This window comes from Chenopodium quinoa, unplaced genomic scaffold (genome assembly GCF_001683475.1).
Source record: "Chenopodium quinoa cultivar QQ74 unplaced genomic scaffold, ASM168347v1, whole genome shotgun sequence".
NCBI lineage: Eukaryota > Viridiplantae > Streptophyta > Magnoliopsida > Caryophyllales > Amaranthaceae > Chenopodium > Chenopodium quinoa.
In genome coordinates, this window is record NW_018745281.1 from 1373414 (window position 1) to 1517111 (window position 143698).

General features: G+C 35.2%; 10 protein-coding genes and 1 long non-coding RNA gene across 19 annotated transcripts in view; 5 read left to right on the plus strand and 6 right to left on the minus strand.

Annotated features, from left to right (window-relative positions):
* Nucleotides 1-200: 200 nt before the first annotated feature.
* LOC110711506 (putative disease resistance protein RGA1) lies at nucleotides 201-1303 on the minus strand. Its single transcript, XM_021889911.1, has 2 exons — nucleotides 1219-1303; nucleotides 201-1099 (listed from the first exon to the last, which is right to left on the minus strand). The coding sequence occupies exon 2, from the start codon at nucleotides 1040-1042 to the stop codon at nucleotides 569-571; it is 474 nt and encodes a 157-aa protein (XP_021745603.1). The 5' UTR covers nucleotides 1043-1099; nucleotides 1219-1303; the 3' UTR covers nucleotides 201-568.
* Nucleotides 1304-2054: 751 nt separating this feature from the next.
* On the minus strand, nucleotides 2055-14454 carry LOC110711505 (putative disease resistance RPP13-like protein 1). Its single transcript, XM_021889910.1, has 4 exons — nucleotides 12323-14454; nucleotides 12126-12219; nucleotides 10903-11005; nucleotides 2055-2162 (listed from the first exon to the last, which is right to left on the minus strand). The coding sequence occupies exons 1-3, from the start codon at nucleotides 14015-14017 to the stop codon at nucleotides 10995-10997; spliced, it is 1800 nt and encodes a 599-aa protein (XP_021745602.1). The 5' UTR covers nucleotides 14018-14454; the 3' UTR covers nucleotides 2055-2162; nucleotides 10903-10994.
* Nucleotides 14455-15372: 918 nt separating this feature from the next.
* Nucleotides 15373-22628, plus strand: LOC110711624 (putative disease resistance RPP13-like protein 1). 3 transcript variants are annotated; one of them, XM_021890036.1, is made up of 5 exons: nucleotides 15373-16444; nucleotides 18531-21351; nucleotides 21486-21552; nucleotides 21640-21668; nucleotides 22617-22628. In XM_021890036.1, exon 2 carries the CDS (start codon nucleotides 18866-18868, stop codon nucleotides 21185-21187), a length of 2322 nt encoding a protein of 773 aa, XP_021745728.1. In that variant the 5' UTR covers nucleotides 15373-16444; nucleotides 18531-18865; the 3' UTR covers nucleotides 21188-21351; nucleotides 21486-21552; nucleotides 21640-21668; nucleotides 22617-22628. The 3 variants fall into 3 exon arrangements, with proteins under 3 accessions (XP_021745728.1, XP_021745729.1, XP_021745730.1); XM_021890037.1 differs by lacking the exon at nucleotides 22617-22628 and having other exon boundaries at nucleotides 21640-21743; XM_021890038.1 differs by lacking the exons at nucleotides 21486-21552; nucleotides 21640-21668.
* An 8404-nt stretch (nucleotides 22629-31032) lies between these two features.
* On the minus strand, nucleotides 31033-33666 carry LOC110711768. 2 transcript variants are annotated; one of them, XR_002509423.1, is made up of 3 exons: nucleotides 33141-33666; nucleotides 32900-33004; nucleotides 31033-32248 (listed from the first exon to the last, which is right to left on the minus strand). It is a non-coding gene; the product is annotated as an uncharacterized LOC110711768 (long non-coding RNA). The 2 variants fall into 2 exon arrangements; XR_002509424.1 differs by having other exon boundaries at nucleotides 31033-32201; nucleotides 32282-33004.
* Nucleotides 33667-42773: 9107 nt separating this feature from the next.
* LOC110711562 (putative disease resistance protein RGA3) lies at nucleotides 42774-67628 on the plus strand. Its single transcript, XM_021889973.1, has 7 exons — nucleotides 42774-43623; nucleotides 52846-54300; nucleotides 55389-56746; nucleotides 57665-57722; nucleotides 59154-59253; nucleotides 65192-66443; nucleotides 66662-67628. Exons 1-7 carry the CDS (start codon nucleotides 43532-43534, stop codon nucleotides 67336-67338), a joined length of 4992 nt encoding a protein of 1663 aa, XP_021745665.1. The 5' UTR covers nucleotides 42774-43531; the 3' UTR covers nucleotides 67339-67628.
* On the minus strand, nucleotides 57562-59556 carry LOC110711656 (putative disease resistance protein RGA3). Its single transcript, XM_021890074.1, has 2 exons — nucleotides 57791-59556; nucleotides 57562-57653 (listed from the first exon to the last, which is right to left on the minus strand). The coding sequence occupies exons 1-2, from the start codon at nucleotides 59280-59282 to the stop codon at nucleotides 57610-57612; spliced, it is 1536 nt and encodes a 511-aa protein (XP_021745766.1). The 5' UTR covers nucleotides 59283-59556; the 3' UTR covers nucleotides 57562-57609.
* A 111-nt stretch (nucleotides 67629-67739) lies between the features above and the next one.
* Nucleotides 67740-86795, minus strand: LOC110711655. Its single transcript, XM_021890072.1, has 22 exons — nucleotides 86531-86795; nucleotides 86055-86237; nucleotides 85885-85969; nucleotides 83315-83354; nucleotides 82929-83177; nucleotides 82181-82280; nucleotides 82024-82098; nucleotides 81159-81257; nucleotides 80867-80983; nucleotides 80443-80558; nucleotides 80190-80289; nucleotides 78780-79135; nucleotides 77889-78213; nucleotides 76441-76640; nucleotides 73615-73833; nucleotides 72106-72292; nucleotides 70901-71142; nucleotides 70510-70602; nucleotides 70327-70428; nucleotides 69709-70066; nucleotides 69043-69180; nucleotides 67740-68953 (listed from the first exon to the last, which is right to left on the minus strand). Exons 2-22 carry the CDS (start codon nucleotides 86184-86186, stop codon nucleotides 68069-68071), a joined length of 4218 nt encoding a protein of 1405 aa, XP_021745764.1. The 5' UTR covers nucleotides 86187-86237; nucleotides 86531-86795; the 3' UTR covers nucleotides 67740-68068.
* Nucleotides 86796-95272: 8477 nt separating this feature from the next.
* On the plus strand, nucleotides 95273-96435 carry LOC110711661 (calmodulin-binding protein 25-like). Its single transcript, XM_021890078.1, has one exon. It carries the CDS (start codon nucleotides 95460-95462, stop codon nucleotides 96165-96167), a length of 708 nt encoding a protein of 235 aa, XP_021745770.1. The 5' UTR covers nucleotides 95273-95459; the 3' UTR covers nucleotides 96168-96435.
* Nucleotides 96436-103181: 6746 nt separating this feature from the next.
* Nucleotides 103182-118890, minus strand: LOC110711621 (protein sym-1-like). Of its 3 annotated transcripts, none has more exons than XM_021890032.1 (8): nucleotides 118395-118888; nucleotides 116603-116690; nucleotides 116037-116131; nucleotides 115762-115834; nucleotides 115524-115616; nucleotides 115296-115382; nucleotides 111791-111871; nucleotides 103182-103318 (listed from the first exon to the last, which is right to left on the minus strand). In XM_021890032.1, the coding sequence occupies exons 1-7, from the start codon at nucleotides 118718-118720 to the stop codon at nucleotides 111791-111793; spliced, it is 843 nt and encodes a 280-aa protein (XP_021745724.1). In that variant the 5' UTR covers nucleotides 118721-118888; the 3' UTR covers nucleotides 103182-103318. The 3 variants fall into 3 exon arrangements, with proteins under 3 accessions (XP_021745724.1, XP_021745723.1, XP_021745725.1); XM_021890031.1 differs by lacking the exon at nucleotides 103182-103318 and adding an exon at nucleotides 111249-111691 and having other exon boundaries at nucleotides 118395-118886; XM_021890033.1 differs by lacking the exons at nucleotides 103182-103318; nucleotides 115296-115382 and adding an exon at nucleotides 111249-111691 and having other exon boundaries at nucleotides 118395-118890.
* Nucleotides 118891-123304: 4414 nt separating this feature from the next.
* On the plus strand, nucleotides 123305-129517 carry LOC110711522 (syntaxin-51-like). Of its 3 annotated transcripts, none has more exons than XM_021889929.1 (7): nucleotides 123305-123459; nucleotides 124054-124320; nucleotides 126981-127186; nucleotides 127304-127404; nucleotides 127568-127612; nucleotides 128830-128966; nucleotides 129141-129517. In XM_021889929.1, exons 2-6 carry the CDS (start codon nucleotides 124103-124105, stop codon nucleotides 128953-128955), a joined length of 696 nt encoding a protein of 231 aa, XP_021745621.1. In that variant the 5' UTR covers nucleotides 123305-123459; nucleotides 124054-124102; the 3' UTR covers nucleotides 128956-128966; nucleotides 129141-129517. The 3 variants fall into 3 exon arrangements, with proteins under 3 accessions (XP_021745621.1, XP_021745622.1, XP_021745623.1); XM_021889930.1 differs by having other exon boundaries at nucleotides 123310-123532; XM_021889931.1 differs by lacking the exon at nucleotides 123305-123459 and adding an exon at nucleotides 123463-123537.
* A 1570-nt stretch (nucleotides 129518-131087) lies between these two features.
* Nucleotides 131088-143698, plus strand: part of LOC110711616 (exportin-7-like) — a 17259-nt gene continuing 4648 nt past the window's right edge. The window contains exons 1-24 of one of the 2 annotated variants that reach the window (XM_021890027.1): nucleotides 131088-131274; nucleotides 132985-133179; nucleotides 133341-133683; nucleotides 134334-134494; nucleotides 134696-134761; nucleotides 134971-135088; nucleotides 135171-135280; nucleotides 135377-135472; nucleotides 138617-138740; nucleotides 139725-139792; nucleotides 139905-139991; nucleotides 140109-140264; nucleotides 140361-140456; nucleotides 140686-140745; nucleotides 140830-140945; nucleotides 141026-141113; nucleotides 141562-141666; nucleotides 141767-141871; nucleotides 142048-142100; nucleotides 142191-142254; nucleotides 142388-142519; nucleotides 142698-142810; nucleotides 142913-143006; nucleotides 143417-143636. In XM_021890027.1, the coding sequence (XP_021745719.1) occupies nucleotides 133443-133683; nucleotides 134334-134494; nucleotides 134696-134761; nucleotides 134971-135088; nucleotides 135171-135280; nucleotides 135377-135472; nucleotides 138617-138740; nucleotides 139725-139792; nucleotides 139905-139991; nucleotides 140109-140264; nucleotides 140361-140456; nucleotides 140686-140745; nucleotides 140830-140945; nucleotides 141026-141113; nucleotides 141562-141666; nucleotides 141767-141871; nucleotides 142048-142100; nucleotides 142191-142254; nucleotides 142388-142519; nucleotides 142698-142810; nucleotides 142913-143006; nucleotides 143417-143636 (2473 nt within the window). In that variant the 5' untranslated portion in view covers nucleotides 131088-131274; nucleotides 132985-133179; nucleotides 133341-133442. Of the gene's footprint in view, nucleotides 131275-132984; nucleotides 133684-134333; nucleotides 134495-134695; nucleotides 134762-134970; nucleotides 135089-135170; nucleotides 135281-135376; nucleotides 135473-138616; nucleotides 138741-139724; nucleotides 139793-139904; nucleotides 139992-140108; nucleotides 140265-140360; nucleotides 140457-140685; nucleotides 140746-140829; nucleotides 140946-141025; nucleotides 141114-141561; nucleotides 141667-141766; nucleotides 141872-142047; nucleotides 142101-142190; nucleotides 142255-142387; nucleotides 142520-142697; nucleotides 142811-142912; nucleotides 143007-143416; nucleotides 143637-143698 lie in introns of both variants that reach the window. The other variant, XM_021890026.1, reaches the window with a different exon arrangement.

Here is a 143698-nt window from a genome sequence, read left to right on the forward strand (position 1 = left end):
TATATATGTATGTATAATTTTTGGATTGAAATTAATTATGAATAAGACATGGAAAAATAAATTGTACTTTCACAAATGATCAATAATTGATGGTGACACACTATCTCGGAAATTCTGGATCCGCCACTGACAGTAATGATTCTCTGTTTCTCTTAAGCAATTGTGCCATACATTGCGTTTGTGCTATATGTTCCTTTCCATAGTCTAGAACTAGACCAGCACAATTATGCATTCCTCAAGGTAACGGATATGAAGTGTTTTAAGCCTTGGGCAATCAAATATGCGCAATATATTTACAGGTAGATCTCTAATGTCGATCAAATGCACACAGTGAGAGAATTCTAATTTTCCAAGTCTACAACTAATGTACACCATTCAAATATCACCCAATAAAATAATAAACCTACCAAAAAAAATTAAAAGTTACACTAAAATTTAAAAGTCAAGGTTGTTGAAGAGCTCAATAAAGGAAGAAGGAAAAGGAGAAACAATAGGAGCATTAGACAAAAACAGAACTGAAGGACTTGGCATGAAGCTCATATTACTCATAAATGGACTCATCAACAATTCATTCACTCCAAACCATGCTTGATTCTCCGCCACGAACAAATAAAAGTGTCCTTAATTCGTTGAAAGTCTTTAGTGTCTCAAATGTTGCTTGATCAATGTGATTAGACACTACTGAGACATGCCAAAACTTAGATCCAACCACGGATGCATCTTCACCTTCTAACATGGCACGAAGATCCTTATTCTGGAGTGTTTGGATCCCATTTAGAAGATTTGTAACCTTATCATAATTAACTTTGTACTTATTTTTTCCGGTCAAAATATCAATCCTTGCTAGTAAGATGTACTGTCCCTCTAACAGAGCATCAAATCTTAAGTTTCCAGCATCTTCCATGTGTATATCTCCTAAAAACCCCACAGCCATCCATAACTGGACTAATGTCTCTCTCTCGAATTCATAGTCATCGGGGAAGAGGCAGCAGTGAAGCTTTGTCAGCTCTCGTCCAGGGCTAACAATAGTTTTCATCCTCATTATTGCTTTAAAAAACCAATGCTAGAGTGCGCCAATGATTATGATTAATCAGCAGTCCTAGGAACATAAATCGACGCAATAGATAGTCATTATTTGTCCAAGTTTATAACATAATTTAGCTTATTACCATAATGAAGTGAACAGAAAAGATATCACCATTTGGAAAAACATAGTACCTGTTGTTCTATTCATTTGTGATTTCACAACAAAATATGGATCACTCTGATGCAAGTGCGAGGCTGTTGAAGCATTAGGCTCCTGGTTAACATTGCAGATATGTCAAAGGCAAGCATATGCAAAAAATGTAAGCACTTTCTTATCTATACATTTTATGATATTAGGGTGGCTATTAGTGGCTAATGTGCACGCCATACTTAGTCATGTCACAAGAGCTCTTTCAGTTTGGTATGTTACAACTATAATTGTTGGGGAAAATTATGTAAACAAATATTTTAGCAGTATAATTGTTAGAACACACCCTAACATTAAGGATAACAAATAAGTAAATAAACATTTTAGAGAATATAATTGTCCAGTTAATATTGGTAAAAGTTTATTTCAAAGTATGAATGACAGTCGTTCCAAAAAAAAAAATTGTTATTGATTTGTTCACAAAAATCTTATCATTTCCACCTTATGATAATAAACTTAATTCACCATACAATTAAAACATTTGGTCCCTTACATTTCTTGTAAACTACAGTATTGTCCACTCCTTCTACCACTGTTCTCTCTCTTCTTACCACTCCCACCACTATTCTCTCTCCTGAATCTCCTCCCTCACACCATCGCCACATAATTTTCATCTCCTCCCTTCCATTTTCACTAAATGGTGCTTTAAATTTTATTATCATTATTCCTTAATTTGTGATCTAATCAGCATATGTGGTCTATTACCAATAATAATTAGTTCACCAATATAATAATAATAATTGAACTGAGAAATTCTCTCAATAACCATGTCAGCATGAGCAATTGAATTGAGAAAAAAACTAAAAAGGACTTGCCTGACTTGGTGAAAACTTGTAGATTTGTCCATCAACATAAACTTTTAAGACGTTGGGTCTGGAAGCCGACTCCGACAGATGGGGCAAAGAGCGCGAAGGTTTTCTTCTTGTCCCTGTGTAATTCAAGAAAATTAGGCCCTTATTTCTATTTTTTTAAGAGTGCTCTTTAGCTTTTTTTACCCTTACCACCATAAAAAAAAACATAAAATTGTTTTTTCTACTATCACAAACCTAAACTTGTAAAATAAGCCGGGTTGGGCTTTTCCTAGCCAGTCCAATAAATTTAACAAAAAAATCATTAAAAATGTATGTCCAAGCCAGCTAGAAAAATTGAAAGGCTAAAAAATTATTCTCAAAGCCCACCCAAATTCGATTTGGGCCCTCAGGCTATGCTGAGTTTTGATCACCTCAACCTCCAAATATCACAATCATCTAATCATAACAAACAACTGCTTGAATAAATAAAAGAAAACATTAGTTTTATTATTCCCAAATTTTCGTCATTTACTATAAATAATCCCATCTTTGGAAGGCGCTTTCTTTTAACATGCCAAATGATCGATGACCTGTTTAAAGTGATTTTTTATAAATGTCATGTGTCTTAATGAAATTGATCAAAAAAATCAATAAAAAACTAACACCCACCCCCTGAGTCCACTGGCCGACCACCTCCCCTTACCCTACGTTGGTTCCTAGACCCCAACCAATATCCACCATGCCCCAACGCATGGGGGAGGGGTTTTCTTGTTGGTTGCGTGGAGAATGGAAAGGGGGATGGTGGTTTAGATGGAAGGGGAAAAGGCGACGTGTTAGAATCCGCCTCTTTCTCTATGTATCCCCCTTCCCTTTTCCTTATATTTTCCTTATGTAATGTCTTCTAAGTCTTTCGTTTTGCTTTATAGGCTCTAGGGAAAATTATTGTGTTACAATAGTTTCAGCGTTCACTAGTATTTCTCTATGTAATCAATATAAAGCTCTTTATGGGGCGAATGGTTGAATGAATGAAAGCTCCTATCCGGGTTGCCTTTGCTTTAAGACTTGTGTGTTGATTTAAGCCTTTATAGATATTGTGCTTGTCTTGTTTTAAAGCATCCCCTCCAAACCAAGAGAACCTCAAAAGACGCCTTCCTTATCGTCGGTCCCGCTTGTGCCCGCTTCGAAATATCGACCGTCACAAGCCCCGACTCCGCACTCGTTGTTGACGAGTGCCTCGTTGAGATACCTTTGGTCCGTGTTGCTGTGTGCCCACGAACCCCCTTCGTTCTAGGCTTGCGTCCTTGTCGTCCATAGACAAGTGCGCGCCGCACGATCCAGTGTCAAAACTCTCGGACCGTGACAGTTGGTATCAGAGCCAAGTTGCTCGAGATATGGTGAACGAAGATATGCCAGGATATACGTTGGAAGAAAGACTTGCTTGGCTTGAAGGCAAGTCAGAACAATAGGTTATGCTTGAAGAAAGGATGCCCAAGCTCGAAGATATTGTGATAAAGCAAGCCGAGCAAATGGAGAGGCTCGCGTCGACGGTGGATGGGTTGACGGAGCAACTTAACTTTGTACAAGGCTTAGCTGATGATGCACAAGATAAATGTGCCACCTTGATGCATGCCCAAAGAGGGCTCGGGGGTAGTGGAGGTACTAAAATAAAACCTCCTAAACCTCGGACCTTTAATGGCACGAGATATTCGAAGGAGGTTGATAACTTCATCTTCGATATGGAGCAATATTTCCGTATATGTCAGTTGGAGGATGAACTGAAGGTTGATACTGCCACGATGTACTTAGTGGACGATGTTAAGCTTTGGTAGCGCACTAAGTATGCCGATATTCAAGCTAAGAGAACGTCGGTAGACACTTGGGAGGATCTAAAGAAAGAGCTGATGACTCAATTTTACCCTGAGAATACTGAATTTGTTGCTCGCACCAAGCTTGCAACACTGCAACACAAGACCTCCATTCGAGAGTATGTGAAGGAATATTTGGCGTGCATGTTAAAGATTCATGACATGTCAGAGAAGGATCGCCTATTCAACTTTGTGCGGGGTCTGAAAGATTGGGCTCAAAGGGAGATATGGCCCCAGAAAATTGATACCTTATCGGGTGCTATAGCTGCAGCTGAAAGGTTAATGGATTACTCGTCAGAAAAGGCGCCTATTCAGAAGAAGGGAAATAGTGGGTCAACATCAAGCACTCCAAGGAGCACCAGTGGTAATTCTCAGGTTAGCTCGAACAGTGTGGGGAATAGGTTCAGGAATGGGGGAGACGACTTGCGGAAGAACGTCTTCACCGCGTCTACAAACAGAGGTGGGTCCTCGGGCTCATCATCATCATGGAACAAACCCCTCACCTGTATACTTTGTCGAGGGCCGCACAAATGGTTCGAGTGCCAGTACAAGTCAGAAATAGACAACCTCCAGAAGAAACTCTCCTCAATGTCCTCTGACCCTCATAAAGGGGATGACAAAGAGGAGGACGTGGGAAGTGAAGAAGAACCCTCAAAGTTGGGGGCAGTGTATTGCATGTACATTATGGGAAAAGAGACGTCGGAAGATAAGGGTCGGGCTACCAGCCTGATGTATGTAGATGTCTGGATAAACGAGAAGAAGGCTCAAGCGATGGTTGATACAGAAGCCACTCATAATTTCGTCACGAAGCGTGAGGAAAATAGGTTAGGGCTGAGAGTCGTGCATAGTGGTGGTCGCATGAAGGCTGTGAACTCTGAAGCACAACCGACTTGCGGCGTGGCAAAGAATGTGAGAACTAGGATTGGGGAATGGAGTGGGAGCCTAGACTTCACAGTGGAAACAATGGATGATTTTGAGCTGGTCCTTGGGATGGATTTCCTACACACTAGCAAGCCTGTCCCGCTGCCCCACCTAGGGTCCTTACTTGTGACAAGCCACCAACCGTGCCTCCTATGGACACACGCCCAAGCTGAAAAGGGACAAGAATTGAAAGACCCCCTTCTCTCGGAGATGCAACTCAAGAAGGGGATGAGGAGAAACAAGCCCACGTTTCTCGCCACTCTCTCAATGAAGGACGAGGAGGTCGAAGGCGATATCCCGGAAGTTATAGCAGAGTTGCTCGGGGAATATGCAGACATACTTCCTAAGGAGCTCCCAAAATATCTTCCTCCTCGAAAGGCCATAGATCACAGCATTGAATTGGTGCTAGGTGCTAGACCACCTGCACGAAGCCCCTATCGGATGGCCCCTCCGGAACTTGCAGAGTTACGCAACCAATTGGACGGGTTGTTGGAAGCTGGGTTTATCCGACCTTCCAGAGCTCCCTATGGAGCACCGGTCCTTTTCCAGAAGAAGCAAGATGGGAGTTTGAGACTGTGTATCGACTATAGAGCCTTAAACAAGCTAACAATGAGGAATCACTATCCGATACCGTTGGTAGCAGACTTGTTCAATCAGCTAGGAGACGCTGTGTACTTCACGAAGTTTGATCTAAGGTCTGGCTACCATCAAGTCCGAATTGCTCAGGGGGATGAACCAAAGACAATTTGCGTCACCAGATACGGCGCGTTCGAGTGGTTGGTCATGTCGTTTGGGCTGACAAATGCGCTCGCCACATTCTGTACCTTGATGAATCAAGTCTTCCACGACTACCCTGATAAGTTTGTGGTTGTTTACTTAGGCGACATCGTAATCTTCAGCAACACCTTGGAAGATCACTTAGAACACCTGAGGAAGGTGTTTGAGAAATTGAGACAACATCACCTGTTCGTGAAGCGGGAAAAATGTGCTTTTGCGAAGGAAGAAGTAAGCTTCCTTGGACATTTTGTGGGAGGAGGCGGCATAAAGATGGATCCTAAGAAAATCCAAGCTATTAGTGATTGGCAAGCTCCGAAGATCGTCTCAGAATGAAGGTCGTTTTTGGGGTTGGCTAATTACTATCGCCGCTTCATTCAAGGATATTCAGAGATAGCAAGTCCCCTCACGGACAGTTGAAGAAAGACAACAAATGGAATTGGTTGGAAAAACAACAAGGGGCTTTCCTCAAGCTCAAAGAAGCAGTAATGAAGGAACCGGTTTTAGCCCTCCCTAACATCAACAAGCCGTTTGAAGTTGAGACGGAAGCGTCCGACTATGCATTGGGCGGGGTCTTACTCCAAGAAGGCCACCCAGTTGCTTATGAGAGCCGGAAGTTTAGTGGAGCCGAGAGAAGGTATGCTGCCCAAGAAAAAGAGCCGTTATCCATTGTTCACTGCTTGAAGGGGTGGAGACACTACTTTTGTTGGGAGCGAAGTTTATTGTTCGCACCGACAACACTGCGGCTAGCTACTTCCTCACCCAACCAAAGTTAACGGGGAAGCAAGCTCGTTGGCAGGAGGTCCTAGCAGATTTTGATGTAGAGTTCACGTACAAGATTTGAGCCAGTAACAGGGTTGCTGATGCCTTGAGCCGTCATGCCGATCTGGCCCCCATACAGGGACTATCCCCCATGTCAGCCAGCAATGTCACCACCTCAATCAAAGAGCGAGTCAAACAACACCTCTCAGAAGACCCCATGACGAACACTATTAAAGGGCTGAAAGAAGAAGGAAAGATAAGACGCTTCTGGATAGAAGACGGGCTCATTTTCACAAAGGGTAACAAGCTATTCATACCAAAGGCGGGAGGCCTGCGGAAGATGCTCTTGAAGGAATGTCATGATACCCTATGGGCCGGACACCCAGGTTGGCAGAGGACTTTAAGCTTACTCTCTTTGGGGTATTATTGGCCGGGAATGAAAGAAAATGTCATGAGTTACACTCGGACCTGCTTGGTTTGTCAACAGGACAAGGTAGACCGTCGGAAACCTGGAGGCCTCCTAGATCCTCTTCCCGTGCCGACGCGTCCGTGGGAAAGCATATCAATGGACTTCATCAGTGGTCTCCCCAAAGTGGACCAGTACTCCGCAGTGATGGTGGTTAATGACAAATTTTCCAAATATGCCACCTTTATTCCCATGCAGAAGGCTTGTGGTGCGGAGGATACGGCGGCATTGTTCTTTGAACATGTCGTGAAGTATTAGGGGTTGCCCCAAAGCATAGTCAGCGACCGAGATATAAGATTCACGAGCATATTCTGGACAGAGTTGTTCCAGCTGCTAGGGTCAGACTTAAACATGTCTTCAAGCCACCACCCTCAATCTGATGGCCAAACAGAGAGATTCAACGGTCTCTTAGAGGAATACTTGAGACATTTCGTTAGCGCCAACCAGAAGGATTGGGTGAAGCTCTTTGATGTTGCTCAACTTTGCTTCAATTCCCAAAAGAGTACCGCATCCAACAGAAGTCCGTTTGAATTGGTGATGGGCCAACAACCTCTCCTGCCTCACACCATAGCAATATCCAAAGATGGGAGGAGTCGCGAAGCACGAGAGTTTAAGCGAGAATGGCAGCAAAACATGGAAGCTGCTCGCGCATACTTGGAGCGGGCTTCGAAGAAAATGAAGAAGTGGGCCGACCAGAATAGAAGACCGGTGGAGTTTGATGTAGGGGATATGGTGATGGTGAAGGTCCTCCCAAAACAGCTCAAGTTCCTTAGAGGAAGAGATCGCAGGCTGATCAGGAAATTTGAAGGCCCCATCCGCATCACCAAACGGATTTAGAAGAGTGCGTACAAGGTTGAGCCGCCTACGTGGATGAAGATACACCCTGTCTTCCACGTTAGCCGTCTCAAACCCTATCATCCATATACAGATGACAGCAACCGCAACACCAGCAACCGTGCTAACATCAGAACCAGAACAAGAGCCACACCTGCAACGGAAGAGTGAAACTATTATTTCTTTTCCTTTAAGTGTAGGTTTTATTCTGTAAGTCGACGAAGTCGTCGACGGTTTAAGTGGGGGAGGATGTTAGAATCCGCCTCTTTCTCTATGTATCCCCCTTCCCTTTTCCTTATGTAATGTCTTCTAAGTCTTTCTTTTTGCTTTATAGGCTCTAGGGGGAAAATTATTGTGTTACTGTAGTTTCAGCGTTCACTAGTATTTCTCTATGTAATCAATATAAAGTTCTTTATGGGGCGAATGGTTGAATGAATGAAAGCTCCTATCCGGGTTGCCTTTGCTTTAAGACTTGTGTGATGATTTAAGCCTTTATAGATATTGTGATTGTCTTGTTTTAAAGCATCCCCTCCAAACCAAGAGAACCTCAAAAGACGCCTTCCTTATCGTCAGTCCCGCTTGTGCCCGCTTCGAAGTATCGGCCGTCACAAGCCCCGACTCCGCACTCGTTGTTGACAAGTGCCTCGTTGAGATACCTTTGGTTTGTGTTGCTGTGTGCCCACGAACCCCCTTCGCTCTAGGCTTGCGTCCTTGTCGTCCATAAACAAGTGCGCGCCGCACGATCAAGTGTCAAAACTCTCGAACCATGACACGACGCCACAAGCCATATAACCATAAATTTAATAAGTATAGACAAAGAAAATGGAACTTGAATAATGTACCGCCACAAGCATAACCATATATTTTCTACAATTCTTGTAAGATGCATCACTTTCTAAATAAGGAAATTTCAATTTAGATGCATCATTTTTTAAATAAGGAAGTTTCAATTTATTAGATGCATCATTTTCTTTTGTAATTAATTAATTCTCTCTATCCTTCTCTTATCACATGGACCCTATTAACCTATTTTCTCTCTACATCTCTCTACTCCAAAAATTGTCTAAGAATCCGCAAAAAACAAAATGATGCACTAAAAAAACGGAGGAAGTAAAAGATGTTTATTTACCTTTTGATTCTGAACTAGGTTGAGACGAGGATTTGTTTGTTTTAGCACGGCCATTAGAAAATTAGGCCCTTATTTCTATTTTTTTAAGAGTGCTCTTTAGCTTTTTTTACTCTTACCACCATAAAAAAACATAAAATTGTTTTTTTACTATCAAAAAGTTCTAAAACTTTTATTTTACAAAAAAAAAAAAAAAAAATTGTTTTTTTACCACCTATCGTAAAAAAACCGGTAAATATAACAAAATATTTTAACTTTTTCGATTTTCGTGCCAAAACTTGCACTTTAGGGGGTTTGTGGGGCGTTTTAGTTCTTTGGGACCAATTTAAGGTCAAAATTGGCAACAAATAATCATCAATTGCTAGCAACTAAAAAATACCTCGATTTGCGTGAAACACGTAGAACAAGGCATTTTCAATCATTTTTCAACAATTCTGAACTCAAATTGGATTCAAAGGGCCAAAATGCCCCTCTAAACCTATAATAAACATATTTTTGCGCACGAAAATCGAAGAATTTTTTTAAAAACCGTTAGATTTAACGGTTGTCTTGACTGTTGGTGGTAAGAAAATAGTTTTTAGAATTGTTTTTGGTGGTAAATTAAAAGGCCTAGAAGCTTTGATGGTAAAAAAACAATATTTTTTTTGAGGTAAAAGCCAAAAAATCCTATAATAATATTATATTTTTATTATAGTTACAATTTTGAGAAAGTCCTAATACATCACTGTTAGACACAAGCAAACTGCATAATAGCCTTTTATACTACTGGAAGTCCTAATAGTACTACTGAGTTGTTTTTTTAAGTACTACTAAGAGTATCTTTTATACTACTGGAAACATATATAATACTACTGAGAATGTTTAGTAGTACTATATTGTCTCTTAATAGTACTCTCAAAATGTCATTATTTACAAAATTGCTACTGTAATGTATATGTTTGTGTCTAATAGTGATGTATTAGCACTTCCTCTACAATTTTAAACATTAGTCAAAATGTAATTACAGTAAATTGATGGAGAGAGTCCTTCCATGTAATCATGATCGTCTATAACAAACAACAACGGCAATAGATGAATAAAAAGAAAAAAAATTCAAAAATAATATACGACCTTTGGATGATCTTAGTGGTGATCAAAGTGTGAGGCAGGCAGGTTCGGGCAAAGTCAATTCAAGGCAAGAAAAATTGGCCCACATGCTCGGGCTAGGTCGGGCCAAATTTTAGGCCAAAAATTGCTTGCCTAAACTCGTAAAATAAGCCGAATTGGGCTTTTTCGAGCCAGTCCAAAAAATTTAACAAAAAAATCATTAAAAATGTATTATGTACAAGCTAGCGAGAAAAATTGAAAATTTTCAAGCTAAAAAATTATTCTCAAAGCCCACCCAAATTTGATTTGGGCCCTGAGTTTGATCACCTCAGCCTTCAAATATCACAATCATCTAATCATAACAAACAACTGCTTGAATAAATAAAAGAAAACACTAGTTTTATTATTTCCAACTTTGAAAGGCGTTTTCTTTTAACATGTCAAATGATTGATGACCTGTAGAAAGTGATTTTTTTTTAAAAAATGTCATGTGTCTTAATGGAATTGATCAAAAAAATCAATAAAAAAACTAACACCAACCCCCTAAGTCCACTGGCTGACCTCCTCCCTTACCCTACGTTGGTGCCTAGACCCCAACCAATATCCACCATACCCCAGTGCATGGGAGGGGTTTTCTTGGTGGTTGCGTGGGGAATGGAAAGGGGGATGGTGGTTTAGATGGAAGGGGAAAAGGCGATGCCACAAGCCTATAACCATAAATTTAATAAGTTTAGACAAAGAAAATGGAACTTGAATAATGTACCGCCACAAGCGTATAACCATATATTTCCTACAATTCTTTTTAGATGCATCACTTTCTAAATAAGGAAATTTCAATTTAGATGCATCACTTTTTAAATAAGGAAGTTTCAATTTATTAAATGCATCACTTTCTTTTGTAATTAATTAATTCTCTCTATCCTTCTCTTATCACATGGGCCCTTTTTCTCTCTACATCTCTCTATTCCAAAAATTGTCTAAGAATCCGCAAAAACCAAAATAATGCACTAAAAAAACGGAGGAAGTAAAAGATGTTTATTTACCTTTTGATTCTGAACTAGATTGAGACGAGGATTTGTTTGTTTTAGGACGACCACTATAAATGCTTTTCCACTCGAAGAAAGATGGAATAGCACTAACATTCTTCTGTTGAAAAAGAGTCGCATACTTAGTTTATTGCCAAATTAAACTAAAGTAATACTTCTTTTGTCCAATAATAATTGACATAGTCAAATATAACACATATATATGAGACTAATGAGAAATTTCTTAAAATGATGAGAAGGAACAAATGTGTATATATTTTATATTAAATGTGTATTTTTTAAAACTAGATGTGCAAAATTGTGTTTAAAATTGTTAAATTTACCAATTTTCTGGAAAAACGAAGATTATGCATATTTGCTCAAAACTTATGCACATCAAATTTGAGTCAAATTTTTGATTGCATATTCAGTTAAAAAGTATGCACATAGGGTCAAATGAGAAGTTTATTAAAATGGGAGGGATGAGAAGGATTTATTGTTCGTAAGTTTCTCATTTGACCCAAATTATATATATATATATATATATATATATATATATATATATATATATATATATATATATATATATGTTAAACGTGCATATTTTTTTAACAAAATGTGCAAAAAAATTTGACCGGAACTTAACGATGTGCATATATTATGTACATAGATTTTTATTTTGAAAAAAGTAGCAGGTCAAAAATCAAATTTGCACATTTTGAAAATAAAAAGAAAAATATATGCACATTCAGTTCAAAATAAATGCACATTTCATCCCTTTTATTAAAAGAAACTTCTTATTATACTTCATTTATATAATAATTTGTGGTACTCCGTAATTGAATTTGAATTTTTCAATCATATTCGTGATTTAATTTAATGACAACTATATTTTTTAATTCTAAAATAAAGTATAAATATAATGTGTTATTAGTTGAAGTAATACCTTTGTTTATTTGATACATCAAATTCTTTTGAAAACTAAAAAAATTGATACTAATATGTGAATAATGAAAAAAAAATGTGAATTTTTTGTACCTGAATATTGGAGAACAATATGGTTAAGTTTGGGCAATTTCTGACATCGAGTAAGCTGAGGTTAGGATGTGAGTAGAGTGGAGATCGCAAATTTGGACAATTATAGATGTATAATTCATGAAGTGATCTAAGATGTTCCACTTCCTAACCTCAAATAATGTACCGCCACAAGCCAATAACCATATAATTAATAAGAAGTTTACCTTTCGATTCCGAACTGGATTGGGGTTTGTGTGTTTTAGCACGACCAGTAGAACTGCTTTTCCTGAAGAAAGATGGAATAGCACTAAACACCTCCTGTTGAAAATTCACATGCTCAGTAAGTCAGTATGTTGTCAAGTTAAAGCTAATACTCTTTCCATCTCATAATAATTGGAAAACCAACGTGAAACTTTTTTACCTGAATATTGGAGAGCCATGTGGGTATTCCAGTGAGCTTTGGGCAATTCCTGATATCGAGTAAGTTGAGGTTAGGAAGTGAGTATAGAGCATTATAAGGTAGAGATCGCAAATTTGGACAACTATAGATGTATAGTTCCTGAAGAGATCTAAGGTATTTCACACTCTCTAGCTTTTGTAACTGTGGACAATTTTTAATCATGAAATACTCTAGAACCTGGGCGAATTGAAGCCAGTCAGGCAACCGAACCATTGGAAGACCTACAAGTTCCAATCTTTTGAGATATATGCTTCTCCCATACAATTGTGTTCCATAGTCTATAACTAGACTAGCACAATTATGCAGAACTAATTCCTCAAGGTAACGGATATGAAGTGTTTTAAGGCTTGGGCAATCAAAGATGCGCAATATATTCATATGTAGACCTCTAATGTCGATCAAATGCACACAGTGAGAGACTTCTAATAACACTCCTCGTCGGTGGAAACCTAAAGTCAAAGATGATTGCCGGGATGTTAAGTACAAATTCCTCAAATCGCTTAAGAGTTCTAAACCCACAACATTTTCCAATCGAACACATCCATGAATATCTAATGTCTCCAAGAGCGGAAAAAACTCACAAGAAAAACTTTCGAGAAGAACATTCCCTAACAGACTAAGATATTTCAAGGAAGATAGACGGATAGGTGGAAGCTTCCTAAATTGGCATCCAGATAAGTCTAATACACGAAGCTGTCTTAAATTATCCAATCTTACAATTTGACCTGCAGATCCACCAAAAAACGCATCCCAGTGACTAGAGAACATTAATAATGAAGTAGTGTTTTCACAATTCTGGATCACCTTTTCCAGGTTAAACCGTGAAAACCCGTTCTTGTGGAATGCTACATGCTTAGTTCGTTGTCCAACAGTTACAGAAGAGGAACCATCAGAATTACGTGTACTGAACACAGCTACCTCTTCAGCTGCAAGGCGGCGTGCTGCATCACAGACAAGAGGGTTCATCTCACAGCTGTATACGCTTCTGCTGTTGCCATTACCAAAAACAGACACGGGTTTTTCAAATATCCCTCTGGAAAGCAGCTCTTCAAAATACCGCTTTCCAGTATCTCTCAAGATAGTTGTTTCATCAGGCATTACATATGTTGTTACAATACTTACGGGCATTTTGTCAGGATTTATATATTTTTCTAGTGTATCTCTCAAGAGATCCTGAGCCATCAACATATTGACCTGAGTTTCTCTGACAAATCTATGACCTTTAGGATAAATTGAGCAATACACAACTAATCTGAAAAGATCGGGCGGAAGACGTTTAAGATAGGCCAACTCAAACTCTGTTATTTCAGAACAACTTTTAAACAGTGGCGCCAAGCGTGAGATAAGCAACCTCAGCTCCTCAAACCTCTTCTCTTCTTCTTCTTCTTCTTCTCCATCGTCTTTAACAATTGAAGAACTCTCATCAAAATGAAGATCCAGTAAATCATTTACCCTGCAAACAGGGTGCTCGAGATCATCAGTGGATAAAGATAAATCGTGGGTACGGCTAGGGTCAAGCAGAAGGGGCAGTGAATCTTTCAGTTTTGTAAGACCAATTTCCAGATCTGGTGGGAATTTGTATTTGGAAAGATTAGAGGGTTCCAGTTTATGGAAAAGAGATGCAACAGCATCAGAAAGTCGAGGGTTGTCCATCATCTCACAAACATGACGATGAAATGAAATTGGATTGGCAGAGGTTTATGCTTGTTTTCTTCAAAATATTTTTGGGTTGTTGAACTCTTCAGCAGTATTTTACTCATAAATTCATAATCTATTCATCTCCATTCTTTTTTATTTTTATTTTTTTTATTTTTTGAGGATAATCTATTCATCTCCATTATAATATGGAGTAGATGGAAAGTTATCATTATTAAAGGTGACAACTTGTGACAAAAAAAATAAAAAAATAAAAATAGTTTTCACAATTCCACATGGCCAATGATATGTGAGGTGTCGGGTATAGGTAAATGGAAAACAATAAAAAGAAAATATTTCCACCTTGTTTTATTTTAATAAGCGTTGCAATATAATTGGACTTAGATAAAACTAGTTTAAGTCCCGTACAACGTACTTTTTTGTTTTTTTTTTTTTGGAAAAGATGTCTCCCAGACCTTAGCTTTCATTCATAGGAAGATCATGTTCCAAAATAGGTACAATGCAACTAGGAAAAATCAGAAAACCAAAATCTACTGCTAGTTCCCCATGGCAAACAATGTGCTAGTTCATGGGCAACCTTATTGCCTTCCCCACGAACGAAGCTCCGAGAAAACAACTCTTAAGAGTTACAAACATGATAAATATCATCCAATATAATGTGAAAGTTGTTGCTTCCCTTCTCGTGTGTTGAAATTGCGTTCACAAGCTCCAAACAATCACTTTCCTGTAACCAAAATCCACTGCAACCTTCAAGCCCCATAAAAGAGCCTTAGCTTCAGATGTCCTTGCATCCCATCTATCCTCCACCTGCCATGCTGCAACCAGCATAGCCACCCCCTCCGCATCTCGAATCACAGCCCCAGCTGATGCTGCAACCGGCTCAGCGCACATTCGATGGGCCCTTCGATATTCCTTGGAGCGTATTGTTACTACTTCAGGGCCTGGGATTGGCGATTGGCAGTGGCGGCTTGCCACCTTGCCATTTGCATTTGGAGGACTTGGTGTTTCTTTTGCAGGAGATGTTCGTCATTATGCTTTTCTTGCATCTGGATTACAGTCTGCTGGGTTGCAGACTAAGCTTCTACGTCATGCTGATATTGTTGGTCTTGGTCGAGCTTTTGAAGATGCATTGGGTTTGTTTAATCAAACGGTGGAGTCTGACATTTTGAGTAATCCTAGTGAGGTCGCTGCCTTGAAACTCATGAAGAAATTGGCAGATATATGTTTCACAAAGGTTACTGCTTCTGCAGAATCCACCTTTTCTTTATCTTTTCGACAATCGACCTTGTGGAAATCGCAGCAGGGAGATCACACCTCTGCTTGGCTTCGGGCAGTCCCTATTTCGGGGTTGGGTCAGACGATGAACGCAAAGACTTACCGATGTGTGTTGTGCTACCGGTTGGGTGCTCCATTGTTCTCTGTCTCGACGTCATGCTCTGCTTGTTCAAGGGTTTTTTCTGGAATATTTTCGGTGATCACGCGGTGTAGTGTGCTGGTATGGTGGGTATTAAGCATCTGCATAATGTTGTTCGGGAAACCCTTGTTGATGTTTGCTATCGATTTGGGATTTCATCGAGAAAGGAGGTTGACATTGAGTTGTCTGGAGGGGACGACGGGGCCCTCAGATCTGCAAATGTGTTACTTTATTCCATATACGTGGTCGCGATGTCTGTGTTGACTTGATAGGGTCTTCTCCTTTGACACAGTTTGGGCTATCTGACTTTATTCCTGGATGGGTTGTGGCTTATGCGGCTCATCGGAAGAGGGTCAAATATGAATCTAGCTGTCAGGCGATTGGTTATGGTTTCATTCCCTTCTCCTTTTCTTCACTTGGGGAATTAGAGAAGGAACTATTTCATTGCTGAAGCGGGTTCAGAAGATCTCGGTGACGCAAGACATTGGGGCCCGTGCTGCTGCTCATATATTTACTAGGGTAGGATTTGGTATAGTTAGAGGAGTGGGGGCCTAGATTATATCTCGGCTTCACACTAATTTTTTGTAAGTTGTATGACTTTGTCTATTTTTAATAATAATAATAATAATAATAATAATAATAATAATAATAATAATAATAATAATAAAGCTGAAATCTGCTCTGCCCAAAAGCTAAAAAAAAAAAAAAACAGGGCCTTAACCATTTAAGCTAATGTAGTTTATACTAAGACCAAAAGCTCCCGTCCAAAAAAAAAAAAAAAAAAAAAAAAAGACCAAAAACTAGTGTTATTTTAAAACTCACAAAGTAAGAAATGAGGCGAATGATACAGGAGAAAATTGGAATGAAAAAATCCCTTTTGGTATTGAAAATATAAGTCAATGATGGCAGTTGAAGCATTGGTATGAGCTCTGAAGTAGGATCGCTGGGTTCAAGATCTCTCCTTCAATTCCTCTCATTTCTCCACACCTCCCACCAAAGTTCTTTCATTCCAGGTATTTCTACTTCTTCGACGCTATTTCAAATTGATATTTACTATTGTGTCAAATCTTTCAATTAATTTCTACATTCTTTGGACATAAAAGAAAAATAAAAAACACTAGTTCACTAATAGCTTGATCTTCCCAAATCAAGTAAACTTAGATATTCTGAAAATTAAACACTTTTGGTATCATTAGCTATTGCTGCTAGAGGCTCAGAGAGTTAGAGATATACTAATAAAGTAACAATTGCTCTCCTAAATTAAAACATATTTCCGTTGCTCCCTTCGTCACTAATTGTTTCCTCCCTCTTTTGCAAACATTTGGGACTAAATTTTTAATTCATGTTCATGAAAATTCTATAGATCTTGTTAGATTTTTCTCATCCTATGTTATTTATTGAAGACCGTAAAAAATTAAATTGGACAAACAAACAGGGATGAAGGGAGTAAAATCTTCTTAGTGATATCCTCTCCAATAAGTTGTTCTTCCCAATTTAAGTGTGCATGTTCGTTAGTGTGTAATACTCCGTATTATGTTTGTTATTGTTGAACTTGTGTTAGGAATCGAGGGAGAGGCAAGGAGGAGAGAAAAGCCTACACATAAGCCCAAATAAGGTTCCATCCCAAAATCATATGATAACAGGAGGAGTAGCCCACTTAGGTTATAAAGTAGTGGTTTTTTGTTTAATTTTTCCATGTGGGACAACAACTCACACTTGCAACCTAACAACTTGCTTCTTCAGTTTCGTTTAATTAAGTAGCCCTGTGTGGGTTTGTTTCAAAAAAAAAAAAATAATAAAATAAAACCCAACAAGATTATGCTATTTTTATACTCCTTCTGTCCCTTAATTAGATGCATACTTTTCTTTATTATGTAAGTAATAAATACTAGAAATAGCCATCTAATAAAGGGACGGAGGGAGTACATTGAGAAGAATTTAGAAAATTGCTCCATCGTATAAATAACATTAACATTCTTGTGAAGAACATAAAGTTTTAAGGGGAATACAATGATACAAACTTTTAAAAAAGTCGGGTGCATAATAAATATTGTAAATCCACTAAAAAAGTTATCCAAAATAAATAAAATTTCAATTTCAAAAATAAATAAATAAAATAAAATTTACCCAATATAAATAGAATTTACTTTTATTATATTTCCTAAAAAAAAAAGAGGTTACTTTTATTATAAAATAAACAATAAAGCATAGTTTATTTTTTTGAATAAACATCTATTGTACACATGAATACATGATTATTCTTATTTCTTTTGACTTTAATGTATTGTTTTTATTTTTTTTGTTACAAATATTTTTTGGACACTATTAAAAGCCAAAAAAAAAAATTGAATAAAAAATGGAAAAGGGGAGGAAATTATAGAATATAAAGGAATATTTAGGATGATTCTATGGTTGTCGTTTGAAAAATGACAACCATAATTTTTAAACTGAACGATTAAGATTTAATGAATATTATATTTGTTTTTTAAAATTACTAATTTTTGCTGAATTGGAATTATTTTATTGCAATAAAAATTATTTTTAGTGATTAAAACTTAATTTTAATACTGCGCGTTTTGTGTGCGGCTGGCCACATCATGTGGCCGCTTGTAAAAGAGAATAAAGTAACCCTTATAATATTGTCCAAGTGACCACCCTTAAAACACAGATTTGAGTAATCCTTGTAACACTAACAACCCGTGTAAACCCTATAACACTAACGAAGTAACCCATGATAACTACCACCTATAATAATTTGTGATTTTACTAATTCTTTGTTAAATTTGTTTTTTAAAGTTAATGATCTTTTACGGATTAAAAATTATTTTTATTTAACTGAATTTATTTTTATTAACTGAACTTATTTTTACTAAATTGATTTTTTATTTTTTTACTAAATGTTAACGTTTAAAGAGGAAGAGAATAAAGCCTAATTATATTTTTATTCTTATATATAAATCATTAATGTACATGTCAAACCGTTACAACTAAATAAAAGGGAGGGAGTAGTTTTGAACTCTAATTTTGGCATTTAATTTCATCTTAGTTTTATCACAATGTTCAAGCTATAATGCGACTGAACTTCAATTTTCACCCCAGGAAGGAGCCCATCCATATGAGAAAGGAGCTGAGTGTACACCACCATATATATTTTCAATTTAAGCTACAATGGAAGCTGCATTTCAATCTGCCTTTGCTTCAAGTTTACTTCAGAACTTAATTAAACTGATTGGTGTCATTCAAGTTGAATACAAGAAATTCCAAAGGGGTGAGGAAGCAGTGAAAATGCTAGAAACAACTTCCAATTGGATGATAGCATTCGACTTTGCTTGCAAGATCGACTTGACACTGTAGCTGTTCTTTGCTTAGATGCAGAAGATTTGATTGAAGATATACTCGATGCTGTCGCTCAGAACTCTTCTTCCAAGAAACCAATGCTTAATTCTATGTTTAAGCATCCAAAAAGGTTTGATTGGCCATCTGAGATTCAGGAGCTACAAAGAAAACTAGACAGAGTATTTGAAGAAGTGAAGTCCATCATTGAGCTTATTGGCCAAACCAAAGCTCAAAATACATTTCGTAATGGTGAATCTAATATGAAGTCGTCACTACTGCCTTTAATTGGAAGGGAAAACGACATTACGGATATCATCCAGAAGCTGACCTCGTCAGTTGATTCTGAACATAATGGAGTATCCATCATAGGTATGGACGGACTTGGAAAGACAATGCTTGCCAAAGCCATCTTGGCTGACAAAAGAATTTCAGAGCAATTTTGCCATATAGTACGAGTTTATTTGGTTGAGGGATGTTTTGAATCCAAAGAAGCAACTGAGCAACAAGGATCAATTACTGGCAACAATGGGATCCTCAATAAACAAAATCAAAGGTTGTTGATCTTATTCGACAATTTGCTTGATATACAACTCACTGAGTGGAATGACTTCTGGGGTCACATTACAACACAACGGTCTACATACACAGAGATTAAGATTCTCATCACTACTTTCAATCCGCGAGTTTCACAAATAACTCGTACAGCTGCATATTACTTGAAGCGTTTGTCAAAGGAAAAGTGCACACAGGTCATTGTGAATAATGCACTCATGCTGAATAAGGATTTGCCTGAATTGCATTTAACAGCAATTGCTGACACCCTGGCAACAAAGTGTGAAGGCTTGCCTCTGCTTGCTAGAACTCTTGGGATGGTCCTAGGTCAAGATAACATAAATGAATGGGCAAAGAGGTTGAACAAGGAGTTGCGAGATATGTCTGATGTAAAAAGGGATATTGTTTCAACCTTGAGGTTGAGCTATCAAACTATGCAACCTCAATTGAAGAGGTGTCTTGCTTATTTCTCACTCTTTCCTCATAAGTACTCTTTCAATATGGATGATTTGATTCATCTTTTGGTAGCAGAAGGGGTTATTCAGCTGGATAAAGGCAAAGAATATTTTAGTGATTTACAAGGCATGTCAATACTTCAACATTTGGAAAATGGAGTTGTAAACCACTCTGGAAAACCAATATATGAGCTGCACAAATTCAGCCACATATTTTCTCAACTGGATGCTTCGAAGATATGTTTGCGGCTTGAAGAAGGTGTGTCATCTCTAAGTGATTCCTCAAAGATTGAAAATGTTCGTCACTTGTCTTTGTTGTGCGGCAATATTCAACTTACAACATGGACTAAACTTGAGAAATTCAAACGTTTGAGGACTTTTCTTTCCCTCAATGATAGAAGGATTGGTCCTGTGCCTCGCCAGCTTTTCAAGGCACTAGTGCGCCTTCGTGTACTGCAACTGAAGAAAACCGATATTACAGAGCTTCCAGACTCCATACATAGGTTGAAACGTCTACGAAACCTTGATATTTCTTTTACTCCCATAAACAAATTACCTGAAACACTCTGTAAACTTTCCAACTTGCAATTCCTCAGTCTCACAAACACTTTACAACTTTTCCATTTGCCACAACAATTTCAAAAACTGACTAATATGTTGTGTCTTGATTGGGAATTAAGTGACATAATTCGTCTTCATCTACCATCCCACATTGGAAACCTTCGTAGCCTTCAGACCCTCCCTCTGTTCATTGTGGGTGATAGTCTTGAAGGATACTGTATTTCAGAGTTGAAGAATATGAATTGTCTTAAAGAGTCAATTTGCATTCGATTTCTCGAATATGTCCAAAATCGATCTATGGCAGAGGAGGCAATGCTTTGCAACAAGTTGTTGCTAGAGAAGATAGAATTGCAATGGATGAGATTGGTGGATGCAACTGTTGCTGAAGATGTACTCGCAGGCCTAGAACCTCATGTTTGTTTGAGAGAGTTGCAAATAATAAACTACAGTGGCAAGTTGTTTCCAGAATGGATTTGTGATCCATCGCGAAGCCTCCAAAAGATACATTTGATGAAATGTCCATCATGTGAGATCTTCCCAGCACTTGGTGAGCTTCAAACTCTTAAGACTCTTGTCATTGAAGAATTTGCCGGTGTAACAGCTGTGGATCGCCGCTTTTGTGGAACATCCAGTGTTACTAGGGACGTCTATTTTCCATCATTGGAATCACTGACGTTCAAGAAGTTGGTGCAACTCCGGAATTGGAGAGGATTGGAAGCAAATGACATGCCTCGCCTTCGAATTCTCAAAATTGAAAATTGTCCTGAGTTCATCAACTTGCCTTCACTCAAGAATCTAACCTCTTTAGTTGAATTAAAGATTGAACGTTGTCCAGCAATGAGATCAAGATAAGAGAGAGTGATTTACTCAAAGATCGATGTGTTGCTGAAGGAGAAGATTGGGAGAAGGTAGATTGTGTTCCATATGTAGAGATTGATGACACAAGGATCCCAACATCAGGTGCCAATAATGTCCCAACACAACCTGCTCGGCGACATCAAAACGTTGTTTACCAGGTTGGTATTATTCTAGTTGCAATATTACTTGTGTATAGAATATAAATGTTGCTACATACCTTCAACCTTTTACTTTTTTTGTTGAACTAAATGACCAAACTTCAGCCTAGTCTTACTAAAGCAAATTGATTCAGGGATATCTACTTGTCAAGGACAACATTGGAGCATTTAGCCGACTCATTTTGAGGGATTAGCACACAGGTTATTTTTTTTCAAATTTGATTCATAGTAGTTAAAACGATAGGATAATGTCGGTCCTTAAATTTTTACTTCTCCCTAATTTTGCAGGAGAAGCAGAGTAAATAAACTAAGACCAGGTATATTGATGTCTTTCTTATTTTCTACATAATAGTCTATGAAATGTTATACAAAGAAGTAAGGCATTGAGTGCATCTAATTTAATTCATATCTCGTTCGTGCATGCAAAGACTAGTTGTATTGATGACTGAAATCGATTAATGATTCAACATCAGTCATGATTAGCTCATTTTTATATTTGTTGAGGTCAGAGTGTCGGACTTAGATATTTCTAAATACATTATTCCTGTGCCTAGATTATTGCCTGAGCTGTCTGTTGGTTGGGCTCAGGGATGGATCTTGGTTCAGGTCGACGGGGGCTTGATCCTCCCAAGATGATTCTTTTTATAGTTCAATGATCTATTTTAAAACAATAAGTTGCTTGTCCCCCACTTTTTTCCCCAAGATTTCCAAATGCAGTAGCTATGGACCCGAATGCCTAAATAAGTATAAAGATAGTATTAACACTTTAGTTTGTTGGTTGGCTTGGCTTGGACTACTGTTATAAGAATTTTGTTAGGAGTAGCCAGTATTAGCAGTTTTATTAGCTGTGTATCTAGCTACGAACTGCCTAGTTAAGGTTGTTAAACGGACAATTTTGAACTGTATGAATAATCCGTAAGACATATTCTTCTGTTATTCGGTTGTTTCTTGTTGTGTGATTGATCTTCATTGGCAATGTATTGATATGCTGAGTTGAGTTGCTACAGCCTTCATTTTATCATACAATTAATACATACTCGAGCTATCAAAGTGCGAGTGAATTGTTTGTTTTACTTTACTTTTGAGAGTTTTGTAATTTACTGAATATGTATTATGTAATGAAATTTGAGATTAGTTGAGTTACAATCCGGAAGTTGCCTTTAGTTTGATTACTTTCAATATTTTTTTTATTTCTAGTTCCTAAATATTAAGAAAAAACAATATGTGCTAACTGGTCACTTTCCTGTTTTCTTTATGTGTCCAAGAGATGTGCAATGTGTTATGGGTTCAGCCCAATTGGTGGTAAAATGTTTTTTGTATTTGGCTCTTTTTACTTGGTCAATTTTTATTACATTTTTACTAGTTAGTAGTAAGTTCTTTTGGGCTTATTTTTTTTTGGTGGCTTTCTTAGAAAGCTTTGGGGTAAAAAATGTTTGTGAGATTAGGGCAGCAGCCAAGTGAAGTGATGAGAGGATTCATTCACAAAAATTAGAACACACAAAAGAGAGAAATAGAGAGAGTTTCATTCTCGGTTTTTCTGGACAGCCTTTACAGATCTGGCTGTTGCCGGAAATTCAACCGTTGGATCATCCTCAAATTTTGACAGCTTGTTCCTGACATCAAGGGCTTCATTTTTGACGGTGGAGATCGTCGTTTGAGCTCTGTTTTGGTCATAATCGTCCTTGGACAGAAGTGCTGTTTTTGGGTGATTTCTACTCCTCTTGTTCTCTATTTTTCATCTCTTGTTGTTTGTTGTTGTTGGTGGGTGTATAAACCTTTTGTAGACTGATTTGGGTTTATTTTACCCTCAATTATCAATAAGAGAAGTTAGGGTGGACTCCTTAACGGTCCCGTGGTTTTTTATCCTTCACATCGAAGGGGTTTTCCACGTAAAAGTCTAGTGTGTTGATTATTATCTTTTCTTCCTAGTATTGTTGGTGCTATTGCTATTTTGCTACTGTATTATTGCTGATATTGTGTGTGGTTATTTAGTTGTGAAATAATTTGGGTTGATTTGTTTGAATTATTGGTTGATTGTCTTGAGTTGGTGATTTTGTGAGAGTCGTAGTGACCTCTTCCGATCCCTACACAATGGTATGTAGCAGCTAGCTTGATTGGCAACCTTCATTGTCCTGGCTCGCAACTGATGAAGATTATTTCTCTTAATTGAAGAGTCTCAAGCCATATAGCATCCCTTAATTCATTGTCAAAACTTTTCCAAATCAACCGAGCCTCCCTTTTGACAAAAATAGGTGAAGCTCCTAAATTGGACAGAAGAGCCATACATCTTTGCTTTGGGGATTCTTTGCAGCAATTGAACAAGTATTCTGTTGGAGATACTACATGCATTTTTCTTATGTTGGAGTTTCACCGCGTATGTATGTATATATATATATATATATATATATATATATATATATATATATATATATATATATATATATATATATATATATATATATATATATATTTTTATTTATTTTTTTTATTTTTTATTTTATGCTAACACTGCGTATTTATTAATGTTGTAACAAGTATTGTTAGAGTGCATGAAAATATCCTTCCTAGAAGGTAATCCTCATGACATTCATCTGCTATTGTAAGATATACACTCGTATTATTTCCTAAAATGTCTGCTCATTATCTACTAGAGCGCCTAAACAGGTTCACGGGAGGTGTTGCAATTAGAGAATACTTTACTCTATCCAATTAAGAGCAAATATTCACTTGTTTAGTATGAACATCTAGCTACATGTTTGGGGGAATTCACTCAGGAGATGCAGCTAATGAATTTATTTTGAGGTTTATATGAAAACTATAAATCTGGAAGGAAAGAGTATCTCCATACTAACTAACTTAACGAACTTAGTTAAAGCTTTACTCAAAGTTGACCAGCCGAAGAGGGAGATCAAGCGGATTGTTGATGACATTAAATCAAAAAGAAGTTAACTGCTTTTGATATTAGGAAAGTCAATATAAATGAAATACAGGACGCCCACAGCGTAGATAGTAGAGATATAGCGAGGATCTGAGGAAGTCCTAATGCCTAATTATTAGGCATTGGTTGAATGTTAGTAGGTTATAATTGTAATATTACTCTGTACTATTTATGTTTAATATTAAAAAAGAGTAAAAGTACATAAAAAAAGAGAGAAAAGGAGGGAGAAAGGAAGAAGAGAGAAAGGAGGAGGGCGAAAGGAAGAAGAGAAGTAGTTGTGTGGGGTCCACCTATTTGACGACATAATCTATTCATATGGATCGAGAAAAAAAAAATATATTTACTAGTAAGTATTACTGAAAATGTATTTTACACCGTTAAAAGCATATTTAGTTTGTTTTTTAATACACTAATTTTTTTTAGGTAAAAGTTGTTCTAAAAGTATTCTATTATTTCTCATAAAGCTCATGACCTATTTAACATTAATAATCGAACCCATGATGACCTCATGCTCATTTTTTTTTTAACTTTAAACACTACTCCAATAACACATCTTATGTCTATAATGTTTTGTTAAAAAGACTTAACCATATTCATAAACTTGAAAATTTAATGTTTAACTTTATACACATTCAACAACAATCTGTAATAACAAAAAATAATCTAATTTCTTTTATTTGCTCATACATAAAATAAAACCTATAGTATCTTTCAAAAAAAAAAAAAAAACCTATAGTAATTTTTTATATATGTATCCCAAATGTTTTGTGGTTTTTTCTGTCCCTCGGGAGAGTTACGTCATTAAGACTGATTTCCCGCTGGTTGTACCTGCAAAACAACGGAAGCTCCGGGGTGTTCGGAGTTCTGCCTCCGACGATCAAGTTAGAAAGTGTTCGGAGTGATGTAAAAAGTCCGGAAAGTAAAAGTAGATCTTCCCAGATCCCGAGATCAGGTGTTTTCTCTGATGTGAGAGAATTGATTGTGTGTAAGAATGAACGTGTCCCAAAATGGGGGGAATCTCCCTATTTATAGGATCATGGGTACATGTGCCCTTATCTAGGTCATTCTGACCTAGAGTTGGTGGGCTGCGCCGTTTTACGGCTTTCTCGAGAATTAGGCCTTGAAGGCCGTCTTTTTCCTTGCTGATTGGGGGTGCCACGTTTCAACTGGTGAGTGACTTTTTTTGGACCTTTCTTGGGATGACACGTATCCCATTCTGATTGGGCCACGTAACATGGGTATTTTTACCAAATTATTTACCCCTCACAGGGGTGACATGGCGTGCCACATGGTGCCTGTAACACATGTCACTTGGCATTAGTGAATGGTCTTTAACTGTTCACCTTCTGGGAAAATTACAGGGATGCCCCTAAATTTACCCCTTTTATAAATAGACTTTTACCCCCCTTCTCCCCTCATCTTTGACCCTTTAAAAAGTCTAGAGAAAGAAAGAGAGAAGTTTTTTAGAGAGAGAGACTCTGGTATCCGCCTGCATTTATCTTCACAAAGTTTCTGTCTGTTACTTCCGTTTGACACAATCGGTCAACGCTTGAGACTGCTTTGCTACAACCTTCAAGGTAACCGTCTCACCTCTTCTCAGCTCTTTCAAGCTTTTAACCGTTTGTATATATCGCATTGAATAATGGATTCACCCACAACACACACGACACATAGGACAGTATTCAACGGTCTCTTGGAACGGCCGAGTCTTGGACTGGGGGTGCCGTTTATGGGTGCTTGGACCACCCTTGCTCTTCCCCAAATTCGACCGTCTTTGTGCATGTGCACGACAATATGGCTTGGACGATGTGGACGACACCTGACCCAGATTATAGGTCAGACGGCTCAGCTGAGGCGCCGACTAATAGAGAACATGACCCACCGCTCCAAGTGACAACATTTTGGATGAATTTGATCACGAAGATGGCGAATAGGCCGTCCAACAATCCGACTCTGAGGAGTCAAGCTCACTGCAGGCGGATGTCGACTGTGAGGAGGATGAGGCGTCCTCGTGGCCATCTAAGAACAACCCGACTGAGGCGCATATGTCCGCTAGGGATAGAATTACCTTGGAAGCAAGCTTTCTAGCCTTCGTAGACAAATTCCCAATTGGGGATAGGTGGGAAATAATTGTGCCGCCTGCAGAGGCAACAGTTGTCTGGGAGGATGAGATTGAACATGCTGATAATTATTTTGGATTCTATGAGGCGGCATTCAGAGTCGGCCTCCGCTTTCCCCTTCATGAAGGAATTAAAGCTATTATAAGGGGCTATGATGAGATAGGCGTATGGCAACTCACCCCCAATTCGTGGGTGAACATTCTTTGCTATATCGCCGCCTGCGAGATGCAAAACATAAAGCCCAACTTGAAGGCGTTTGCACACGTGTATTACTTAAGCCGTGCTCGAGGCGGTTGGAGGGCGTTGTATACTTTGACCATGCAACCGAAGTATATGATGATGCTGGATAAACCGTCTAAGTGGAGCAACAGGAAGAGCAAGTTCTACTTGGTTTCTTCTCCAACCAGACGTCAAAATCATTTCCTCCGCCGGTATAATAAGAAGCCGACTCTCTTGAGGAAGAGGTGCGCCCTTCCGCATATCCCCGAGGAGGCTTGGTCACAGATAATAGAGCCGGAGAAAAAAAACTTTAAGAAAACCTCCATGCCTCTAGATGGTGGCACAGAAATAATTGTACCCAAAAATTAGGTACCTCATCTGGATTGGCTCAAAGACGAGGCGTTCCTCTCCGCTTGTGGTCTTAGTACCATGTTTGAGAGACGTACGTTGACCATTTAACCGGTGTTTTGATGTCGCCCCTATTGTTTTGTGTCTAACCAACCGGTTCCTTTTTGCAGAAAAAGCTTTAAAAATGATTGACACTGCGAAGGCGCCTGCTAGATCGGCATCCCAGATCCGGAAAGATCAGCTTGAAAAGAAAAAAGCCCAGCTAGCGGCCAAAAATGATGGGGTAAGCTCCGCTTGTATCCTTCAACTTGTGTAAACATATTCATAGTCTTCAGACGACATTTCACCGGCTATAACCCATATGTTCCACTTTCAAAATGGAAGCAAGAACATTCCAAGGTCCATCACAAAGATGATCAAGCGGAAGCCTGAGGAATCTGCAAAAGGTGCTTCTAAAGTTAGGAAGGCTCAGGCAACCCAAACGGCATCTTCCTTGCCGCTTAGACAAGACCGACCAACCTCTGGAGGCAAAAGCCTAAAAGATCTTAGCCTAAACGCCGACTTGGTCGGCAAAGAGTCGGGGTCCCTAAGGCGCTGAAGAGTGGCGTGCCACTCGACGCTGCATCCGGTTCTGCAGCGGCTGGGGGTGGCGAGACCCCTCAGCCAGAACCTCAAGGTATGACTTACTGCTTTGAACTCCCATGACCGCTTGGGCATATGCGAGTTAAATCTCAGCCTACCTAGTCAAGGGATTCGTCCAACAGCCGACATAATATAGGTGCCGCTTATGCTGCTATCTCACCACATCCTTCTTACGGTGTAGATGCCTCTCCAAGATGGTCGAACGTCCAGCAGTATTCCAAACGGATGCTGAGAACTATCTCCCGGTCCGAAAAGGAGTTAATTCCTGGGCTGCACCAAGTTAACCTGGAACGCATCACCGCCGTACTGGCTGAGGTAACTTGTCACCGTCATTTCTTTAAGTGCTTGTTTTTATCAGGATGCCGACTAATTCATTTCTTTCCCGCCTGTACCCTTGCAGGCAATGCTTAGGGTAAACGTGTAATCCCCCGTAATTTTGTGAAATTTAAAATTATATTTTAACATATTTTTGTAAATATTTGATTATAGTTATTTATTTACATAAATTATTTTACTATGATTTAAGCAAATAAATTTAATGTTTATAAAACTAATAAAACTATTTCATTAAATTATTACCCTACCCATATTGTAATCATGCATATTCCCATAAATTACTAAACTCATTCTTTTACCTAAAACCCACTTACTTTAAGCCCAAACCTTAATCCTAGTTTTATTAGAACTAGAAAAACTAAAACCCTTATTTCCCCCTCTAATCTCACGTAAAAAAAAAAAAAAAAAAAACAAAACAAAACCCCTCCTACAGTCCTACTGCATTCACGATCAAACACAAAAAAAAAAAAAAAAAACTTCTCCTTTGCTGCTGCTTCTGCCGCTGCTCCGCCTCACTGCCGCCTGCCCTCAGCCGGAATTTGCCACCTGCTGCCACCGTATCTAGTCGAGACCACCATTGGTTTAGTAGCCCATCAATCTTCCTCCCTTTCTTTTCAATACTCATGCTTTAAATATTTAAACTTTCTATGATTTTTGCTATCATGATTTGATTATATATATACATTGTGAAGGATTGCAAATCTATTGAGTTTATAATATATTAAGCATATAATTAATTTTCAGATTTTATTAATTAAGAAATTAGGGTTTAAAACTTGATTTTCATGGTTTTAGGGCTTAAAAACGTGTTGCTAAAGTTATTCAATTTGAGCATGATTTTGTTGTGATTTTGCTATGATTATGATGATGTTTAATTTAACAGCAAGTTCTAAATTTTTCATAATTAATTTCTGAATTCCGTTCGTAATTTCTCTTAATTATGTTTTAATCACGTTTTGACTCTAACTCGTCTGATTTTTGCAAACAAATAGTGTTTTTCGTGTGTAAACGACGCTCTAATCAGCCTCTAAATATGGTTTTCGGGCAGTTTTTGATTTTTAACGAAGGTTTAATGTTTAAAATAAATTTTCAGATTTTTATAAAGCTTTAAACTTGCTGTAATTTTATGAATAAGTATGTATTTTTAATGTTTTTATGTAGGAAATTTTAAGAATAATATATAAGCTTTTAATTCTAGCAAAAAGGAAGGTTTTAAAGTGTTGTTTAATTGAATTTTGAAGGTTTAGTTGAGTTTTTATGAAACTAATTGAATTCTAATTATATATTTCAAGTTTAGATTGTTGTATTCATACATTCTACTATTAAATTAAACTTTCAGATTTTTAATCTTGGTTTTAAAGGTTTAAATCATGGTTTTATGATGGGTTTTTAGGTTTTTAACATACTAACCTACTATATAATGATTATTTCAAGTAGATATGTTTATGAGGTTGTTTTATATTCTTAAACTAAATTTTCAGATTATAATCCTTACTTTAAAGTTGCTGGAATTTTATGTTATAAGCTATATTTTCATGATTTTAACATATAAGCTTATAGTTGAACTATTGAATTGTTAACTTTGACTATTGTGAGTAATTTAAAAGCATTATTTCAATGGTTTAAGGGGTTTTTAAAGTAAGTTAGTATTGCTGTAAATCATATTGCTTGGGTATTGATTGAACTACTGTTGTTTTGTTTAGGAGAGGACTTCGTAGAAGGTGACTTCTAGTTTTAAAGTGGCCAACCAACTCGTGTACTCAAGGTACATACAAGGATACGAAAACCTCGACTCTAGGAGCATGCATAAGGTCTTGGAAACTTAGAATCATGTTAGGAAACTTGTGGATTGGTCGAAAGTGTTTGGTAGTGAGTTTGATTGATTGTGATGTTTGGTTTGATTCGTGTATGAGAAATGTGTATTGATTTTTCTTGTAAGTATTATATATGCCATAACTTGCAAGACGAGCTTAGAGGCAAAGGTACATGAATATGTGGAATGCACTATTTTATTATTCGTTCATTATTATTGGAATGAAATGTGATTGGGGGATTTTTCCCCGCCCAATCACGGTTTGCCACGTGGACCAATCAGGCCCTGCCATGCATGTGTCCGCCACATGGACCAATTATAGCCTGCCACGTGTCAAGTAGTGATCGGTCCACCTTGGACCAATCGTGTCACGCCACGTGGCATGATTTCTGCCAGCTAAAACGGCCATCTAGGCCCAATATCCGGAAGAAGCCCAATCAGGCCTAGGTTGACCTAAACCTAGGATTGGCACGCTTCCCAAGACTATAAATACATTTATTAATCCTCATTAAAGGGGCATTCAGAAATAATTACTCTCACCTAGAGAAGCCAAAACACACGTGCTTTCTGATTGCTAGACCAGACTTAGCAATTAATTGCACTTCCTGATCAGTTCTCCCCTAGAGAAACCAGACACTACTACATTTAAGAGCTAATACAACGGCTTTTTTTGTTGTATTAGGTGTCAAATACCGTTGTATTAGACCTAATACAACGGTTACCAACCGTCACATTTGCAAGGGTTGGATTAGGTCTAATACAACGGCAAAATAGACCTAATCCAACGGATTGAGCAATCCGTTGGATTAGGTAGATACCTAATCCAACGGTTTCTTCAATCCGTTGGATTAGGTTCCCTTTTGTTTTTTTGGGAATAATTGGACCTAATCCAACAGATTGATGAATCCGTTGTATTAGGTATCTATTCATGCAAAAGAGTACATTAAGATATTCAGTCCATCTGTCATGGAAATTGAACAGGCCAAAAATAGCTTCAAGATTCCAATTTTAAGATAGAGAACGTTGTAGTTCGTCAGTGCACCTAAGATCAATTCATCTAACTCATTTTTGGATAAAGGGAACATAATCAAGAACATGGAACCTAGAAAAGCAAGGACAGTAGCTCGGTAACAGAGGAAATCCAAAGCACAGACCACAGTAAGATTTAGAAAACAGAACATAGAGCCGAATGATATATCAAGGAGCAAAAAAAGAGTTCGGATTGCATAAAGCTACATAAGCGAATTGCCTGTTGGGTTCTGTTTATAGCAAATTGTCCAAATACGCCCACCCAAACAGATTTACATAAAAAAGAACAAAGGTTGCAGCATAATTATGAGCAATGTCTGAGCCAAAGTAATGTCAATAAATAAGAAAAGTATCATATTGATGCTTTCTTCGGCTTGAGTTTTTACTCTGTATGTGTGTATGGCTATATGTTTATCAGTTTATGTACAAAGGGATATCGAACCAACATTTAAATTTCATGAAGTACGGTGTATGTTTTTTTTTCAAAAAAAAAAAATACAATTACAATCTCTCTACCTTTTGTCATTTACTATTATACATGAACTAGATATATGAAGCCACTGGGTTGCTTGGTTGTATTCCCATCCCTCCTGGTGAAACTAGGTTAGATTTCTAATCTAATTATCAGGTGGTGAGTTTTCCCCATTCCTTTCATAGTCAAATTGAAAGCACGTCTATCCAAATGTCTTGAGTTAGTTTCCCCCTTACACTTTCACAGTCAAAATTAACAAGAAAGTGTATCTTTTGCCTGTTTAAAACAGCTCAAAAGGCAGAAAGTTTGTAGAATAGTTCTTACTGCTTTGAAATATTAAAAGCTTTTTGATAGAATTAAAATCCCTTGTTCTTGAAAACCTTAAATTTTAGCCATTTTTTTTTTCTTCTGTGTTCTTTTACTTTCTTTACTTGTTCTGTGCTTCTTGATAGTTGTTGTGTCTATTATTGTTATCTATTCAATTTTTTAAATTCAATTTATGGTACCTGTGCTTCTATGTATTTTGGTTTGGATCTGTTTTATGGCTTTGGTTAAACGATGTTTTGGCTTGGTTAATGGAGTTGCTATGGCAGCATCTCTCAAACTCTTTGTGGTTTATTAAGTTTTAATATATTCCCTTTTCCTTAAACATACAAATAACACGATCAATAAACAAATGAATATAGTTGTATCCCTGTTGATTGCTCTCAATTTCCTGACCCACACTCAGTGTATCAGTCTCCAAACACACTTTAGTATAGCCAAGACATTGTGCAAGCTCCATCCCAAACAAAGAGCAGCAGCCTTGGCAACACTTGGATCCCAGTTTTCGTCTTGCAGCAGTAGCAATAAGAGCACCATTTGAGTCATTAACCACCAATCCCAAGCCAACTTATTTCTCATTTAAGATCGCAGCATCAGTATTAATCTTCACTACACCAGCAGGGGGACAGTTATTAATCTTCACTCTCCCAAACACTCTAGCAAAATACACCTTATAATTAGCCACATACCTTAGAAAACCTGCTGCAAGCATTCTTGGATCATGGTCTGAAGTGTTATTGATGGTCTTGTTATCACAAGTTAATAAGACAAACTCAAAAGTCTCAAAAGTTAATATAATTTCACTAACATCTAGGCAATTCTCCATGCTATCACAAGTTAACAGAAAATATATTTTGTTAATAACAAAATAATGTCAGAGTATTAAAAAATTATGACTCACAAACCCAAGCCATGATTTACACCCTAAGTACTAATTCATAATTTTCAATGTTACTCTATCAACCAGCCTTTTCAATTACGAAAATTGTCATTGTTATATGCACTATTCACCACCATACAACAATTATCTTTATACCATCACTCTAACTGAAAATTGAGCGTCTATTATAATTCAATAATACCAAAAAAAAAAAATACAGATACAATCATCTAATTCATCTTGATAAAATTGGCTTAAAACGGCTCAACAAATCATCAAAAAATTACCAACCATAAAATTATCCAAACAAAACTAGAAAAATTACAGATTTTAGAATCCAAATTGCAACTTTTCTCTGTTGAACAAAATTAAATCACAAAATTAGCTAAAAGAATTGCAAAAAATCAAAGAAAGAGAAGGAATTTACCAGAGGAGGAATTAGTAGAGAGATAAGAAGAAAGGTTGCGAGAGGGTGTATGTTCGAGCAATGAAAGTCTTAGCAGCAGCAATAGCCAAATTCTCTCTCCTCTTTCTTGGCCACCATTGAAAGACAAGAAAAAAATTAGTTCAAGGTATACGAAAATAAACCCCCAAAAAAAATTAGGGTTCATAAATCGAAAACCATTCAAAATTCAAGCTATACGAAAATTCGAGCAACAATGACCTACTTATGAGAAGATTATTTGCAATGGCGACTGAGAACGAAGCAGAGCAGCAATGGCGAGGGGGCGACTGAGAAGAGTCTTCGCGTGCAATGGCGAGGGCAATTGAGAAGTTTAATGGGTTTCAATTTTATTTTTGCCTCTAAAATATTTCACCATTTCCCGGTTTTTTTTTATATTATTTTTGGACAAAACCGTTGGATTAGGTCCTTGTTTATTTATTTATTTATTTTTTTAACCATCCGTTGTATTAGGTGTTATTCACTTTTTTTTTTTTATTTTGGGTTGATCCGTTGGATTAGCTCAATGAACACTATCCGTTGTATTAGAAGAATAATCCGTTGGATTAGCTCATCTAATACAACGGATTAGTATATCTTATAAACCGTTGTATTAGACCTGTTTTAGTATAATTCGTTGTATTAGCCTAGTCTAATATAACGGTATGAAATTGGCCGTTGTATTAGCTAATTTTGAACCGTTGTATTAGATTAAAAATGTAGTAGTGAGATCACCCTTTACTTTCCGCACCTTTTTTACTCCACACACAAGTACTAACTTGATCGTCGGAGGCGGAGCTCCCACCACCCGGAGTCTCCGTTGTTTTGCAGGTACAGGCGCAAAGATACCAGTCCCGGAATTGTAACTCTCCCGCAGGACATCAAAAAACTCCGAAACAGAATTAGTAAAGGGAGTATTAAAGTCTTAAAAGACGAGGTTGAGGATTCGAGGTGCCTTATGCACTTAAGGTGTTTATACACCAAGGTAGTTAAAGGATTCAATAATAAAATATTGTTTGTCACTAATAAATTAAGAATTGAATTGGAAACTTAAATGGTTTGAATGATTGATGTATGATTGGTTGTGTTGTTCTGCATTTGAGTCATCACCAAGTTTAAACTGGTAAATCACGTAAAGTGCAAGAAGGATGAGCAATAAAACTCTGGATTTGTGCACATCTAGAGTAATGACAAACAGGGGTTGAGATTCACGGGGTATTAACCGTGTACTTTTCAGAGGCCGTCTGATCTACGAGTCTCTTGTTTTCAAATACTTTTAAAATTATAATGAGTTAGATGAGATCTCATACTAGCTATGGCCACGGAGTCGTGCCCGTCTGCCATTGGGTGTTTATTAATGTTTCCGAAAGGAGGCATATGGTTTTCTTTTATTAATGTTCCGAAATGGAGCATAGGGGGACAACCTGGTCTATTGCTTAATCCAATCAATGAATGAAATGAATTATTTATTATTAATTAGTGAAGTCTTAGTAATGTTAACAATTGAGTCATGTGTTCGAGTCAATGATTATGTTGTGTGTGTGCAGATTGATTTTTAGTAACATGCTAGGGACTCTTTGCTATATTTCGTAGCTTGTATGTACTCAGCGTTGTTGATTGCGTGCTTTTGTGTGTCTTTTCTTGGTCATGGCCTTCGCCTTTCAATGACCCTGTAATGATCCAATTTTTACACTTGTAATATTGGGGAGCAGATTAATCACAGGTTTTACCCAATCCGAACTTGCATCAAGGTGTTGGGATTTTGAGTGGAGTGTTGGTTAACCACACAGTTTATTTCATTTCATTCTATTTCATAAGTTGGATTCATTTTGACTCTAATTTTATTTACTTACTATTTTAACGAGTTTTGAATAAGGGTCATAATGGTTCCAGCTTGTAAGACTAAATTTTGTTTTGATTATTGTTTTCGGAAACCTATTTATAACTGAGTTAGTTTTTCCACTGCTAAATTCTGAACTAGCCTTAACGTTTGAACACGTGGCGGTAGCACGTCAGTAATTCTCTCGCAGATTATTAAAAGTATTTACAGGTTTTAAAGAGTGAATTATTGGGGTGTTACAAAACGGGCTCAAGACTCCGTTTAACAAAAAGTAGGAGAAGGTAAGAGACACCAATAAAAGGGCGACTAAAGCCCTTAACTCTGCTCAATATCGATCTACCTTGAATGATATTAAGTCAAAAGCAAGGGAGATGAAATAGGAGGAGATCATTAAGGAGTTGACGGTTGCCCTGGAGACGGCCTACAAGAAGACGTCTGACCTCGAGCTCGAGCTTAAAAATGCTCAGTTGGATCTCAAGGCTTTGGAGGATGCCGACAAATAAAATACGTACCGAGATCCGAGTAGACGTTGGCCGGCTCAAGGACGAGATAACCAGAATGCGGGGCGAGTACAAGACTGAGCTCGAGGCAGAGTAAGAGCGGCTGGTGGATGAGAATGAAAAAGATTGCTAGGAGCGCATGAAGATAGTGTGGAACCTCATCCATCCAAATTTTGACTGGGACTACTTCAGTTTGAAGTACAAGTATGGCACTGAGGTATACGATGCCCAGACCCTAGGTCTGCCATAACCGGCTCCGTTTAACGAATGGGTCGGCATTGAGCCGTCTGATGAAGAACAGGAAGAGGGCTAGGGCGAGCTGACCCTAACCAAGTTCAACCAAGGCAAACAGGAGATGAGCTCCCCTCTGGCCATGACCAGTAGGTGCCCCCACCTCAACGGAATCAACAGAGTTAAGCATTTCTCTTTCGTTTGTATTTTCGGCCTGCGAGCTGAGTATTTGAATGTATTTTCAACAAGCTTTTTTTTTTCTCCCGGATGTGGATCCGGTATGACAATTTTCTCCCCCGGCCTTTAGGTCGGGTGTTATTAATGAAGTAGCCAACTGAGTCGGTTTTGACAATTTTGACAATTTTTTCACTTCCAATTTTTATAATTCGTGATTTATTTATTTTGCTATATACATGCTTCGATATTGCCTAACTTAGTAATTGCATGCGGCAACTAACAAACTGACTGGCGTTTTACCTCTGGGCGGCTGTGTGGTTAGTTTCAATAGGTTGATTGATTGGCTCAGGGACTTTTGATACTTTTAAGAGTATGACAAGTTCCTTAGTCAATCAATCACTACAATGATTACCCCAAATCAAGAGCATAGCCGCCCAAGATTCAGGCGATATAAGTTTTAGCATCCAGACGGTGCTAAAGATTACCTAGTTTGCTAAGCTAGGAAAAACATTATTCTCCGTCTGGGTTGTCTGTAATGAAAATACTCTTACATCCCTTTTACCCATTGGGGGATTACCTAGTTGAAATGACGACCGGTTACCGGCTGGTGTCAATAAGACATGCGGTTATATTATGCCGTTTAGGTTTCACCTTAGATTGTTCATGTCAAATGACTATGAGTTAGCCCTTATTGGGTCAATCAATTTTGGCCGCTTGTTTTTTAGTTTATAGAACATGCAATGTGCCATCCTAATGGGAGATGCTCTCTGCAACGAAGTCACCCGTATGGATGTCGCCGGATGTCGTACTCATGTTGGAGCAGACGGTTGGTTTAGATTTAGTCGTCTGCACATTGCACAGGTTAATGATTGAAATGGTTTCATATTTTCATGTTTATAGCATGGTTGATGATTGGCTGTACAGATTAACAAAAGCTTTTACCTAGTGTTATCTATATAGTTATAATACATAATACCTATATCATATTCAATTATAACTATTATGATCTGTTGTATATTTTGTAGTTCTTCTCGATATTCAACTGATAATGTTGACATGATTAAAGACTTTTGGGCTAAGTATGTTCTCGAGCTTAAGCAAGATAATGCTAATGAAGGAAATGAAGATGGTATGGACATCACCTAATGATTTTGATTTGTCCATTATTTTTTGGGTTAAGTAAGAGATTTTTAGAAGTGTATGTCTTGTAGGTTAAATTAGATGGCATGAAATTTGCTTAATGAGTTTGGTGTATAATTTTGAGGAAAATTTTAGGGTTATTTATTTATTTATTTAATGTTTATGTAAAATATTTTTGGAGGTCAAACTAGATTTAATGATTGTGTTGTAATTTTCTAAAAAAAAAAAAATGATTGTGTTGTAAAAGTGCTTATTAACTTTTGTTTATGAATTATATGATTTATGAACATTACTCTCTCCGTTTTCAAATACTTGCTCCATTTCTATTTTTTGCACTATTCATCTATTCTATTTTGACTAATGTTAGTGATTTATACATAAGAAAATATATAGTTTTGTGAATATTTGTTGGAATCGTCTCAATAAATAGATTATTAATACTCATTAATAATTAAAGATATAACTGATTAAAGATTTGCATCGGCATACGTGCCTAGGAGAAATAGAGCAATTATTTAAAAACGGAGAGAGTATTGTCAAAGAGACATGTTGTCTCAGGTATGAGGTCTTTTATTTATTGCAAAGAAACCGCTCTATATATAGAGGAGGTCTGATTGCCTATTACAACCGATTTTGGCCAATTTTATCATACAAATAGATAAAGTTACACTAAAATTATAAATTCTACGTAACTGTTTGAGATAAACTTAAATAAAATAAAGGCAATGATATAGACAATATTATAACGATACAAAAGTCTACCTTCAATTTTCTCACTCACTATTGTTATCATTGCTATTTGTTCAAATTAAAGTAATATAATAAAAAATTCTTGCTTGATAATGTAGATGGATGGGAGCATATATAGAGTAAGCTACACTAGGATTGGGTAGTAGATATTAGGAGAGCTTGTTATGAGACTGAAAATTTTACTAAATGCCTCAAGTTTGAAATATTTAAGAAGAAGAGATACTGGATTTATCATGTCTTACTAGACAAAGTGGGGTATGTCTTCTAAATTCCGTGAACTGCTGAAGAAACTGTATTCTCATCAAATGCATCAGATTAGTTTACTGCAAGAAGTCATGGAATCAATGATAAGAGATACCTCCCTATGGACAAAGAGCCAATGGTTGTACCCAATGATGACAGCTTCCGAAAAAAGCAAGATAAAGAAAGTATCATCCAACGACTCTTACATCCTAGCACCAGTAGTATAGTTGTGATAGCAGGATGTTTGGGGTGGGCAAAACAACACTAGCTCATGTGGTCAAGAATGACTTAATTTAAGAATCCAACATTACTTTGACTACAAATTATGGGTTTTGGTATCAGGGGATTTTAATCTGATGAAGGTTTTGTGCTCAATGATCCTACACCTGCAGCTTGAGCAAAAGTCAACTCAAGTCTCTTTCCTTCAGAGTAACAATATGCACAACTGGGATTATGCAAGGAAAAAAGGGCTCTCATTGTGTTGGACGACTTGTGCAATTTTAAGAAGCCTCAATGATCCAATACCCAAAATTCAACATCATGTATAGTTGGAGCTAGCAAAGCCTGATTGATGATACAAATTTTAGGTAGAATATTGAAATGAGAATTTAAAAAAGAAATATTGTGTCTTAAAGAGAATATCTTGATGGACAATTTTTTTTTTTTTTTTTTTTTTTTTTTATGGGAATGTACAATTTTTTTTTTTTTTTAAGCCTGTTCTTCCTACCCTTTTATGCTTCGCGTTGATATATTGATGAGTTAGGACTATGCTGACTCAGTGACTCTTAACCCAATCTTGTTTCTCCTCCATGCAACAGTTGAAGCTAAGCAAGGGGCAATTTTTAATCACTAATGTTTCAAGTGAAGCAGAAAGTCCTCCATCTGGAAATAATGGTGTGAGCTTGGTTTTATTCCAAGTATTCTATAGCTCTGTTTTGTCAGCTCACATAGTGCAACCAAATTTTCAGGGCAGCTTAATCATTAGGTTTATCAGGTTCTTTTTGCAAGCTCACAATGAATCAAGTAGTATTCAAGTTAAAGTTGTTAGTATGGTATAGTGCCACTATTAATGGCGTTTGGTAGTAGTCCATCATGTTATGCTAAGATCATGGAACTTCAAGTCTTCATCCATTTGGCCACACACTACATTATATTCCTCCTCCGGTATCTCTTTCAATAGCAATTTTATGCACAAGTTGGAACAACTAGATTGTCAATCACTAAGTCCCATACTCCTAGATGATTGTACACCTTCACCTTACCAATTGGTGAGAGTGGGGGATAGCTCAAGTGGTTAGAGCTTCCCTCCCGGTTCCAGGTGATCCTGGGATCGATTCTCATCACTTGTTAAACACGGGTTTGGGCCGTACCCGCAAGTCAAGAGAGAGAGTCCACTTCACAAGTCCAAAGGAGGTTCCATCCCAAAACCATATGGCAATAGGAGGAGTAGTCCCTTAGCCTTATAAAGTGATTAACTCTCTCTTCTTCAACCAATGTGTGACACTTACATGTGGTGATATTTTTGGGAGGTCTATTCTTCAACACTCCACCTCACATGTAAGGTCCCTTTTTGAACTTTGTCTCATGTGATTTGTAGAGTGCTTCTTCACTCCCCCTCACATGGACCTACTCTTGGCCCAATGGACTTTAGCCATTTAGGATCCCATATCGTGGGCCTGCTCTGATACCATGTTAAACACGGGTTTGGGCCGTACCCGCAAGTCAAGAGAGAGAATCCACTTCACAAGTCCAAAGAAGGTTCCATGCCAAAACCACATGGCAATAGGAGGAGTAGTCCCTTAGCCTTATAAAGTGATTAACTCTCTCTTCTTCAACCAATGTGTGACACTTACATGTGGTGATATTTTTGGAAGGTCTACTCTTCAACATCACTCGCCCTTGTGGCTCTCTAAACACCAAAAAAAAAAAAAAAAATTACCACTTGGTAGACAATGTATCATGTATGTAGATCTGACTATGTAGATTAAGATTATTACCATAACTTTGAGTAAAAAAAAACATTTAACTTTTTCCTTCAATTTGAAGTGAGGAGTTAGGGTGCTTGGTAGAGAGAGAAAGCAATGAAGATAAAGATGAAATGACAGACAAAGGAGGAGATGGATTACTGTTTCTGAATTTGAGGGGGTCAAAAGGGATATACATTCAATGTAAATTAGTTTTTATTGGAGTGATAAAGGGGTGGGTAGATATGAGGGTGAAAATCAATGTAGAATATCAATAAGAGCACTGGGATATTTGTAGAGGTGATCAACGTCGACCCGGTCAATTCAGTCCAAAAATTGGGCGGGTTGGGTAAGCCTAAAACACATTTTTAATTAAAAATCTGAACCCGGTCCGAAAAAAGCCCTCTTTGACCCAACAAGTAATTATATATCTCTACACTCTAGAGTACGGAACTCTACCTACACCCTCGGTAAAACGACGCGCATAATACTAAATAAGGACAACTTTTCTATTTTCACTCTCGTTTACTCCGTCCAAAAACTTTCTCCATTCATTTTATTATTCACCAAATCTTCATTGCCGACGCGTTATTGAGGTACCAATTTCTTCCTTTTTTTTTTTTTTGAAACCACTAATTTTTCTCTTCTTTTTTCAATTTGATACAGTATATTAATTTGTGAATCACCTCTAAATATTTGAGAGATTAAAATCTGATCACGAGGGTATAATGGGATAAAAACATCTATTAACTACGAAGTATTTGTTAGAATAGGTCATGCTGACATCGTGAATTGACAAATGCTTATGAATTTTTTTTTGCCAAATCCGAGTTCAATTTTAATCGACAAAATGACCTTAAAACCCTTCAATGAGACATTTTACAACACGGATATCGATAAAAAAATATTAATTATTGGAGAGTGGGCTCCATTAACAGTAATTCAATCAACATAACGAATTTGTTAACGACAGAATAACGGTAAGTTAAACATGATGACTAATTAAATCTTAGTATTACAACATGGAAAATACAATATTAAAGGGTTGTAATGTTGAATTTTTCAAAAAAATTTAAACTTAAAATTAAAATGATGTAAGACATGTAGTTAATGTTACTGTCTTTTCTCAATCCAATTAAAGTGATAAACTTGTACTATCTCAATGTAAACTCTCTTTTCTCAATACAACTTGATAGATGCAATACAACCCAAATTTTCTAATACAAAGAATGAAGTCTATCAACATAATTGGTGGTATCAGCAACTCAGCATTAACCTGGTAAATCTTTCCCTCGAGCATTAAATTAATTTCCAGTCTTATTTGAACATTAAATTGTGTGATTAAACTAAGATAATGGTATTTAATAGATTATAATTCGGTGATCATACCACTTTAAATTTTTAATGGCTTTTATGATTGTGAAACTTGACAATGTTGCACAATTTTTTGATTAGTGCTATTAGTAATTGATGTAGATTTTGATTTGTTTGATAATGTGAGCTCAGTTAGTGGTGGAAATTGGAACATTTGATTCGGAATAGACTGTATCTGGTCGATTGAATAATTCGGTTCGGGTCATTATCATTAATCTATTTTACATAAAAGATAATCACTTTTAAGTCTTAAGTCAATATTTTGGTTGGATGTGTTTGGACTGAGTCAAAATCTGTCAATTTTGCCCATTTTGCCATTTAGTGTGTAGAAAATGAACTCCACAATTTTTTGATTTTTAAACAACCAATTTTATTAATAAGAATTGTGCATCGCTCAGGTTTATCACCTTGAAAAACACAGATGTTCATAAAATGCTTTGGGGTAAAACCGCCAACATTATTATTGGATTTACCTATAAATAGTGCAAATTTACGCCATTTAGTTATAAGTTTGCCACTTGATAAACAACCGGATAAACTGCATTATGTGAAAAAATTGTACGGATTGGTGTATAACTTTGTTGGAAAACATTTGACAAATAATATCTAGTAACTGTCGTGTTTATCAATTTTAAATTACAATTTACAAAGATAAACTAGTCTTAAACATGGAATTGAGGCACTCATCTATCTGTAAATTTTTCAATTTGAATGGACCCAAAGGGTTGAGTGATTCCTTAAACAACTGAGCAGCTTTAACTTGGGTGTTAGAGTTCCTGTAGGTGTTTGTTATATGTGACTCGTCCCACATTAGATGAAAGGATGGAAATATAACTCCTTATAGGCTTAAAAAGATAAAATTATAGCTTTCTCTACTGATTTTGGAATAGATCTCACTTAGATGTATTTAGAGCCTTGGTGGTAGTATGATGCCTAGTTGTTCAGTTTGTTGGCATAATTGGCAATAGGCCTTCAGGTTAGGAATTTGGGATGTTGGGATTGGACTGAGTCACATGACAGCTATTTATATCATATTGATGCTAAAATCTACATATAACTGATTTACTGAAACAAGAACTAATTTACCTGAACAATTACTTATATCATACAGTTGATATTTTGTTTTTCATTTGTTTTTTTGAGTCAGCTGTAACATGTCTGTCAGCATGTGGCTGCTTTAATTAGCTGCAGAATACTGATCTTCTTGTGGTTGATACGACGAATCATTCTTTTTATGCTTTTGTTCTCATGAGATGCTAATTGCAGAACCTCCATGATTTCTACCTTTTGTCTTACAGTACAATCTGATATTGGATCATGGCAAGAATCTCCTATATATCAGGGAAAGGAGAAACCCCGGTAAATTTTCCACCAGTAATGTGATCAATATATCAAATTCGGTATGATGTGGTGTTCTAATATGTTTGACATGGGTGCTTCGTTCAGAAAACAACGTTGATACTGATTACTGAAGGTGCAAAAACAGACTAGTTCACAGTACTGTTGTGGTGATTCAACCTTAGGTATGTCTTTCTGAGTATACAACAGAATACTATAGATTCAATTAAATTTGTTTCAATATAATTTATAGATTCAATATATAGATTCAATACATAGATTCAATTAATTTTTTCTTTACATGCTGAGTCACAGAGTCACTCTTTTGCACCAGTTATTAGTTCTATATCACCAAGTTTTTATTAATCAAGTCTGTTAATTAGTTATTTGTGGTCAGTTTGATTATTGTGGGGCCAATGGCTTTATATAGGCTATTTAGAAATACAGGATTTCTTATCTTTCGTAGCTACTTATTTATTGGATAGACAATATTGAAAGGTAATAAACAAGGAAACACTATTAGACAATAGTCATTTGGTTGATATGCAAAATATAGTACAGTATATTATATAGAAGTAACAGACAATTGGAAAGTTGACAAGAGTTAAAAGGAACATGTAATCAATGAGAAACAAAAAAGGAAAAAAAAAAAAAACATTTTTTTTTACTATTCAAATTTGATTCTATAAATCATTCTGATGGATAAGAATACACCGAAATATTAAGTAATTGTAAGAGATTCGCTTAAAAATATATAAGTAGAAAAAAAATAAAATTGATTAAACCAAAAATAAAATAATGGCAATGGTATAAACAAGTGTATAAAGATCCAAAAGTCCGCATTTAATTTTCTCAGAGACTATTGCTGTAATTGCTAGTCATTTTCAGTTTCTTAAAGAAGGTAAAGACTTTTGTGCCGAAAGTTCCTATCTTTTTCCTTTACTTGCTCCAAAATTCATGAGTTCCCACCACAAATGAGAGCATCCCAAGGGTAGTTAGCCATTTCTCTTGCCTCTCTTTCTGTGAAATAAACCATCTCACTCTTAATTTTTTCGTAATAATGGCATTAGAATTTGTTTCTGGGTTCGTCGTGTCATCATTACTACAAGAGCTAGTAGATAGGATCAAAGCTTCAGCTTCTGATACAATTGCTCTTGTGTTGAGCAATTAGGTTTTGATGATTATAAACTAATGATGATTATCTATCTAACGTGTATGTTAAGTTGTGCATAGAAAAAGCAAATTATGCTTGGAACAGGATACAAGGAACCTGAGTAATGACAGGTATATATGTAAGGAACTTGAGCAATATAGGATAAGCAATAGAGGAACAAGAACAACGATAAGTGTTATGGTTGATAAGCATGATGATGGCTAAGGGACCATGAAGGTAACTATGTAAACATGTGTTTACATATGTTAGCTTCATAAGTGTTGTGATGTTTGCAGGTTCAGTAAGCGTTGAGGGCTGAAGTAGGAATTGAAACAGAGGAACTTTAGAGGATCCATGAGGATACAAGTAAATTTAGAAGAAGAGTTCCAGAAATGGAACTTCCAGAAGTTTCTTAACAGGAACTTCAAAACGGGTTGTAACGACCTGGTTTCGGTGTAATGCTGGGGAAAACCCTAAGATCCAGAATATATCAAGACTACAGGATTCCAGAACAAGAGTTTCAGAGAAGCAACATGAAGACAGAGAAATAGAAGTATATTGCTCTAGGATTCATGTAAGTATGTTGGACATAAAAGTCGGTCTGGAACAAGTCTATATAGAACCAAGGTGAATTCCAAACAGTCAATGAAATTAGAGTAACTGACTTGTCAGGAACTCAGAGACTGTCAGAGTTCAGGAACCTAATAGGAACTTAAGTATGAACGTCGTTAAAAGTCGGTTTTAATGATATATATATTTACCTTATACGTGCATATCTTTTAGGGATTTGGTTTTACTGAATAAAGATATTTATCTTCTAATAAATCCCTTTTGGAAAAAGATAAGATTGTTTAAAAAGTATTTTAAACAAAAAGATAAGTTTTGAATAAAATCTGATTTTATGCTAAGTTTATCTTATTATTATTGACAGTTTTTATTCTTAACAAAAAGATATATTTTCGGAAAACTGATTTTTAGAAAATATCTTTTAAACTTATCTTTTCAGAAAATCTATCTTTTTCAAGATGAAATGAATAATTCGAGTGTACTATAAATATGCTCATATGCATTCATTCAAAGTTGAGGCTGACGAAGTGTAGTGGTCGTGCTTAATGGTTTTATCCTTCACCACGAAGCTAAGTCAGTCCTCCTGGTCAAAGTTCCTATCAGGTTTTTGGTTACAGTACGTCTAGTGAGTTCCAGACAGATCTTGAGTGTTCAACATATTAGTTTTATCTCTTTATTCATAGATATGTATTTAGGGATATTCGATGAGATCTTGTAATGGGAAAAAGGGTTTTGAGTGTTTTGTATTTTGGGGTGAGATTGTGAATTCTCTTAAATTCACGCTTGTGTATGAGTTTGAAATCTGGTAAAATTCGAGTGGTAGCTGTGAGTGCACAGTGAGTGAAAGGAACCTGAGAAGTGTCTTGGGTCACCTAGGAAGTTTCCTGGGTAAAGGGAGAAAAAGGGTCCTGAGAAGTGTCTTAGGTCTGGTAGGAAGTGTCCTATCATAGAGTCAAGTGTCCGTGGCGGAACTTGCAAAGCAAAGGTCTGTGTAATAGGTTGTACTAGGAGAGTTGCCTATTATAGTGGAATTTGTTTATAAGTCCCAATAGGGCCGAGGTTTTACTTCCAGTTAGGCACTGGATGGTTTCCTCGTAAAACTTGCTTTGTGCTTTAAGTTCCTTTACGTTTTGTTTTTAATTTCCGCATAAGTTTCGCGATTGGAACCTACTACCATTCACCCCCCCTCTTGTAGTAGTTCATCTAAAATAACAATTGGTATCAGAGCGGGTGCTCTTGATAAACCGGGTAACCCCGAGGAGCAAGTTCCAGGCTAGGATGGATATCTACAAGGAATGCAGTGAATGGAACTCAACCCTAGAACGTTCCGAATACCACGTGAAGACCAAAGTCTGCTTGTGAAGCAGATGTGATTCAAAGATGAACATCTTTGAGGTAAGTGTCTCGTCTTTGAAGTCTTGATTATATGCATGACATTATGTGTACAAGTTCCTTGTAGTATTTCTAGTTAAATTTTGGATTTTGTTTTGAAAGTTTGCAAATCAATTTTGTGTAACCTCAAATTTGATTTATAGAGTGAAAAGTATTTGTCAGATTTACAAATTGATTTATTTTTAAAGAATCGGTTTACTGGAAATAGTTCAAGGAACGTATTATGTAGAATTATGCATATTTGGTCTCTTGGAACCTGGATTATCCCTGTATGGAAACTTAATTCTTTGGGCAAGGTAATGAACGTATATTTTGAATATTTTCCAAAGAATGACCTTATCATGTGTATGTGTTTTTCTGAATATTTATTATGTAGACACATGATGTTTATTGTTAGTAAAGATAGTTGGTTTAACCGTAGTTGTTTTAATTATGGATTATTAATGTCTATTACTAACATGAAAGTACCCAATATAAATTGGGTAACCAAAGCCAAAAGATGACTGATTTTGCAGGCTAAGTGAGTGGAGACAACTTATTAATAATGATGAACTTTGGTTGTTTGTATATAAGCAATTATGTGCAAATTCCTCTCACTAGAAAGCCTTTATAAGAGGTTTGTAGTAGGTGAATCGACAACATGAATAAGTGTGTAAGTTGCCTATACATCTCTCTGTAAATATTGGTCATGTTCTTTTGGTATGTATTAATCCTTCACAAATTCCAATTGAAATTCAATTCCCTAATCTTATGAAGGTTATTTGTGAATGGATGAAAAGAGAAGTTGTTTGGATGTTTATAATGTATATCATGACAAACTAACTTCTCTTCTAGCTTTGTGCAAGTTATTAATCATTGTTTTGTAGGTTTGTCCATTGAGACAAATTGGTGCGTAAAAGTTTGTTCCATTAGGAGCTCAGTGCTTAAATTGGTTGGAACTTGGTGAACTTGGAATGATAAAACGAATTAGGGATACAGGAATAACAAAGCTTCTATATCAAGGTGCTATAGGAGTTAGCGTATACGTTCCTGTAAAGATTCTTGTTCAAGTTCCAGTTAAGTTCTTATTTGGAACAAAGCATTAATTCCTGTAGCAGACTCTTATGAAGGATAATGAGTTAAGATGATTATCTTTGACTGCGTGTTGGAGATTCATCATTTTGTTGATGGAACGACATCTAAAAGGGAGTATTCTTACAGGAACTTTATGTTTTAACACTTTTATGCTTTAGGTTTTATCTACCTCTTTTGACTAACCTACTGACATTTTAAAGGCACAAAGGAATCTCTTGGGTTGTGAACTTTCAGGTTATATCTTTTGAATGATAATATGAGGGACTTTGACAAGGTGTTGAAGAATTTGAGATTAAATCAACACGTTCCTCTACCCAAGATACAACGGTCTAAAGGACCAGAAGGACATGTTCCAACTTTATGTCAAAAGGAACATGGAAGAGTTGAAGGTTTATAATAGGAGGGAACTTGCATTATCTCGACAGCGAGGATCCAAAAGAGATGATGATAGCCAAATCAAGGTATCTCTTGCTATAAACCTGCAATGGAAGAACTTTGACTTATAATACTAACACGAAAGGTAAAATTTCTACATAACAGGAAGTTAGTAAGTCAAGTTCCTATCCCATTGTGAATATTTTTCTTGTCAAGTTTTTAATGCACATTCTGGTTTTCAATTGCTTGTAACTCTAGTTGTTTTATGGCTTCAAAATGACATCATCAATAAAGAGTGGAAATGTCACATATGAAGGGAGTCAAAAAGGGAACACATCATTTGTGGATCTCAAGGTGATTCCTAACAACAACCTGACATTTCTAGGTTTTATTGAAGATGAGATACCTCTATGCTTCAAACTGTGAACATGTTAATCTTTTCATGCTTGATAAACCTAGTAGGAACTCGATAATAGGTATATGTACATGTAAGTTCCAAACAGGTTAAGATCGAGAAGCATGAGAATGAAACACATGTTACATTCTCTTTCAACATCAGGTAGATGGTAAGCAACACTAATCCATTGGATCTTAGTGATATGGATATGTTTACCATGTGATATGTAGAGACTAATTGAAAGAGATGTCTTGTTTATAAGTAATGAAAGCAAATGAATACTTGGTTTCTTTTCTTAATAGAAGAGATGATGAACTGTTTATTGAAAGTCTTTTCTATCACAGGGTATGTGGCTAAGTATTCATCACTTATGAGATTATAGATCTAACAATGGAACCTAGTTCCAGTCATGTTTAGTGTTTGTTGCAGGAACACAGGATTGTCAACAAGTTTCCAATTTTGAATCATGAAAGACAAGAAGAGAACAAAATTATATACTAATGGTCTTTTCAGGTTCTTTAGAATAGTTTTCAATGTCTCTGGCTACATCATCAACACTGAAGCAATAGATCTTTGATGAACAAGACACCCTATGTTCTACTTAGGGATGTTTGATGATAGAAGTACCAAGGCGATTTATCCATAAACGCCTAGACTAGTAAAACATATAGAGTTGACACTATCATGTTTAATGTGCCATAAGTGAACATATTTTGAGACTAACAGGTTTGTTCCCATCAAACAGGTTATAAAGATGAACTCACAAGTTACTGTAGAACTAACTGAGTTCCTAGTAAAGAAATATGTCACTAAGAATAACAGCAAGGGATAGCTACATATGTTGAGGAACTTTTAGATGTTAAGTTCCAACTCATGCAGCAAAGTTCAATGAACTCAATATAAGAAAGCAAGTTCCAACGAAGTTCCAGAGCTGAGATAATATTTGTTCTGACCAGCAATATCTCAACAAACTATGGAACTAAAGTGTCTTATATGCATATGTAACCAAGGCCGAGCCTCACGACATTGAAGGATTTGAGGATGTAGCTTGAAGATTAGATGTGCAACAGGAACTCGATGAGCTTAAAAGGAAGAAGGTGTGTATTACATTCTAAACCTATTCTAGAACACCTAAAAAGGGTCGGAGATCAAAAAGGGTGTTCTGGAAAAAGCTTGTTGAGTAAGGCACGTGAATGGAACAAAGCTAGGTTGGTTCTTAAAGGAAACAACCAATACAAAGGTATGTATTGTTTTTAAGGAACTTATTGCTCGTGTAGCTAGACTTGAAGGTAATTGAACATTATTTTATCTTGTTGTTTATATGGGATTAGAGTTGTACCACATGGATGTCTTGGATGTCTTTTGTATAACATTTTGTTATAGATGTCTATGTGGAACATACTCTAGGATAGATTGCTATCCAAGTTCCTTCTTGAAAATTGAGCTTTAAAATTATCAATTTTTGTTTTCAAGATGGATTGAGTTATTAGTTGTACTTACTTACATTAATTATATTTTTGGTACAACTAACGAGACATTGTGCATTGATTTTTGCTAATCTATGATAAGAAAATATATTTTTAAGCATTAACCACTGACAATGGAACTTGTGTTAGAAGTGGAAGTTCATATTAGATTCGAAATCATCAAGGAACAGAATAACCACTTCAAGAACTCCAAGGTAAGCCATCATATCAACCTATGTATTAATAGTTACATCTTTATTGATATGAGACTATATAAGATATAAGTTCCTTTCACATGTCGGCATTAGATGAATTGGATTGATATATCTTTGGTATGGATGCAATATGTGAATTTGTGAATTGATTCTCTTATGGTTGTGTCTTGACTTATCATATTCTTGTTTATTGCTTAATGGAACAAGACTCGATGAAATATAACATGAGTATAAAGTATTTTTCCCTTAAGTTATGTCAAGTTGGGGTTCCTATGCATGTTAAACATAAAGTAAAGAATGTGCGCTTATTGTTTATGTGTCACACTTAGTTCTTGTGTTGTAAAAGACATACTCACTTGCCTAATAGTATTAGAGGTCTCTTAATAGAACTATGGGTGCTGTCAAACACGAAGTTCCTAAGTTGCCAAAGGAACAATGGAAGAAACTTTGGTGGAACAAGACAGGTAAGTTCCCAGACCGTTTGTAACTCACTTGTTTAAATTTCAGAGGGAACTAACCTATCTTTTAGTCAACTTTCAAGCATCCACACCATATATCTTCGATCGCAACATTATTCTACAACTCTAAGTTGTGTGTCTGTGTTGCATATACTCTAATTGTCTTATATTTAGAAAATTGAAGATTCTTATTCACCCAATTCAATTTCCTCTTTCCGTTCACACACTTTTACTTCTTATTCTTAATTCCCATGTGCTCTAAGTTTGTTGATCATCTTTTTATGATTTTTAATGATTTGATGAAACATAAAAAATGGTGATTATATGTTGAGGAGGAAGTTGAAGATAAAGGAAGAAGAATGGTAAGGGACTCAGGGGGAATAAGGTAGGAACCAAGAAATCAAAATGGTTCAGATCTGGTTGTGGAACTCAAGTGTATGAGTGAGTAATATCTTCATTGATTTAAAATGTGTTATTCCAGGAAAGCATGCAAAATTTGTATAATGACACCCTTTAAAAAAAAATAAAAAAAAAAAGAGAAAGAAAAGGAAAAAGGGTGATCAAATATTTAATTTCCTGGGTATCTATATATGAAGAATGTTGACTATGTTGATGTCGTGTACTCGTATACTTGGTGAGCTAGTGAAGGAACAATAATAAACGACGAAGGAACTTGATTATGATGAAACTGAAATCTATTTAAGTTCCAGTATGGAGAATGTTCCTCAAAGAAGTTGGTGGTTAAGGTAAGGGAACTTGGTTATCAATTGGCAAGATGAATATGTGTTGTGTTCAATAGGAGATTCAAGAGTTTGAGATAAAGTACAATGTGGCGGTTCTCATCTCAAAAGGTTTAAACGAAGAGCACAAATTCCACTTCACGTTCCCTCTACTTATTTTGTTCCATATGCTTCTTTATATATCCTTTAAGCTTGCGCTTTAATTGGTCTATTCATGCAATCCATTTCTAACTTTTTAGCTCTGATCTTTACTTGAATTTTAACTTCTTATTTGTCAAGTTCAATTAAGGGTTTTGAAGTTGGGCCTTTGGATTGTGAGTTGGAAGTTAGTGTGGAAATGGTATCCGTGTTTGAAAAGTGAGTACCTTGAGGCTTTTAGGAACAACAAGTGTTTAACTAGTATATACTTACTTATTATATGGTGGTAGGTGTGACATATGACTTTAAGTGCATATAATTTACGAAAAACAAACGTGTGGAACAATACCCTTTTTGATAATGACAAAAGGGGGAAGAATATGTATGATGCTTATGGTATGCAGTAATTAAGTCTAAAGTTATTACATCATGATTGTTGAAAGTATTTATATATTGATAAATGATGTGTATTGCTAAGTTCCTAACTATTAAGTTCTTGTGTATGTTCTTAACTTGTTTAAATGTTATTTCCTTGAAAAACTAAGGGGGAATAAATGTACAACGATTATCCTTTAATATGTGATGAGCATCAATAGTTTGTCATCATCAAAAAGGGGGAAATTGTTGAGCAATTAGGTTTTGATGATTATAAACTAATGATGATTATCTATCTAACGTGTATGTTAAGTTGTGCATAGAAAAAGCAAATTATGCTTGGAACAGGATACAAGGAACCTGAGTAATGACAGGTATATATGTAAGGAACTTGAGCAATATAGGATAAGCAATAGAGGAACAAGAACAACGATAAGTGTTATGGTTGATAAGCATGATGATGGCTAAGGGACCATGAAGGTAACTATGTAAACATGTGTTTACATATGTTAGCTTCATAAGTGTTGTGATGTTTGCAGGTTCAGTAAGCGTTGAGGGCTGAAGTAGGAATTGAAACAGAGGAACTTTAGAGGATCCATGAGGATACAAGTAAATTTAGAAGAAGAGTTCCAGAAATGGAACTTCCAGAAGTTTCTTAACAGGAACTTCAAAACGGGTTGTAACGACCTGGTTTCGGTGTAATGCTGGGGAAAACCCTAAGATCCAGAATATATCAAGACTACAGGATTCCAGAACAAGAGTTTCAGAGAAGCAACATGAAGACAGAGAAATAGAAGTATATTGCTCTAGGATTCATGTAAGTATGTTGGACATAAAAGTCGGTCTGGAACAAGTCTATATAGAACCAAGGTGAATTCCAAACAGTCAATGAAATTAGAGTAACTGACTTGTCAGGAACTCAGAGACTGTCAGAGTTCAGGAACCTAATAGGAACTTAAGTATGAACGTCGTTAAAAGTCGGTTTTAATGATATATATATTTACCTTATACGTGCATATCTTTTAGGGATTTGGTTTTACTGAATAAAGATATTTATCTTCTAATAAATCCCTTTTGGAAAAAGATAAGATTGTTTAAAAAGTATTTTAAACAAAAAGATAAGTTTTGAATAAAATCTGATTTTATGCTAAGTTTATCTTATTATTATTGACAGTTTTTATTCTTAACAAAAAGATATATTTTCGGAAAACTGATTTTTAGAAAATATCTTTTAAACTTATCTTTTCAGAAAATCTATCTTTTTCAAGATGAAATGAATAATTCGAGTGTACTATAAATATGCTCATATGCATTCATTCAAAGTTGAGGCTGACGAAGTGTAGTGGTCGTGCTTAATGGTTTTATCCTTCACCACGAAGCTAAGTCAGTCCTCCTGGTCAAAGTTCCTATCAGGTTTTTGGTTACAGTACGTCTAGTGAGTTCCAGACAGATCTTGAGTGTTCAACATATTAGTTTTATCTCTTTATTCATAGATATGTATTTAGGGATATTCGATGAGATCTTGTAATGGGAAAAAGGGTTTTGAGTGTTTTGTATTTTGGGGTGAGATTGTGAATTCTCTTAAATTCACGCTTGTGTATGAGTTTGAAATCTGGTAAAATTCGAGTGGTAGCTGTGAGTGCACAGTGAGTGAAAGGAACCTGAGAAGTGTCTTGGGTCACCTAGGAAGTTTCCTGGGTAAAGGGAGAAAAAGGGTCCTGAGAAGTGTCTTAGGTCTGGTAGGAAGTGTCCTATCATAGAGTCAAGTGTCCGTGGCGGAACTTGCAAAGCAAAGGTCTGTGTAATAGGTTGTACTAGGAGAGTTGCCTATTATAGTGGAATTTGTTTATAAGTCCCAATAGGGCCGAGGTTTTACTTCCAGTTAGGCACTGGATGGTTTCCTCGTAAAACTTGCTTTGTGCTTTAAGTTCCTTTACGTTTTGTTTTTAATTTCCGCATAAGTTTCGCGATTGGAACCTACTACCATTCACCCCCCCTCTTGTAGTAGTTCATCTAAAATAACATCTTGCATATTCTTTTGATGTGGAGGAAGAGCTCAAAAATCTTGAGGCAACTTATGTAAAAGCCCACTCCTTGCTTGATAATGTAGATGGGTGGGACCTTGTATCGAGCAAGCTACACCAGGATTGGGTAGCGGATATCAGGAGAGCTTGTTATGAGGTTGAAGATTTTACTGAATGTCTCAAATTTGAGATGTTTAGGAAGAAGGGGGATGCTGGATTTATCCGGTCTTACTGGACAAGGTGGGGTATGTCTTCTAAACTCCGTGAACTGCAGAATAAACTGAATTCCTTGACAAATGTATCAGATCAGTTTACTCCAAGAAGTCATGGAGTCAGTGATAAGACATACCTCCGTATAGACAAAGAGCCGATGATTGCACCTGATAATGATAGCTTTCGAAGAAAGCAAGATAAAGAAAATATCATCCAACGGCTCCTGCATCCTAGCAACAGCAGTGTAGTTGTGATAGCAGGGATGTTTGGGGTGGGCAAAACAACACTAGCTCATGTGGTCAAGAATGATTCAAGAATCCAACATTACTTTGACCACAAATTATGGGTTTCAGTCTCGGGGGATTTTAATTTGATGAAGGTTTTGTGCTCAATAATCCTAAACCTGCAGCTTGAGCAAACCCAAGAAGTCAACTCAAGTCTCTCTCCTCCGGAGCAGCAATATGCACGGCTGTTTCTGGGATTATGCAAGGAAAGAAGGGTTCTCATTGTGTTGGACGACTTGTGTAGTTTTAGGAAGTCTCAAGATTGGGAAGACTTTCAATCTCTGCTCCTAAATCCATCCTGTGGATTTGGCATTCTAATTACCACTCGCAACCCAAAAGTTGCCACTACAATTACCTCTCTTAGCAGTATCACCTCTGCTTCCTACCACTTGCAACAAATGTCTGATGAGGATTGTGGTTCTATCATAGAGAAAAAAGCAGTTTTGTCTGGTGTCAACAAGCGAATGTTTTGTGGGAGAAGAATGTCAGAGGTAATCGCAGTTCAGATAGCACAGAAGTTTTGCAAGGGCTTGCCATTGGTGGCAAATGTTATTGGGCACCAACTCTCCTTAAAAGAAGACCATAGTTGGCCAAGCAAGCTGTCTAAAGACTTGTGGACCATGCCAGAATTCAGAGAACTTATCTTTCCGACTTTAAAGTTGAATTATTCTGATTTTTCAATCTTTTTGAAAAATTGTTACCCTTACTTTTCTCTCTTCCCTCTAGTGTATGATTATACAAAGGATGATTTGGTTCGGTTATGGTTGGCTGAGGGCTATGTTAAACCTCAAGTTGCAGGGTTCCAATATTCTGATTGCTCTGAGTATTCAGTTTTTGAAGAACTTGGGAATTATTACTTCGACACTGTGTTGTCCCAATCCATCCTTCAAATATACCACCCTTTTGACCAAGATCCTAAGATCTACAGAATGCATGATTTAATCCACCGTTATGCTCAGTTGATAGCAGTGGCGGAGCCAGGATTTTCAAATTGGGGGGACAAATTATGAATATAATATAATTTGACAAAAATCTTAACGAAAAAAAAAACTCAAACACACATATTGGTTAATACTTAATTTTATAATTTCAAAATGTAAAAATACTTAGTCATACAAGTCAAAATGATGAAAAAAAATTACATAAACATTCAATTAAAATTACACTTTCATCCTTCGAGTCCTCATATTTTGAAAGCGATCAATAATTTTTTCATCGGAAACTTGTAAGAAGATATCCTTCTCAATAAAAGTGACTTGAACCACCCATTTCCATATCATTTTCTTGACTTTGAGGGGAGCTAAATGAAGGGGAGTTATTGGACTCATTTTCATGGAGTTTCTTTCTTTTAAACATGAATTGTCGAAGATCAGGTTGTTTTCTAGTAGCCTTGGATTTGTTTGAATTAGGTGAATCATTTGACATTTCCTAATTAAATTGAAAAATATATATCAATTTCCACAATCCATATCATTGCATAATAAAAAAACCTAAGATTAAAATTGTAATTAAAATTAAAATTCAACAAAAATTGCAATTAAAATTAACAATAATTCAACTAAAATCTGAAAATTAGGGTTAACAATTGGGGATTTCAAATTGGGGATTTCGAATTAGGGCTAACAAGACATACCATTGATGGATGTGATGCAGCGAAGACGGCCGAGGCCCGACGGTCGGACGGTTAGGCAGCGCGCAGTTGGTGAAGTGGTGACTGGTGAGGACAGAGGACCAACTAACCGAGCCACCGAGGACGGTCAATCTACTAAGTACTGACTACTAGAGGCTGGACTGGCTGAGTGGCTGGTGATGACTGAGGCAGCGTCGCAGCACATCAGCGAAGAACGGAAAGCCGACGGCGGTCGATCTACTGGAGTAATGGTCGAGTACTCGAGTGAAGATGGAGCAGTGCTTCTTCAGTTCTTCGTTTCATCCGTTCTAGCGTTCACATCCAGCGATTTTTTTTTTTTAATTTTTTTTTTAATTTTTTTTTTTGAAAATGGGGGGACAAGTGTCCCCACTCGTCCCCTTCTAGCTCCGCCCCTGGTTGATAGGCTCTGGCATGTATCTTCAGCTAGATGAACAATTTGTTGGTGCTTGTTCATCAGGCAACGTCAATGGCGATTCAAGTTATGGTGTCACTACTCAATATAGAAATTCTCGGCATCTGTCTTTGCTTAGTCCAAGTATTCCCATGCGAATATGGAGGGATATAGAAAGATATTCTGAGGGCCTTAGGACAATTCTTTCTCTACGTGAGCACCTAAGTATTGGCCAACTGAGTTACACCCTTTTCCTCAAATTACAATCCTTACGAGTACTCAACTTGAGTGGAACAGATATTAGTGAGCTCCCAGAGTCGATGGGAAAATTGAAACATCTTCGGCTCCTTGATGTCTCCAACACAAATATCCAAGAATTTCCCACATCTACAACTGACTTATATATGCTGCAATTTCTCAAAGCTGATCAATGCCCTCTGCTTCTCCAATTGCCCAAAAAAATGAGAAAGCTGGTTCATCTACTGCATCTAGAAGTTGACATAAAGAGTTTGAGTTCTATGCCTCCCAGCATAGGGAAGCTAACTAATCTTTGTACTCTTCCTGCATTCATTGTGGGAAGAAAGAATGGGTATAAAGTTACAGAGTTGAAGGATATGAAGTACCTCCAAGGATCAATTTGTGTCACGAACCTTGAAAATGTTAGTGAGGTTGATGCTAAGGAAGAATTGTTGCGAAACAAACCATTTCTTAAAAGGGTAGAGCTTGAATGGAACAAGTACTTAGCCAATCAGTCAGAAAGGATCCTCAGTGGCTTTATACCCCATGAAAATTTAGAAGAGTTGCAAATAACAGGATATAGTGGTACCCAATTTCCAAGTTGGATCAGTAGTCGTGAGTGTACCCTAACTAGCATTTACTTGCTAAGATGTGATCAATGTACCATCTTGCCCGCACTTGGGCAACTTCAACATCTCAAGACTCTACTTATCGAGGAAATGCATTGTATAGAATACATTGACAATCGATTTTCAGGAGGCGGGGTTGCAGCATTTCCATCGTTAGAGTCACTGAAATTCCAAGATATGATGTCACTTAAAAGGTGGGAAGGGTTGCAAGCGACTCAAATGCCTTGCCTTGGTGAACTTAACATCACAGATTGTCCAAATCTGAGTGTCCTTCCTTCACTACACTTACTTTGTTCCTTAGTGAAGTTGGAAATAAGTTACTGCCCTGTATTGCAGGCACTACCGGAGGGAGGTTTTCCTTTGTCAATGGAAACATTGATTATTGTACAATGCGATTTGTTGAAACAACGTTGCTTACCGGGACAGGGTGACTGGGAAAAGATCAAGGCCGTACGTAAGGTATTGGTTGATTTTGTGCGCATACAGACACTGGCCGGTTGAACTAAGGCTTTTTTTGTTGAGTTTTTTCTAAGAATTGTAATTGGAAGTCATTTTGAGACTTTTTTGTTGAGTTTTTTCTAAGAATGCATGATACTTTAAATTTTTAAATCCATCTTTGCTTTTGTTGGCACAATTTAATACCAACTGGCATCATTAGAGTCATAAATGACTCAAGCTATTAGAGGCTTAGAATTTCTCTCTTCAAACTATCAATCACTGGTAGGATTATGTAAATAAATTTAAAAATCCAATTTGTGATTTGAACTGATGTTTCAGAAACCTTTCTGCAAATAATATGCAAAATATATATATGTATCTGATCTAAATCATATAATACCCAAAATTCAGCATCGCATCCATGTATAATTGGAGGATAGTTGTTTGATGAAAAAATTACAAAAATAAATAATTGAATTTAAAATGAAAAAAAAAAAAAAAAAAAAAAAAAAAAAAAAAAAAAAAAAACTATATAGATCTATTTTACAATTTATGAATCAGCTATCACTCCCACAGCCCGAGACCAAGAGTAGCCACTCACTGTGGAGGCTGGAGGGTCAAGACCTTCCCATTTCTGTTTCGCGTTGATATATGGCTGAATTGGGACTATGCTGACTCTTAACCCAATCTTGTTTTTCCTCTATGGAAAAAAAACTGAAGTTAAACAAGGGACACTTTTCAATTACCACTATTTCAAGTGAAGCAGGCAATTCTCCATTTGGCAGTGATGTGAGCTGGGTGCATTGGTTTAATTCCAAATGTTTTAGTGCTCTGATGTTTGTCAGCTCACACAGAGCAACCAATTTAGGACAATTCTTGATTGAAAATGTTCTGAGACAAGGAAAGTCCATTTTTTCTATGTCACTCCATTTTTCTAAATTCAGCATTGAATTGATCTCTAATTTCTGCAGTGCAGGGAATGCAACAAACTGGTTTTCGTTATCAGCAGCAGCAATGAGCTTGTCTCTCCGAAAGTGAAAATCGATGATTTTAACTCCAATTAATTCAATTAAGCTGAGTGATTCAAGTGAAGGTAGCTGACCTAATGATGGCAGGACTTGACAGCTTGCACATTTGAAGATGGTAATTTTTGTGAGATTACCAAAAGATGGGTGGCCTATCCAACATGGAAATGTTGAACCTCCATAACAAAGTATCCGAAGGTCTTGGAGGTTTGTGTGTGGCTGTAGACACTTCATGACCTTATATTCGGCTCCAATCCAATCTTGGTGCTCATCATCAGTCCATCGAAGCTCTAAGTACATGAGTCGTTTCTTATAGCCGAGGTTTGCCTCCTTAGCTTCTTTTGGGAAAGCAACGTTCTCGAGTTTTGAAAGACAAAACTTACCCCCAAGGTCATTCATGTTTCTGAGCTCTGTAATGCGGCAACCATGTTCTTTACCTACAATGAACTCTGACAAAGTGCGAAGGCATGATAGTGCCCCCATCCCAGCTGGCATGGAAGGCATGGGGCGAAGAGTACCAAGATCAAGATGTCTAAGGCATGTAAGCCTCTTGGTAGATTTTGGTAAAGCAACAAGGCAAGGACAATTTTGAAGCTTCAGTGTTTGCAAATTTTGAAGGAACTCAATGGTTTCAGGCAACCGCTTAATAAGTGTTTCAGAGAGGTCAAGATAACGCAGACATCTAGCGTTACCTAAAGAACTCGGCAGCTCTGATACTTTCGTCCTGCTTAAATCCAAAGCGTGCAGATGCTGCAATGACATGAAGAAATCATAAGGAACGCTTTTGACATTACTCTTATTTTTCCCCAACAGCAAGATCGTCCTAATTTTAGAATATCTTCCTAGAGCCTGAAAATCTTTTGGGAGTAGACGCTGCAGAGTTACATGAATACAGTCTGTTTCGGCAACAGCCAAAACACTAGTAGGGTCTTCAGAAATCAGCCTAGGAGGACTGATTCTGGAAGTTTTAAGAAATTTTTCAGGAATTTCAATACTGTTTACCCTGTACCATATCTTCCCAGTACCGTCGTCTTCTCTTAACAAGGAAATATACCCTCCATGTTCACAAAGAACTTTAACATATGAAGCTGCGATTTCTTCCATAGGTTCTTCCTCGATCAGACCCTCAGCCATCCACAACTGTAACAACGTGTCGCGATCAATCTCATAATCCTTTGGAAAAAGACTGCAATACACCAAGCAGTCTAAGCATTCTTGAGAGACATCTCCTGGACACTCCAGCTTCTTAAAGGTTCTAACACAGTAGAACATATCTTCATAAGCTTTGCTCTTTTTAAAAATCTCTGGCATGACTTGATCGGTTTCTTCCTCAATGTTGCCGGTCGATCGCCCAGTTAGTCGTTGAACCACTGATCTAAATTGTGAAGGTTCAACTTCAATGAATTGAGGATGTACGTTTAAGATTTTGCTTTGTGGCAGGAAAATCTTATTGGTGCCTTTCAGTTTAGGTTGTGCATTTGTTTTGGACTTGAGATACTCATTTTTCCCTGTTGGCAGCAATGATTGCTTTCTCATGGAGGTAATATCGGATCTATCCATGGATTCCATGACAGGGCGAGAAACTCAGGGGATAGATAAAAGGATAAACTTTTTTTTCACAGGAAGAAAAATGATTTTATTATAGTATAAGATAATTAAACAATTTCAAAGAAATAAAATTTCAACACAAGGAAGTAATATAAGTTATTGTATAAGATAATTAATGTAATTCCTACATATGAAAATAGTTTAAGAACATAATATAGAGGGAAGAAAAATAGAAGAGAGAAAAGCATTTGACAAGTCTATGCAGAGCTTCTTTTTTTTTGTCAAATTTTAACCATAGTCCTCTTATCCTTGCATTGAGCAACAATGTGCACCTTGTTATTTATTTATTTGTTTAAAAAAACTTCTTATATGTGTCATTATAAGATTACTTTGTCAGTATTATAGGGGTACTCGATCAGTGTTATAGGGATTACTTCGTTAGTATTGTAAGAGTTAGTTGATCAATGTTGTAGGGGTTAGTCGGTTAGTGTTATAAGGATTACTCAAATTTATTAAATGTAAAATAAATGATAAAATTTAATTTTAGAATTCACGACAAACCGACAAGTCGGGGTAATAATAATAATAAAATAAAAGCTGAGATAAAGGGGCATCTATAAATTTGTGGCCATCTGTGTTGACGGGCCCGTTAAGTAATTTTAATTTCCATAAAATTATTAATTTAAAAAGAAAAAAAAAATAGCTTAAGTCAATTTTAAGTAGGTACTAGTCAACCTTTCCAAAAAAAAAAAAAGTAGGTATTAGTCAATTTCGAAAAAATTGGAATATTATATTTCGTATGCCAATTAATTATTCAAAGTGTATTTTTTCTATCACCCAACTAGGACTTTCAATGAAGTTTCTTCCCTCTTGTAAAAAAAAAATGAAGTTACTTCCCTCCCAAAACTTACCCCAAAGTCATTTTTTGGTGTTTAGAGAGTCACAAGGGCAGGTGATGAGAATCAATCCCAAAATTTTATGGGTCCGAGAAAGAAGCTCTAACCACTTGAGCTATCCCTCACTCTTAGCTTTATAATGTGACAGCTTTACTTGCAAGGCTGCAATGAACTCTTACAACTTGTTTGGTTGGTAGGAAATAGTGGGAAAAATCAGAATTTCCACAAAGTGGTAGTATAGGTCGTTGTTTGGTTAGCATAAAATTGAGAAAATGGGGAAAGTCAGAATTCCCACGAATTAGAAATTCCCATAAATCGTGGGAAGTAACTTACCACCACCACCCTAGGTAAGTCAGAGTTCCTGTGATTTATAAGCTCCATTACTTTGCACTCTATTTCCTGAACAGTACGAGTTCGAAAAGGCCTTGAGTGCCTTCTATGCATAAACTACATCCGCATGCTTTTTTTTATTTTTACACAAAAGTCAAATGTGATCTATAATTTAAAAAATAAATGGAAGAATATTTAAGTACTAATAATAGACGTGCAAGTATCAAAAAATGCTTAGGCTTTGTAAACATGTCATCTATAAATTTATAATAATGCAATGAAAGCATGACCTATTCAATGATCATATGTCAATAATGTCATATAAAAATTTCAATATCTTAGTATTTGTTAAAGCTGAATCTCTTTTGTAGATGTCGTATGACTTTTTATTAATAAATTATTTTACTATTCAAAAAATATATATATAGAATTTTAAGGTGTCTTACTCCAAGTTCTTGATCAATGACAGAAGAAAAACGTCACTTGTGCTTGCAACAATTCAGTCATATTCCCTGTTAAAAAACAAACGATATAAGAACACAAGCAATGCACTCCATGAAAAGATTAAGAAGCCGAGAATGGTGCATAGTATATGAATTGGACCAGCTACTTGCATATTGATTGTTTTTGGGATGCAAAATTCAAAATTTGATCTACCCCAAAATCAACGTAATCATGGTTCGGGCTGCACCTCAAAACATCAGCCTGGATCAAGCTAGCGAGCTAGTTAGGCTCGTGTTATTCAGCTCTAAACTGAAAGGATCTAGACAAACTTAGATCTTAATATATCAAGTTTGGGTTTTATTAATTTATTTGCTTGTGATATAAGAGAATAAAGAAATGTTACATTTAAATTTCATTTTTTTTGGATCCAATTACATTATTTCCTTTTTTTATTTTTAAAACAATTACATTATATATATGTATATACTATGTACAAGTATTTATTAATTACAGTACATTGCAATTGGATTCTTCTAAAATTTTGTTTTCTAATTCCATACTTGAATATGAACTGCCAACTAATCTGATGATTCGAATAACAGTGGTTCATTGACATTGAATATACAGAGTACATCTCCATTAAATTATATGTTTTCGGTGTCTTACATTCTTCCATCAATGAATACCTTGGGAACATATTGGATCTTCTTCCAGTCACCACCAACGATCCGATAACATCTACTTCCTATCTCTGCATTTACTTCAATGATCAACTGTTACAGAGACCAGATTAGTTAAGGAAGTAACGAACTCATCTAGTGCAGGTAGAGATCTCAACTTGTGACAATCCACGATCTTGAGATCGCAAAGGCGAGGCATTTTCATTGCTGGATCCCATTGTTCAAGCCTTGCCATGTCTTCAACTGTTAACGACTCCAATGATGGGAAACACACTTCTTCCTCTACTGCCTTGTTAAAAGAATGAAAGCTCATGTATGTTACGCGGCGCAGTTCCTGTATATGAAGGTTTTTAAGGCACGGAAGATTGTGTAGTGGAGTTAATATGTTACATTCATAACACCGTTGGAGGTGGATGGCCGTCAGCTTGCTTATCGAGCTGATCCAATTCGGAAAGACAGAACCACCAAATCCAATTATTTGCAATTCTTCCAAATTTTCATGTGGTGTAAGTCCGGCTATGACTTCATCATCTTGTAGTTGATCATTTCGATAGTTATTCCATTCGAGTTCCAACCTTCTAATGAATTGCTTGTTGTTCATCTTAGCTTCCTTGGCTTCATCTTCACCTTCGACTCTTTCTAAATTTGTAAGGCAAAGTGAACCTCGAAGTTGTCTCATACCCTTTAATTCTGTTATTCGACACCCATCTTCATCACCCACAACAAACGCAGGAAGCGTTTGGAGATTAGATAGCTTTCCAATGTTAGGAGGCATACGCCACAAAGTTTTAATATCTGCCTCAAGATGCAATAGGTTGGCCAACTTTGTGGTATCTTTAGGCAATTCAAGTATGTAACAACCAGTCAATTTAAGGACTTCTAGTCCATTAAGCTTGGTAATGGACGATGGTAACTTATCAATTTCTGTCGACGACACATCCAGGAGGCGTAGAAGTTTCAAATTTCCAATCGATCCAGGTAGCTCTTTGATGTCGGTTTTACTCAAATTAAGTACTCTCAAGGTTTGTAGTTTGCAAAGCAGTCCATAACTGAGTTTAGCGAGTTTTGTACCCTCATGTAACGAGACTAGTGTTCGGAGACCCTTGCAAGATTTTTCCATTTCCTTTAATATTGAAGATGCAATCTTTTTTAAATCAAAAGATACATGTCGTGCTCTACGAAAGCAAACATACAACATCGAAGAGTGTCTGTTATGGTTCAAAGAGGACCAATACGTATCAACTTTTTTGTTAAACTGAAAATAAATGTAAGAACTGACTTCTTGAGCATATCGATGGATAAATTCATGCATTTTGTAAACTTGTAGTTCACGGTCTTAGATGATTGTAGACCGTGATAGCAGCTCGTGAAACCAATCGTTTCCAATTTCTTCTAAGCGTGCATGACCATAAGTGTTCCCTGGACATTCTTGCTCAATGAAACCTTCTGACATCCAGTATCGTACCAGATCTTCCTTATGAAAGTGGAAGTCTACAGGGAAAAGAGAGAGATAACAGAAACAATTCCTTAGACTTCGAGACAGATTTGTATAATTCAGCTCAATTGATGGGAAAAGTTGTTCCCTAAGTTTGGGCATATCCCATAAATCACTTAGCTGAATAGACGACCATCTGTCCTCGGACACAGAGGAGATATGAAGTCTGATGATATTGGCCACCAACAGTAAGCCTTTGCAGAGATTTTCGGCTACCTTAAGTGATATCGCTTTCAAAGAATTAGGTAGGATGATAGATTGGATGTTCTCTGTTGATAGCCTTTTCAAATGATAGGCAATCATAGGAACAGTACTAAGAGAAGTAACTAACCGGGTAACTTCAGGATTACGAGTAGTGATGATGACACCGAACATTAAGGGGGAATTGAAGAGGAATGATTCAAAGACCTCCCATTCTTGTGGATCTGGAAAATTGTACAAGTCGTCTAGAACAATTAACACTTTTGCTCGCTTAGACAAGTCTCTGAACAATCTCTGCTGCGGCGGCTTCCCTTGCTCCTGAATGATCTTTTCTGTTTCTGGAGAAGCTTGGACTATCACCGAACTCAAGACCTTTTTCACATCAAATCCCCCCGATATAGAAACCCAAATCTGTGGTCAAAACCTTGTTGAATGCCTAAATCGTCCATGATAACATGAGCAAGGCACGTTTTTCCTAGCCCAAACATGCTCTCTATCGCAAAATGATGTTCTTGCATTGATTGTTATCGCTGCTACTACTGCTACTGCTGCAGCTTCTATTATTAGTAGCATCCATTAAAAATTCAACAATCTCTACCTTGTCGCGCATCCTTTTGAAGTCCACATCAATGTCTGGTGTAACATCCAGCATCCTAGCTAGAGATTTAGGAGGCCTATTCGCTGCTGCTATTGACAATAAATCTAAATTATACTGCAGGTTCACCATCTCTTGAGACATACACCAATTTTGCAAGAAAGACAAGGCACCTTCCATCTCCCTAGTCTTAAGCGCGAAATCTACCATCAAGTCTTCAAAGTTGTAACAATTTGTCATTGCATCACCAACCCAAATTTGGTGTTTATGGCTGTTTACCAGCTCACGTCCATCTATGTGATCCCGCGCTAACTGAACTTTTGTGTAGCTCATCTCCAGATTTTTCAGCTTGATCTCCAGGTCTGATAATACGTGGTGGTACTGATCATGAGCAAAAGACTTGATGGTGTCAATTAACTCTTGGACAACGTTAGTTGCAAATACGCCGCCAACCAATTCTATGGCCATATTGATAATTTGATATCTAGCTAGCTGTGATATCAATTAGGAATAATTTGTTATGGTAGTAAAAGATCTATCATTTAGTTCACAGAAATTTGATGGACATTAAAACAAATTAAATAAAAAGGAAAAACGAAAATTTTAGGCCATTGTTAACTTGTATTTTTACATCATGAAAACTAAGTCAACATTTAGTAAGGAGTATGATGTAACTCTTCTTCTAAACAAATGATAATCCATTTTTATTTGAAGTCCTACAATACTTATATTTTATACTACTGTACTGGATTATAAATCAAATTCTAACAAATACATATCATAAAGCCCCCTATAAAAGGTTTTTTTGCCAATTTTAATAAAGGAATTGAACATAAAGGTCCATCTAACAAATTTTCCAAATTGGCGATAATACTTGGCTTTTTCAATGACTTCATGGCTGCCACGTCAAGCTTGCCTAGTTCTTCCTGGTATCTTTCTAATTAATAGCTAAGATCCCTTTCAAGATGTATTATGCTTATATTATTTCATTGATATGAATAATATGATAGTGATATTAGAAATTTTTCTAGCTAGGTATGATAATGATATTTGATAATTATGTTTATATATTGAATACTTCTTGATTGCATACATTTTTATTTTTTTTTTGTATTTGTGTATGATTAAGAACCTTATAATTAGTGTTGACAATGTCTTTAGGGATGATGTTCAAGGCCATAATTCCTAAGAATATGCAATTAAGTATATGGATTGTTTGAAAAAAAAGAAAAAAAAAATACTGTGTAACAAATTAACATTATATTTGACAACATACATAGGACTAACAGGAGCATGTTTTCTTATCTCTAGCTGGCCTTTCATTTTTCAACTCTACACAAAAGAAGCACCAGAACAACTGTCCAATCATCGATCTATCAACTTCGATCCAGATGGACTCCGGTGCACATAGAAGACATCGAATAATGGAGCGTTCTAGCAGGGATAGGGGGAGTAGCAGTCAACAAGAAAGCATCAAGAAGCCTGCACAACTTGAACTTTTGTTCTGTAAGGAGCTTCAGAAACAGGATACTACGGGTTTTTGTTCTTTAGCAGATGAGTACGGCAGTATCTTCCTCGCTGAGCAAGATAGGTCTGGCCATGTGCTGTTCATTGACATTCAAAGTAAAAAAGTGTGGGGATTTTATTTGGAGTTCTCTGAAGATCAGTCTGATTACAAATACAAATTTGGCAAAGGTTGGCTCCAATTTGCACAGGCAAAGGGCCTAACTGTTGGTGATTCAGTGACATTTTATCGCCAACGTGCCACTGATCTGTTCTTTATAGACTGCTTGCCTAAGGAGCCCTCTGTACTTGACCAAATTTCATCATCAAACCAAACAACTTTAACTCTGTTGTTTGATTCTCCGTTCTTGCATTATTTGAGCCTCTTCCCCGAGGATCATGAAATCAAGAGGGATACATGGATCCAGCTTGGTCAGGCTGCTGGTCTTTTTGCAGATGCATCTCTTGCTTCCATTGCTTCCTCGTTCGAAGTATACCAAAGCGAGGGATATCTCTATCCTTCAAGGTATGATGAAACAACTGGAAAGCTGTGGTACAAGGTAACTGATTTGGTACCTAACCATGTCACAAATTCGGAAAGGACCCATCTCAAGATCGATCTTGATGTCCCCCTTGATTCACTCTGTTGCGAAAAATCAAAATTTGAGCATGTAACAATGTGGAGTTTTCCATCCAATGTTATTCCAGTGTTGGAAAAATTCATAAACCTGAGGACACTTTGGTTCCTTAACGGTCACCGGTCTTGCGTAAACCATGTACCTTATGATTTTTTCACCTCATTGAAGCACCTGCAGATTCTGAATTTGAGCTGTACTAAAATTACAGAGCTGCCATGTTCGATAGGCCATGTAAGGGGCTTGCGCTATTTTGATCTCTCTGAGACCCTCGTTAAAAACTTGCCTGAAACCGTATGCCACCTTAAGGAACTGCAAACTCTAAAACTCAAAAATTGTTGCGGTCTAATTACACTGCCTAAAGATACAACTAGATTAGAAAAGCTTCAACATCTCCATCTTGGTGTCCATACCTACTTGCACTGTATGCCCCCCTGGCCTTGGTGCACTTACTCGCCTTTGTACATTGTCGCCATTCGTCATTGGCTGTGAGTTAAGTTGCGGAATAGCTGAGCTCAAGAACCTTGATGGCTTAAATGAGCTCCGCCTTACAAAGCTTCAGAATGTTGCAAGCTCAATGGAAGCCAGGGAAGCAGACCTAAGCACCAAGGTACAGCTGAGGAGCCTGGAGCTCAAGTGGACAGAAAATCAGCAGAGTTGACAACGAGGTTATTGAGTGCCTGCGGCCGCACACAGACCTCAAATACTTCAAGGTACTCTGTTATGGAGGTTCCAAATTCCCAAGTTGGTTTAGTGATCCTTCTTTTTCCAACCTCGTGAGCATTACCCTCTTGAAGTGTGAAAATTGCCGGGTTTTACCTCCTCTAGGGCGCCTACCCTCGCTAAAATTTCTCACCATAGATGGATCAACAGGCATAAGAGTCATTGATGATCAATTCTGCAGAATTATTGAACACAATGATGGAATTGATGATAAAGTTGCATTCCCAAAATTAAAAAAGTTTGCACTAATCTCCTTGCTTTCTTTGGAAGAATGGAAAGATGTGCATAAAAGCGACTTTCCATCCCTTCTTAAACTAGAATTGAAGGATTGCCCGCAATTGGTTACAATTTGCAGCCTTTCAGACATGCATTCGCTCCAACATTTGGAGATAAGTAATTGTCCCTTGCTCCAGTCCCTGCCAGAGGGACGCTTGCCTGCGTCAGTAGAAGAGTTGTTGATTGAAGACTGTCCCTTGCTCAAGCACAGCTGCTCAAAACCTGATGGTGAAGATTGGCATAAGATAGAGCATGTTGGCAGCATATGGATAGACTTCGAAGGCATATCCTCTCGCTAATCAGAAAGATACAGGGTTTCAATAAATGATCCACTGTCCAACTATTATGCAGTATGTATCGTAGTTTAACAAGTCAAATTTTACCTTTCATGGTTTATTTGAAATTGACTTCAGTGGATGTTGGGGATGCAATCTTTGCAAATTTTACAGCATGTTAACTTTGTAAAACAGCAGTAACATCCAGATCAGTCTTGTTGGGTCTGTTTTTTTAGCTATGAATCTGATGTATATATGAAAACAAAATCAGATCTTATACCATGGATCTATACTCGTGGAGAGGGAAGTCCAAAATCGCCAAAGGGTTTTTATGAAAGGTAACATTTTTCTAGTTTAATTACAATACAAACTGCATAGTAAGATTCTACACAAAGCCAAAATAGAACAATGCGAAATCCCGACAATCACATAACATTTCACTCGAATAAGTCTGATTTGAAAATCTACAAATGAAGTATATGGCTTCTAAAAACCCCTAGCTGAACCTATATCTACTGAAAATGATGATACAAAGAACATTAATACTAGAAATCAGTTGGGAAATTACCAAAAAAAAAAAAAAAAAAAAAAAGTTGCATAACTTGGGAATCCCAACAAGAGGGCAAGAATAATATTCGAGGCAAGCTTATATCATACAGAATATACCAAAATGTAGGATCTGAAATCGGAGGAAAAAAGTTACAAAAAAAATAAAAAGGAAAGAAAACATTATACATATCTCTTCACTTACTGGTTACATAAGCAGTTGTTCTAGATCTGCAAATGCAGACCTTGAGTTGCTTGGTTTGGTGACCTCTGGACCTATACTGTCAAGTAGTTGTTGCTCAGAAGCCTTGAGGTCCAAGGTGGATTGAGTTGAGTCAACTGTAGCCGGTGAAGCTTCAGGTTGATTTGAGTCAGCTGGTGGTAGCGCTCCTGACTGACTAAATTCCACTGAATTAGAAACTGCCAACTGGCTAGAATCAGCTTGATTTGAAGATCCTAGTTCACTCAAATTCTCCGAAGAAGGTGCTCCTTCAGGTTTTGTTTGATGAGAAACTTCTTCCAAAGAAGCTCCAACTTCGCCGGATTCCTCTCCAGCTTGGGTGGAGTCCAGTGGAGCAGCTCCAGGTTGGCTGGACTCTGCAGGAGGGGTAGCTCCAGATTCGCTGGATTCAGCTGGAGGAGTAGCTCCAGATTCGCTGGATTCTGCTGGAGTAGCTCCAGGTTCGCTGGATTCTGCTGTGGACGGAGCTCCGGGTTGACTGGACTCTGCTGGAGGTGTCACACTCGAATCTCCAGAATCTTTTGGTGGTGGTATAACACCATTAATCGGAGCTGCGGTAGGAGGTGCTCCTAATAACAACTGCTTACCAGGCTCCTGTTGAGAACCCTTTGTGGCGGGCAATGATTTCTTTGGAGCGGAAATTGAAAGCGCGAGAGAGCTCATCCCTGGTGGAAGAATTTCAATAGGTGGCTTTTTATTAGCGTCCCCTAAACTAGGAAGCTTGGGGTCCTCCAGAGAAGCCAGGAATGCAGAAGTTGCATCAGTCTTGGTTGTTCGAGTATGCTCAATCTCCTTCTGCAACATTTTATTCCAAGACTCAACCAAGTTCTTAAGAGTTGGTCGTCCATGGGCCTGATAAATATGAACTAGTCAGACAAGGCAGTAATACCAACGTAAATAAATAAAATAGGGGAGGCTTCATGTAACTTGAAATAGCATACATGAGAATGAAGTACAGCCTCTGCAAGCATCCCTGTTTCATGCCACGCCTTCTCCATGAGAGCATTGTCACCCAAAACTGCAGCCGCAAATGCGGCTTCACGTCCCAATCCAAGTGAGACTAAATTAGTCACCAGAGTCTGCATTCAATCATCAGATACATTTTGAGTAGCACAAAGAAGAGATGGTAATGCAGACATGTAATCATAAGGGAGAGCAAAATGAAGTATTTGATGCTGAAAGGGATTGCAGTTGATTTAAATCTCAATGGAAAATCTACAAATGATGTTTAAAATGGGTTTTCAGGGACACACCGTATCTAAGTTAATGTTTAGTCATGAAGAGTAGATATACTCTAGAGGTTGCTTGATGCAACAGATTATGTAAGAGCCATTTGTATCTACAGCTTTAATTGATTTGACAGCAACACTTGCACATTTAATAAGATTAGTCGCATTGGAATGATAGGTGATTATCATATTTATAAATGAAACCTTCTAAAAGATATCCCACTACATCCAGGTCATAAAGAGAAGGTGAAAATTAAAAGAAACATATTAAGTTTGATCTTGCAGATGTCTAAATAAATTTTATGAGTAAACATAAAAAATAAACATATCAATCTTGAACAACAGTATCTTAGTACACCAGAGTGGAAGAGAACATACACTTAAGCGAGTTAACTCTCCATGGTTTGCAAGTCGCAAGGCCAGACCCCTTAATTCATGACTCTGCAAAGATCCCTTCACAGAACCAGCTGCAGCTAATCGCTTAAGAGCTTCACGGGCAATTTCAGATTGTGCTGTTGCATCTGCTGCATCAATAAGATCCAAAAATTGCTTTGCAAATTTTGCTATCCCTTGTACTGCATCTACAATATTTTCTTTCTTAGCAGCTACATTTAACAGGTTCGTCAAATCCAACCCTGAAGTTTCTTGTCCTATATCCCTGCTATTGCTCATTGTCAAAAGGCACTGAAGAGCTCTTTTCAAATCATTTCCCTGCATGGCCAGATCAAACTCCAACCTACAAAAGAAAAGATGAAATCACAGCTTAAAATCATAAAGATCATAAAACAATCTAGAAATCTTGGAGCATCGACTGCTAATCAGATTGTTGCGCATATTTTTTATGCATTGAAAAAGGCATCATTAAAACATCATATAGTCATTGTCAGGTATTACAAAAGCACAAGTTATAAAGAGCAATCAGAAGCAGAAGCAACACTATGATACTATGATAGAGTTGAATAACCAACTTGTACATAGCATGTAGCATGAGCTTACCTCTTCGATATTCCAGGCAAATGAAGAGCTTCAGCAGCATAACCCATTCCGAGCATAAATTCAGCCAAGTCATCATGATGCTCTCTGCCAAGTCTAGTAGCCCTGTAGATGCAGAAGTAATTAATGTACCACCTCAATAAGCACATGCATCCAGCAAACATGGGAAATTTAAAGGATAATTACCATTTTACTGCACTGACAGCATCCCCGTAGGCAGCAAGACAGCGGCAACGAATACCAGGATGGGTAAGAGATAAAGCATGGGCCCGCATATACCTGGAGGTGAATTTCAGCAGTCCATGAATATTAAATACTCAAATATACAGGACAAACACAAAACAGAAGTACAAATGCATCTAAAGATGGAAAACGGTTTCAAAAAATTGAGGATTGATTTCGGGTTTTCCTTTTCTGACAAAGCATCAACTTCATATAACCTTCCCTCAAAAAAAAACACCTTCATATAACCTTAAACTTCCATAGGACAGAAGTAGAAAGGACCCACTGGTTTAGCTTCTTGAAACCAAGCATAGTTTCACAGCGCTACTACATTTAAGAACTAGAGGTGGGTTACCTGTCAATCAGCCAGAGTACTCCATCTCTAACTCCCACAACCACAAGTGGGCCAATTGGTCGTTTTTGCTCCGCAGGGAAGCGGGTTACTGCAACAGCAACACCACCACCACCAACAGCAATATCATTTGCTCGTTTATCTTCGGGCAAACCAGAATCATCCCCGTCAACTTTGGACTGTTTTGGCAATGTTAAGTAAGGTGGCACAGAAGGAGCTTGCTGAAATGAAGCTAATCTCACAACCTGCAATAATAACTCCATCCATCATGCATTTGATAATCATACAAGTGACAGCAGAGTCACTACAACATGCTCAGATCTTTGTAAAAGAAATCAATCAATGATAAACGATCTTGCAAGATACTCTTTCAAAAACGGCAACATAAAACCTACAATATAGCTGCCAATACTTTGTAATCTGGACAACAAACCTACAAGATAAGCTGACTAGAAGAACAGTTGAACTGAAAACAGTAGATAAAAATTGCATAGCTCAATCAATGACACTATATGACATATGCTTATTTTATTACCTGGTCCATTTTCGTCTCATCCAGCTCTTAATAAGTTCTGATACAAGTTTTCAGAGCAATTGAAGGTCTACTAGATAGTCTAAATAGAAATAAGCTGTTTGACTAGCCAGTACTGAGTTTGTGACAAGCTAGTGATGAAATTACAGCTCTTTAGGGATGCAACTTTAAAAGCTCTACTTCACATAGCACAGATAATTAAATAACCAGATATTTGTCCTGGTCAAAACATATAAGACTTATTAATCTAATCTAATGCTATGTAAGCAAGAAAACGGACAAAAATATATTAAAAGAATTAAGAAAAAGGTTTTTATGAGATAATTTTAAAACAAAAGGAACTAAGAAATTCAAGATATTGTAGCAATAATAAATGAGTGAATCTTTGCAATACCAAACAAAATATTTCTATTTATTTATGTTGCAACCCAGAAACAAGATAAGGCTGTTTTACGCTAGACCTTTGATTAGAAATGCAACAACCATGTGCTAGTTCATAATAATAAAGAAGAGAATCTAATGAACCAATATTATACAAGTCCATTCTGAAAGAAAGCTAAACAAGTTAATCAGTCAACTCCATTGCAAAGTACTATAATTTAATCTATAAGATTATACTCCCTCTACCATTAGGCAAAGAGCATAAATAATTGATAAAAAAACAAGTCAACAATACCTGTAGCATTGGCGGTCTCAAAGATATTCTTTCGTTTGTATCAGCTTTAGGACCATCAACTGAAATCAGAGCTAATTCACCATGCTCAGCAACAGCTCTAGCTTGTACCTCTTTCAGTCTCAATTCTTCATTCATCCTCTTTGTCTCTAGATCGATTGCAGCAATTCCAGCATCCACAAAGACCACCCTAGAAAGATGTAACCGAATGTAAGAGAGATTCAAAATTCATAAAACCTGCACCATGTACATAATTAATAAAAAAGCAACAAAATTCATAAGCATTCAAGCCTAAAATCTGCACCACAATCCAAATATAAAAAATAAAAAAATAAATAATAAATAAAGACAAAAGATCATTTTATCTTCCTAATTTAAAAGGCTACTTATCTCTTGAAAGAAAGATAACTAAATGTTTGTCTAGTATTACTCTATCCCTCCATATTCATAATTCTGGATTCTGTAGCAAGTAGAACGGAGAGAATGATGAGAAATATTTTGTGGTGAGGGTCAGCTGATATGAGGATAGCTCATCTCGTAAGTAATAGGTCTAGGCTTTGGAAAAGTGCTGTAAAAGAATATTGCACTTATGGGAAAATGGTTGTTACGTTTTCCTCTTGATTCCCAGTCCTTTAGGCATACTCCCATCGAGTGAGGTTCAAGGTCTCGGGGGTGGCCATCACGTTCATTTTTGGGAAGATGTTTAGAGAGGAGAGCAACCTTTCAGTGTCTGAGATCCTCAATTATACCAACTGCCTACTTTCCACAACCCACTCGTTGCTGGTTTTTACGGCGATGATACAAAGCCACTACATGATAGCGAGTTAGAGGAGTTCACTTATACTAGAACATATGGTTTTCAATTAGGAGCTCTAAATGATTCAATGGAGTGGACAGATGATTCATTGGGGACTTTTTCTTGTAATTAGTTAAATACAAATCACTTCATAGCATCATAGCACAGCTAGTAACTTGTCTCCCACTTGTGCAGAACATTTAGATTCCAATGACTGTCATAATAAGTTTTTTTAACATGCAATCAAATACTTATGTTTTTAGGGGAAAAGAAAAAATAATAAAATTCTAGGCCTTAATATGGGGTGGGATAAAAAACAAAGCATCAGTTAGAAGCACCAAGCTTTTATAAAATCACCCAATTTAGGTCTTAATGTGAATGGCCAAGTCAATGGTAAGCTTAAAATGGGAAATAAATCATAATATGCAACGACATGGTTAACTATTCTATCAAAACAACACCAAAATGAAAAAAAGGGGGAATTGATTATTCAACAACATTAATATCCGAAAATACGTAGCGATATAATGTGGCCATGTTTAACCATAAAAAGGCACTCACCTAAGTATTTCAAAATATAAGTCACTATAGATGTTTTTATAAAAAAATATTCTCAAATGCAATCTAGAGATAATAACGAAGCAAAAAAATGACTTTAAGACATTGAACCATAATGAAAGGTACAGAACAGCAGAGCTGGAGCTTAAGTAACTTACTCGATGGTAGTTGGAGTAGCAACAAATAGCTGTCTGCGATGCCAAACAGCACTAGTTGCATAAGGAATTGCAACATCTCCCAAATATCGATACTGAGGACGCAAGGAGGATATGACAATATATTTCTGATAGGCAAAAGCACAATATTCAACAGTTTGGTCCCAAGCTGTCCACTCTGGCTGAGGGAGAAGACTGCCTACAGGTTGAAAAGTTTCCCAGCTGCAGCAGAAACTTGATTAGATAAACAATGAAAAGATAATGCAAGCTAACATTGTTAGAAATAAGAAACAAAAAGGAAAAATAATAAAGAGGAAAGGACATTAAATGTGCTGGTAAGGGTAAAAACTTATGAGTCGTATGACCAAGTTGAAAGCTCAAGGTCACTTTACTACTGATTAACCAAATTTCAAGGGAATAAAAGACCTTCAAGTTTACGTGAAATCTCATCGTGGAAAGAAGAAATGTAGAATACTGGAGCGTAACCGTACAAAATGAAATTATATTTGAAGACGTAAAACACACAGGCGGGAGAAAAAAATACAAAAAAAAATTAGGCCCTGTTCAGTGTCATGTCAGCCCCGCATCTCCTAATTAAAGCCTTGCAAGTTGCAACATCAACCTTAATTAAACATTAGTGTTCATATCAAGCACCCTATAATCATACAATTCCAATGATAAGTCAGTATGTCCCAGTTCTAGTCAATAACCTAGCAATAAGCTTACTATGTCGTGGTGGACGTGGTCTGCCTTAAAAATCTCCCTTTAGTTCCTCCAGCTATTAAAACTGCTAGTTTGGGTGGTGAATACACATACAAAGTAATGGGGAGATGTCAAAAGGTATATTTCAATAGTCACCCACCCACACAAGACCTAGTTATTGGTCGCGTCAAGGATTGGTGTAGGTTGATAACGGGTCGGGTCAAAAGAGACGTTTTATTGGGTCAATGTAGGTCGCGGGTCAATAACGAGTTGATAATGGGTGGGCCAATTAACAATCAAGGGAAAAGAGTAGAGGAGAAAGCCAAAAATTAAGTATATGTGAATACGAAAATATACATTAATATTTTTTTTTTTACGCTATCCGTCTTCTTTTTCAATAAAATTTGGGCAAGCATTTTGGCTCTATATTGACCCTGTACAATAAGGGTCCTCTAATCTAGACCCAAACCCTATACCCATTGGGTTACCCTGCCAATAACCAGGCCTAACACACACACAAAAAAAAAAAAAAAAAAAAAATGGGCTGAGAATTCAATCCAGAGCTTTCCTTGACGTCTGTCAAGGATCAGATCCCAAACAAGTAGGCACCTAAAAGCCATACTTAGTGGTATCCCTAGATAGAAAGTCAGTAGAGATCATGCAGGTATGCAAGTGATGCAACTCAGAGACAATGCCCACTAAAACCAAGACACTGCACTCAAAATTGATTATCAACCCTGATGTCACATGAAAGATCAACAAAACAACAATACATGCATACCAATACGCCATAGCCTATTATTGGGTTTGCAAAAGAACAAAGTGTCATCTTTAAACAGCAAATCAGATAAAACAAGACTACAAGAAGCTGCAAATGAGCAGCCAAACACATAAACAGTCCAACAATCTCTCATTATTCATCTGAAGAACTGAAGAATCCAGTCTCCCTCACAAAGAATGACTGAATAATGGATCACATTGACATAAAACTGAAGAGGTAGAAAATAAAAACCTAAAGGTTTGACATTGATCAGCACTGAACCAAATGAAAGGGATGCAGAAGAAAATCAACATACATTATACGCTCAGAAATCCCATCTTAACAGGGAAAACATGAGAGTTTACCAAGAATGACAAATATACACCACCTCAATTCCCAACTTACACATGACCCTACTTAACTCAATATAAATGCATAAAAACTTCTAGTAAGGACCAGTATCCTAGATCTCACATACACGAAAACTCCCTAATTTACCCAATGCTATGCTTAGTCTAAACTCTAAAGACAATAACTTCTTGGCATGCTATGAGCTCTACATTTCCAATCTCAAGATTCTCAACAGCTCCAACCACTTCTGAAAACATATTTATAAAAATGAAGTGCAAACTTTTGCCAGAACTATGTTTCTGTAAAACATGTTGAAGGCTTCAACGATGAAGACTATCTTGAAAAAGGATAGGATTCACTAGCTTTAGGTTATTTCAGTTGGAACAACAACACATATAAATGTTAATAAATTAAGATCTTCATTCCTCCATTTTCCCTCTCTATACGTCTTTCTAGCTTACGTCTGAATCCTTTCCATTGGATGCTGTCGCCACTTTGTATAATCACTTTAATCATTCTAACCTATATACTGAAAGAAAGCACAACAAAACCTAGGAGCCAAAACCAAAAAAGCGACATCGCCAAATTCCCAACTACTTATGACCTTCCAACCTGAGATTTGACCGAGTGAAAGAACAAAGAAGATGCCTCCGAAGTGAACTTTTATGGACACAGAAGAGCAAAATCCAATGATAAACAAGAGAAGCATGCAAGGCCTAGTATAGGGAGGAATAGAAAAGAAGCTACAGGCCCCTTTATCAATTTATTTTGGTTTACAAGGACTAATGCTAAACAAGAAACACACTAGGTTTTAGAGATTGTAACAAAAAACATTATACGTTGTAGTCCCAACTCTCGCTATGCAATAAGATAGAATCAATAGAACTTTATGTAGAGCAATTAACATTTAATATAAAACAGGATATAAATATCCATACTCCAAAATTTAGCACAGAGTTCATGAATTTGAATAAGACTGGATTCACTGAGCCAAACAGAACCAGAATGGGGCTCACCTATAAAGTTGAAAATTTTGAGTAGATGAAGGACCAGAACCGACACCCTCATCAAATGTGTTAAATGATGAAGCACCAGAACCAAAGCCCGACAAAGGCATTGACTGTATTGTTGAAATTGCAGTAGCTGCAACAGCACTAACACGGCGAGAAGTTCGATATGCAATACCAAGGAGTGAACCTCCATGCAAACCTATTACCTAGTAGAAAAAGAAACTGAAATTACATCATGCTAAGTGGAATAGGCTAAATAAATCTAATATCAGTTACAAAACATACAAACTAGTGAGTTGAAGAATGCATCACCAAAGCCCATAAACGAGGAAAAAAAAACGTAAATCACAACCACAATCAGAAAGAAGATATTAGTTATAGCCATGTCATAATAAGCAAATGTGAAAAAGCGTGTTTTATGAATCCTCCATTCCTCCATAAATCAAGGAGCATCCAACAGGTTCCATGAAATCAAATTACAAAAATAAAAAAGTATGATCCATAAATCAAGGAGCATCCAACAGCTTCCCTGACATTCACACCTCCAAAACTCAGTACCCCACCACTGCTCCCAAAATCCCCTGATCTATGTTTTATAACCTAACTTTGGACATTAGCCAGCAAAGATTCAAGAAGTTACCAACAAGAAACACATGGACATCACTCTCCCAAGGCTCAAAGAAGAGTCCACATAACATGATCCCCCATTGATACATCAGTATATTACTCTTCTCCAATGGAGGAACAAACCTCAATCAAATAAGTCTCCCACCAGCAATTACACCCACGCAGAATAAGATCCCCACTCAAAACATACACACCGATTGTCCCATTCATAAACTGCTTCTCTGCATGAAAAATATTCACTTCCAAGTTCCAACGGCACATACCATCCCAAGCAGGTGGGCAACTTTTCCACTTCAATTCAATATTTAATTCAACAAATAACTGAATTGATGAGAGCAGGTTACCTAAGAATCAAAAAAAGTTCTGAAGTCTGAACATGGTAAATATTCAATATCAGAAGCTTTTTGTAAAGAAAAAGGAGAAGATGATGAAAGAGGTGACAGAACTCCATAAACACCAAGCTCAACAAGGTGCCTTTTGCTACATATTTTTTGCAAAACTAGTACCATATTTCCACTTCCAAAAGGACCATTGATGTCACTGCTGAAACCAGGGTGTATGATCCAACAGTTACAAATGAAAAGTCTAAGCTGATTCACTCACACATAACCAAGAGTTCAAATACTAGGTTTGTGCTATTACAAGCTCTGCCCCTTCCATATATATGTAACAGTTGCCATTTAACCTTGGTGAATAAATACGGCAAGAGTAGGGGATAAAATTCTAATAGCCAATCATATCGCAGCTTCCTTAGGAAAAATACATTTTAGCATTTAATTGGTACAGCATAAGAGCTTTGATTAAAAGATTGCTTATGCAAAACATACCGGTTCACTTCTTCCACCAATTGATCTCATCAATATGTTAGATGTTCCATCATCCAGCACAATACGAACTTGGACAGAGGCAGAAGCTGCACTAGCAGCAGCTGCTGCAGCTGCTGCCGCTGCAGCAGCTTCCTTGGCTTTTCTAGATGAACCCCCCTTTGGAACTACAGGAACTCGTGGAACCACAGCAGATTCTAATATCGCAAATCTGTCACGACAATTATCCCATGCCAAGAGTCTAGCACTCCCTGAATCAACAATGGACCAGTCGCTGACCTTGTATACTGAAAAGTAAGGGATATCGGGCCACACCACAGCTAGATACCTGCAAAAAGCCATAAGTTTGATAAGGTACAGAATATTAATATCTTGTTGACAACAAATTAAGATGGAACATTTAAGATGATAAAGAGATCCCTCTGTAACAATTTGATAGCTTAGGACTTTAGGAGTCACCAAAAATTCAAAGGAATATTTAGTCACGTGCTAGCAAATACAATAAACAGAATCTGTACATGTAAAATACCTAATAAATACCAATATATATTAACAAAAATGACTTGTATCAGTAATATGATACAAAAGATCAAGACCTAATAGACTAGCTAACTTATTACCAAATCAATACCCTCCAAACTTATCAAGTAAACCAACATCAAATTCTAATTTTGAAATACATATATAGAAAAGTAGATAACCAAACATTTTACTTCAAACATCTTTACAGACGTCAATTAAAACAATGGTGAGCTTCTTTTGACCCCGAGAGTCCGATGAGATCGTTCAAAAGCCCGACCAAAGTATGTTTTTGGAGTTGAACAATACAAGCGATATATACTACATGCATGGAGTTAAACTAGCTGCAAACAAGACGCATACATGGACACTTACTTTCCTGAACTGCTAAGAGAAAGAACAGAGTACGAATCATGTGGAACAGGAGTACTAATGTGCTTTTTGATCTGTTTGACCTGCGATGCTTCTGGGTCCACCTTAGACCTAGCTGATTCGGTCAATGAGCCGTTGCTACCCAAAGATGTGTTTGCTGTGTTAGACAACTGAAAGGTCAATAGTTTAAGTTCTCTTTCAACTATATATACAGCAGAATGCTCTCGACTTCCAGGTGGTGATGGTAGAGCAACCACAGGCGGAAGAGCTCGAAAATCAAACTCGCTAATTATTACACCAATATTAGTCCCAGTAGCAACCAGATGAGGCTGTAATGGATGTGCAACCATACAATAAACCTGCAGTAGCAAGTAATTATTAAAAATAAATTAATCTTGGATCTTTCAGTCACCTTACACAATATATATAATATATCTCAAACAAACCACATGAACAATAGACCAGTACAATAGATGCCACTTAAAGTTCAGCAAAGATATAACATAACGAAGCTTCATCTGTCTCAGAAGCAGTGTTTTAAAAAGTGTCTCTGAAGTAAAATATATAACTGCAACATATAGAAAATCATGTAAGAGGGTTGTTATCATTTCTAACAATACCATACCCTGCATACCAAGATTTAATTAGGAACCGTTTAGGGACTACACTAATACACAGACAGTACACCACCTGCTACTAACTGCTGACACACTACAGCAATATAATCATACGATCTCCATCCTTGAACCTTGTCAAAAATTCCACAACCTGAGCATTTCAGGCTGAAAACAATACCCACAAATGAGCCATTTGGTTCGGAGTTTTAGAAGAGCAAAAAAAATTCTCTTTATCTCCAATTAACAAACCTTAGGGGGCGTTTGGTTGGGGTAAGCAAAGGGAAAGGCTTAACTACCATCAATGCCTTTGATGATGATTGTTAGACAAATTCAATCATTCCCTTTACCCCTTCCATTACCCCACTTACCTCTACTCTGATTCCCCACCCAAACAACCCCACAAAGGAATCACTCAATCCCACAAACTCCACTTCATCCAACTACCTTGACCACTTTCATAATTACCTTGACCACCTTCGAAAACACCAACCGGCCACCCAAAACCACCGCCCAGCCACTGAAACCACTTCCTAGCCACCTGAAACACCGCCCAGCCACCGAAACCACCGCCCAGCCATGACAGAACCTCCACCTAGCCACCGCGAGAACCTCCGCCCACACCCAAAACCACCCTTTCCTACCGAAAACCACACACACACACAAACAAACAAACAAACAAACAAACAAAATACAATAAAAAGGTCTGTTTCAGCAGAATCATCAAAGCCTTCCACAATTTTGACATCAGGCATTCAGGCTTACTTTACTAAACCATAAACATTTGTGAGATACATACACGGAGCTTTTTGCTTGGTGCCAGAGCTTGTGGAGGTACAAGGGAGGAAAGTTCACATAATGGCCTTGTCAGCACTGAATAAGTTGGATGCTCAATAGCCCTATCAAAAGGCCAAAAAAATCCCGTGTAAGTATAGAGTCCTAGTCTTCTAATCGTGGAAAAAAAAAATTGCAAGCCACTAACTAGAGCGTTTTCAAACATAACATAGAGCTGGATGTCAGTGAAAATCTTGATAGTGGTGCAAATGTAATACCAAATATGTGAATCCTTCACACAAGTCAATATATCAAGGTTGGGAGCACGAGGATGGCACCAAGATGCCACACTGTGGCAAGACATCCTAGGAACTGGCTTTATCCGCCGCATCTCCTGAAAAAGAAAAATGATCATGTAAGAATGAAAATCTGGGACCTCATTCATTAATAAAAGGCTTTCTCCCGTCTATGAAAGCAGATGTTTTCCATCAAAATTATAAATTATAACACCAGATCAACTATCATGAGATCACTAATCAACAATTGCCAGCAATGACCTAGATTCTTCAATCCTATACTGAAATAAGAAAACTGGGTAAAAGCAACTGAGCTTTGCTGCTCACAGACCACCCAAAACCAGAAATTATACAGCAGAATGCATAAAGCTGCCAAGAAGACAAGCCTGCAGCATTCACAACTTACCTTAAATGAGATTGTATCCCATATAGCCAGTGTTTTATCAGCACCAATCGTAATAAGCTGTGGTGCGCCACCAGACACTCTTGATAATTCTACAGCCACAACCCCACCATCATGTGCCTTCGATGTATTATGAAACCAAATAAGTTAGAACGTTCACAAAAAGATTAAAAAAAAAATTGGCATTTGCAAGGTTTCAAAAATAACTCCACACGAAAGTAGCCAATAAGATGCATACATCATCGTAAAATTACCATATTGAATAAACTCAGAAGAAAAATAACAGGATCACTACCTTTAGGCTAAGTTTGGGTACGAGCTCTCGTGAATCATGGCCATGGTCAGCACTCCAAAGTATCAGTAATCCGTCACTTCCACCAGAGACCAACAATGCCTACAATTACAGAGAATATTGATGAAATCAACCAATCAACCATACTGGCAAGGAAGCCCTCAGCCACACAAGGTCCACCTATATGAAGAGATTATCCATATCATGTCACAGGACTCCAAAAAATTTCCCCATTTTCTAAACACAGTGTCCTAAACTACTGTGTTCAAAAACATCTGAGTCATAGCCAACTTGTCCCTACCTAACCCCCCAACAGCCAGGCAATTTAAAATAGTCAGCATAAAACTTTGCACATGTCTTTCAACTAAATCTTCTCTCACTATTTCTCTCCATCCACAATTCAAAATTATTGTGCCAAACTTGAGGGTAGAATTGTTATGGGGAAAAGGGAGTAAAGATTTTCCAAACTACTTTGTAGCTCATGATTGAATGAGAAACCATAGCTAGAGTATGCAGATGTTTCACAGGGAAGATGCGTAAAGTATCCAAAAAAAATTATTTAAAGAATATGATGCTCCAGACCACAGTAAAAATAAAGTGTACAAAAGTCTACACCAATATAGCAATATAAGCAGAAACTCCAGCCAGAGGGAAACTAACAAATGCTAAAAAGAAATTGATTAAGAATTATTGGATCCTCCCATGATATAGACCCACCAGATTCATGCTTTTTAATTCAACCAAACAGCAGAAAAGATTATCAGATAACAATTATAAAAAATAAAAAAAAATAACAATAATAAATAAAAAAAAAAAGCTTGACAAATTCACCAGACATCAGTGTTAACACAAATTATGAAAGGTTTACCTCGCCTGAAGATGCCATGAATGTCATCAGACAATTTATAGCTCCTTTGTGGCCTCCAGTGTACCTTCGAGCAAGCTGTAACGAAGCATCAGAAACAACTCTAAGAAACAATATATCACAAGTCAACAGGAACCAGAAAAGTTTCTGACAGTCTGACCTTCCATGTTATCATTGAAAGAACTCTTATTACACCATCTGATCCACCAAAAGCAACTAGTGGACCTTCACCTGCAGTGGATCTATATAGGAACTCCATACTGCAATCCCAAATAAACACAATTAAGCAATTGCATATGCAACAGCAACACCAGTATGCAATCTCATATTGGACTATTAAACGACAAAACCCTTTAAACTCTCTTTATTTTTTTCTCCTGGCAGGTAAAGAAAGGAAAGCAATGACCAATACAAATCATATATAACTCGTCAAGAAACACATTAAGCACAATTAGGCAAATGCAATTAAGCAAGATGCATAGAGCAGAGTCCAATTTCCCAACTTATTTAGGGCTCAAGGACAAGACATCTCAAAGATACAGTCCAGACTTCCTAATGCATTGCAGTGCTTGAGGCAAAAGAGATGCACCAGAGTAATTAGTTAAATCACTGCCTCTAAATTTTTCTGATACAAAAGACATAAATCCTACTGTTTTTCATACAGCAGGTACCATCATGGTGCATTGATATCAGTACTAATTAATACAGTGACTTCTGTATTTATAATATCAAATCCAGCATCAAAAACTCTTTTATATAAATACTTTTATTTATGCAGTTATAACCCTTATTTTACCAAAAGGCACACCTCCTGGATTTACTACTAGTTTCCCCTCATGCCTTCAAGGCTTCAAAACACTGGTATATACAAAAACGTGTATACAATTAAGAGTTTTTAGTAGCATTACCACATTAGGGATCTGTTATCAAGTTCTTGCTTGGGAACATCACGACCACGCATTGTTACCAAGTCCAAAAATATAGCTTTATTCTCACAGCAGATGACCAAAAAATGTCTTCCTTTAGTTGCTGGAGGGAGAGGACTTAAAGTAGAGGTGACATTACTAACTGCCGATGGAGCCTCAGCAGCTGCTGCTCGATTGCGCCAAAGTTGCCAAAAACGTACATCATCATCATAAAAGTTGACTTGCTTAACACTGAAATAACACACACACAAAAAACAAAAAAAAAAAAAACAAAAAAAAAAAAAAAAAAAAAAAAAAAACACCAATTTAAGTAGCAGAACAGCAAAAATTATAATTCAACAATTGCAAGGAAAGCAAGTACTGCTCACCTTCCTCCACGTATAGCTTCAGTAGGCTTTCCTCTAGACTCTAATAACATGAAGTTGACAACAACAATAAAGAAAAGTCAGCAACACTACTCAAAAGTCTGATCACAATAATGGCAAGAACAATCAAGATTGCTAATAACTAAAATATGCTGTACATTGAACGGTAAAATTCAATTTCTAACCTGTTGATAATTTATAAGCAACTAAATGACGATTATGTTATCTTTGTGAGGGGGAAAAAGATAAGTAAATGACACACGATATATGACGACATAAGTTGAACTACCATTACCACCACAAACTACACCAGACATACGCGGCCATACCTCCTACAGATGTGACTATAGGAGATCAAATATAAGCTCTAACTAAATTGAGTCACCTTGGCCAGCATTAAGGGTCGACAAAGTCAAATTTCAATATGACCTGGCTAACACACACACATATACAAAGCTAGGACTGATGAGCACAAGTCCTGGACTTAAATTTTATACTTCCTTCAATAGTTAAAATAATTACTGAGCATCTATCTATTGCATTTTCAAAAAGTTTACAACATTTCTTATGATACTATCTTCCAAACAATTTCATTCTAACACTCCCTAAATAGAGTGGATCAACCTAAGTCAGAGCACGTATTTTTGTGTCTAATCCCAAGCTTGATCGTAATCTAACATGATTACTAAGTCTAGCAAATTCTCAAGAAAAGCTATCCATTATTATTCTTGCTGAATTACTCAATTCTTGCATCATTTAATCAGGTGTAGACACATTACGGTTGCATAAGAGTAGAGTATCTCCAGATGAGCCCATATCTCCCACAGCCCCATACAGTGCCTAAATCCCCAAGACTAGATTACCTGCCCTAAAAGCGCAACAATCATAAAACAGAGCTAAACACAAGGAATACAACACACGATATAATTACCTGCAACAATATATGTATAGTAGTACGGAGGGAGTTGCCTCGTATGGAATTTGATACCTCTAACACTGGGACAACTGACAATGCATGACAAAAGGCTCCTTTTACACTATTTGATTATGAAAGAACCAATTCATACAAGTCATACTACTTCCTTCCCATTGCCCTTTGGAATTCTGATGCTCCGACAAAAGCTTATCATTTCTTAGTGGTTATCAAGATTCAAAAGGAAGCTCTTACATATGATTTGATTTCCCAAATATATTAGTGGTTTCATATTTGCGGATTCTGCACTGCACCGCACCGCACCCGCAATTAGAGCTGGAATATTATAATTTCGGAGGGTAGTGAGAAGGCATAAATATCAAAAGTTATACTCGCCATGGATAGTAAAAGACTTGGAGCAAATTCAGATCTTCTTCGTACTATTTGTTAAAAATTGCAATATAAAGACCTCGATAAACTGATAGAATTGGTAAATGAAGGGAATATGTGAAAATTTCTTTTGGAAATTCAGCGTAAGAGGATTGAAATATACCAAACTAGGGTACCCTATTCTCTTCGTACTACCAAAAAAAAACCTAGATGGATAACCAAAACTAACAGCAAAATATGTTTGAGTAGTATTTATGTAGTAGAAGAAAATTGAAGGAAAAACTATCACTAATGCTTTTTAAAATAATTAGTTTCACTGAAAAAACAATTCATTGAACATGGAGGCGAGTACAATCTAATAGCATGGGTGGAGAAGTTGTCATTACCATCTTCACATTTTGTTGAAAGGATGAGTCCTAGAAAGATATTTTTCAATTTTGATCAAAAAATGAATACCCTGGTTTAACATCAAACTATTATAATCCCTTGCAAGTTGAGGCAGCTTTGGCATGTTAAAATCAACATTGCATTGAGGATAAGATAAGGAAAAGGTTTGCATATTATATGGTTGATGGCAAATTGGCAATTTATACTTTACTGCACGTTCAAACTACAATTACAAAAAAGTATGAGTCCCATTAAGTGAGAGGAGAGCTTATACAGACTAACAAGCTTCATTACAAAGGTTCAATGCTTGCAAATGCATAATAGTCCAACATTTCAATACTGCAGTGGAGGGAACATCGACAGTGTTTGGGTGTAATTCAATGCTTGCGATTGCGTAATACTCCAACATTTTAAAACAGCATTGAAGCAGTTTATACTTTACTGCACGTTCAAACTACAATTACAAAAAAGTATGAGTCCCATTAAGTGAGAGGAGAGCTTATACAAACTAACAAGCTTCATTACAAAGGTTCAATGATTGCAATTGCATAATAGTCTAACATTTCAATACTGCAGTGGAGGGAACATCGACAGTGTTTGGGTGTAATCCAATGCTTGCGATTGCGTAATACTCCAACATTTTAAAACAGCAGTGAAGTAATCATCGTGAATTTTATGGTGTAATTGAATATCACTACACATGAAAATCATCAAGTTTCAAGTTCACATTAAAGTTGCCAAAGTTCATCTTATGATTATTCAACCGTGATAACAATTCATTCTAATTTCATACAAAAACGATAAAAATTAATGGTCCAACAGTCCAACTCAATTATATACGGCAAACTAATAAACATGAGAAATTGAGAAGGTTTGACATTACCTGACTCGCCCTCAGCAAGCTTCTCCAATTTGGCACCAACAAGCCGCCTTTCATCAACTCCACCAGCTTTTAGCTCATAAATAACCTGCAATCAAACCCAACCAAATATTTAATCATATCTTATTTCATTATTTCGATTCACATGATATGAAGTAAAAACGAGTATAGACCTGACGATGTTCCCAATTCCAAACGGATACATGATCTGAGGCATCAGAAGTAACAAGCCATGGATGAGTGGGATGAACTTGTATTTTAACAATCTTCTCATTTGTCGGCCGAAACGCCCGTAACCTCAGCATTTCTCCCGCTCCCTCTCTCTCTCCCAAATCAGAGGTTAGATCTAGCTAATGCTGCACATTACCATCAAAATTCAGCTGCAAATGCTGCAAATACTTAAGATTCTATCAATGCGCACTAACAATGCAAAAATTGAAAACCCTAACCCTCAAATTCAATCCATTTCGGCAAAATTAACCTACATTTCTCACAAAATTACCAAAAAATATTCCGAAACTAATTCATCAAACAAATAATCATCAAATTGAACAAATGAATTATGAATAATAGCATGAAATTGCTTCATAAAATCGATCAATTTGATCCATATAATACACATCCCAGAAAATTAAAAACAAATACTGACCTTGAGGAGAGAGAAAGAGAAGAAATGGTGGAGATTGTGGTAGGAAGGAGATCAGGAGGAATTGAAGAATGAAGATGGATCTGCAGCAAAAAGGTTGAAGATGATGAACTTTTTGGGAGAGTTGTTTGAAGATGCAGGTGAATTGTATGATCATCGAATATTAGATTTGTGAGTGTAAGAAATCAGACAGTCCTTTTGAATTTTTGATGTTTCATGGCCTATTTTGCTGTGTTATTCTTTCGTAGTGATTAGTACGAGTATTGTGTTTCGAGTCCGAAATGACCTTGTTTAGCAATTAGTGCAAGACCTTGATGATTACTCGTATCTAATTAAAGCCCTTTTCTTTTGAGCTTTTGGGAAAGGCAGAGCAGAGCAGGAGTCAGCAGAGTAGAGCAGAGCAGATTGCAGCATAGTAGAGCAAATTTCATAATTATTATTATTACCGCATTAATATTATTATTATTATTATTATTATTATCTCAAAAAAGACAAAGTCATACAACCTACAACAAATGAGTGGGAAGCCGAGATAAAATCTGGACCCCCACTCTTCTAGCTATAGCAAATCATATCTAGTGAAGTTATGAGCAGTAGCACGTGCCCCTATGTCTTGAGTCTTCGAGAACTTCTGGATCCGCTTCAGCAATGCAACCGCCTCCTTCTCTAATTCCCCAAGTGTAGAGAAAGAGAAAGGAAGGAAACCATATCCAATTGCCCGACAACTAGATTCGTACTTGACCCGCTTCCGATGAACTGCATCAGCCACAACCCGCCCAGGAACAAAGTCAAATAACCAAGACTGTGACAAAGGAGAAGACCCTGTCAAGTCAACACATACATCACGACCACGATCCCAAGAATAAAGTAACACATCTGCAGGTCTGAGGGGCCCGTCGTTCCCTCCAGACAACCCAATATCAACCTCCTTTCTAGCTGAAATCCCATATCGATAACAAACATCAACGAGGGTATCCCGCACAACATTATGCTGATGTTTAATACCCACCATACTAGCACACGACACTACGTGATCACCGAAAATATCCCTAGTGAAAACCCTTGAACAAGCAGAGCACGGTGCCGAGACAGAGAATAATGGAACACCCAAGCGGTAGCACAACACACATTGATAAGTCTTTGCATTTATCGTCCGACCCAACCCTGAAATAGGAACTGCCCGAAGCCAAGCAGAGGTGTTATCTCCTTGCTGCGATTTCCACAATGCAGATTGACGAGGAGATAAATAGAAGGTGGATTCTGCAGATGCGGTAACCTTTGTGAAATGTATATCTGCCAATTTCTTCATGAGTTTAGGGGTAGCGACCTCACTAGGATTACTCAAAATGTCAGACTCAACCGTTCCATTAAACAGACTCAACGCATCCGTAAAGGCTCGATAAAGGCCAACAACGCTAGCATGCATGAGGAGCTTTGTCTGCAACCCAATAAACTATAACCGAGTGGCAAGAAAAGCATAATGATGAACATCACCTGCGGAATAAACACCAAGTCTGCCAAATGCAAATGGTAAGGTGGCAAGCTGCCACTACCAATGGCCAAAACCCATGCCCCGAAGCAGTAACGATACACTCCAAGGAAAATCGAAGAGCCTCGTCGAAAGTGCGCTGAGCCACCTCAAAAGTACTAGGATGACAAGTACGCAAAGCAAAGTAGAGTTTAGAAACTCCGATACATGCCCTTAGCAACAACAACTCACTCCGGGGATCATTGAGCTTAGCAACCCTATCCATTAGCGCATATCACTATTATTATTATCGTATTATTATTATAATCATTAAATATTATTATTAAATATTAATTATTATTAATATTATTATAATAATAATTATTATTATTATTATCATTATTATTATACTATTTTTATTACCATTATTATTATTATTATTAAATATTAATTATTTATTATTATTAATATTATTATTATTAAAAATTAATAATTATTATCTTTAAATATTAGTTATTATCTTAGAAATATTAAATTTTATTATAAAAAATCAATTATTATTATTATCATTATTCTATTTTTATTACTATTATTATTATTATTATTATTAAATATTAATTATTAGTATTATTATAATTATAAATATTAATTATTTATTATTATAATTAAATATTAATATAATTATTATTATATTAATTCAATATTAATTATTATTTTTAAGTAGAGCATATCAGATTGAAGCAAAGCAAAGCAGAGCAAGACTCAACAAACAAAGCAGAGTAGCTCTAAAGAACAAAGCCTAATTTGATTATGGTACCAATGTATTTTTATTTTTTTTGGTTGTTTTAGATTTGGTTTATAAGATAATTTATTATTACCTTCATAATTAATATATATATATATATATATATATATATATATATATATATATTAGACAAGCTATATAAACGGAATTTGATTTTAGGTATTACATATTCCCAAATACCAAAAGGTTGATGGCATCCACATGGATCAACATATTATTCTCACATATAACATGAATAGTGTTTAGAGAGATTACTAAAACTACAACGAGATCTCAACTTAGTAGCAAAAATTAAGAACATGTACTATATATAAGCCACATGTTAAATCTTCACTCTCTTATTTGTAATTTGTTATACTTCTGTGACTTATTGAGACAAAAACAAACAAACAAAAAATAGAGAAAGATAGTACTAAAACCAGGCAAGAAGGGGATTATACAAGAATTTACAAGTAACAACCTACTTGATATTAAAGCGGTTCAAGGAGTTAGGCAAATTGACAACATTATTACAGACAATAGTTCTGGTCTCAACTCTTTTAATCATGTAACATCTGCCAAAAAGCAAATCGAACAAGTGATTTAGTAGCAAATGAACGAAGTTTAGTTTCCTCGAATGTTGATGTCGTACATCGTTAAATTCTATCTAATGCATAAAGAGCTCTCGAGAATAGGGTCTCCTATTATTTTATTTTACCTTGCCTTTACAAATATAAATAAATAGTAAATGCAGTGAGCGAGTGGTGAGTTGTATTGAATATCTACTTATGTTGTATGTGAGTATTGAATAGTGAAATTGGATATACACTTGAATGGCTAAAACAATGTGGTTTTAGATAACTACTAATGGACTAAAGTTATATCACTTAATTAAAAATAATTTCCACTAGCAAATTAGTGTACGGTAAAATTCTCAACCATATTCCATTATCGTACTCGATACATTAAGAGTTTTTCTCATAAAAAGGTCTAATAATGGTTTAGATGATGTGCCCAAATTATTTTATCTTCACTTTATTGTTTACAAGCTTGTTAGTATGGCCGGAAGAATTGGACAAGATCCAATAGCTGTTGCGGACCAAATATGGCTAACCATTAGGTTGATATTTAAAGTATCCATTGTGTTGGCCCAGATCAGGTTATAAGATAGCCCATAAATTACAAAGCAAAGCCCACAACTAAGAAACGGTGTTCAATACTTAAATGCCTAAACTACACACATTAATGGAAGGAAAATATGGACAATTTAATCATTAAACCAATTGGTAAAGAGTAACTCCTAAGGGGCATTTGGTTTCCAAATTGGTATGAGTTTGAAATTAGGAATGAAATTAGATTTTCATTAAACAAATATTAGGTGTGGGCTTTACTCATTCCAACCTCATACTTCATATTCAAAATCTATGTACTAGATGCCACTCCGCTATCTCCAACATGGAATACTCGCACATATATTATTGAGTCTCAAATAACAAATCTTTTAAGTGGTAGCTGGAATAATCACCACTTTTGATGATCATCAAGAGATACAAACTTTCAATGAAATGATATTTAGGGTTACATATATACTTATATACAAATAAAATACATTTTCTATAAAATTATATAAGTTTGAGAATTTATGACAAAAATATATGTAAATCAGTGTGATTAATATAAAGTTATATATTATTTACAATTCATTTTTTAGCTCTTATGTAGCCGTTATTAGGGTTACTTAAACACTTTCAATTAGCTTGCAATGATTTATATTGATGCTACCTTGTGACCAAATAATTGAAATTTTTTTCTATTATTATTAAACCAGCATAAATTATCTCTTTTCTTTTTATAGCTTCAAATACAAGTTAATGTTACTAAGCACTAAAAAATACACTTTTTGATCAATTTTAGATAAATCGAATGATACACTTTCTTCAATTATTATTAGAGAAGGTGAGGGTCCAAGGATGCAGTGATCAATTGAGAATCAATTTGTTACTTTATTATATATATTTTTTTGGTTTCTTTAATTATCCTTTACTTGGATTAAACGTATAAGATCAAACATGTCTTTAAGATTCCCACTTCAATTCTTTCTTTTTCATTGATCATCGTTTTCTTTAACTCTTTTCCTAGCTTTTTTATATCAAACTTTAGTTTATTATCTCTTTGTCACATAGGCCCATTACCCACGAATGTAACTTTCACAGATATATCTTCTTTTTTAGACCAAAAACAATTATTGATAGCTCAAATATAACAATTATTGTATTGCGCACACTATTGCTATTTGTAGAATCGTGATGACCACTTATATATATTTTTCCATTATAAAATAATTGCAACACTTTAAATTTACTTGATAATATAATTTTTTAGATACAAATAAAAAGTTTTAAATATTGATACTTAAAAAATAAAATATACATTAAGATTAATACAACAACAATATGCATAGTCGCAATTGTACAAAATCAAACTATTAGCAATTATTACTTTAAAAAGAATGAACTATTTCATTTATAAAAATTTATCACATCAAGTGGATTAGGCTTGCTAGCAAAACCATATAATACTTGTATATGGGCCCAATATAGTAGTGGTATATGGCTCCAACATTGATATATGGCTTAAATCCCAATAAAACTTGGCAAACAAGACTAGGCTATGTCTCCAATGTGGAAGACCAACAAAAATTGATCATACTATATATGATTACTATCAAATAAAAATGAAAATTGCACAAAATTATCTCAAAACTTCGTTATTTCTAATCTAATTTGTGATGTTTTATATGTATGTTAATGTGGAAATTTATAACAAACAACCCAACAAGGACATTTATGCATGTTCAATTACCTACGCAACACCAAATTATTTTTCATCACCATTAATATTAATACGGTTTGTCGATTTCGTTATGATTAGTTTACAAGCTTACAACAATTCATAATTATTTTAAATCCCCTTTAAATTATTTTTAAAACACTCAAAATGTTGTAATTTTGTATAAAACGTCTCTTATTTCATTATTATAAATCTTATAGAGTTCAAACTCTTCACATATAATTGCACGTCACAATTCTCATCACATCACAATACATACTCACGTCATGTCGTCATGGCTTATCTTTAGCATGGGAATTTTTTCCTTTTTTTCATTTTAAATGGTAACCTTAACTTATCACCTTTTAATCTTTATCTCTTTGTTATTGCTCCCACAAAAAAATAAAGAGAAAAAAAAAGTTTCGGAGTATTTTCTAGCAAGTGACCCCACATTTAATCTAGAAAGTAAGGAATATTATTGGACCTTTTTTCTTCAAATAATTGAAGTTTAACCTATTAAAATTTAACAACGTATTTGATATATGGAGCACTTACTAGTATTTGTACTGGGAAATTGTAATTATACGAAGGTTATAAACTGGCTTTTGAAATTGATCTTCATGAACTCTCACTCCTATGGAATAATTTGAAGGTATCTTTAGACTATTGAAATAATATCAATAGACATTTAAATTTAGTTTCACATTTAAAAAAAAAAAAAGTATTTTTGGATTACATTGTATGAACAAATAAAGCATGGCAATACATCATATTTTTTATATCATAGAAAGACAATTTATCTATGTTAATTCGCAATAAAGAGCAAAAATAACCAACATGAATAAGTTAATTCGAAATTTGAAACACCCTTAATATTATTTGACTAGTTAACGATAATTTATATATAAACATCTCAATAGTAAAAATTATGACCTACAAAAGGGAAGCAAGAGAGCACCAGCCAACCAACTACGGGAAGGAAGAAAATAATGGGATAAAATAAACAAATTAGCTCTTTATTGATGTCGACTTAACAAAGGCATCTTAGAAACAATTTGATGAATAAAACAATATTTCATTGAAAACAACCCTTAAAGCCATATAATTCACTCGTTCAACCTTTTACTGGATGGATTCCACTAATTTGACAAGTACACTTCTCAAATGAAGCTTCATCACCAATTGATATTTGCTTGCGTGATGTCTAAATTTGAAAAAATTAATAGATTAATAAAGTAAGTCATTATTGGACAACATTACATCTCTTTAAATCGTATTGATGAATTTAGCTCCCATCCAAAAGACTTGGTGATAAGATCCGACATTAAAAACAACACTAACAATATACTTGTAACATAATGAAGGAATCCATAAAGAGGCGAGCTAAGAAATATTATATATATATAACCCCACATACCTACGAACTAGTACGTAATACATCGATCGAGCTAGTATTGAAAACAATTATCATTGACGTATTAATCTTTACTACTTGTACCTCGTATGTACAAGTAGTAAACTTTATTAAAATGGTGGCTTCTACCCGTACTATTCATAGTGACACTTTAATCATATCAATGGTAAATAATAAATAATGTTCAACTGATAATAAAAACTCTATATATCATTCGATTATTAATCATTCGATTATTAATCATTCCTAATTAGTGACACACGCATAAATCTCTACATCACTGATATCTACGAAGTTCATTCTAGTCAAATAAAATAACTAATTCAAACTTACATACAAGGATATGAAATCATAATTGCAAGTAGAGGGAATATACTTATTGCAAGATCTCATTAGGAATATGAATAAATGAACAAATGTACGTAGGAGATGCATAAAGCGTAGCAATAAATGGGTGAGCTTTTGTTGCTGGTTTAATGGCATGGTAGGTGCTGACTTTGGTGTTTACTTAAATAGTAACGGTTTTATACAACAAAACTATATAGTATGTCATATAAATACGAGTATTGGCCAAAGCTAACCCATATTATAACTAAAACAATACCATAGCAAACTAAGTGTGACTCGTTGAGTCAGAGTTAACGCGTTACACGAACAACGACGCGGCGTGACCGTCAAATTGCTGTATCTTTTACTCTGTTGCCCTCAAACCTTGTTTATTTCTTTCTATTTTGGGTGATGGTAGCTAGCTATTATGAGTGGTATCTTTTTGCCTTTTGAATTATCATTACTATTAATTATCAACATTGAAGATCTAGTAATAATAATTGTTAATTGATCGCCTCAAAAGCAATAGAATATTATCCAATGCGTTCATATATACAAGTATCAAATGGTACTTGAGCAAACATCATTCCAATATTTAGAAGGTAACAAAAATTCTTATACTCCCTCGTCTCATAATACTTGGACATTGGGGTGGACACATAGTTTAAGAAAACCACAATTGAGTTTATTTAAAACATTTGTTTATTATATAAAGAATTATCTTTTGTATTTTTATATTGTAAGAAGAAAAAAAAAAGTGGGGGAGGTGGTGGTAGTGAGGAAAGAGTAAATGTAGGATTTAATTGGGTTTTGAGGTTTGTGATTCCAAAGAAAGTATAGGAAAATATTTTTTTTATTAATGGTTCTATTCCATATTTAGTAATGTGTCAAGTATTTTAGGACTGACAAAAATGGGAACTGTGTCAAGTGTTGCGGGACGGAGAGAGTATGTGGTTGACCACACGGTGTGGCCAACCATCTTAAGGGTTACTTCGTTAGTGTTATAGGGGTTACTCAGTTAGTATAGTGTTGCAGGGGTTATTTCATCAGTGTTATAATGATTACTTTGTTCCTTTACAAGCGAACACATGATGTGGTCAGTTGTACGCATATATATATATATATATATATATATATATATATATATATATATATATATATATATATATACACACACGAGGAAAATTATTAACCTATCTTAACAATCTTTGTTATAAAATTGAAACGATTAGTAAATTTACAAATATATATTCATGGTAATCTATATAACTATAATTTGCGATAATCTACCATAAAAATTAGAAGCGTGTGTGTACTAATTATTTTGTTATTTGGATTTAATTCCTCATTTGCATTCAAGAAAAAAATATGTCAATTTTAAATCCAATCCAATGTAATGCAACCTTTGCAAATCATTACACCATACCGCACAATTGAGTTTTTCATTAAAAATACTCCAATAGTCCAATATATTACCATACATCATTTTATAAAGTCCAATGCAACATTACTCCATATCATTCACCGCACCTTAATCATCGTAACACTAATGAAATATAATACGAAGCATTAAATTAACACCATTATAATCTCTCACTACATAAATTATTGTAAATTCGGCCCCTAAAAAATTAAACTTGATGATGCATGAATATACACATGCATACGCACACCTCTCGTCATACAATACATCAAGTTACCCTAAATTAGCCATGAACATACACCACCCCAATTGATTACTACACTGAATTACTACTTCCAAAGCAAAATTAAAAATAACCATAGGTTAAATTAAATTAAAATTATAAAGATCGATCTAATTAGTTGTACGGACCACGAAAGCAGACTACGTGTCCCGAGGAACGCGGTTACATGAGCCCCACACAGGGCCCACACCCTCAATCACCGTCCTATTTATTCCCCCTCTTCCTTAACTTATCTCTCCCCTCTTCATTTTTCTTTCAAACAAACAATCTCATTTTCTCTCTCTTCTTTCTCTCACTTCACTATTTGACTCATTTTTACCTATCCAAGTGTTCATCCATATCCATCCGTCCATCATCCGCGAGTTTGATTCATTTTGTACATCGTAAGTGGTTTCATCTAATTTATGGCTGCTTCGGATAATATGATCGCGGCCGCAAGGGACGAGTCGTGGGCGTTTCGAACGTCCTTCGACAGCGGTTGGATCTCTGAGGCGTTTGCAAGAGACGCCGAGGTTCTCACCAAAGCATTCCACAAATCCATCTGTAATAACAATATTAATACCAACAGTTACTGCGACAATGGTGGTGCTGATGACGTTTCGTTCGCGGACCTTCTCAAGTCCGAAACGCCGTCATCTCATCAACAAACACAAACTCAAACACAAAGCGTTTCGAGCTCAGGAGGAGGTTCCGAGCCCGAAACCGTTTCGAAACGGAGCACGTTTCGTAACGCTGCGGCTCCGACTGGGAAGATTACGAAACGGAAGTCTCGCGCTTCGAAACGTTCTCCGACTACGTTTATTACAGCTGATCCGGAGAATTTCCGACAAATGGTTCAGCAAGTGACAGGTGTCCGTTTTCCTACCGGTTCAGCGGTGCTTAAACCGGAACCTCAGAGACTGGTTGGAGTGGTAAACCGGTTACAAACTGGTTGTTTATTGCCTACGCTTGACACGTCGGCTTTTTTGTTGGACCATCAGCAACAGGTTGGAGGCCCAACAAGTATGGAGTTTGGGCCGCCTGCTGTGGTGGGCCAAGCTGGTGGGCCTGGGTTTGATTTTGATGGGTTTTCTGGGTTCCCAACTTTGGAATCTCAAGCATGGATTAATTAATCGATGAAAAGAAAATAGAAAAAAAAAATGATGTAGTTAGGTATTTCAGTTTTATGAAGTTTTTTTTTTTTTTTTTGGGATCTCTCTTTTTTTAAATGCACCCTTTTAATGGGAGTTTTTCAGAGGGGTATTTTAGGGAAGAATGATGGGGTTTGTTAATATTTTGGAGTTGATGGTGTTTTTTAGTTTATGAGCTAAAGTGTAATGTAGTTTTAATCTATGGATCTTATTATCAAATCTTTTAATTCAAGTAGTTATTATATTGATACTTGTTATTGTTATCTTTTTAAGGTATATTTGCATGCCTAAAACAAGTATATATGTAGCATAGTTGATTCATATAGACCTACTTATTTTAATGAATGATAATCCGATAATATTATATTTGAAATTTATTTAGTTTTAATAAGATATTTCAACTACGGATAATATTGAACTGACCAATCAGCGTGATTTGAAATTGAACTAGCGTTAATAAGTTAATATAATGCGAGTTTACGGATAAGTCCAACAATTTGATTGCGGAATGTGTATTGAATGTACGGTTTAACTTTTATCATATTTGAATGTTCATTACCGAAGAAGAAAAAAAATCTTAACCTGAGATGCGCTTCTTTACCTATTTATGGTAACTGAATAAGCAAATTACTTTAACCTAATAGATCCGCTAATTCTACTCTAGTGATAATGATAGGGTATCGATCAAGACATCAAGTACGTCATTACACGCGTAAGTCATAGTCTCAAGTAGTTATTACCAGTTTAAATTTACCATTTGACATGCTTTCGAATAAACTTTATTAAAGGTTGTATATATTAGTTAAGACAGATTATCAGTTAAAATCCAGTAGCTAACGTAATATATTATATATATCAAGTAAAAAATTAAGATTGCATGTTAATTGTTCTCATTGAGTATTTATGTTTATGTTAGTTATAAAAAAAATGGATCAAATCATCTAAGGTAGCAATGGTTAATAAAATGTCACTTTATTTTCTAAAATAGTTAATCTATATTTCTTTTTCCCCTTGCATAATGATTGGCACACACGTAACACCAATCAAGGTGTGCATTCGAGCTAAATAAGCTAATTATGATACTTTTTTTTATGATAAGATAGTACAAAATAATTATTTTGTTGCCAAATTAAAGTGTTAAAGCTAAGATTGCCTATAGGTTAAATCAATGGATAACATATGCCGTATGGAGTGATTTAATAGGTAAATGGTATTTTTGGCGCCACAAATCAGAAAAAATGACATTCATGAACTTCTTTTCATTTGGCATCTTCTTTATTTATTCCTTTTCACTCTCTTTATCTCTCTAGTCTCTACATTCCTCACCATCCAACATCCTGGATTTATTTATTTATTATTTTTTTAATCCTTGTTTTTATTTTATTTTTTTATTTACAATGCATGTCAATTTTCTCCTGTTTTTGTCCTTAAGCATTTGATAATCAATTAGGAGTATTTACTTGGTATTTGGGTGTGAAATAACGTAAGACAGTCGAGATTTATTGCATTTTTATTTTCAAAAGACATAATTACTAAGATGAAAGATTCTAAAAGGAAAACATTATATTGGTTAATTTAGCCAAACTTTAGTTGGAAAATCTTTTGATATTGTTCATTACAAGCGGTGAAGCTTCCCATTTAAAGACAACTAAATTGTCCTTGCAAAACATTAATCATCGTAAGATTTTCTTTTAGATTTCACTATTACCATCATGTAAATCATGACTTTATCATTCAAGCATGTAATCATGCAATCATAAGATTCAAAAAGTCACACAAAACTTTACCAAAAAAGAGAGCAAAAACTAAAACTTTAATTTACCAAAACTTAGAATAGTGTTGTTACAAGGTTACTTCATATTTGTAACACCATCATCCAAATCTTTAATTACATATTATTCGTAAGAGAATTATTTTTATTGTAATGTGCGTACCCGTTCTAAAAATTCAATTTATGTGTACCGTACACTAAAATTAGTACTAATCCTACAAAGAGTTGACTTGACTATTATAAATTAACAAATTGATTGTAATTTACTCATAACATGAAAGCGTTGGATGACGTGGCTTGGTCAGCACCGTGGTGGGTAGCTCGTGATCAACTACATGATATTCAATTCTCCTCTCACCAAGTATACAAAATATTTATTGAAAAGTTCAAAGTCTTAATTCAAGTCAAAAAAGAGAATTTAATATAATTTGATAAATAATAAATATGAATATAATTTGATAATGTTAGGTATTGACAGGGTTAGTTGACTTGAGTCTCGATCTAGATTTCCTAAACCTTTGACATGTTCTGTTATATACAAGCTAATTAAGTATGTATGCAATAAGTATTTTATTATGATTAACCCTAGGATTATTATTTTTTTCTTAGCTAAATTAAATTAAAACTCTATTCCTTTTATCAAGATTACGCATGAGATCGAATTGCACATATCAAAACACGGTAAGTATCTCATGAGCTAACAATAATATATATACATGTTTAAGAATCTAAACTAGCTTGAGCATTCGGCTAATTCATACATTTTTAATTTATATTTCGGTATAAAGAGCTAATATATAAAACAAGTAACAATTAAACAAATTAAAACGTTAATATTTAAAATTATTTCACACATGTAAATGGAGCTTTTGCAAGCTTATTGACAAGCACATTATTGTGTAATTCATTTATGTGCGGAGTCATTTAATTATAGGTTGACACGTGAAAAGCACATACGATATTTATGTATGTAATGACATGAAATTACGAGAATATGAGATACACAAAATTTGCTCTGATTAATTTGACATATTTTGAGACTAAAGTTTGTTTATTGACTAGTTGGATAGCTTAACGTACACATTTCCAATGTTGCTTAGCTATTTTATAAGATATAGATTAGGCTACTACATCCAATTGATTATTCCTATCTCCAAATTTCCATATACTAGTTGTAGTATTTTTGTGCAAGTCAATAAAAATGAATGGTCAGTTACAATTGTTTGGGTCCAATTTAATCCAATTGGGCCTAGGCATTAAATGATCCAATTAAAAGCCCAAGGTCAAGGTTCATCTCTCCAATTGTGCTAAAGTCAAAGATCAGTCCTCAAGGCAAGCCAATTGGGCTAAGGCCCAACTTCTCCATGTATGCAGAGGTATAAAAGCCATCAATATTACATTTGTACATTCATTCAAGCAAAGCCTCAAGCAATTAATTCTCTTGCATAGTGTTCTCTTTCTACACACTGTACTGACTTTAGCATCGGAGGGGCCTTCCTCGGCAACACCCCCGAGGCTAGTTTACGTGTGTTTACTGTGCAGGAAACCTTCGGCCCAACATTACTTGGATCGAATCTAGTCTTCTCCACTTCATCGGACCTTCGACAAGGTCCCATTGTTTTCACCCGAAACAACAATTATCTGATAAAGAATAATTTGCAAGAATTAGACTGTCGTTGTTCATTGATCTTGACTTTATTTGCTTTAATTTCATACATCAAGTAGCAAGCTTAATTAGTGGTGTTTGGTGGTATTTTATTTTATTTTTTTATTTTTTTATTGAGGGGATGGTACAATAATGGTACAAAATAATTGTACCAAACATAGAATGGCGTGTTAGAAGAAAAAGGATGGATCATTTATGAACCATACCTCTCTTCTGCGTGTTATACCCTTTGTGGCTACTGTGGCAACAATTTTGCTTGAGATTCTATTGTTTTATAGTGAAATATAAAGTGTAAGTTTGATTCAAAGATGAAAGTTTTGTGAGAGAATGAGAACTTCCAATAATTCATGTCTATTGATTTAATTAGGTTAATTCAAGAAAAGTGATTTTAGAACTTCCAATACTAGACTTTTCGATCATCACCACTCCACTGCCTATCCATCCTTGAGTAGTAGGGATCGGAAGATTTTAACGCTTTATTATAATGTTGTTTAATTTGATGTATGATAATTGTTAAAGTCTAAGGGTGGTGATGTATAAGGATAGTCTGTATGTTATGAGTTGACATGAGATTGACTTGACCTAAATTCGACATTCAATGCTCGATTCTATCAAACTTAGGCTTAATTATTCATTTTGATTTTGTTTTAAATACTCCTTAATATTCAATAAGAACATATTCATAGAATGAAAAATCAGCTTTGATTCCTCAAACATAATTGTAATATTTCAGTCTTATGAAGTTATTACTCATCGAAAAATATAATCTCATACGAGTATGTAACAATAAAAAAAAACACCTTAAACTGATCTCAATCACTACGTACAAAAAAAAGAATTTTATACGGTAAACATTATATTTAATCAATGTTCAACATATAACTAGACTCAATTTTATTGATTTGAAGATGAAATAAAAGATACTATTACAAAGTACCTAAAGCCTATATTAAATTATTTTGCCCCATTGTTATTATTTAGGCTTATTTTACTAACTTTGACTATTTTAATGCATTAATCTATAAGTGTTAATACAGTCGTGTGGGATCTTAGCTTGTTGGATTTGTCTCATTATATATTTTAATACTACTCCGTATCAAATTTTTATATTTTTATTCGTATATAAATAAATACACGTAGTATATATGTTTTAAATCGTGTATTGAAGACCGTAAAAAGTCAAATGATGCAAAAAAAAAAATAGAGATCACGTATTTTTATAATGAGAAATTCTAATCTATAATAACTTTAGTCATATATGACTATAATGAACTCCGTTAATATTAAATTATACTTAGATGGTATCATTTTATATCAACATATAATGCATGCGGGCAGGGTAGAGCTCCACAGAGGGTTCGAGAATAGGGATACTACATATATAATATAGGATGGACTAAAGCTATTAGAGCTTTAGAATTTCTCATTTAAAATTATGGAGTAGTTAAAAAATATACTCAAATTTAGAGTAAGAAATACAAGTATAGAAGTAAGAAATAATAAATGCCTACATCCTTAGAATGATCAATGTTTTGATTGATACCAAACTTTCATAAAAATAAGGTTGACAAGCACTTCACTAAGTCAAACCCCAATTATCTCCCCATTGCTGTCTTATTATTATGGGTGGATCGGAGAACCTTTAGCTTATTTTCAAAGTGTCAGTTTTTTGGAGGCAAACAATACTGCCAATTTTTCTTTAATTTTCCAATTTTTTAAAATTTTCTTAAACTATTATTTTCCTACTTTATTGCTGACGACTGACGAGAGTGCTTCGCTAATCATAATAGTCGTAGTTAGTCTAGAACATCGATCATCAACTATTTGGGTTAGGATACTTAAACCACAAAGTAATTTTTAATTAAGGTCAAAATATAGCTTCTTATTGTCGTACTTTATGAGTAATTAGCCTTGCAATTTGCAAAAATTTGAAACCGATAAGTCTACCCACTTTGAAATTTGGTTAAAAATAATCGTACTTTAGTATCATTATTGTTGAATATTAAGCAAAGGAATTGAAGGAATAATAGACAATTAGAAAGAAGAAGTTTTGTGGTTTATTAATAATAGTTCAATTATAATATCTCTACGACTCTATCCTTTTATTAAGTTTGAGTATTTCCTTTATCAAATTAAAATCATCTAGAAAACTACGAGTAATGAAATAGGGTATGACCGTATGACTAATTGTCAAATTAGATATACAAGTAATACAACGAACAATCAAAGTTTTATTTGATTTTTTTCCTTTTTGAACAAAATATTTGATTAAATATATGATTACCTTATTTAATTTGCTAAAATTTGATTTCAATATTAGTTTAGAAATAATTTTGGCACCTAAATAAGGAAAATACAAGCATCTAACTAGTTGGATATTGAAGCAAAAGAGTGAGTATAGAATGATTGAATGAAGTTGTTTAAGAAGTCAACAAAAGTGTGCGAATGCCACGTTTAGATGTTGTATATGTGACAGTTGCGTACCAATGTGCTCTGCCTGCCTTGAGATCATCAGATCATACGCGCTGTTCTGTTCTGTTGATTCTCCTGAACAGTGAACACCTGACACGTGTCTAATATCCTTTTTGCAACTGTATTCATGGACCAACTCATGTCATCGTACCGTTGATGCTTAACAACCAAGTTCAACATAATTTTAAAGCAAGAATAAATCGATCAAAGATTGTAATTACGGTTTACGGATCATCTATAGTAGGATAAGTTAGGAGTGTATAATTTTAAAACGGGGAGAGACAAGGTAGAGAAGCCTAGAAGGCCACTACCAAAGCCCCAAACGAAGTTCCATTATAAAATCAATTGGCGATATGAGAAATAGTCCGTTTGGGTTAAATTGAAAACCATTTGCTTTATTTTTTCAATGTGGGACAAACAATACTCGCACTTATGCTTATCACAATCAAATAAAAGTTATTTATGAGTAAGAAAGGTTAAACGTGGCCTAATATACATATACATGAGTAAAAAAGGTTAAACGTTGCCTAATATACATACATGTATGTGAACAACCATAGGCACCTTAATTACAAAATGGCATGATCGTCTAGAATAAATTACTATATCACGTATTCCCTACTAAGATGATCATTATGATTTTATTTTTCGGTAAAAATCATGACTATACATTATGATACAAGAAAGTTCACTTATTGTTTCCTCAAAAAAAAAAAAAAAAAAAACGAAAAAAGGTTCACTTATTGTAAGTGACAAATATATGTAATACGTAGATTTGTGCGCAAAATGTTCTTCATTAGTCCACTCCTCCAGCCATTTCCATTTTTGTTACACGGTACTATGAGTCTATGAGCTAGTGGTGTGGAGTGTGGACTATGGACTTATGGAGCATCCGAAATCATTTAATTCGAAGTTGCGTTGCATGAAATTATACAAAGGCCGGCAAATTAAAGAAAAGTACGTGTTAGTACGTTACATGTTGTAACAGTGAAACACGACTGCATGCGATACGGAGCATATGAAAAAAGTTCATCAAATTATTAATCTGATAGTAGTCGTGTCAGATGATTGAGCCAAAAAGTTGAAATCGATTCAATTGTACGTTGATATATTAAACACAGTACTGTATATAATAGCAAAATCATGCTAATTGCTAATATTAAGTAAGCTAGCTAGCCTAGCTAAAGGCTGGTCCATGAGTCGTGGTGGTGGCCAATTCTGCAACTGTTACATCCATTAGCTAGGAGAATTAGAGAAAGTTGTACATGATGTATTTATGTGTGCATAAAGTAAATTTATTGGCTAAGGAACAATCTATACTATGCCGTGATGAGCGCCAACAATTATATTGGCAGTTCTCTTTTTTATTAGGCCTTCTTCACTAATCCGAATCAGGTTCATTTATATATATAAGATTTTAAATCGATCGAGAGAATGTCTAGTCTTAATCTAAAAAATTTGATTGCTTTGAGATTTTTAGATTGACATCAATATATATTCAAGAAGATTAATAATATGATTAATATCGCTAGAAAATGCATGTATGGGGTATGTGCATGCACAATGTACTTGTTTGAATATCCATTAGTAACTTTTTATGTATTGTAATGATATTATTATTATGTCCTTTTGTAAATATGGGCGACCACTAACAAGTTAACAACTATCAATTTCATCTCGATCATTTTGACACTCACATGATTATCCTAGCCTCTTGTAGCATTTAATTTTATGCAAGACTATGGTCATGAGTGTCTTTGGTGAATTTTACTAAATCTAAAGAGAGTTTCGTAAAAACTGCTAATACAATGTAAATACCTAATTAACACTAGTTTAAGCACAATTCAACTGGCTTCTCAACACCCATCATAAAAATCTATACTTCGTGTTTCAATACAAAAGGAATCTAAATTATAAGTCAAAATTAATAAAATAACGATAGTACACATTATTAATAAACCAATCATATTCATAGTAATACTTCTACCTAGCAAAAAATATCAAAAATAATACAAATAATAATTGTGAAAGAGAAGTACTACTACCACAAATTTTGTTATAACATGAAGAATTGATAGGTAAATTAAAAAAAAAAAAGGGGAGGGGGGGGGCATAATAATAAATGAAAAAAGCAAAGTGGGGATAGAAAAGCCTTGATTTATTATTGTTTGCGCGTAAAGAAGTTCAAAATAGATTCTCTTATCAGTCATCAGAAAAAGATGTAGTGGGAGAAGTTGTTGACCAAAATACTCTATTTTTAGTTTTGAGAGAGAAATTTTTATTTTTCTTGTCAGAGAAAATGTATGTATTTGTCGTTGCTTTTGAGGACGAAGATGTGATCAGCTTATCGATCGGGTCAGATAAAGCCCAACCCTATTTTTGGATTATTTTACTTTTTATAACGAATTTGATTTAATGATGGTGGGTACCTTCTTTGATCCATTAATTAATTAATTTTAAAATAGTGTTAATGAGATTTAATTTGTGAGAAGTAATGGGGAGTGAATTTATGTGATCGTGTTCATACTATATTCGAATGTATAATAGCCATAATAAATGATATTTTTACTCATTTTACAAAAATTAACTACAAAATGATATAATGCACACCACTTTCTAGTTTCTACCTTGACTTCACACTTTAACTAACGATAAACTACTTTTAAAAAACTAATACTCCATGATAAACTTGTATTCGGTAATGCTAGTTGGGATTGTAATGACATATAGTAATATTGTATATTTTATTTTTAAAAAGGAAAAATGACTATTAAATCAGCACATGTCATAAGTAAGGGCCTGTTCTTTTGAGTTTCTGGGCAAGCAGAGCAGAGCAAAGCTGGTGTTAGCAGAGCAGATTGAGACAACAGAGCAGGGTTTAACAAAGTAGAGCAAAGTAAAACAGAGCATAACAGCTCAAAAGAATCGGGCCTAAATCAATCTTGCATTAATTGCCACCTACACCAATCAACACTTGAGAATATAGGAAGGTTTAATTGCAGAAATCCCCTTACTCTCGAACATATGTGGATGGTGGAGCTTGAAGTTGATTGTAAGCCCCAAAATCACAAAGTGGGTTACTCGCCATCTCCATCAAGCTTACTTAGTTATATAATACAGTAGAATTTATCAATTAAGAATTAATAAGAAGTTCTACAATTCCCATATGAATACATGATATGGTAACATATACTAATGTGCTTAGTTGCATACCTAGTCCAATAAAGATTTTTTTGGAAATAGAAGCTCTACTAGATTTTTAGGACGATCAATGAAACAAAAATCACTTTTATATACTAATGTGCTTAGTTGCATACCTAGTCGAATTATAACTCTTAAAAATGCTTTCTACATTTAACCAGACAAAAACTAAAATTATGTCATACCAAGGCTAAACACTAGCAACGACTAGTACACACTCGGATACTCCGTAACAATCAACACATGCATCGTGCATTCACAAGCATCAAACTAAATTGTTTTATTTAGAATGTTCATAACATATTTTCATGTTACCCATTTTTTTTTTCCCTTCAACCTATGTGAAATGGATTCTTTTATCAAGAACTTTCTCCTACACACTCGCCTCCTACTAAAATTCTTATGGTATACATTCTCATCTTTATAGTATAAATTCTTATATGATACGACTAAAAAAACGGAGAAAGTAGGGAATTAGATTATAGAAACAATAGTGATTAGTGAATAGCAGACGAAGGGATGATGATGAGGTGTAAGTTAAAAAGATAAGATAAAAGTGACTTACAGTAGTCGTAATCAAGTAGGAGGGGGACTTGGACTTGGAAGACGGGGCTGCTTTTAAACAATCAGATGTTGACATCTTCTCTTTTTTTTTTGTGTTATGTGCATTCCCTTTTTGTCTTTTTCTTTTTTTTTTTTTTTTAAAAATAAATAAAAAATTCTGACTATTTTGCGGTGGATTTGTCTTTCTTTGGGTCCCACCCTTTGAATACGTCATGCTTACACTTGCATTGCATCACTTCTTCTAGTTGGTTTTTTTGTTTAAAAATAAAAGGAAAATTCAGTTCCTTCCCCCAAGAAGAAGTTGATGAGTGTGTAAAGTGTTGATTTTGAGAAAGGATATTAACTAATTTCATATTCTTAATTTCATAAATCATTTATTACTCCGTACTGTGATTAATTTTACTTATGTGATTTTACTCTTTTTTATTTCGAAATAAATGGCTTAATTTGACCAATATTTTTGTAACGCAAAACTTTGACAAATACTATAATATCATTGATTATCGATTTATCGGTAAGTATAAATTACTCTCTGCTTTTCTTTTTTTTTCAAATGCAAGTGCTCGACTAGCATATTTGTCACAGCATAATTTTGACCACTAATAATAATTGTAAATAAATAAAAATAAAATTTTTTGATACTCTATATTATTAAATATATCTCTTGATTAATCCAACAATATATTACATGATATCATTTTTTTAATTGTAAAATTAGTGAAAAAAACAAGTCAAACTTTATAGTGAATAGTGCAAAAGTCACACTATTATATATATATATAGAAACTATACATCAAAACGATTTTAACAAATATTTACATGACTATATATAATACCTTAGTCTTAAACAATTATACTCCGTATTAGATTGAATCAATCAATAAGATTTGTCAGGAATGTGTTATTTTTGAACTATATGAGTTTGTTTTGTCAAAATATATTAGGATGTTTGAACTTATGCAAACTAATTGTTACTCATTTAGATTACTTTATTTAAATTCGTATGAATTTATTTTGCATGAACATAACAATATATACATACCTTAAATTAGCTTGATAGAAGATTACATTATTTGTAATTAAAAATCTTCAAGTTAACACAGTATAAAATGACAACAGGCCGACATTTGGTTGGATCCATATCTTTACTTTTCTATGATTAATTATATTTAATTCCCCGTCAAACAAGGATAGTACACAAACTCTAGATGAGATGACTTAAAATTAATGAATTAATCTACTTTAGTGGGTAGAAAGAGTCATTCTTTTTTAGAACTAATTAAGATACTGTGGTACTAACCAAAAAGCAGTGTTAGCAATCTACTGTTTAGATTCACTGTAAACTATAATAACTTTTGTATCCATTTCATCCATCAAAGGCTTATGAACTAATCAAATTTTGATAATTATATACGATTCATTCCAAGAATATAAATTTTGCTTAACCAGTACAAATTTGACGGTAAAATATTTAAAGTATGTGTAATATTTAAATTCGACGGTATAATATTTTAAAGTATGTAAAATACGACGTTGTGTACTTGTGTTAAATGTCTAGATCAGAGAGTTAATAATTAGAAAATCGGCACAATACATTGACCACCCGCCCCGTCGCTGGCGAAAGCTAAGCACTTTGAAAAGTGATGTATAGACAATTCAAATCTCATTATCGAAATACAAGATTAATCATGTAGACATTGTAAATTATTTTGCCTAATCTCTAGAAAAAAATTGATGTTGTATTCATCATATATATATCATTAAATAAGACAAATAGACAATTAGTAGTCCAACAATTTAGGTCTTGACCCCTTCGGTAAAATTTGATAAATGTACAAGAATGTCGCTTTTTTATCATAATTATTGACACTAAAACATTTCATTGAACAATTTCAACAAGTCTACGTATGATAGTGAAGTGAAAACTCAATTAAATATTTGTTTTTTATTTTTTTCTTAAAAAAAAATCAATTTTATCAAAAACTTGTTCAACTTTCAGCAAACAGGAAATTCAAATTTAATTTAATTCTTTTGTAGGGACTCCCTAAAATTGACTAGTAAATAAATGGGCCATGTAGAAAGTTAGAAATGTAGACATTGGGCCCACTTATTTATAAGAAGGCCAAGTTAACCATGAAAATTTTACACTACACCCCGGTGTAGCTTCTGCTACCTACACCCCCCTCCCCAAGTGACGTCATTTTGTTTTTTTTTGTGTTTACTTTCTTTTTTTTTTCTTTTTTGTAATATACCATTGCAAGTTAATATAATGTTTTGAGTTTCAATTCCATGTAAAAATTATTGTACTCGTATAAAATAAAGAGTGTGAAGAGATTTCCATGGTATCAATTATAATAAAGCAATTGATGATCCTTTGTTTCAAAAAACTAAGCAATTAATGATCCTAACTCACAAGAAAGCAACTCAATAAGCAAATTGCAAGCCTATTCGAATCAATTACAAACAAATTGCAGTTGCTATAACAGCGGTGGTGGCGAGATGATGGTGGTTATGTGGCAGCGGTGATAGCGGCGACAGCGAGACAACAGTGGTCATGGGGCAATGAGGCAACAATGGTTATTGTGGCTTAATTAGTTGAGTGGGTTAGAGGGGGAAAGCGCAAAGGATTAAGAAATAGGGAAAATATAAAGAAGCTCAAATCACCATTGATAAAAGCTTGCTTCTGATTTTAATGAGAAGTGTATAATTTTTAAATTTTTTTATAAACAAAATATTTGTATAATTTTATAAACAAACATATAATATTTTTAAAATGAACATATTTATTTAATTGTCGTAAATGAACATACAATTATTTAAAATTGAACATATAATATTTCCAAAATGAACATATTTATTTAATGGTTGTGAATGAACATACAATTATTTATAATTGAACATATAATATTTCAGAAATGAACATATTTATTTAACATTTGTAATTGAACATATAATATTTCAAAACTCAACATATTTATGTAATAGTTGTAAATGAACATACAATCATTTATAATTGAACATTTAATTAAGGAGCATTATCATAGATGAAAAATGTATAAAAATTATAATTTTTGTACTTGTTATAGAAAAATTTTGAAGGTAGCACACACTCCTTATTGTAATTGTATGTAAGAATCATTTCCATGACAACTGCTATATAACACACACTCTTATTGAAATTCCTTATTAAATTTGTAAAATTAACTACTTCATGATATAATTGGATGCTTTAATTAGTAGTATAAAAATATGTTTATCATATATCAAAATTCTAATAAATGTATCTTAATATGCATTTGATCATATAATATTATGTGATTGAACATTTACCAATTAAAAATGAACATTTATCAAAGAAATTTCCACTTCAAAATATAAAAAGAACAAACATTTATATGTGAATGATCATGTGCTAATATATAAATGAACATTAATTATATTAATAATCTATTAACATGTGAATAACATCATACTAATATATAAATGAACATTTACCAAATTGAAAATGAACATTCATAAAAAATAGAACTTTCCACTACGAACTAAATTTACAAATCTATACTCATACGAAATAGATTAAATCATCCAGAAATTTGCGACAATTATACTCTTTTTTAATTTTTTGAGTTCAGCAATTTTATAAACTAATAACATACCACAAATTTACTTTTTTTTTCCCCATTTTTTTTTTTACAAAAATAAGTAAAATTATATCATCATACTTACTTTTATACATTTTCAAGCTGGATGTTTATTTTATTTTCATGAAAACACAATTGCCAACAAAAATCAGTAAAAAAAACTAGGACATTAAACTTGTGTTTTCATTTCAAAATCAACAAAAACACTTACAATTTCGATTTTCGACTTTGTTTTGGTACTTTTATCCAGCGATTGTGTAAATTTATCTCATATATTAGACATTGTGCTTGACTATTATAGAGAATTATAACTTTTTACTGAAATTTATTTGCAAATATTGAAGATTTTGATGAGAGAGAAAATGGAGAAATAAAATGAGAAGAATGAAGGGAGAAAATTTGAATGGTGGTTCAATTTTTTTTTTTCATAATGTAGTGTGCGGGTATAGATGGTTACTGTAACAACTTGCAAGAGGATAGTATATGAGAAGTGAGGAGTTAGTAGGAGGAAGGGTAAAACGGTACCGTTTTGTATGGGGGTGTAGGTAGTAGACCCTACACTAGGGTCTAGTGTTCACTAATTAAGTTAACCATGCTTAATTCGTTACACGTGCCTCGTTAGGCCCACAAAGGCCCAATGGTCTACATCTTGCTGACTTATCATCGTTGACATCATTAATTACACAAATATTAGCCTAACTAAATTCATATTTTAGGAGGTTTCAAACAAAAAAAAATTAAAAAAAAAATCATATTTTAGGACGTGGAAAAGATAAGCCGATAATAAAACAAAGTTAAGCTATCAATGGACATCTAGATAAACTAGATTAATGTGAAAAGACATGTAACAATAATATTTGAATACATAATATTGATTGATGATCGCAAATTCGCAATACAAGTTTAATGCTAATCGACTTTGTTGAGGAATATGAGACGTGTGATCAAATTTTGTCTACACTATCATCCTTATGGATCTCTATTCTTATAATAAATTTTCATCACAATAATATGATTACATAGACTCCAATTCAAATTTGATTAAACAGTTGTTCGTAGTATACAACGCTTAATTAGGGTGACACTAACACATCGTTAATGTCAATTTCATTTCAATTCTTTGTAGATATAGATGTGACATAATTTGATGATTTCATTTCAATTCCAGGTACAAATCACGTCTAAAGTCTCTTCTACAGAATATTCATTGGGCAAATACTTCGTTTCGCAATCAAATCTTTGCCCTTTCTGAAATTGATTTCATAGTCCCATAACTTGAGCCTTAATTTAAAGAAATTTAGAGGAATCGTCTTTTAAGAGTATTAATGTCAAATATGATGTCTGTATTCTACATAAATTCATCATATGCCTACTAATTACTTTATTCTTTCTAAACATAATTAGCAGTAGATTAGCATGCTAATAGCACTTGGGTAAAAACAATGCCTTCACTTTGACTGCCCACATGAGCTCAACGAGAAGTATTTTATGCTCAAGGAATTAAATCTATTGCGTTACCGTTGTGCTTACCTACAACTCTACAAGGATCCAAGAATAGTCCCACCGATGAAGCAGAGCATCTATTAGACATCATCTAGTGTGTGGGGGGTGCATGACGTGCACACACAGTTGAAAAAAGCCCTATGTGTACCTTCTTTTCGGAACACCTAGGACCCTCGGGTGTAATGGTGTATCACTATGTAACAACATTCTCATGTTGTAGACGGCATGTGAATACTAGGAAATGAGTTTAAGAGAATCCTCATAGGTTATTTAAAACCACCTAATCAGATATACAATGAATGGCGAACCAACAAATTTGAGAGATACAACACACTTTCGTTTAATCCAGACAATGAAGAAGATATTGGCACCATGAGAATAATATGCATGGCAAGACACTCGGACTTTGTGTGTTCCACAACAGCTCAGAGAGATGAGGAGATGTAGAAGGGAAAATTGAAAACAGCTTCCTTAACAACACGATGCCCACTCAAGTGATGCAAGTTCTATTGTCCAGTCTAGATGAAAGTAAAAGATCATAAAGCACCACATTTTTGAGATTTTTAGTCAGTGATCTAGATCAGCGTAGTAATAGCACCGTGTAGATTCCAGTGCTTTAGGCAAGTGAAGTTTCATATTCATTATGTAGAGTGCATTATCAACTAACCCGAGTGCAGATTTTCTGAAACTGAATGCATGCTGTATTTAGTTAATGAAAATAAAAAACATCACAGTAAAAAGTATGATGCTACATTAATCAAAGATTAGAAAAGATTCAGAAGCGTACTTATTTTGTGACCACCTCTTTGTGAGCTTTATATGATAAGATCACGTTCCATATTACAGCGACAAAATTGGAAGCGAGAACCTGAAAATCAGACCACAAATTTTAAAAATCAAGATATGATACACTTATCACAATTAAAATTCAATCATGATCAGACAAGGACGACAAAGCATAAGCTTGAACCTGGAGGGATGTCTAAATAAGTTTATGCCCAATAACTCAAAACTAGTTAGTGATTATCACGAGTTTAAAGGGCTTAATAAAAAAAAAATATGATGGTTAATTCCCTCTCCACGCCCAACGTTAAGGTAATAATCACCTCCCCAATCAACTGTGTATAAAAAGAATCAGTTGAGCACAATATTACTCCATACGAGACCAATTTGATGCCTGATTTTGATAGGAAGTTTAAGATACAAAGTATGTTGAATTGTTCGCTAATATCTATAAGTTCTATATCTTCTCTTCTCTCCACCCACCCCACTTTCTGCTGATACTTGACAAAGTATGCCCATTGCACCTATTACTTGAATGATCTTAAGGTCTTCATGAAGAGCTAAAAGCTCTAGAACACGGTGATGCTCACGTAGTCAAGTCTATAGACAGTTTCTCCCTAAACTAACTACAATTTTCCAGTGAAACACTGAGGGATCATAGGTTATTCCGTCCAGTTGGGGCAAAATGGTACTTTTTACCATTAATAGAGTACGCACTAGTAGTGCCATTGTAACTTCAATCGGTACCATTACCCTTTCAAATGGTAGTATTAAAAAAATGTTCAAATGGTACTAGAATTGCCTCCCTTTTTTCTCTCTCCTTGCTGTCTACACTCTCTATTCAGATTCCGGAAGTCCCAACCCCTGTGAACATCACAGCTTATTCTCCCCACATGATCCCATCTCTCTCTTGCTCTCTGTCGCTTCTCATTACCTCTTTTTATTTACTAGTATCTATTCCTTTATTTGTTGTTTGTGTCCAATATGGGCTGAAGATACTAGTCCTCTTTTTATTTACTAGTATCTATTCCTTTATTTGTTGTTTGTGTCCAATATGGACTGAAGATACTAGTGCTTAGCACTTCCCCAGATATGGAATACCAGGTGACTCTGGAGGATCAACCATCACATACTGATTGAGGGTAAAATTGCTAGTATACAAAAAGAAAATTTGTTAAAAAGGACCTTTCTAACGAGACCTTTTGTGAGAAAGGTCCTTTTATAAAAACAAGTGGCCAATTGGGACTTAAATAGAGATTTTGTTGTGAAAAAAGGAACTTTTGCCGGATTCCAACATTGACCATCACGTGCTAAGCACGTGATTTTTTACCTCCATTTTTTGCGTTTCTCCTCTCCAATCATTATGCCCACCATCCTACCACCACCCCGCGACCATCCCACCACCATCTCTCCAAATCTTTCCCCTCTCTTCATCATCATCTCTTCCAATCAACTTCTTACCCTCTGCCATTAAAACTCACCACAAGCCATATAAAATCAAGGAAAATTTGTTAGAAAAAACCTTTTAAAAACACTATTTTGCGGAAAAAAACCTTTAAAAAACTTCTTGGTTACAAAAATCCACCACGTTCATTTTTTTTGCGAGAGGAAACCTACTTCCTTAATTACTCTCTAATTAACTTAATTACACTCTAATTTCCTCCCATTTCTTCTAATTAACCTCTAACCCACCAAATTACTAAATAATTAGATTAAATTTATATATAAAAAAACCACCAACCCCAACCCCAACCACTCCCTCCCCTTCCTCTTCCCTTTCCCCCTCCCTTGGCAGCAGACCCCCCCTCCCCACCGGGCCCAAATCCCCCACCTTCGGCGACCTACCTACACCGCCGGCTGACCCTCCCTTTCCCCCTTATCCCCACCGGTGACCACCACCTCCTTGATTTTGAAAAACCCTAGAAAATCAATTTGGGGGTTTTTAATTTTGTGCATCTTGCTTGCAATTGATGCTTGTTTTGGCTTTGATTATGTATGTATGTGATGCTAGGGTGATTTAGAAGCAAATTGCAATTGATTTGGACTTGATTTGAGCATGTTTGAGTAATAAGAGCCAAAAATTTGAAGGGAGGTGGTGGTTGCCAACGGGGATAAGGGGAAAGGAAGGGTCAGCCGGCGGTGGAGGTAGGTCGCCGGAGGTGGGGGGATTAGGGCAGCGGGTCCAGTGGGGGAGGGGGTTGCTGCCAAGGGAGTAGGAAAGGGAGGAAGGGGAGGGGGTGGTTGGTTGGTGGTTGGGGTTAGTGGTTTTTTTTATATATAAATTAAATCTAATTATTTAGTAATATGATGGGTTAGAGGTTAATTAGAAGAAATGAGAGAAAAGTAGAGTGTAATTAAGTTAATTAGAGGGTAATTAAGGAAATAGGTTTCCTCTCATAAAAAAAACGAACGTGGTGGTTTTTTTTAACAAAAAAGCTTTTAAAAGGTTTTTTCTGACAAATTTTCCTAAAATCAATTACAAGTATACTAAAAATTACATCCAAATAGGGATAATAAAAAGGGTAGGGAATGAGAGCGTTGTGTGAGTGGCGGCTTGGTAGTGGTGGGTCGCCAATAGGTGGAAGGTTTGCATAAGGTGGCTACAAATGAGAAAAGAAAGAGTTACTAAAGAGAGAGGGGAAAATGGGAGGGGTGTTTGTGGGTGGTGCTTGAAGATGTGTAGGGGTCATGGGTTGTGTTGAGGAAGTGACAATTTATATTTGGTAGAGTATTTGGTAGAGTGACTGGTGGGTTCAGGTGAGGAAGAGGGAGTAAAAGCAAGAAAGGAGGAAGAGGTAAGGGATATGCTGGGGTAGGGTTTTTGTGTAGTGGTGGAGGTCGGTTGGTGTCGGACTAATGGTGGGATGCGCCATGACAAGGGACATGGTGGTTGGGGAGGTGAGGAACAAAAACCAAAATTACGTGAAGTTAATGTTGCGACGTTGGGAAAACCAAGGTTCCCTGTTCACAAAAAGAAAAACACCATTTAAGGTCCCAATTTGCCATTTTTTTTTTTTTTAAAAAAAGGTCCTTTCTCACAAAAGGTCTACTTAAAAGGGTCCTTTCTAACAAATTTTCCTAAAAAAAATATCACCGGTGTAAAACAAAGACAATTGCCTTAAAACTTATTTATTTTGTTGAATAGGAGCATAGAGATAAATGATTGGTCATTCATGCATCTGCATATTTAAACAAACAAGAGGAACTTCCTGCTAATTCCAGACAAACCAAAAAGATATGTAAACAGCGAAAAAAGCTCTTAGATAACACATCAAAATTAATTCAGTTCCCTCGTTTCTTTTGTTCAGTTATAAATAGCACCTACTCCCAAAGAGGGTAAGATTCACTTGGTCAAATCCACGTTCGATGCCCAGCATGACCCTTAGGCAAACTGAGCATTGGGTAGGTTAGGGTAGTAACTTCTTACCATCCTCAAAGGTGGAAAAAGTTGAAGGCAAACTATGCATAGATAAGATATAATGAACTTCCAAAATATCATATTTACATACCTGAAATTGTTGGGGAACAAAACGGAAGTTCAGAAACTGGAATGGTATCCACAATTTCCAATTAGCAATCACAGATGAAACCCATTCCTGGAAGCATTTAACTTCTATTAACATGACTGTATTTCTGAAGGTGCAAAGTAATAATAATCCCAGGCCCTATCAATGATGATTCAAGCAATGGAAGGACAGAGGATAAAGAAAAACTAATAAAACAATAACTACACAAACCTGCTTAAGCTTAGGAGCAACTTGTGAAGGCCTTCCTTCCAATGTGATCAGTGTAGAGAGAAAAGTTCCGATAAAGATAGGTGCAAAGATGAACTGCAAAAAAAATGATTCATCCTTGAGTAACATTTGCAAGCGTAGAAGAAGAACATTAAAAAGCTATGACAATTTTCCGACAGGATAGGCCAAAAAAAATAGAGAAAACTTTATATACAAAAGACAAAGTAAGTATAGAAATAACCTGATCGAGTATAAGACGCAGGAAAGCACCAGAAGCTCCAGGTAAAGTGACCAATTTACTAAGGTATAAGTACCTAATTACATGAAATTGCAACATTTAGAAGGTCATATACACCATAAACAGCATATGAAAAAGATCAACGTCGTCAAAAGTAAAGTAAAATGGATTTGCACTGAATTGACTGAAAACATAAAGTGTTTGCTGCACTAATAAGTGTAAGCCATAAAAGAACTGTAAAATCATATATACAGGATGTTTAAATGCAGAAGCCATACCAATAATGCAGTGTTGGACCCACCAAAACCAGCCCTAAAAAGGTGAACATGGAGGTCCTTTTGTAATCCGGCGTAGGGACTTTATCTATAGCAAGCTGTATGAGCAAGATGCCTCTGTCAGTTAAACTGAAACAATTACACCTCACATACTAAAGCAAGCCATTAAAACCAAACACCATATTTTAAGTGTAGCACAATTTGACAGTTTACCAACAATTAGGGCTGCAGAAACACAAATTAAGGCATATGGAAGATGCACTTGAAGAATCTCTAAGAAGTCATACTAAAAATTCCCATAGTAGGTTTACCAAAAACTTCCAGAACTTAAATAACTTGAACATTCACAGAAATTGATACACGAAATTACACAACATGAAGTGTACTACCCAGCATGTTGAGAGGAGAAGCAATTTAACATGAGTCTTTTATGAGACTAGTCCTCTAAACCAACAACTCCAAATCAAAAATAGGCAACGATTGTGAAAAAATACACAGTGAACTGGATGAAAAGAACAAAATGGTTCAACCTTCCCTGTGAATGGTAACAGAGAAGCAAGAAGTCATACCTGGCAAATCAAGTCTCCAACAAAGTTTAACAATGCAGAAGTAACAGCTTTCGTCAAGACAGGAGACTTCAATAGAAGATCCATGTACCTGTAACCCAATGAATTAGCATCTGTGAATATTGGTAAATGTTTAAAGACAAATTGTGCAAACACTAATTCAGCAATTTCCTAGTCAACACAAACTTTAGCTGCTAAAGGCATACACAATTATGATACAGCCTGTGTACAGCCTTAACAAAAACCTCAAGTAAAGCCTGACGCAAATTTCTCGTGGTTGAAGCTTCTAGGTTTATACTTGACTACAATTTAACAATGAAAACACTCCGCATCAATCTAACAAACAAAGGGTACGTAAGTCTTAGACTAGCAAGTTCATAACCATTAAATGGCAGACTAGCGTGTTTATGAATAATTTCTTCTTCTAATAATTAACATAGATAGACTTAACGTATCAAGTAAAAATCTACTGAAACAATCTTATTTGGTTCATCATATACAAATCAATATAATTGTAACAACCTCATCAAACTTTATTGACCAAGCACCTTTTATTTCCATTGCTGCCAACAAAACAAAAAAATCCGTGTAGAACTCGCTGATGCAACTAAGAGTAAGTCTGCTGCGTAAAGATAGCACCACAAACCAAATACCTCATATAGACAAGCTACCCGAGGGGAGATCAGGGGACGCAGCACCTGCTAAGAAAAGTAGATGGCTCATACATAGTACTGCATTATATATATGCAGCCCAACAACATCAAGTTTTCAATCTTCCAATTCCCTTCTTCAGTCCTCATTTCCAAATTGACAAAGCCAAGATTCTCAAAACCAATTAATCTTATAGGCAGTAGTCACAACACAACTAAACGAAAAAGCTATACAGTCAGCTAAGAATTACCAGCTCATTTCCCTGAGATGATAAACTCTAAAATAATTAAGTCTCGATATAACTCATATAAGCAACCAAGCCTATGTCTTTCTTCCAGTTCAATCACCAATCACAATCTTACCCACCTCCCTCCACATAGCATTACCGTCATAAAACATCATTTCCTTCTTCCTTGTTCTTTTTGGATAATCATAAATTCACATAGCAGCCATTAATCATTGTCAATAAATCTATAAAGTAGACATAATTATCTAAGAGGAGTTCTATTGTCCTAATACTCCCCAAGCACAAACATAATAATTTCTTTCTTTCACTTCGATCAAGCTCATACCCATCTCCTTCTACATAAAAAAAAAACTCAATCAAAAGCTTAAGCTAATGGTTGAGGCCCATGAGTATGTTTTATACTCTATCACACCCCCTCACATGAGAGCCCTTTGGGCTTTAAATGTGGATTTGTGTCACGTTGACTCTATACCATGTTAAGCTAATGGTTGAGGCCGAGGAATATGTTTTATACTCTATCAATACTCACCTCCTTCTACATAACAAATCCATCACAATGCAATAACTTTCTTTTCACTTCATTACTCTGAATTGTCACAATGCAACATTCTTCATTGTCATATTGGATGAAGCTCATTGCATCAAAAAAAAAAATATTCGATGAAGCTCGAATAATTCTTCAATCACATACTCACATCCTTAATTCCCTATACATAAACATGCTATTTTCTTCATTTACTTCGATTTCAACTAACACTTACCTCTCTTCATACACTATATTTCACAATTAAATCAATTCTATCACCACATCCTAACCATAATAACACAAATTAAGCACAATTATCCACTAAAAAAAAAATTCAAAAAAGCAATTAAAGATAAAGCTTAAAACTTTACCAAGAAAGCAAACTCCATTTAGACTGATTCCCACCATCACCACCAACACCATCATTACCGGACCCACCAAACCCTCCTCCGCCATTGCCACCGGTAGAGCCGCCGGACCCACCACCGGAAACCGCGGAAATTCGAGAATGACGTTGCCCCATATATTTGTAATTCAACCCAGTAAACCCCAACTCCCTTTTACTGAGAATTGAGTTGAATTTTTGAAGTGGGTTTGCTGAAATTGAGTTGAAATTGGGAGGAGGAGGAGATAGAATTAAAGAATGAGGGAGGAATAAAGGGGTTTTCCGGAGAATTGCTGTGGAAGTGAGAATCATTTTCCGGTGTTTGTTTAAGAAGATATGGTGGTTTTTGAGGGAATATTTTGGTAACTGCTACTACAATGTCTACAAAATCACAAGGGTTTTTGTTGGGGTTATGGAGGGAGCCAAATTATGTTTAATCCAAATTCTATAAATTCAAGCAACTTAGAATTCAAGCATGATATTGGCCTTTAGTTTTAGGAATAGTAATTGGGATGTCACGACGTCAAATAGACATTGGCATGTTACATACCTTTTTACTCACAAAAACACAAATATTTTAGAATTTAGAATCTAGATATATTTAATTTTTATTATACATTCGAGTGTATAATGTGCACACTTTTTTTCTCAAATCAATAAAGTAAAGATAAGTTTGTAGTATCATGTATGTGATACACTTGAGTGTATGATAGACACACTCAACATGATATTTAATGAAAATCGAGTTTTGAACAAAATGAACTCAATCCACTAATCCAAAAATTAAAAGAGTTTAATTTAAATAATTTCGAATTAATTTATTCGCCCTTTGGTAAGAAGCATACATAATTGGTTTAACACATGTTAAATCTTAAAAGTACGTTGTAATGAGAGTCATTTCTCATGAAATAAAAAGAAATATTGATCTCTTTGCATTCGCTATCTCTCATTCGAGTTCATGGAAAGAGTTTAATGATTCAAGTATAGAAGCCTTTTTATTTTTACTTTTTTATTCACCCAAAATTAGTGGTTTTCTAGTCTATAATCACTACTTGAATTCGAGATTTTCGGCCGTATAAAATTGCTACTTCAAGTAGTTGCGGTTCTTATTATAACGCTACTTGAGAGAGTGAGGAGGAGAGAGGAGGTCCTTATTATTATTATTTAAAAAAAAAAAATTACACAAGTATAAAACCACTACTTCAAGTAGCAATTTACTTAATCAAAGCCGCTACTTTAAGTAGTGGTTCTTGCTTAGTAAGTAGCAGTTTTATAGTTCGCTACTTTAAGTAACAATTTCTGTTGAGTAGCTCACTATTGAAATAGCAGTTTTCTGCGAAAACCCAAAAAAAAAAAAAAAAAAAAAAAAGGGCGGTAGATTGAGACTATTTAAAAGGAGGAATCATATTTGTATAATTGGGGTATATCTTAGTATATAGCATCGAGGGAAAGTAATTAAAAACAGGAGAGTTGCACTGTTGTACTCCCTTTGTTCTTTTTTGTTCTACTGACTTTCCATTTCGAGCCATGTTCTACTCTCTTTGCTTTATTTATTTATGGCTTACCTCTTTTACCATCTTATCTAAACTCCACAATAATTATACCTTTGCATACGCCATCTATTACTTTATTCACCTTTTTCTTACACGATCCTACATTTTTACATTCCCTCTCTTACTTTATCTTAAACCCACTAACATTATTCAATAATTTCTTAAACTGAGTATCCACAGTAAGTGAGTACGAGTGGAATATAAAAGAATGGAGGTAGTACCGTAGTATTTGGTAAGTTGGCAAGCCATCATCGTTGGTGTGTCGTTAACCAGAAATTTTGATGGATTGTTAGTGGTTTTATCGATGTCGATGTCGACGGTGTCAGGTTTAGGATTGTTGGCGGAATTTGTAGATGCGCTAAGGACCTAAGGTTGTTCGTGTTGTTGTTGACTTGTTGCTGCATTTTGTGAAGTGTACGATTCTATTATATTTGTGTGGACAAACTCACCGTGAATCCGTTACACACAATACTTTTATTAATTTTTATGTTGTATTTTTAAATTTTCTAAAAAAGCTACTCCGTATTTTATATAATCAAATTTAATTAATTTTAAAATTTAACTTTGTAATCCTAATCCTAATCAAATTTAAATTCAAAAATCCATGTACGACTCTCACTTAGGCCCTGTTTAGTTCACTTTATTTTTGCTTATATGAACTTATCTGATCTGGTTTTATCTAATCTGATCTTATTGTCTGATTTGACCAAACTTTGACCTTAAGTGTACGATAATCTTTAAGGAAAAAATATATCAAGCGTGATCTTGTTAGATACGTAATAATGTGTATTTTATTAATATGCAATTTTTATAATTCTTTTCATTACGAAATTAAAGATATTTAGCGATAAAAAATCTAATATATATAAATAAAGTAGGCATTTTTGGAGAGCATTCGAAGCGCCATGTAAGCAAAGGTATTATTTTTTAACCAATAAAAAAATCAGATTTTTATTTTAGTTTAGATTTAAAAAATTCACTCGCCACCTAGATAAAAGTGACGAATTAGATTTGATATGTCTCCAATTTTAATGCCACGTAGATTAAAATCCACAAATTAAATTATTTTCATGAAAAAAATAAAGTAAAAATCCAATGATATAGATAAACTACCTGTTCTTCAAAAAGATATTATTAATTAAACCACTATATAAACTACATGTTCTCCAAAAAGATATTATTAATTAAACCACTATACAATCTTAAAACTATTGAGGTTACTGGCCACAAATATAATTATTTTCATGAAAAAAAAGTAAAAATCTAATGATATAGATAAACTACATGTTCTCCAAAAAGATATTAGTAATTAAACCACTATACTATCTAAAAACTATCTTGATGAGGATACTAGCATATTATTGAAATATCTTTGATTAAAATGATATATGATAAATAAACACCCACTACATATAAATTATATGACACAAAACACAAATAATATCTTACTCACTATTCGTAACCCAAAAAAGTAAATTAAAAAATACTTATAATCATATCACTAAACATATCTTCCATTATAAGATAAATTTTGATGGTGTTTACGATAAGAAATAAAAATTGTTCGTTAATTAATTAAATTAAAATTTGTCATACCTATCATTGTAAATTGACGCATCATACGACACCAACAAAATTTCATATCAATACAAAACCAACTCAAATAAATGTTGTGTTAGTAATTTTGTGTCAGTTTCTAATTTAATCAGAGAATTAAATTCGAGCAAAAATAATTGAAAATTCAAGGTACGAGTTTCTCGCATGTTTGATGTACTAAACTTTTGCAAACAAGATAACTTAATAAGTTTGGATATGGTCCTATTGGACCAGGAGGTATTTCTTATAAAATATTTACCTCTATTAAATTTTTTTTGAAACCTCTTTAGTTTTTATTGTAATTAATTAACTTAATTTCTTATTTTAAAGTACAGGGTGATTACATTCACGCCTCAATTAAATCCACTTTGTTCAACCCTTTCGTCCGAAATTGATTGAAGGAAAAGTTTACACCATTAGATACTTTTCAGTCGTTCCAAATAAGAATTGAATCAATATCGCGTTGTCAGTGACAATAAAATAATGATTCAATCTTTTCAAAATACTGTTGTCCGAGCGAATGGGGATGATGAAAAAATTTCAATGCATAGATTTGATTTTATACAATTACATTCTTTAGGTCAATTTCACAACAAAAAATCACTTCCTGGTAAATGTATTGGTTTATTTTATCTATTGTATAGAAGATAAATGGTATGCATGTTTTTTTTTATTATTTTTAAATAATTCTTCTTACATATATTTATTTTATATGTATCTAATATTTTTTTGTTTTTAGGTTTTTTGTTTTTAGGGAGAAACGAGTTCAAATTAAGCTTTGAAATAAAGTTTTTGTTGAGTTTACGAAATGGAAAATTCAACTAATTGATTTCATCAAACCTTTTCCTATTATAGTTACGTCAATGATGGTGAAAGAGTTTAATGGTAATTTAAGTTTATTATTTTACTTACTTATTATTTTTATTTATCTAGCTATTTATTTATTATTATTACTTAATATACATGTACTTTTAATCTAACCTCTTCGTCATCAACCAAAATCTATAAAAATGTAGAAGTTCAGGTCTTAAAAGACATTTGGAAGTATGATTTCTATCTTTCAAAATTCTTTTTTTGGTACATAGCGTATGCTTTTTATCGATAAATTGATGTTACTGCTACATATAGAAGACACTACTAACACTATTGTTTGAAGATATAATCAAATCTGTTTGTTGCTTTTGGGGGTCCATTATGCAAGCTTCGAAGTCCATCGACTCTTATAATTTATATTTTTTAATAATTTTTTGTTTTTTTAGTGAAAAATCGAAAAATAGTACTATTGGGAAACTTGAAATACAAGGTACTTCTATGGACTCAGAAGAAATTATCTCTAAGAAGATTGATATCTCAACTCTTATGAATCACATCCAAAAAACGGTTGAAAAGTATTATATTAAAAATACTATTTTTATAATTTTGAAGCATTATTTAATAATTAGATTTATATCGTACAAAATTTATTTGTATTTAATGAATTCTATATAAATTATAGTAAAAAAAATATTAAACTTTAGTAATTTTGTCTGAAATTATTAAATAATATAAATCAAATAATTAAAAATCTTAGATGAAAAAACCGTGCATCGCATGGATTCCCATCTATTTGCACATAAAACGATGATTTGATCTGAACTTATTTTTCTGATCTGAACTTATTTATTTTGAAATAAGTAAAAATAAATTGAACTAAACGAGACCATAATTATTGAAGGACCCAACTGTATTAAGAATAAAATTCATGCATTAAAATCAGATGACGACAATTTAGAACCAACAAACTGCTTCTCCTCCTCACGAAATTTCCTAAAATTCCACCACTATTGACCATACCTTGTCTTACACGCCCTCGTTTTCTCTCTCCCACTTTTCTGTTCTTTTGATCCCAATCTTTTAATTCGGGTAATGTTATTAGGAATTTGCTTCAGTTTCATGATTACTCCGGTTTAATTTTATATTGATTGCGAAAATTTGTGTAAGGTTATTCAATATTGCGCTTGGATTTTGATTTTATTAATTTTTTAGGGTTGTTAATTATTGACTTCCACTGTTGAAATTTGGGAGATTTTGTGTGAATTTTGTGCCAATTGTTGTAGAAATTGATGAAATTATTGCTATATTTCCTTTACTGGGAATGTTATGAGAAACCCCTTTTTTGTTTAGATATTGGGGGTTTTAAAATTTAGGGTTTAAGAGGAATTGGTTGATCAATTGTTGCTGATTTCTTGTAGCAGGCAGGGATTAGTTACTTGAACTTTTGAAATTTCTCCTTGATCAATTATATAATTGGTCTTCTGGGTTTTGATTTTTTAATTTGATTGAGCTGGAATTATTGCAGTTTGAAAGTTTGATGTTCGAATCTTGATTACTGATGTTTTAGTTGTTACTGTCTTGTTGTGATCATTTTGTAATCTGATTTTTGTTCATAAAGTTTCATCACATGGTATTTTAGCAAGTGTGCAAGTTTTGTTGACATATGTTTTTTTGTTTGTTCAGGGTTGGTTTGTTCATCTTTCTTAGGAGTTAGTTATTACTGATAGCTGAAATGGCATCACTTTCCGAGTCATGGATGCGGGAATATAATGAAGCATCAAAGCTTGCGGATGAAATAAACAGTATGGTCTCTGAGGCAAGTACTCTACCGCCAACTGGAACACAGACACAGCGTCATTTTTCTGGTACTCGTCGTAAGATTACCATATTGAATACTAAACTAGAGAATTTGGAGTCACTTTTAGCAAAGCTCCCAAGCATGCAGCCTATGTAAGTATATAAAGTTGACAACTGCTTTAATGATTATTGTTGGATATGTCGTGCATTGCTAAGCTGCAACATGCTTCCCGGACCAGAATTTTTAAAGTTGCTCACACTTTGTCTCCATGTTTACCATAATTGTTTTTTAATTAAATTCTTTCAGCGGCTCATTGTCACTGGTTTCCTATGATATGATTAGGCTCAATGTGATGTCTTGAAGATGAACTGCTTTTCCATCCATTTCATATCAACATTCTTTTTGACCTTTTCTTTGGTGTCATGATTAACTTTTACCCTTTTTAAATCATAACCAATATATGTTTATGACAATTGTAGAATTATTCCTGTCAAAAAGGAAAAAAATTTGTAGAATTATTTTCATTTTGCAGACCAATGTACTCTCAAAGGTTACTAGTCCAAGTTTCAAATGTTGACCTTTAAACTTTCAAAGTCAAACAAGTCTTCTATGCCATAGATAAACTGGCACGTAAAGGAGCAAATAAAGCTCCAATTACTCTTGTTTTCTATGCTTTGTAATTTTCTAGAAGCCTTCCATTTTGTGAATATGTGCATAGATTTCTTCGCATTATTTTGTGTGTGAATCTTTTTCGTTTGATCAACTATGAGTAGAATTTTGGGGTGACAGCAAGCTGGTTTATGCCCATGAGGCCATGACTTTCCTTACTACGATGAGTTCCTGAGTGTTTAGCCTATCATCTAACTGTTTTAATTGCTGAGCATTTCCTTTAAATGTTCAATACTTTAATTGTCTTATTTCAATTGTATTCTTGCACTAGAATCAAAAGATGATGAAATATGACAAACTTATTTTTGAATTAAGAAATGTGGAAACAGATAAAGATAATCAGGATTCAGGAGTAATTGTTAAATACAATAAAACAGCATAAAACAGGATAAAAAATTTACTTTTTTATTGGAAGGGTTTTTTTTTTTTTTTTTTTTTTTTTTTTTTTTTTTTTTTTGGGGGGGGGGGGGGGGGTGGGGCTTGTTGTCTGGAGCATTGGTTACTCTATGGTTATAATTAAACTGGACCTTTTATTTTTAGCCTGGATTTTGTATGTTCTCTGTATCAAATCAGCTGGTGAAGTTTATTAATTATGAAGTGTAAAGTAACTTTGCATGTCTTGGATGTGAATATGTGAAGCTTTCGTGACTTGATGTAGATCAATTGTTATGCTTTTGCATAAGTGTGTTTAGTGTGTTCTAGTCTGGCTTATGTAATATTTATTATAGTTTAAGGTAGCCTGGTTATTGGACAGGGCTACCCAATGGCAAAAGGGGTCGGGCTTATAATTAAAGGGTTTTGACCCTTTTAAATTTAATGGATAGGGTTTTTATAGGGTAATATCTTATAGGGCTTTTATAGGGTCTCCAATTAGAGCCCAATAATCAAAGAAAAAACTATTAGGTAGTCCAATAAGAACTGAAGAAGTTCCACTATCTCTCTCTAATTCTGAAAGGTTAGTTTCTTTTTTATAGGGTCTTCAAATCAGTAAACCCCTAATTCTCAACCCCAAATCCCTAATTTCCTAGATTCAGTCATATTCCCCAATCAAATTCAAAGATTATCTCCATCATCGCTCTGTCTTCTCTTTGACACTTCTTCTCTTGCTCTTTTCGACAATGGATACATCTACTTCTAAAGGCGAATTATTTCAATCTATTTCCAAAACAATGATGAGGAGATCTGAGGAAATTGAAGGTAAGATTGTAATTGTAGGGCTCTACACTTTGGGAGATTTGGGGAAGATGAAGAAAGATGTAGTGGCATTGGAGCCTCTGCCAAAGAGCAGGGATGGAGAGTGAGAGAGGAGAAGAGAGAATGCGAAAAATGAGTCATGTAAATTTTATGGAATTTATATTTTTTTTGGAAATTTTTTGGTAAGATTTTGACTTAAATTGAGGGAAATAGGAATGAAATGGAATTGATTCTACTGTATTTTGTTGGTGAAAGAAAGAAGGATCAATCTTTGAATGAAATGTAGGTTGAATATTAAAGGTCTGTCAATGACCCGTTTAAATTTGCACTAATCCTGACCTGACCCTGACCCACACCGACCCGCACTGACCCTCCCAATAACCAGGCCTAGTGTAAGGATATTTTTCATTTGTTACGTTGTGGAATAATAGTGGACAGTTAAATTTGTGCATAGGCTTGAAATTTTTCTTTGGTGTATTTACAAGTGAAATAAGATTTTTCATGTAGAGTGCTATGCATGAGCCACATAGGAATGCCTCTGGTATACTTTTTTTTGGCAAATATGGGTCCCTACAGAATTCACGGGTTTCCTGGATTGTTGAATTTAGTTGCACCTGCATACCTGGTTATATGAAGAAAAAAAAAAAGAAATCAATGATGATTGTCAAAATCTTAGGCATGACAGCTGAAAAATTTTGGAAGCTGATTTTGACTTGATTTTATCAATATATTAATATATTAAGCACTATCTATTTATCAATATTAAGCACTATCTTTGTTAAATCATTATCACTTATGGGTTTAAATGTATTTACAAGTCCTGTTCTCCAGTGTCCTTAATTATTATCCTATTTTTTGGTAGTGTATTCCATAGTACCTTTTATTTGTTGATCCTTTTACTTGTCTGATATAGAGATAATATATTGCTTATGCTATCACATTGATGCAGAACAGCAAAAGAGATGAATAAGCGCAATGACTTGCTGTCAAATTTGAAATCTAAAATCAATCAGATGGCAAATACTCTCAATTCATACAGTGCTGCTTACAGGGACCGTTTACTAGGTCCGGATGTGAAGTCAGACGATGTAATGAAGAGAGCATCTAACATGGACAACCATGGAATTGTAGGCTTCCAACGTCAGATTATGAGAGGTATGGAAAAAGAAGTTTGCATCTATAAATATATATATACATATTTGTTGTACACTCCTTATCTTAGCTCTATTGTTTGTACAATCACACCTCATTTCCCCCTTTATCCCTAAGCAGAGCAAGACGAGGGCCTTGAGAAATTGGAGGAGACTATAGTAAGCACAAAACATATAGCACTAGCAGTCAACGAAGAGCTTACCCTTCACACTAGACTCTTGGTAATGTTTTAGTATGGTTCAGTTTTTGTGGCATAAGTTCTCCATTGTACTTTCTCTGTAGGCATAATCTGCTGCGTATAATAATAACAATACTTTACCTTTACCGAATCATTGGGGTAATAACTTTTTTTTAAACTTCTGAACCTAAATCCTTTATTTGTAGGATACTTTGGATGATCATGTGGAGTCTACAAATTCTCGCTTGCAGGTAATTTTGTCTTTGTACTTTCATACTTGTTTATTTACGTTCGCTTTCGGTAAAGTAAGCTGCTTATAATTTTCTTACCTCTTTGTTGCTTGTAATTAAAAAGTGATTTGTCTGAACATCTTAAAACAGTGATTGCAATGTAGACTTTAAAAAATAAGTGGGAGTTTGTTTCACTTATGATAATATAATGTTTGCTTTGATCTGTATTCACAACATTTGGCTGTTAAAAAGCTTTTTTTTTAAGTGTTATTGTGGACTTTGTCCAGTTTCCAAGTCAAGTTAGATCTAAAAAAGCTTTTGGATATTGAATGTAGTATATTCAATATGAAAACAGCAGTTTTGCATATATGTACTTAAGAGAATTTTTTTTTTTTTTTTTTTTTTTTTTTGGAGCTGTCAAATTATTTCCTTAAATGTATTAATCTGCCTGCAAATCTAGATGTCTGGGCCTTGTCCCTTGTTGGTTTTAAACAAACTTTCTCATTCATAGAAGCCTTATTGTATTCCTGTGTAACATGTTACAAATGTTGATAAAATCTCCCAAGTCCTACCTTAAGATGGCGAGGCATGTGTGAGTGAGTGTACTGATATGATCGTTATGGCAACCACAAATATTATACTTGTATTGTTCTTTTTGTGGGCATATCTTTTGATATTAATTAGCCATTTATACTGCAAATCCTTTATGTTATGGGTCTAATATCTTAATTGAAGCTGATTTTTTTGTACTACTACACATTTGATATTCCTCCTTTACTGGAGTGATTTATTGGGTGCCAAATCAATCAATCATTGCTTATAATTATTTCCTAAGGTAGCTTGTGATAGTACTGGGCTACTATTTGTTGATGACCTGAGAACAGAGCAAGATGTTAACTGATGGCAACCATGTTAAATATTATGATGTCCAGTGAACTGCACACACAAGTGAAAAGTTTGGTTGGATGAACATCAGTTTCAATTCTAAACCTTTGGACTTTATGTGCCCCCCTGTATTCTAGATCCTCTGTTTGTGACCCCTGGACATTCTTTATCTTTGGTTTCTTCTTAATGAATTTTTTGACTTGTTGGTGCTCAACCAGAGAATGTGAGACCTTCTTTCTCTTTGGGGCTTTCTAAATCTCTCCACTTCAATATTCAGTCTTTTGCATATTGATTAGTGGATGGTGATTTTTATCTTTTGGGTTTTAATTTGTATTTCGTGACATTTGGAACAGCGCATTCAAAGGAGATTGGCCATATTTAATAAACGCACCAAGGGAGGTTGCGCCTGCTTGTGTCTATTGGTTGTCTTGATCGTGGCTCTCATCCTTGTTGTATTGGCACTGATCAAATATTTATAGAATTATGTTCGGTAAGCTCAATCAGTCTTGTTCATTTATGAGACTCTAATATGAAGTACACTGAATTGTGAATTTCTCTTTCTTTGTTTTGTGATGCCTTCCTTGTTTTTGGTTTTCTCTGGTGGAGATTGCCCTTTTACAGTAATGTGGTTCCATTTTTAATCTCTCGTATTTTTGTATTGTAGGTCCTGGGTAGCATATTGATCTCGAAACTTCACTGGAAGTGTTGATATTGGGATCTGCAAATGAAATTACCGCTCAAACTACCTATATGACCTATTTTTGCAATGATTGTGGATTGATTGCAGATTGGACAGTCTCCATGAATAGTGTGTAAAGTATGCATCTTTCACAGTCAGCAAATTCCACCCTTTTGTGTTATCTCTCTTAGAGGGCGCAATCTTTTGTCAAGTTAAATCTCAGCATCTGCTGAAGTTGTATGTGATGACCATCTTACTATTAACATTGGCTTCTTTTGCCCGGAAATTGTGCTATTTCAGGAATTCTGAAATGGTGTATTAACTCATCTATCTTTTAAAGTAAATATGTTCATTTTATCTTTTGTCGCCTTACAATGTGTATAATGTAGTTATGTAGGCATAATTACTCCTCACCAATATGATATCAAAACGGAAGAGATGCATAATGTAGACATAAGGGACAGTGAGAACAGAGAAAGAGTGCACCAAACCCTAAATTGGAATTTAACAAGGGGAGATAGGGGGTTACATCATTCCTGTACATCGTTCAAACAATATTATATTTTTGCTTGTGCCGTTCCACTAATGATGGAAAACCTACCCAAGAGAGATTGTTATATGCACTCGGGTGCACAGTACACCCATGAACATTTTGTTCTCATTTTGATAATTGTTTTTCAATTAATCTTCAAATGAAAGCAAAAACTAAATTTGAGGCACGGTACACTCGGGTGTGTAAAATATTTCACAAAAGGATGTGCATGATACATTTTGGATTTTTGATTCCATTACCGTGGTATAAAAGACGGCTAAATTCAACGTAAATGTTATCCATTCTCATTACTTTCACCATCATTACCCGACCAAACTCATTGGTCATCACCTTAAGCTACCGTGGTTAATTTTTGCTCAATTTGATAATAAAATGGACAATAATTATTAAATTGAGCAAAATATATCTTTAAGGCCAGGTTCATATAAGAATCTCTTTTCACCGCTCCTAAGAACCATCTATCACCATAAACACCCCCACTAACAAAATTTATATGATCACCGTTATGAAGATTAATCAACAAAATGAAAAGAAGAAATCCAAATTTTTCATGTTAGCGACAAAACAAAAAATCATTTCTTTTGTAAATTCGTACCTTATCGGCTTATCGTGTCTACCTTTAGAAAATGAACTTCAATTGATAGTTTGTTACTAACTTACTACTTTGTCACAAAATGCGGTGATAAAAATGTATCATTAGTGTTATAAAAAATATACTTGTATTTAATACTACTACAAATCTATCCATTTTTTTCTATCTAAATTAATTCAAAAGAAATTATTAGTAAAAGTTCACCCTCAATAATCAAAAGTGACACATGTAAGGGATTGTTAGGAACAATAATTTGAGTTCAGAATTACTTTACTTAAACACAGGTCGATGAATTGAATAAAATTTTAAAAAATCATCATAAAAATTTGATTATTCCAACTTAATCAAATCTTAATAGTGTTTTCTTAGTTAGCTTTAATTTTTTTCTTAAATTTATATACATGGTATTTTGAAATAGAGTTCTACGAAATACTTGTAAGTTTGACATACTCCATAAGAAAAAAGTACGTTCTATAATTATCCAACTCTACATTAATATTACTGTATATCGAGGTAACTTTTATTGAAATTAGGGTAAGTTTTAGGTTTTTTTTTGATAACTTTTAACTTTATTTATATAGGGTAACTTTCATTTATTATAGGGTAACTTTTAATCATTTTAAAATAACTTATAACAGATTGTACATCGTATTTTTTTAATGTTCCATACTTTCTTTTTCTAATAAGTATGAAATCCGACATGACCCAATGCGATCTTTAGTGTTATTGGTGGGGTCACATGTTCTCTCAACTTCTCTAAAACAGTCAAGATTTAGACCCAAGATTACAACATCGCCGATTGTGTCGCTGTCGATTTGGTCACCCAATCTTCTCTATATAAACTCCAACAATTACTCTACTCTACTAGGTTTCTTCATTTTCTTCTTCCTTTCTTTCTTCTTCACTCTGTCATTCTCTTTGATTCTGAATAATCTAAAGCGTTGCCCATTCAATGTGATTGATTCCCATCATTTGTAAGATGATTTCCTTCTCTAATTCTTTATCAAAAATGATAAAAATCCGATAATTAAACAATCTGGAAAATGGATTTCTGCACGTATTTTTCTTTTAAATTTTTTTGTAATTACAATGTGAATTAACTTGAAATGAGAAAAATGAATATGAAATGCATGATGATTGAAAATTTCCATTTGATTAAACCCTTTTCATTGTTACTGGGGTTTCTGGAATCCAACATGATTATGGTGCTCAAAGTTATTGTTTCATTTCTTTGAATCTTGATTTTTTTTTTGGTGAATTCTGCTAGTTATTTTGTTGTTGAATTTGTCTGCGAAATTTTGATTTTCACATGATATTCGGTTTTCGGGGTGTGTTGAAGTTGTTTAATTGAAATCAATGCTAATATACATTAAATTCCTAGTTCTTTTTTATGTCATTTCATTTGGTAAGTTTCGATTATATTTACAGTGATTTTGTGGCGATTCTACTGTTTTTATCAGATGGAACTAGCCAAATTGTTTGAGGATTATTTTGATAATCAATATTGAGGCTTTAATCGAGATTTTAATGGCGAAGATTGACCAAAGATAATTTTGAGTAATTTGTTGAAATTGAAATTGTTGGCTTGATTTGTCAGAATTTTAGAGATATGGCAGTTGATTTAGAGCCTTAGTTGATCTTGCTTCAATTGACTAATGAGTGATAGACTAGTAGTTTTGCTCATCTATCTAATTTCACGTCTTGAAATCAATTAAGGTCGTCAACCTTTTGATGAATTTCTATCCCTTGGCAGTGATAGATTATTCGGCATTTGGTTACTGTCAATGAAATAAAAGATTTAAATTGACGAGCCTGTAAAATGTAATTGATTAATTACATTCTGTAGTTCCTTGAATTTTTTTTGGAACTCACCAATTTTTATTTAATATCAGTGGCCTGCTTGATTGATTATTGGAACTTATGGGATTAAGGCTTTGATTGATTTATTGATTAGTGGCCTGCTTGATGTCCGTGTGTGTATTTTGGAATTTGGATTGCCCTCATATTGCACATATTGTTGGGCATATTTAAGCTGTTAGCATTCATGTGGGTGATCGGGTTTTTATATATTTAAAACGAGTCATGTTTAAAGTATCTACACTTCTACACAGGAGTAAGGGACTCTTATTCTTTGAGTAATGTGGCTTTTAGTCGACATAGCCCATGATAAAGATTGATTTGCTCCCTATTTCTACTGCTGATATTCAGTGGATGATATGCAATGAAATTGAAATTTATTCTATCTATGATACACCTATGCTTTTATTTAGGTTTTTTTTTTTTTTTTTTTTTTTTTTTTTTTTTTTCTTTCGTTTTTTCTTGCTGTATAATTAGTTTAGAGGGATTTCTCAGAACCCTGTTTCCTTCTAGTGGTCAAATACTTGATTCTTTTGGCATACATAGAGGGATATGTTGCAAGTGCTTTTTTAATTTTCAATTTTAATTGCCACAGTTATGCTGTTGTATCTTATACTATATCTGTATTGATGTCGGGTTTAATATTTTTTTTATTTGTATAATACAGTTATACCCCTGCTACTGGCTACTGTTAGTTGTTCTCTTTTTTGGAATAATTTTATTATATTCCTTTTCTTTTTTCTTCTTGTACATCTTTAAGACTTAGTCCTTGAACATTATAATTGGAATGATGTTTAATTGAATTTTGTTCAATATTTACTTTTCAGGTCTGCTGCTGGCCTGCTGGCCTTCTCTTGACCATAAGTTGGTTGTGATTTCTTTTTCAGAGCAGTAGGATGGCATTTTAACTTTGAGTTGTAATTAATTTTCAACACATCCTGTAACTTCAAAATTTGTCATTGACTAATACTCTGCCAATTCCATGTATCTATTTCTGTAAAACAAGCAGAAGCAATCCTTATGTATGTATTTTCTGTAAATGATCAAGCTTTATGTATTTACTTTTAACATAGAAGCTCATCTTTTGATATTATTGGTGTGCACGGTAGCATTATTATAATTCAGACTTCATTTCATAATGTACATCTAGACTCTTCTTTTGGATTTTGTGAATACTTTGCAGATGCCATTTGGCCATATTCAGCAAAGAAGAGAAAGCATTTGAAAATACACGTGCTCTTTGCTTGCATATTTTCTTTTGGGGGAATTTTGCTACATCATCTACATGGAAAACTTGGAACAATTGGAAGCTTTGTGCGAGAGGCTTTACAACTCACAAGACTCTGCTGAGCGAGCTTATGCTGAGAACACCTTGAAATGCTTCTCCCAGGATACCAGCTGCATCCCACAGTTGGAATACATACTTGAGAATGCAAGAAATCCATATGCAGTTTTATTTGCTAGCTCAAGCTTGCTGAAGCACATCACTCAAAATATACTTCCTTTGCAGCTACAGCTTCAAATTCGTAATTTCCCCCTCAAATTCTGTACCTTTAAGTGATTTTTGATATACTCCTATTGTTTACTACTGCTTATTGACTTCGTGGCCACAAGTTTAATTGCCTTTGCTCCTGCTTCATGTCTATGTATGAATGTTGTTGTGAACATATCCCATTTGATAGAGTCATCTGATTTATTTCTCCGCAGTTATGTAATCTATGCCACAAACTATAAAGAGTTGGTCAAGTCTGCTGTCAACTGATACATCTCCACTAGTTATTCATTGCTAGTGATTTCAACTTTCAACAACCTTCTCTTTATAAAGGGTCATATTAAGATGTTGGCAGTTGGCCTACTTATTGTGATTGTGGATAGTAGAAACTGACTAATTATATATTTCTTGTATTTGTTCTGTTTTTTTTTTTTTTTTTTTTTTTTTTGGGAGCGGATGTCATATGCATGTATAAAGTATCTGAATCCTATATGATGATTCATACAAAAACTAAAAGGTAAAATTTGGTATCTGAATCCTTTAGTAAATAGTAAATAGTGAAAAGTAAAATTAGGTATCTGAATCCTCTGTGATGATCCAGACTATTGTATTTTGACAATGTGTATACTTGGAACTTTGCCCTCTTGTTTTTTCTAATTTGTCCTGTGTGACTTTAATCTGAAGGCAACCATGTTGTAAACTATCTGGCTTCTAGAAGTGCCAACTTGGAGCATTTTGTAGCGACTTCGTTGATTCAACTTGTTTGTCGAGTTTCAAAACTTGGTTGGTTTGTTGATGATAAATTCCAGGAGCTCATTAGTGATTCTGTGAACTTTATGAATCAGGTTAGTGGATATAGCCCTTTGCATATTTGCTAGGAAATTGTAAACCTTGGAAATTAATGTTTATGTGAATCAACGTAAATTTATGTTTCTTTATTCAAGGTATCTGATTTTTTTGAACTTTCAATCATTGGTGCCCTTTTCTGCTGCAACTGCTGTTTTTGGTCTTGATATTTTTATTTGAGCCTGTGCTTAATTTTGCAGCAAGAAGCCGCTCATTATGCTATGGGTTTGAAGGTATTGAATCAGCTTGTGAGTGAGATGAATCGGGTAAGGTTTATCAGATATGATATCAAATTGGCTTATGATTTATTGCTGGAATAAATTTAGGGAGCCTTAAATCTTCAATGTTTTCTTTCATAGGTTTCATTTTTTTGATGTTATCATTTGGATTGATTATTGTTGATTTCTTTGATTTCTACTTAAGTTGCATCAATTTCTATCTACTAATTGGTGTGTCAAACTCAATTTAATAACAGCCAACTCCAGGGTTACCCCTGCTGCAACATCGGAGGGTGGTAAGCAAGTTCAAAGATCAGGCGCTACGGCAAATTTACGGAATCTCCCTTACATCATTGCATGGACTTAAAAGTGATGGTAATTATTTAAGCGTTCTGTAGCCAATTTCTTTTATAGAGTAGCTATTTTTCTTCCGTCTTAAGAGTTTTTGGGTATGTAGTTCAACAGAAATTGCAGGAGCTGGCTCTTTCACTTTCTCTACAATGTTTATCTTTTGATTTTATGGGATCATCAATTGATGAAAGCTCAGAGGAAAGTTGTATAATTGAGGTATATTGTGGAAAATGGTTTTTATATTTTAATCTGATTGAAATATTCTATTACAAGTCTTGTCTCCTCAACAACTATTTTTTTATGGGGTGACAGGCTCCGATCTCCTGGAGATCAGTCCTTGAGGAACCCTCAACAGTACAAATATATTATGACTATTATGCAGTCACCAATCCTCCTCTTTCAAAATTAGTGAGTTCTCTAACTTATGTCATTTTCTTCTCTGAGTTTGTTCTGAAGGGATAGAAAATGGGCTGGCCTGAGTTGGAATATGTATAATTGGTAGACAATGTGTAGATTGATTATGTGGGAATGATGCAGTCAAAAGGCCTGAATACAGGATCTGACAGTAGATAATTAAGAGAAATGTTAAGTGAAATGTTTGTGGATTCCTGTTACCCTTTATCCTCTACAAAGGGACTGTGATGGCGATTTTATCAAATTCTAAAACACCATTGCATAACATCACACCTTTAACTACAAGAGTTAAGCATGCAAATTAAGTAATCAAAATTATCACCTACTCAGACTTTAAAAATCATCACTGTAAAATGAGAACATGAGGTAGAACTGCTCAGTTGGTTAGTCGATTGTGGTTCTTCGTCAGTTGTTGCTCTGTTCTTCCTCCGTCTAATGTTGCTGTTCGTGGCTCTTAAGTATCTTTCGCTGTAAACTCATATGATGTCCTGTAAAGTCATTAAAAGTCTAATAGTAAATCTAGGAGTATCATAACAATTTCAGAAGTGAAAAGCTAACTAAATAAAACATATAATACCCTACATTTTAATATCTAGCAATACAATAAGAATGCAAGTATTACTACTTATTGATACTATTTAGGGGCTTAAAAGTAGATACGTAGTATAAAGGTAGTGAAATATATAATACTTGTAATACATACTTATTATTTATTTCCTGTCTAAAAAATGCCTGGTTAATTTATTTAATGGGAATTATTACATCTTATCATTGTAGACTAGCCTCTTTCCTCTCTCTGCTTTTGACCATCATGGTGTCTTTAAATACCATCACTGTTGGTCTGACAGCTCTGAAATACCACCAACTCAGATCACCATTGGACACTTGACTAATATTTCCCATAGCAGTGCCAACTGCCAACAGCCCTCCATCACTTTTTTCTTTTGGTGAAAAAAGTAGATAAGTTGGCATTAATTCATACACGATCCAAATTACTAGTTACAAAGTTTATGATCCTAGTTACTTTAACCTTACAGTCGCCTTCCTTCTTTTGTTGCTAGAGCTAGGTGGTTCTTCTATCTCGCTGTAGAGATGGATTTTGCTCTTTGGAAAATATGATTTATCTCCTTGCATTCATTCAAATGTTAGTAAAAGTTATGTTCAAGATTATTCTGGTTGAGCATGTCTATGGTGACTTTGCTAGCAGCCTAGCAGATATGGCGATAATCGTTTTCACAGCCTTTATCACTTGCAATTTGAAGTCCTTTCTTGATCCCCATAAGCTCTGCAAAGGTTCGGTAAGGAGTTTAATGCTTTTTTGGGAAGCCCTTCAACCAATGACCAGTTGACAAAAGACATGTACATGCAATGCCTGTGGTACTTTCCTCAATATGGGATGCTTCCACATTCTTAAAGATTCAATTGTCAGGGTAGGATGGCCCATCAAGTGTGTGTGGGGATGAGTGAACTATAAATATATAGGCTATTTGGATGGCAATATGCAGAAGATCATCGTTGCTTATTCCTCAGCTTTCAAATATCTAGGCAGACAAAGGGGAAGAAAGTACTTAATGGAAGGTTGCCAATCTTTGAATAGTCGTTTAGAACTTTAGATTAGTTATGATCCACTCTCTGATGTTCTTAGGTATAAGGCTGGGAAGGGGGTTTTAGCAGCTGCCAAACTAGAGATGTGTTAGGGTAGTCACAAGCTATATGAATTGAATTCTCAATAGGCAAAGGGCAAAATAAATGCTAGGTATCTAGAACAATGTGTCTTTGGAGGTTGATTTGTGAGAATTTTATCCTGCCAGTGAAGGTACATATGAATTGTAATTTTGGAGGTTTGGCTTTCCAAATGCTCTTCTAGTTGGCACACCTGTTCTCCATATGGTCAGCAGCATTAAAAATGCCAAGGAAAGCATGGATTTGTCATGTACTAAAAAGTTTGAAAAAGGAGAATTGGCAACATCAGAATTTAGAAGAGGAATGCAGATGATCAAAGGCTTATAGTTGGGGGTAGGTCAAAGGATTTTTCAGGGACAATTTATCATTGGAAATGCATTTTACGATTTGATTCTTACCTTTCTCCATAAGGGACCTTGAAATAGCTATCTCAATTGACCCACCCCAACCCATGTTCCTAAAGAGATGTGTTCCTTCCATTCCCTACATTCTATTTCTCACTTGTTAGAAGCTAAGATATTTGTTATTGTAAACCTCATTTCAGTTCCCGTCCTATACTCTAAAGAGTGGCCCAAAGAAAGTGGTTTGCATGGAATTTGCTGAAATAGTGTTGATGGTATAGGCATTATCGTGCACTTTGATTTGAACTTTGTTTCCCATTAGGATTTAGCTTATCTTATGAACCACAAATTGCCCTGTCCCTCTTCTTATTTGCGTATCAGTTTAACAATGTTCTCTTTACCTTTGTCACCTTCACCGTCATAAACCACACAATTTTCTCATATATGAAAGAACTAGTGGAGAGGAAGTTAGAGGGTATAAATGTGAATTTTCCTGACGAGGGTTGAAAATTTGTGCTTGGTGATTTAGTCTTTGGTGTCATGTCACAGTCAGAGTCTTGAAGGCAGTTTAAGGATTGGCTCAAAGGCATAGTTGAAGGTGCAAAGAGAGGGAAACTTGTTAGATTTATGCTATTTTTGGTGGACATGACATTGGAGTGATACAAAAGTTCAGATTGAAGTGATGTTTGTGGACTTCGTACTGGAGGTTACCCTATATCAATGTTGTCGCCCCTTGTCGAAATTCACCTGGCTGGTGGGGAATTGGCAGAGAAGAGAGAAAGTTGGTTATTACTAAATAACAAAGAAAACTAATCTTACTACAATGGGTTGTTGATCCATTCTTTTACCTATTCTTACCAGAAAGTATAAATTAATTGCCTCCGAATTTATATGTACAACACCTTTAACTTTCACCCTTGAAATGGAACATAATTCTTGAAAGATGTATAATTTTTACTATTTTTGTCCTTGCAATACATAGATGTAATGGCTGTCAATGTTTGATTATACTATGTTTGCTGAGCTTTTTGAAAGTAAGAATTTATTTTGAGCTTCAATGTGTGTGTAAATCTCTTTTGTTCTCAACACTGATAGCTCAATATTTTCTGTTAAGGCTTTGGAGTGTTTGGGGCGATTGACTTTAGTTAAAAGATCCTTGTTTACGAGCGGTACCACACGTAAGCAGTTTTTGACTTCATTGATGATGGGCTCAAAGGATATTCTTGAAACAGGGAAAGGTTAGTTTGTTGATCAATTGCTCCAAGTCTTTCGCTTGAGCATTATAACTTGTATGCTTGATAAAGAGCTTCAATTTAATAATGAGCATTAACTTGTATGCTTGTAAATGGGGTTAGTTCCAGTAAATAGAAATGTTTAAAGGTGTTTATGTAAAGTGAAATAGGAAAAATAAGTCTGTTAGAATTGGTTCATGTTCTTCGTAATCTCTCTAGGAAAGTCTAACAAATAGACACGTGATCTCCTTGCCTGTAGATGTAGGCTTACTTTGATTTGAACATATCTTGTTTTAACCTTCATTTATCTTATTTTCAATTTGCACATTTAACTTTGTTGTTTTTGTAAATCACGCTGAGCACTAATTTGATCCACCAATCACAAAGATTAACTTCTAAACACTTATCTTGTGTAAGTCTTTAGTTACAATTAGCTGACAAGATTATCCTTAAATTATGATAAAATATTATATCTACCATTTAAATAACTCGATGGTGAAGTCTATTGTTGCCTTTCTTCGAAACAGGGTTATTATTAAATCGTAGTAATTGATATATAGCTGTAGAAATAATGTATAAAGGCAAGTTGGCATTGTAATCTTCCCCGTTTGGGACATTGGGAGATACAAGGTGATGTGATACAATGTTAATTATGTTATTGATATGAAATCCTGTATCCGTTAGTTCATGATACCTCAATTTCTCAGGACTTCTATATTTAGTCTTGAAGTCGAAGTATGATTAAATTGACTTACAGTACCTATATTAGGAATCTAAACATTTCAGGAACCTAGGCTTTTAAAAAAGTCATTATAGAATTTATTAAACAAAATTTATGCCTATAAATAATTCTTGCTAAGCAAAAATTTGTTCCATATGCTTTAGAATTGTTTATACTTAAAAGTAATCCTACTACGGATATCTTTGTAATAAAGCAGGATATCAATTTACAACAATAGTTATCTATTTCTAACTCTACCTTGGGAACAGGTCTTAATCATCATGATAATTACCATGAGCTTTGCCGTTTCCTTGGGCGTTTTAAAGTGAATTTTCAGGTACACAGATAGGTTTAACATTTAAATGTCAAATGGTATGCTCAATTCATGGCTGAGTATTACACAGATAGGTTAAATGCTAAAAGTGATGCTGCCTAAAATTCTGTGACAGTTATCAGAGGTCGTGAGTGTGGAGTTCTACAACTCATGGATAGGCCTAATATCAGATTTCACATTGAAGTCTCTGCAGTCTTGGAAGGTTATTGCAGTCTAAGCAACTTTTGGAAGTTTACTTGATGAAGCTAAAATTTAAAATTTTTGTATAGCAGTAAATGTTTCAATTTGTATGAAATTGTTTTGAGTTTCTTCATTTCAGTGGACAAGCAGCAGTATTTATTATCTTCTAGAGCTGTGGTCCAGAATGGTGACATCTTTACCATATGTGAAGGATAAGTCTACAAACTACCGCTTAGATGAGTTTGTGCCCAAGATTTTGGAAGGATTTGTATCTTCACGTTTTGATTCAGTACAGGTTAAGATATAATTGCTTGCCCAGCTTTTCTTTTAGCTACATAAATTTCTCTTTGCCTCTTTCTTAACTTAGTTATCCGACTGATTGTTAGGACAGGCTGGGTTCTCAGACGATCTTTTAGAAGGTCCTCTTGATAAGGCTGAGCTAATGCAGGATCAGCTCAAATTCTTTCCATATCTTTTCAGATTTCAGGTTTGACCTGTTGGTCCTGAAGATTGTTTTGCATTGTATTGCTAGAAAAATTGTCTTGTTATGGGAACTTGACCTTTGACAATTACGCAGAAATTACTGCTGTGTTTCCTACCCTTTTTTTTTTTGGTGTGTGTGTGGTGGTGGTGGTGGGGGGGGGGGGGACGATGTGGAGTAGTTGCTGTGCTGTTCTGATTCTCAATGGTTTTTGTCTTTTTCTTATTTATTGTAGTGTGAGAGCTGCAGTACCTATTTGATAAATGCTATGGACCCTCTCTTACAAGAATATATGGTATATTATATCCTTCTTGTTGTCAACGTTTAAATATTAAACTTAAGCATAAATCTTAATGTATGATTTGGTTGCATGACTCAGGATGGTACAAAACTACAGGAGTATGTAAGTAGTAGCAATGTTGTATTAACGGAGACCAAACTTGCATGGATGGTGCATATAGTGGGTGCCATACTGAGTGTAAAGCAATATACCGGGTATAGATTTTGTAATTCTTACTTTTTTATTTTATATTGCATGCAAAAGCCTCTAATTTAGTAAGCAATATCTCTTGCAGTTGTACTTCAAATGAAGTGATTGATGCAGATCTTTCAGCACGTGTTTTGCAGTTGATAAATTTCATGGACACTGGATCATATGTCCAGGTACCGTGCCTTAACTCTTTATGGGATGTTTTGATGTCTCTTTGTAAAATAGAGGAATTTTCTTTATTGCAGTACCAAACCTTGACATTTAGGATATGATATCAGCAATTTGTGCCATTGACAGTTATATTTGCTGACAAAAAACTAAGAATGCTGGTAACAAGATTATGGTGTGCCATTTCTTTTTTTCGTAGGCTATCCTTCTGGCCTTTCACCATTTGAAGTTGCTTCTTGTCAATTGCCAGTTCTATATCTACTTTTGTCCAGACAAACTTAGAATTTCATACACAATAGCAGACATGCAGTAATATGAATTTCCTCGCTTCAATTTATGTGTGAATATTTTGTCTTCGTGTGGTAGAATTGATCTGCAGATTGATTGTATGATGCCTTTTGTCCTCTTCTATTTTTGCTTTAATGCTTTTCTTGTTTTGCTTGTATGTTTTAGAGATACGGTGAACTCAGCAGGCAGAGGCTTGAACTTGCAGTCCTTAGTTTCTTTGAAAACTTTAGGAAGAGTTACGTAGGAGACCAAGCATTGCATGCTTCGAAGGCAAGTGCTTGCTGTTGATTAAATTCATAATCATATCATCATATAATGATACTAGGGTTAATTTCAGTGCTCTTGATTTCTTTTTCTTTTTTTCTTGCAGCAGCTGTATGTTCGGTTGTCTGAACTTCTTAGACTACATGATCACCTGTTGATTTTGGATGTCATGGTCCGGAAAATCGCCAATAATCTGAAGTTTTGTTCAGAGGTAACAATTAGATGAAGTATATTCTAAATAAAAACTTAGGGGAACACCTTAAAGGTTCTTGGCTAAGATAATCATGTAAGAGACGGGGAAAGAGAATAAAGGGGAATGCTTATTACCCATTTGTTAAAATATATGTCAGAATTAAGTTCTTTTGGGGATCTTTCTTCTCTTTGCAGAGTGAGGAGGTTTTGGATCAAACATTAGCTCTGTTCTCGGAGATGACATCTGGGTTTGTTCTATTGCTACTGGAATATTTTTAGACTTAAAACTTTTTTTTTAAATCCTTTCTTATGTACAATAAAACATCAAATCTATTCAGGTTAATGACGGGAAAACTTCTTTTAAAGCTGGATTCTATTCATTATATAACAGAAAATCACAATGTAAGTGGTCTTCTTAAGTCCTCTTCCTCACATATTATTAGAACCCCCCCCCCCCCTCCCTCTCCTCCTCCCATATTTAGAGCTGGTACTAATTAAAGTGTCTGCTTGGCTCATGTTGTGTTGTTGATATCAGCGAGAGCATTTTCTTTTCCTAAAAGATTACAGTTCTCGTAGAAGAACCACTTTTTATTTCACTGTTGGTTCATTGATGTTCATGGAAGATAACATTGTCAAGTTTAAGCAAGCAATTGATCCTTTACAACAGGTATGTGTGTTAACTGTTAACATATTAAAATGGCAGTGAGTTTTAAAATTCAATTGTTGCTGCATTGAAAGGACCTCTCCTTTCTGTTAGTAGTGTACTTTTATTGGTGTTATAATGGAAGCTGCAATCATTAGACCTCTTTCTTTTTCATATATTTTATCGTTGATGGTGGTGATAGGTTTTTGTCAACCTTGAGTCCATTCCTGACCCGTTATTTCGGGATGAGACTGTAAAATGTGCTATAGCTGGGCTGATGCGGGATCTAAGAGGAATTGCAATGGCCATACACAGGTGATTTGTGGGATCTAAGCCGAATCTATTTGCTCTATCTACAAAATCTTTAATATTATTAAGAAAAAAATTTAACCTCTTATATTTCATTAATTACTTCAGTCGCAAGGCATATGGGTTTCTTTTTGATTGGTTATATCCAGCACATATGCCTCTTCTTTTGAAAGCTATTGCTACTTGGATCGATAGTCCAGAGGTAAGCTGCCTTTTCCCTTGAGATGATTTTACATAATAGTGTCTTAACAATGACATGACATGCTGTAGGTTTACCTGATTATCTGCATGTTTGAGTTTGATTGTGATATGTATTGTACAAGTGATTTTTTTTTATTTTTTTTTGGGAATTATATGATTGCCTTTCCAGTCGGCATGTTTTAAGAGTGGATCAAATCTAAACCATAATTATAATACAAAGTATTGATTATAGGATTACTTAATCTAGTGGGAGTAGCTTATTAATGAAAGTCAAGATATCCAGGCAAATCCGGCATTATTAATGAAAATCAAAGTATCCTGTATCTGCATTGATTTTAATCATTTCTAATTGAGGGATCATCCTTAAAAAGTAATGGAGATTATGTTGATTAATCACAAAGTCTGTTGCAGGTGACAACTCCATTGCTGAAATTCTATGCAGAGCTAGTTCTAAATAAAGCCCAGCGCTTAACGTTTGACCAATCCTCTCCTAATGGCATACTGCTTTTCTGGGAAGTTAGCAAGTTGCTTGTTGCTTATGGGTCTAGAATTCTTGCTCTTTCTGGTCCAAAAGATGTCTATAGGTCCAAATACAAAGGAATTTGGGTTTCTCTTTCCATTTTAACAAGAGGTATGTATTTTCAAAATTGATCTGACGACTTCCATAGTCTTATCCCATCATCCCAGTTCCAT

What these genes read in the sequence shown, in the direction of transcription:
- LOC110711506 (XM_021889911.1), bottom strand. Translation starts at nt 1,042, where the DNA reads ATGAGGATGAAAACTATTGTTAGCCCTGGACGAGAGCTGACAAAGCTT.
- LOC110711505 (XM_021889910.1), bottom strand. Translation starts at nt 14,017, where the DNA reads ATGATGGACAACCCTCGACTTTCTGATGCTGTTGCATCTCTTTTCCAT. An exon ending in CATGGCTCTCCAATATTCAG is followed by an intron (nt 12,220 to 12,322) that starts GTAAAAAAGTTT and finishes AATTTTCAACAG; the next exon opens with GAGGTGTTTAGTGCTATTCC.
- LOC110711624 (XM_021890036.1), top strand. Translation starts at nt 18,866, where the DNA reads ATGCTTAATTCTATGTTTAAGCATCCAAAAAGGTTTGATTGGCCATCT.
- LOC110711562 (XM_021889973.1), top strand. Translation starts at nt 43,532, where the DNA reads ATGGCATTAGAATTTGTTTCTGGGTTCGTCGTGTCATCATTACTACAA. An exon ending in TCAGCTTCTGATACAATTGC is followed by an intron (nt 43,624 to 52,845) that starts TCTTGTGTTGAG and finishes TCTAAAATAACA; the next exon opens with TCTTGCATATTCTTTTGATG. An exon ending in ATGATTGCTTTCTCATGGAG is followed by an intron (nt 59,254 to 65,191) that starts GTAATATCGGAT and finishes TAGGACTAACAG; the next exon opens with GAGCATGTTTTCTTATCTCT.
- LOC110711656 (XM_021890074.1), bottom strand. Translation starts at nt 59,282, where the DNA reads ATGGAATCCATGGATAGATCCGATATTACCTCCATGAGAAAGCAATCA. An exon ending in TCAAGTCCTGCCATCATTAG is followed by an intron (nt 57,654 to 57,790) that starts GTCAGCTACCTT and finishes CCTGCACTGCAG; the next exon opens with AAATTAGAGATCAATTCAAT.
- LOC110711655 (XM_021890072.1), bottom strand. Translation starts at nt 86,186, where the DNA reads ATGCTGAGGTTACGGGCGTTTCGGCCGACAAATGAGAAGATTGTTAAA. An exon ending in TCTCTTAGCAGTTCAGGAAA is followed by an intron (nt 78,214 to 78,779) that starts GTAAGTGTCCAT and finishes GGCTTTTTGCAG; the next exon opens with GTATCTAGCTGTGGTGTGGC. An exon ending in TTGGTGGAAGAAGTGAACCG is followed by an intron (nt 76,641 to 77,888) that starts GTATGTTTTGCA and finishes TTTTTCTACTAG; the next exon opens with GTAATAGGTTTGCATGGAGG.
- LOC110711661 (XM_021890078.1), top strand. Translation starts at nt 95,460, where the DNA reads ATGGCTGCTTCGGATAATATGATCGCGGCCGCAAGGGACGAGTCGTGG.
- LOC110711621 (XM_021890032.1), bottom strand. Translation starts at nt 118,720, where the DNA reads ATGATTCTCACTTCCACAGCAATTCTCCGGAAAACCCCTTTATTCCTC. An exon ending in TTGGAGACTTGATTTGCCAG is followed by an intron (nt 116,132 to 116,602) that starts GTATGACTTCTT and finishes TTGCTCATACAG; the next exon opens with CTTGCTATAGATAAAGTCCC. An exon ending in TTGTTCCCCAACAATTTCAG is followed by an intron (nt 111,872 to 115,295) that starts GTATGTAAATAT and finishes TCTGATTTTCAG; the next exon opens with GTTCTCGCTTCCAATTTTGT.
- LOC110711522 (XM_021889929.1), top strand. Translation starts at nt 124,103, where the DNA reads ATGGCATCACTTTCCGAGTCATGGATGCGGGAATATAATGAAGCATCA. An exon ending in CTCCCAAGCATGCAGCCTAT is followed by an intron (nt 124,321 to 126,980) that starts GTAAGTATATAA and finishes ACATTGATGCAG; the next exon opens with AACAGCAAAAGAGATGAATA. An exon ending in CCAACGTCAGATTATGAGAG is followed by an intron (nt 127,187 to 127,303) that starts GTATGGAAAAAG and finishes ATCCCTAAGCAG; the next exon opens with AGCAAGACGAGGGCCTTGAG.